Below are 144,179 nucleotides of genomic sequence, written 5' to 3'. Positions count from 1 at the left end.
CCCGGACAGACTCGGAACAGGCGAGTTCCGACGCCCTTCCCCAGCGGCGCGCAGCAATGCCCGACACACTGCGGCGTCAGTCCCGTCCCCTCCACTTCTCCCGTCGGGACCGAACCTTTCCCCCGCGCCAGGCTACAGCGCTCTGCTGAGGCGCGGCGAGGGGGGAAACATCTCTGCAGTGCGATCCCGCACTGTCCAGGTGGAAGCCGCCGCTTTCTGCCTCGGAGAGGGACCGTCCCTTCGAGGGTCTCCTCGGCCGGGCGAGGCGGGGGCGCCCCGCGGGCCGCAAGGGGTTAAAGGGACGGCGCGCCCCGGCGCGCGCCCCGCGGAGCCGCATCGGCCCGCGGCGGGAGCCAATGGGCGGGCGGGGCGCGCGGGGGCTGCCCAATGGGAAGGCGCGGGGCCGGCGCTGTCGGGCGGCCGTGAGGGATGGCAGCGCCGCCGGCAGAAAAAGCGGAGGGCGGGCGGGGGCGGGACAGAGCGGGGCGGAGGCAGCGCCCGTGCCGCCAGGGACCCGCGGCGGCGCCCGGCGCAGCGCGGTGGCCCCGGTGGCCCCGGCCCTATGGGCGGGCGGGCCGGCAGTGGCGCAGAGAGGCTGCTCCCGCTGGCGCCCGCCCTCCCGGCGGCAGAACAGGGCCCGGCACCGGCGCGGCGGCGGCCGGCGATGCGGTCGCCCAGCTGAAGACGCGGCACGGTCCGCTGCTCGTCCGCGGGGCTTGCCCGTCGCCGGGCCATGTCCGTCCGCGGCGGCAACGCCCTGACGCCTTTTTCCATCCAAGCCATCCTCAACAAGAAGGAGGAGGGCGCCCGCCACGCGGCGGGGCGGCCGCCGCTCCCGGGGGCGGCCGGCGGCTGGCGGCTGTGCGGCGCCGCCGAGGACCCGCCGCTGCCCGCGCCCGCCGCCCGCGCCCCGGCCCCGCGGACGCCGGCGGGCTGGGACTCGGACTCCGCGCTCAGCGAGGACCCCGAGGGCGAGCGGCGCTCCGAGGAGGAGGGCGCCGGTGGCAGCGCCCGCCCCGCAGAAGCCACGGGCGGGGGGCGGCCGGCGGAGGAGGAGGCGCAGCCCCCGGAGGCGGCGGAGCGGGACACCACCGGCCTCAGCGACAGCGAGATGTCGGCCGCCGTCTCAGGTAGGGGCGGCCCCGATGGCGGCTCCTCCGCGCCCGCGCGAGGAGGGCGGGAGGGCCCCGGAGGGCTGGGAACCGGAGATGACCGCGGCTCTCGCCGGCTCCCCGGAGTTGTGCGACAGGCTCGGTTGTGCCGGGGGGGAGAGAAAACCCGAAACGCGTCCCGCGGGGCGAGGGAGGGCGGATCGGGGAGGGCCTTTGGCCCGGCGGAGCCCGCAGCTCGCCAGGGCGCCCGGCGCTTAAAGGAGAGCGAGAAGCCCCGGCCGCTGCCGCCGGCGGCTGTCCCGGCGACGGGGCGGGCAGCGGCTCAGCGGGCTCTCCGCTCCCCCGTCGCTGCGGACCGGCCGCAGAGAGCGCTCCTGGCCGCCTGTGCGCGGGTGCCGCTGTCCCGCTGCCTGCCTGCCCTGACCGCCGTGCTCTCGCCCTGCCCGCAGATCGCAGCCCTCCGGAGGAAGAGGACGGAGCGGGCAAGTGCGGGAATCTGCTGCCGAGGGAGGAGGAGGCGGCGGCGGCGGCTCCGAAGCCGCGGAAGAAGCGCTCCCGCGCAGCCTTTTCCCACGCGCAGGTCTTCGAGCTGGAGCGGCGCTTCAACCACCAGCGCTACTTGTCGGGGCCCGAGCGGGCCGACCTGGCCGCCTCGCTGAAGCTCACCGAGACGCAGGTGAAGATCTGGTTTCAGAACCGGCGCTACAAGACCAAGCGGCGGCAGATGGCCGCCGACCTCCTGGCCGCCGCCCCCGCCGCCAAGAAGGTGGCCGTCAAGGTGCTGGTGCGCGACGACCAGAGACAGTACCACCCTGGCGAGGTGCTGCGGCCGCCCTCGCTGCTCTCCCTGCAGCCATCCTACTACTACCCCTACTACTGCCTTCCCGGGTGGGCTCTGTCCACCTGCGCCGCAGCTGCCGGCACGCAGTGAGAGGCACACACACACAACCCCCGGCCCCGACACCCCCAGCATACACACTGGCAGCCAGGAAACCCATCTTCCCTCTGCCACCCCCCCATCCATCAATCCGTCCGCTCAGCTTCTCAAGTCCAGAGCCCCAGCTGCAGCTCTCAGTGCCTCGGACAGTATTTATTATTATTTTATTGTTATTTTTATTATTAATATTTTTGGATGGTTCCTCACCCTCTCCTCTTTCAACGTAGGACTTCTTGGCCACCCCCACCCTGACCCTCACCCTGTCCCCATCCCGCCAGCCGAGGACTCTCGCGATTCGGCACAACTTGTTCATGGTATCCATGTTGTCAGTGTATTTGGTGTAGACTTTTTGTTTGTTTGTTTTATTTTGCTTCGGAGGGGTAGAGACTCGATCTTGTGTGGAGAAAAAGAGAGAGAAAACAAAGGAGAGGAAAAAAAAATACAACCCGCAAAACCAATTGCAACTCAAAAGAGGAGATCAAGGACTCCCTCAGTGGATTGTAAGGAAGATAATTTTTGTCGTCTGAGTCCTTGGTCTTCCAACTTGTTGCAAACTGAGTGTGCCTTGTATGGTGCTGAATGTATGGAAACCTCTTTCAGGTCCCCCTGCTCTTGTTGCCCATGTTATTCCTGTACTCCATGATCCCTGGCAAAGGATAAATATGTCACAAAAGGGTGAGACTTATATCGAAACTCTGACTTCTTGTTTTCCTTTTTTTCCTGAGATCTTTCCGTGTTCGGGGAGGGAGGAGTTATGGATTTTTCGCACTTTCCAGATGTATTAAAGTTGTTATTTTTATATTCAATGTGAATATTTCTAGTCAGGATTTTTAAGAAATCGATGTAACAGGAAACTTTAATACCGTCAGTGCCTTTTACAATTCTTCTGCAGAGCTCTCCTCCAGGGGTGGGGGTTTCTGATCTGCTCAGTAATGTAATTACAGTCTCTTTCTTCCAAGGTAACTCGTTGCTTTTTTTTTTCCTTCTTTTTTTTTCCCGCTCCATTTCCCTTTTAATGGCACTGTGCACTCAACTAGATTATTTACTTCAAATGAATTGTGAATGTTTTAAGCTACCCGCTGTACTTGTTTTGTTGTTTGTTTGGGTTTTTTTTTAATTTATAAACTTTAGTTTAACACTTACCCCTGCTGCTTCTGTCGTTTCTGAGAGCAGACACGGATTTCCCCAGTGATATTTTCCCCCGCAGCAGACCTCAGGCCGTAGCTCAGATCACGTCCCTCCTTTCCCACTCGCACGGTGGGGATCGTAGGGCCTGGCAGAGATCTGGGCCGCCTTGCCCGGCTGCACCGGTCAGCGCTGATGCCCGTTCCCTCTGCGGGAGGCAGAGGGGACCCAGGAGCTCTGGCCGGGTGCCCTAATCACTTCTTTGGTAGCCCCTGTTCCAGATGGAGCGATCCCCCATCTGCCGGAGAGCCGGGATCGGTGGCTGTGTTTACGGGCGCTGGTAGCGGTGAGGACGCGGGGCAGTCGGCAGAGCCACTCGAGCTGCTTTTCCCGGTCGGTGGCAGCCTCTCCGTGCGGGCTGCGGCCCCTCTACCGCGGTGAAACCCTGGCGGATCCCGGGGCGAGTGCGCGGCTGGGTGCATTGTTTTCTCTCTGCCGGAGCCTGGCAGAGACACCGGGGCGCGGGCTCAGGATTGGGCTGCAAGAGGGGCCTTCGGCGGAACTGCCCAGGCCGTCCGTATCCCGACACTGCCGCGATAGCCGCTTGGGGCAGCCTCCCGCCTTGGACTGAATCTCCTCCAAGCCTCTCTGAGAGCCCGGGCCCTCGGCGCGGTGCTGGCGGCTCTTCCCCGCCATCGGCTGCTGTCCTTGGGTGTCTCCCCGGGGCAGCGCTGGCCGAAGGGGAGGGCAGGCTCACCTGGGGCGGGCAGCTTCCCCCGGGGGCCGGGGCCGGGCAGCGGCGCTCGGAGGGACCGGACCCGGTGATGGCTGCAGCTGTTTGTCAGCGCCGCAGGAGCCCTGCCCGGACCAGGCTCACAGGCGGCCGCATTGCCTGGGCGCTGCTGATTCCTCATCACCGCCGGCTTCTTTCCTTTCCTGCCGGTTCGCACGGGCATTCGCTGCGGCTCCCGGGCACCGAGTGGCTTGCCCTATCGCTTCCCGGCCGCTGTGCCTGCAAGCCGCCCCAAGATGCCGCCGGGCTGTTTCCCTGTCAGCCTCTCGCTCCGGCTCCCCTTGCTGTCATTTCGCTTTGCCCGGCTCGGGCACACCGCAGGTTAGATGTCCCCGCGCTGCCACCTCCAGCAGCACTCGGCAGCACGGGCTGGGGACGAGGTCTCTGTTCCCAAAGCCGACAGCCGCCGTGACACCGGAGGAAATGCTTTGGGTTTGGTTTTGCTCTGCCGGGCGTGTCGGCGGTCCTCCTGCCGAAAGGAGTGCTCCAGATGCAGCAGTCCCTTGGCAGATACGGGAGGACTGACATTTATTTGGCCGGATCCGAAGCTCTTGTCTCTTTCTTCTTCTTCTTCTTATTATTATTATTTATAACTATTTCCCTCCGACATTCCCAACACTTTCCTTCCTGGAAAACACGAAACTTTTGGACAGCAGAATCTGGACCCCCGTGCACTTAAGGAGGTAAAGAGGTGCCACTGCTGCCCCGCGGTTTGCTTTTTCCTGGCCCCTGGGGACGTTTCTCTGCCAGCAGCCCCGTACAAGGCACCGAGCCGCTGACTCCCATCTCAGGTTCGATGGTACAGCCAAGCTTGATCCCTCCTCTATTTGTCCCACTGCAGACAGTGTGGGATGCTAAACAGAAAAGCAGAGGTGTGGGGACTGCAGAGCCCCCTCCTCACAGCCTTTACTGGGAGGTAGGTTTTACACAGCAGAGGGATGTTACCTGACGTGTCTGGGATGATGCATCTTTAGATTTTAGTGCTGCAGATAAAGGGAAGTTGATTTGTTTTGACTTGTTTTGGATTATTTTGTGTGAAATATGGCACGGTGATGCAAACTGAAAGGTACAGCTCACACCAGCGGAGGTTTTGTCCCCGGCGGAGGTGGCTTCTGGCAAAGTCGGCTGTGGTTCTATCGGACCCCCTGTTCGAGGGAGCAGACTATCTCTAAGCCTAATTTTTTTTCGCCCCCCTTTGGTCACTGTGTTGTATTATTTTGATTTGTGCTTGCTAACAAATGTTGTGCTCTAGGGAATCTCCTGATATAAAAGGGAAGTGACTGTTATTAGAGATTCCTTGGGTTGTAACACTGGGTAACAGACTCAAAATGAAGCGTCAAGTAATTTCCTATGAACCAGGTAAAACTAACATGCATTTTACTCGAGATAGAAGTTGCTGGAAAAGATGATCCAAATAAAGTTGCCCGGAATTTTAGTATTGGTGTTTAATATCGAACATTTATGCATCGACAGTGTCCTTTTTTGACGTTGACAAAATCTGATACTTGAGAAACGTCAATATGTGATACTGGGAAAATTTAATCGATAATTTAATGGAATTTTTCTGGAATTTGAGGTATTTCTATTCCTGTTTTTTCTTAATAATTTTGATTTTTGAAATATAAAGCAAACTCTCTGTATCCTTTATATTTTCTTAATGGCAAAATCTCCAGTAACACGCATGTAACTGTACTGAGGCCAAAGGAATTACTCCGTATTTTCGGCTCTTAAGTTATCAGCAGAACCTGGGCTCTAATACGCTCTCTTCACACACCCTCAGACACGCATTTAGCTCATCAGCACATACACGGCTGCTACGTAAAAATAATCTCCCTAACGATGTGTCTCAATTTCGGTCTCTCTCACAAACCTCGAACCGTACAGGGGCCGTGGGAATCATTTTCCGTCTGACCGTGGGCAAGCTGTAGTCTTAAAAAAAAATTCTTGCAAAGACAAGGGGGAGAAGGGGGAAATACCGCAGCTCCAAGAAATTCGATTGTTGAAATGTAATGTAAATTGTGTATATCTTTGCATATGTCTCCATTGGCGCTTGTGTTTGTGTATTAAACAGTCGCACAGGCGCAGAGTCCAGCTCTGCAGACGGGAGGCTGCCTATATTTAGCTACCTCCCGCTCGCTCGCAGGGTAATAAAACAGGAAACCACGTTGATTTGCCCCCCTCTCTGCACACACACACACACAAACACACTCAGGTAGAAATCAGCGACACTTTCCCGGCAGGAGGAGAAGCAGCAGAAGACCCCGGGGCACAGCAGCCCCCCCGGCCGTGCAGCACCTGCCCAGCCTCCCAGGGGCTCCCGGGAGCAGGGGCCAAAGGTGGCCCGAGGTTAAGGGCCTCTCCCCGGCAGGCCTTGGCAGGCTTTTTCCGCTCCGCTGCTGCTGTCAGTGGGACGGCGACGAGCCCCGAGGGCCGCGGGGAATCCCGGCCGCCTTTCCAGCGGCTCTCCCGGGGCTGCAGCACCAAACCACGGGAGCAGCCGCTCCTCTGGAACAGCTCCGAAGACAAGGACAGGGGTGCTGGAAAGCCACACCCCGCGGGCTCTGGAGATCCAGGGCGCTGCGGCGTCTCCATCGAGCAGCCTGGCTATTCCCAAGGTGATGGGAGACATAAAGGGCAGGTCCTTTTGTCCCGGCCACATAATCAAGAATATTACCTCTCCCAACCTTTCTGAAAGCCGCAACAAAGTGGACTGATCCTTCGCGTTGTCCGCTGCTGCGGGAAACAGCGTGATTAACCGGGGAGCAAATGGCGCGTTTCCCAAGCGGGTGTCACGGCGGTCAGTGTCACGACACCGCACCGCTCCGGGACAGGCAGCACAGCCTCCTCCGGGGCCGAGCAGAGGCTCGGATGGGCCGGCAGGCTCTGCCCGGGGCTCCCGGCCCCGCTGGAGCTGCCGCCTGCGGGACCCGCTCCGCTCCGCGCCCGGGCAGCCGCGCTGCCCCGCACCGGCCCTGGCCCGCTCCTTGCCGAGGGACCGCGGAACAGGGCGGACTCCTACCCGCAGGTGGGGCTTGCCATTTTCCTAGAACACGTTTAATATTTGTGGTGTGGGATTTTTGTTTTGTTTTGGGTTTTGTTCGTTGTTTTTTTAAAGGGAGGGACGGAGCGGAGAGAGAGGGCGAGTTCACGGCCGGCCCGGCCCGGGAGGGGCTGTGGCGGTGACTAGGGCAGGCCAGGGACAGAGCTGCCCTCCTCCACCCGCAGCCGCAGACACGTCCCTGGCTCCCTCCTTGGCAGGTCCTACGGCCCACAGAGGAAAGCCCTGGCAGAGCCTGAGGGGTTGGCTCCTCGGTCCGAGGCCCTTGGGGTGACCGAAGAGATATCCCCGGCTCTTTCTCCGGTGTTTCCCCAGACTGCTGCCCCATTGCGGAGCCGACAGAGGTGTTTGGCATCCCAAGTGATGCTGGCGATAGTCAGCGTGATCCTCGAAAAAAATTAGAGTAGAGCTGCAGGTTAAGCCGTTTTGTGGTTCTCAGGTGCGCCTGTGGCTTCTTGCCTAAAATCTGACTCGGTAGTAAAGAGGCCACGGCTTGGGCTCCCGAAGGACAGGGATGGCAGCCAGCAAACATATCCTCTGCTGAAACAGAAACTAGCCAGGGAAATCTCTCCCGCAGCAGTGGCTCGGCGCTGGGAGAGGCAGAAAGGGGATCGGAAGGCAACCGGCAAGGACTACCTGATGTCTACAGAGGGGTGCAAATGGCCACCAGAACTGGTGAACGATGTTCTTCCCACCAGAGCAGGGACACTAATAATAATAATAATAATAATAATAATAATAATAATAATAATAATAGTAGTAGTAGTAATAAATGGATTTAAATGCTCATAGGTTTTAAAATATTTTTTTATTTATTAAAACAAAAAGGAAGGAAGGAAAAAAGAAAAGAATCATGGGAGCTAGGAAGGCCACACGCAATCTTTTCGTGCACGGCCGATTGACAAGTAAAACAGTGCTTTCACACCGAACAAGAATGGTAGAAAACCATAAAACGGGTGAAAAGGAAAAGACGGGTGTGATTTTCAGCTCTCCGGGTCTGGAGGGTATCGGCTTGCGAGGGGCTCCGGCGGCCGGGGGTGGCCGCAGGCCGGGGCCGGCGCTGGGGGAGCGCTCACGGCACAGGAGCCGCTGCTCGGGGCAGGGCGCGGGTTACGGCGTTGCTCCCTAAATTGCTGTGTGGGGAAAGCAAATCCTGCGGGCAGTGATGGCTCTGAACAACACCTCTGCCCGCTGCTTCAGAGCCCGACCCTGCCTGTGGGCTCCGGCGGTCTGAGGAGCTCGCTCAGCAGCGGTGATCCGCCCCCCGCTAGAGCCGTCCGACAGCGAAACCCCCGCTGCTTCTCTCCCGGGCCGGGGTAAATCACTCTGCCCACGGATCTGCGCCGCGCTTCAACTGGCCAGAGAAACGCTTTGTGTCGCAAAGGACTCGAGTGATAATTAGGGGTGAAATGCGCGTGGAGAGGACTAATATTATTTTTGGCTTGTGCGGGAATAATACGGATTTGCAAACTGTACGAATAAAGCCGGGAAGTCTGGAAGGGGAGGGAGGGAAGGTGGTCCTGCCGGCAGAGCCAGAACTCGGTGGCGGGGTTTGTGCCGGGCTCCTCTGTTCAGGGGCCGAAAGCGAGGTCGTGTTTGGGAGTTGCCTTCAGGCGCTCGACTGCGGTACCGGGCGGCGGCAGGGGGGCGGCGGCGGGGGGAGCCCTGAAGGCACCGCCGAAAAGCCACGGGGACGTTTCCCTTCGTGTCGTGCGCGGATTTACGGAGGCGGCGGCATTGCCACTCTGTTCTGCACCGTGGCACGGTACTTAAAATGACCACATCAGACAAATAGTCTTTACTTGACTTATTAATATAATTATTATTATTAATAATAGTAATAGACGATTCGAGATTCTCCTTATTCAGTAAAGAATGAAAAATGGTGGCAAAGGGGGAACTTCTATGGACGTAATACATTTTCCCAGAAGAAGAAAAGAACACGTGCTCATTTGCTGGTTATAAACCCCACTCTGCAGGGGTGCAGACTGTGATCTTGTCAAGCAACTGTGAAGCTTCCTTTAATTTGTCTGAAATTTTACTAAGTTCCCGGGTCAAAAAAGAAAATGTCTGGAAGAAGCAGACGGGTTTCCTCGGTCTTCGAGAAAATCTTTTGCTTTTTGCTGCGCGGATTCGCGGCCACTGGGAAGTTGTGTTTAGGCGTCCATGTCAGGTCATGGCTCGTGGGAACACAATAACATTGTTTTACCCAAAATACTTCCAAAAGATATTGAAATAACCATTTCGTTTTTGCGAACAAATTATTTCACTAAAAAGGAACAGAAAAGAAGGTGCAAGGAAAAAAAAATCTATCGCAAGCCCTCTTTACGGGGTGAAATTTAAAAGGAAAACCCCGACATTTTTATCTTGGAAAATTGCAAGATTTGCAATATGGAAACTACTTGTAAACAGACCTCGCTTAGGGAAGATTGTTGTTTCCAGTGGGGTGCAAAGCCCTCGGCCAGGCAGGCACGGCAGGGCTGAGCGGGGTGCGGCTGGAGGAGGCGGAGGGGCCGGGGTGCTGCACCCGCGGGACCGGGGCAGCGGGTCCCGGGACATCCCCTCACACCAAGGACAGGAGCAGCTACGCGGGATGCAGCGTGTGCCTGGCAGAAGACATATTCCAGAAGCTCTCCCCATCTTTTCTCTCCTGCACTCCCGGGAGGTGCCTGCTGGCTGCTCGGGACAGCCTCCCATCGCTGCCGCATCCCGCCCGGCTCTCTGCTCCTTGCCTCCCACTCCCAGCAAAGCCTCCTCTGACTGATCGAGCGCCTGTCGCCTGTGCCCTGGCCATGAGCAGGGCCATGCAAGCTCTCGTCCCCGGCCGTGCAGGCAGCGGGGCGGGAGCTCCGGGCGGCCCGGCCCCGGCAGCGCGGCGGTCCCAGCGCCTCTCCCGGGCCCGGCCAGCGCCCCGCGGGGCTGCTCCCGGCCTCCCCGCGGCCCGGCAGGGAGGGTCTTCTCAATGCCAGGCCTGTGTATTTGTAGTTTGATTTCGCACGTCAAGGATAATTTCTTCATACAACTTAATGGACGCGGCTTGACATTCATAATGATCGCTAATCATTCAAATTATTTTTGCTAGCGCCCAGACATGTTCCAGTTGTTGTGATAGATCGCGTTTCACCCATAATGACGGACAATTACCATTTCTAATTCGCCGGCTTTTGACACCTAAATCCACCCACCATATGTGGCTGAAACGCGCCGGGCTCGGCGGCGAGGTCCTGATGACATTTGCAGCGAGCCCCTCTCCTCTGAGCGGGGCACCTGGGATGCCACCCACCCCCCGGCACCCCCGGCCCTTCCCCAGGCCGCCGCAGCCCTGCTGCTCGCCATGGCCAGCCCCGGAGGGCAGCCCGCGGCCGTGGGTGTGCGTGAGGCGGCCGGCGGGGCCCGCAGCCAGTCCGACGCGGAGCAGTCGGGCCCTCTTCTCTTCTCTTCTCTTCTCTTCTCTTCTCTTCTCCTTCTCTTCTCTTCTCTTCTCTTCTCTTCTCTTCTCTTCTCTTCTCTTCTCTTCTCTTCTCTTCTCTTCTCTTCTCTTCTCTTCTCTTCTCTTCTCTTCTCTTCTCTTCTCTTCTCTTCTCTTCTCTTCTCTTCTCTTCTCTTCTCTTCTCTTCTCTTCTCTTCTCTTCTCTTCTCTTCTCTTCTCTTCTCTTCTCTTCTCTTCTCGTGTCTCTTCTCTCATGTCTCTTCTCTCCCCTCTCCCCTCTCCCCTCTCCTCTCCCCACCCCGGCGCCCTTCGGGGCAGCGGGCTGTGCTCTCCCCGAGGCGCTGACGCATCTCAGAGGAATCCCAGATGGAAAGCGGCTCGATCCACGAGCCAGAGCTGTCCCTGCGGGCTTCCCTTTCCGCCGCTCTCGTCACCATCTCGGCCAGGGAAACCCGCGCGTATTTGTGCTTCGATCCTCCACGGCCCACGGCCTTGAACTGTCCTTTGTGGGAGAGACAGCAAAGCGCGACGGGGAGCTTTGGTTGCAAACAGGGCGCGCAGTGCCTTTGCATTGCTTCCATCGCGTTTCTTGGGGTATTTACGTCCGCAGTTCCCCTAGAGCTAGGTGCACACGGTGTGAGGTGTCCCTGTGGGACCCGGTGCAGCCAGTGGAAGCAGAATCGGCAGCTCCGCGCCTCCGTCCCAGCCCCAGCGCCAGTGGCTCGGCACGGCCCGGCCGTCGGGGCACCCACACGCTCTGCGGACAGATTCACCCCAGTACTGGGTCTCGTTTGGCAAAAAGAAAGCGTGACGATTCACTCTGGGTGATGTTTTCGGGGTCGTTTTGTTTTATTTGTTGTTTGTTTAGTTGTGTTTGGGTTCGGTTTTGTAATCGTTCTTAAACGAATGAAGCCACCGTCGTTTGGCTTTAATCCCCGCACGATGGAAGCACCATGCGCATCGACCTCAACGTCGATGGCACAGCATTCCTGCCCAAGTGCTGCAAGGCAGAAACTCCACGTTTGTACAGAGCGGCAGGCATTGCCTGCTTTTAAAACCCTGGGTATTTCTGCTGCATTAACGTCTGTTGAGCCACATGAAACATTCCCTTCGTCAGGAATTACTGACCGTGGATACCCCGGTCACAGCTGCAGGGACGGGCAGAGAGGGAGCAAAGTCAGGTGCTGATGCTGTGCTCCTGTGCCCCGCTTTGTAGCGCTCCCCGACGCAGCCCGATGAGAGTCAGAGTGACGCAGAAACCCAGACAGGGCCACGCAGCCACGCGTGTTTCCAGGGGGGCTGGTGATTAGCGGGGTGAAGATCACACATCGGAGCATGCCGGGGCTTTACCCGGCCCTGCGCAGTACCCCTGGTGAGATGAGTCCCCAGCTGCTCCCCCCGAGTGCCCCTACAAAAGCCACTCATGAACTCGTTTCTCCGCCGGGGCGGGAGGACCGACGGGCGAGGCGGGGATGCGGACGGGGGGCACCGCAGGGCCGCGGCCACCGGAGCCCGGCTCGGTGCGGCCACAGGGAACTGTCATTGCCGGGAAAGTGCTGAATCCGGCCGGGCACTGGCCCTGCTGCACCTTCTGCGGCAGCAAAACCTCCCCGCAAAGGGCGAACAACACACCGACCCCCGCTTTGGACAGCTGAGGTGCAGGAAATGGAGTCTCACAGCCTGTTAAAGAGAGCAAGTGCAAGGATTTAGCCGTCCATTTAAAATAACACTTTAAAATAAAGACTAGAGGGGTTGCCTGTCTGAGATTTCTTGGATCCCGATGAGGTATTTTGATAAGGATTTCTAGTTAAACTAGTTTATTTCTAGTTAAATTTCCAAGCATGTCTGAAGTGCTATTGCACTTTCCCCAAGAATTAAACAAAATAGTTTCTCAGCTCTTGAATTTGAGGTAAAGATGATGGAAAAAAAAAATCACCAGCCCAGTACACACTAAAAACTCCGAGCAACTGCGCATCAGCAGGAACCACCCGACTGCCGGGAGCGGCGCTTCTCGCCTGGGCAAGGCAGGCTGGGCTGAAACGCCCCTCCAAACACACCTCCCGGAGTTCCGAGACTGGGGCCCGAACTGCAGCATGCCAAGGAATAGACCCACGTTTCTCACGGGGAGCGGGACTCGGGCTCAGGTGCTCGGTAGTACTAAGGAAGTCATGAAGGACACCCCAGTATGAATCCCTCAAATTCAGCAGAACAGTAACTGTTAATGACCTTTCCTCGCTTTGGACATACAGGTTTGATTAAAGGCTCTTTACAATTATTTCCCCCTAAATTTTCTGGCAGGCGTCCGGACTCAGATAGCTCCATTTCGGGCAGGTTCGGTCTGGGGCTTTTGCCACGGTTTAGATCACATTCACACCCTCTCCACCCTGACCTTCACATGCACACCCTCATCGATTACAGGGAGCTTCCTAAAACCAGGAAAAACACCATGGCATTCAAGAACTAGTAAATAAACTTTCCTATATGTTTTTGACAAAGATTATCCTCTTACTCTATGTATCAACTGGTGATATATAAATTTGGGGGGGGGGGGGGGGAAGAGAGGGGAAAAAAGAACTCATATGTTCATTCTCTGCTAGGATAAGAAAAGCAATGTTCCAGAGACAGAAGGTCCCTTTTCCTTGATAACTTTGTAAGATACATGTTACTTTATGCCTTAACACACCACCTTAGACCTGCAGATCTCAGTGAATTGTGGAGCAAAACCTATTCTGTAGAGCATACTGTATTTTCATTCCTTCTGCAGAGTATTTTCTAGGTATTGCTGGAACAGAAAGGTCTCTCGGCTTCCTAGCAACTGTTCCACAGTGGTATTAAAGAAAGGACGAAGATCTCAGCGCTTCTTGCTTGTCTCCTGTCTCAGGAGATCCCTCTGGACCGTCCCACAGTCCCCTGCTGGTACGTGGCGTCTGACACTGCCATCTTGTGTTCTACAGCTCCAGCTGTTATTTACGAAACCAATTGCAACGAAAACGTGTAGTTACGAACATAAAAGGTATAGCTGAGATAGTTAAACACATGCTCTCAAAGGGAGGTGCCAAGCGCCCGTTTTATTTAAAAGGCTAAATTTCAACATTTTAGCTCCTAGCTAAAGAGCAAAGTTTAAACATATTTGAGCCCGTGAGACCTTCATGAAATGAGCAGGTTTCTCTGTCTCTGTCATGGTACACCTCTCAGGTACTCTCAGCTCTCTCCAGCGTCGCTTTTCTTCTAGTTATGTTTATCATTCTCTAGGAAGAAAGTAGTAGAATTTATTTATCCTGCGCAGACACAAACCTGAAGGTCATGTCAATATTTTACTGCATATTTTCTGCCTTCACTACCAGTGCTGTAACCCAAGATAAATCTATGCAGACTCACCATGCAGCTTTGGCTTCAGTAGCTAAAACAGCATGAAAGAGAAAAGCTAAGGAAAATCATTCAAATGAGGCAAGACAAAGACATTTTACCCCATCTTAATCATTTGAACTGATAGGCACAGACATCAGGCCGGTGAGGACAGATGGAGGAGAAGTGAAGTTGATATACAGGTTTTATACCCAGCAATAAACGTCAAAACATTTTGGGCAGCTGAAAAGAGAAGAGTGTAATGGCAACAAAATGGGCATCTCTGGAAACACAGAAGTGCTGTCAAATTGTACCTTTATTTTTTACTTGTTTTTTTTTTCTTACAGAGAAGGCCTAATGGCATGCCAAAGTTTATTTTACGTTTCCTGACTTCTTTTGTTAATGTTATGATCTTGATTACTTAAACATTGTTTTCTTTCTTCATTAACATAAGTATAGATTGCAAATCACTGTAACTCTTTAAAGTATTAAAATCATGTAAGAATGGTGTGATTAGAGTAAGTGATGAAAACTTTCTGGTCAGGACTTCAAAACATGTCAAATTCCTAATGAACAACTTGAGTAGGGTGCTGCAAATAATGTTAATTAAAAATGTCCATGCACAGTCCCTTTGAGGGCATGTGAATAAATACATAGCAGTTTCTACTGGGAACTCAGTTCATACTGAAAATGAGGAAGTCTTTATAATCCATAACTATTACAGAGTCTTGATGAATGCTCTTTCTCATATTTCCCACTGGAAACCATTAGATAATCTGTTTTTATTATATAGAGCCAAACATTTGGCTTAATATTTTAGTTTTAGAACAGACCACAGAAGCATGGGGATATTAGCCATCCCATAATTTTTAGGGGTGCCTTAAAGTCATGTACATTTATTCCTGTCTTGAGAGTTTCTTTAAATTACAATCTTTGATCCTTGTTCTTCTAAAAATGTTACCCAAGATACATATAAAACAGAAGTTTCCTACTCTGTGTTTTTTCATTAACCATCTACCTTCCCACCCACTAATGCTGTGAATTTAAGAGTCTACATAATTGAGTCTGTAAATTAACAAAAAAATCCAGACAGCCAGAGCAACCAAGTTGCAGATGGTACATTGGCCTTAATGTTCTTATATTAGCACATTAGGCAAGCAGAAAGGGAGCTTTTCATTCATTATGCTTATGTGTTTTGGTTTGGTGGTAGTTTTTTTTAATGGCAGCAAGATGCCTTTCTTTCCCTGACCTTCCTTCAAAGCCAATATCTTTTTGGGGCCAAAGATGAATTAAGTCAGATAGGAAAAATGTGTGATGAATGGATTATTCTGGGTATCTGAGAAAGACGATGAGTAGGAAGCAATGGACTGCAAGAGTAATTCAAACTGGTTTTCAGTGTTCTAAACTATGAGTTATTCAGCATTTCAAATTGACAGCTTGTAAATGTAAATTTTATTAAATGCAGAGCAATAAAATTTTGTAAGTTTCTGTCATTTTGAATTTTAGTGGTTGAAATTGAAGCCTCTATCCTTTTAAATCACAACTTGTAGGAGCACAGCTCTATAGCATCCATTACTCCTAAATGTGTGCTTTTCAAAACCTCATTATTGCCTTTGCTCACAAAATATCCTTGTCAGGATCCAGGTCTGCATGTCTCGTGTCAATGATAGGCTGGCAGGCTCATGCCCTCTATTATGTTTACAGTGTATATTGTATAAAGTTTTCTGCTCTTCATTCTCACTAGGCAGAAAATAAAACAGGATTAGCAGTGAAATCACCCTTCAGACCAGCCAGATTTTCTCCTTTGATCTCAAAAAAAATTTCTTTGCATGTGCAGTGCAAGAGTCTGGCTCAAGGATCCTTGTTTTGCTCTTGAGACAGACATTGCCTGAATGAGGAAAATGAAAACATAATAACGCCTACCAGTTAAAGCTGAAATCTAGCAGGCAGTGTCTTGGAAAAGTTCTTGTATGACAGAGTGAGATCAGTGGAGAACTTTTGTAATATTTTACTGGATAACAAAGCTTGAGTAGAAGGCAGTTTTGCATAGGCAAAGGATTGCAGGAACTCAGCCAGACAGCTCAGAAATTTATGAGACCAATTTTTTTTTGGACGATTATAACTGCCATCGAAGAACCGAAGTGAAGTGACAGAATTGCACAGCATCCAACATGTTTGTGTTTGCCAGCAGGGATCTAAAATCCAGCCACTTCACTTGATGTGCTCCAGCAGTCACAGACACATACTGTCTGTGTCTGTGTCTGTGAGTGTACATTCGTTCATTTAAAAGGAACACTAGCAACTCAAATATCATATTTCCTTAAAAAACTAGGCATTCTACTTACAAGTGAGAATTGAAAATCACTCCAAACATTTTAAATTGTGTCAAATGATGAGAAGGATTAAAGACACACCACATCTCATTTTAAGTCAGAATCTCAATTCTCATAGTAGCCTAGATATTTTTATAGTATTCTGTTAAGTCTATGCAATAAGCTGAGTAAGCTCTCAATTAATTGAATATATTGTCAAATTGAATATGAATTTGAGTGTGTTATTAACTGGTGAGAATTTTACCAAAGTAAAGTAAGATAAAAAACAACTGATGCATTATAAGATGCTAAAAGCGTAGGTGGTGGAATTCTCAGGAAATAGAAAATAATACCTAATTTAATTAGTAATAATTGCATGTTCTCAAAACCTTAATTGCACCATTTCTTCTTGGTCTGCTTGAGTAGAGTACTAGATATGCAAATTCTGTCACAGTTTTCTTCCAGCTTTTGCTGGGATGCTTCTCTTAAGTCTCTCTTCCTTAGTATTTTCTATATTTACCACGTTGCTAATGCACCTCTATGGTTTGGCTTGACTTAGATCTGAGATAATCATGCCATAAAGCACTTCATCTCCATCAGAAACACCTACAGTTTTGGCAGCAGTAATAAAATTGCCCTCAAGATGTAGAATTTCCTGGGAAGAAATTAGTTTGGAAGCATATAAGCTAGCGTTGAGGAAAAACACTTTGAGTGAGTCACAATTTTGATACCACATCAGAAGAAAATTGATACAAAGTAGGGGTTTGAAAACCAGTTATCCAAGAGATGTAATTCTGCTGGTCATAGTCCCTTATGGAAAATTGGGGGATAGTTCTGATTTTAGTTTGTCATGTGCAATAAGAAAGACGAATGGAAAAACTCAGAAATATTAGTTCTTTGTCATTCCAGCTGAGACACATTGACACTGAGCTGTGAACTTTACTGCGCTAAATGATATAAATAATGTCTGAGAAAATGTGTGTATTAGAGCTAGGACAGACCAACTTCCAGACAGGATGTCAGCTCTCCAGTTTGCTGGATGTCACAGCTCACAGAAGCTGCAGCAGCTGGAGGGACTTGTGCCCAGCCTGATTGCTCATGTCATGGCTTCATGGATGAAGATGAGCTCATCCACAGGTGAGGCTGTGGTGTGGGTGAGGTGTGGGTGCACATTCATTGCTGCAGTGGTGGTAGCAAACCATGGAGAAATTGTGGATGTGACATCCTGAACTGCTGCAGCTGCTGGCTCCTGAACACAGATGGAGCCCTCTGTCACGGTGGGTAGTGACACACACACCTATTTGGCACAGAATATATTTCAAAGCTGATTAAGATATTGCATTAAGCTATTCAGATGGGGACCGTTTTCTGCCAAAGTTAGTGCTTTGCCTTCATTTTCAGACATGGCAATGAGATGGCACAGCTGATGGCTGCCTGGTAGGTCTGTGGAGGAAATGCTCATCCACCAGAGTACTGTATCTTATATAGACTATTACAACAGGACATAGCTGAGTTGGAGGATACTAAATGACACTCCATGGATATTTCAAATTAATTTTGGGCTGAAATCATTGTTTGCTCAAGAAAATCAGTCTTGGGTGTCTGCAGTCAGTGCAAACTTACCTCTCCCATGAAAGTTTCACAGGAAAGTGCGCATCCAATAACTCCAGACTGAGCAATACACCTGACTGCATCGCTTGAATATTCACAGCAGCTAAAATCTGTAGTCAGACATGAGGATCTCAGTTCACTAGGTGATGTACACAGGTATAGCCAACAGATCATATTTGTTCCCTAAAAACTGCAAATTGCAATCTAGGGAAAAAGAAAAAAAAGTTTCCACATTCATGGGGGACAATCAAAGAACAATGAGACAATTTTACACAAAATGACAGACAACTGTACTGGATCATCAGTACCTTCCAGCTGCGAAGTACTTATAGATGACGTTGCACAGTGAAGGAGCAGAGGAGTAGAGGCTCTACAGCAGCCAGTATAATAAAGTCTAGGAGTCTGGGGAACTAACTAGCTGTAAGCACTCTAAAAGCATGGCTGGCATGTGCTGCAGTGAACACAGAGCTGCACTGTCATGACTATGACATCTGCAGTTTAATGTTGGAGATAAATGTATATTTGGAAAGGTCAAAGTAGGAAACCTGGAGCTCTTTTCTCACCTTTGAGGCTAGGTTGTATAGAGGGTTTCCAATGTCAAGATTCATTCAACTCATGTATGTGCAGTTCCTTGGATGAATATCAATAGTGAATAATTATTGCTGTGAAAGCTGATCATAAAAGTGCTTCAAGGGATATATCCACTATCATATTTATGTCAAATGTATTAAATATAATTTGCAATTAATAATTTATTCAGAAAATTGAGTTTGTCTTCTGAATTGTTCACACAGTCTTCACAGACTGATAGATTATATAAAAGCTTTAATTGATGTATTTCCAAGGGATTTCTTTTGACATATAGTTCAGAGTGAAAAAGAATGTTAATAAGGACCTGTAGGCAAGTGAAAAATAGGATACATTGCAACACAGGTTTACTTCACATGTCATGTTAATGAGACAGTTGATTTGCTGAAAGATTTTTAGACATGTGCAATTTAGACATGATAATGTATTGGGTTTGCGTGTCCAGGTTTTGGTAGCGGGGCTGGGGGTGGGTTCTGTGAGAAGCTGCCAGAAGCTTCCATCATGTCCAACATGAGCCAATACCAGGTGGCTCCAAGATGGACCTGCCACCAGCCAAGGTCACGCCAACAGCAACAGTGGCAGCACCTCTAGGAGTTAAGGAGAGGGGGAAAAAATCTGCACAAGTGTATCTGAACAGAGAAATGAGAATATGTGAGAAGAACAAACGTGCAGACACCAAGCTCAGTGGAGAAGGAGGTGAAGGAGATGCTTCAGGCACTGGAGCAGAGATTATTTATCCCTCTGCAGCCTGTAGTGCAGACCTTGGAGAGGCAGGTGCTCTGTTGAGCTCCATGGTGGAGCAGAGATCCACCACCAGCCCCTAAAAGACCCCATGCTGGAACAGGCAGATCCCTGAAGGAGGCTGTGACCCTTGGGTAACCCATGGTGAAGCTGGGAAAGAGTGTGAGGATCCTCCCCTGCAGAGGAAGGAAAGGGAAAGACTATGTGTGATGAACTGACCACATTCCCCCTTCCTTATCCTCCTGCACCCCTCAGGGGAAGGAGCTGGAGAATCAGGGAGTGAAGATGAGCCTGGGAAAAAGGCAGGGGTGACAGAAAGGTGTTTTAAGTTTTGAGTTCATTTCTCTGTGTGGGAGTAGCTACACATTAAGGCAGAAAATTGGAAATTGGTAGATAAGGAGAAGATGGGAGAATTAGATAAAGAGAAAATTATGATGGATGTTACTGAAAGAAGTATCAGGTTGCAGGGGATGGGCCACCTGAGCAATAAGTTTCAGGTGCAACATTGTGTAATGCATTTCTTAAAGAGGTGCCCACAAAAAGCAGGATCTGGCTGATTAACTGGCTAAGAGGATTTTGGGAAACTATGGCAGAGGCTCAAGATACTGGGCCAAGAGAACTGGATAACTGTGGCCCAAAACCCTCGATGTGGGGTAAGATTCAGCCATATAGACTGTAAAGTCATACACTTGGAAACTAGTAACTAAATATTCAGGAGTATTCAGGAGGAGATGAGATTTAATAGCTAATAGTTCAGGAGAAGAATGAGATGGCTACTAGATCTACTGGAAATGTGATTTCTGTGTGAAAAAAGCAAATGCAATTATTGTGCATGGTAAAAATAGCTGGGGGAAAGGGGAGGAAAGTGGACATTTGAGATTATTGTACTTGTCTTCCCAAATAGGCAGGCTGAGGCTCTGCCCTCCAGGAAGCATCTAAACATCTGCCTGCTGATGGGAAGTAGAGAATTAATTTCCTTTAAAAAAATTCGCTTGTGCGTATGGCTTTGTTTCACTTATTAAACTGTGATTATCTCAACCTTCATCTCTTGCTTTTGTCCTGATTCTTACCTTGCTCCTGCTGTGGGAGAGGGACCAAGTGACTGGGGGGAAGTTTCTCTGTCAGGTGGGATGTTGTGGTTTACCCCAGCTGGCAACCAAGCCCCATGCAGATGCTTGCACACTCCACCATCAGCAGGATGGGGAAAGAACTGCAAGGGTAAACCCATAACATGGAATGAAACCACCATGCCTTAGACAAACTTCCATGATGAGTGGTGAGAGCACATGGCTTTCCTGCTTTCATGATGGAACTTGATGGTATCCTTCAGGAATTCAACAACAGAACACCAGTGATTCAGGTGGGTCCTTCCAAAGCTGCAGTACAGGCTAGAAAATAATTCTAGATTTTCCATGGTGTTATAAAACGAAAAAAAAAAATCTTTTTCTTGGACTGGTAACAGGTCAAGACTGTGAGAAAGACAGCTTTATCCATTTTTGCAACAAGCATTGTGGTTTGGGGTCAAGAAACAGGAGTTCCCAGTGATCCTCTGTGTTCATGTGGGAAATTCCAAATTTGCATGACTGTGTCAGTAGAAGTTAGAATTACTTAATTTATAAATTAGCTCTCTTTTTGTAGGTATTTTTGACCCGTTTTCTTTCTGTAACTGTTGTTAGCCTCGCTGTTGCTGGACTTTATACTCTGAGTTACATAGTGTAGTTTAGTGAGAAAAAGTGTTTACCACACTGAAAATGTGGTGTGGCTTTATTAGTAAATTCAGCTAGTGGAAAGACAAGAGAACTTGTTTGTCCATTCACACAACTGGAGAGCAGGTTTCCAATGTGGGTTTTTCATGTTAGCTATGGCTAGAATTACTGCTCATGTCTTAAATACTAGCCAAGTGTCAGTGAGTTATTTCCCTTTACAGGGAAAAAGGTAGTGCCTCACACATATTAAAAAGCTACTGCTGACATTTCTCTCCCCTCCCCAGCAGAGTCAATGCAGGAGGAGATAGTTCCAGTGGGACCACATGCCATGGTCACTATTGCCAGAGGGAGGATGCGGTCAGCTTTCTCCTAAACATTTAGCTTGGCCTCCACAGTCCTGTGCTTGGTGAACCTCACTGACCCTGTTTTACTGGGCAGTTTGTGGGGAACAGCTGCCTAGTGGTTCTTCTCTGTTTTGTTAGGCATTGTAGTTCATAAAAGTTGCGGCCTTCAGCTTAACCATATTCCTGAGTGGAAACTCTTGTTCACTGCAGTGTCTGGGCCAGAGACCTTTACATCACTGCAGCCAACAGTGTTAAAAACAGTCACTCCTTACGTGACCTTAGGTTAGCAGGAAGCAAGATGGAAGAATGCCCTTCCAAAAGCAAGGATTTCCAACTTGAGTAGGAACTGTTTTTCACATGTACAAAAACAAGTCATTATTTACCATTTCCACTCAGTTGTCTGTCTAGTCAGGCACATTAATCACTGAGTTTCACTCAAGGCACAGTCATCAAGCAGTGCAGAAGAAAACAGTGTCTGGTAAAGACATTAGAGATGGTATTGGTGATGTAGAAACAAGTTGGGTTTTATTTGCAGATCTGTAGTGCAATTAAAACCAACAGCAGCTCTCTACTCTGCTCCAGAGATGAGTGGCAAACCCAACATTATAATGGAAGTAAATATATTTTCTTTTTAAATGCCCACTTTTGCTTTTCTTTTCAAGGACACTTTCCTCATTCAAACAAATGGAAAGTCGATGTCCACATTGAAGAAGAGGAGTGTGTGCAGATCCCAGCTACAGAGACTTGAAATAGAAAAACTGATATGAATGAAACTCAAAAGAGAATGAGTGTTGTTGTGTAAGCATGGGCATAAAAAGCAGAACAAATATTAAAAGAATGTCTTGTATTGGTAACAGAGGACACAGTTCATGTCAATCACTCTGAGAAGTGTGTTGTTTCCATCAAGTGCTATAAGGACAGCACAGATGACTTGGAAGCTAATGACCATGCATTCTTGAAGAGGATGGCAAAAAGGTTGAAGGCTCTCACACATGCTATTCTTTTTTCTCTCAGTGTAGATTCCACCTCATTCAGCTTGATTCACACCTTTTCTCAGAGCTTGAGAGAAGCACACATCTATTTCCTATGCAGGCAATGATTTTTAGTGATTTTGTAGATACTTGCATAAGGGAGTACAACCTTATACTACATTCAAAAAAAACCCTCCCACATTCAGAGGTGTAGTTTGCATTTGTACAGTTTGCATTTGCAAACATGGTGGACTGTGTGTGCCACAATTACTTAGTCAGGGTAGCTTAAGAGCAAGGAGGCAAAGGAATCAAAACTGGAACTGTACTATTTCTTCAAACAGAAACTGATTATCAAAAATAGTTTTCTAATTAAACTGTAACAAAATGACAGGATTAAAAAAGAGAGTATTTCTGACTTCCAGCTCAAAACATGAGCAGAAATGAAAATCAATGGCTTGCACTAAAAAATTTAACCATGTTTGTAGGGGAAAATGTGAAGAAGGGAACAAGCGCAACACAAAAATTCACAGGGGCCAGGAAGGAAAATTCCTTTAAACCCAAATGAGGTGAGCTGGGTACCTGGCTCTGTCTCTTGAGATGGATGAAGATGTTACATAAAAATGTGGACAGCGAAGAGTGAATACTAAAAACTCCCACTCTTGTCTCTGCCCCTTAGAAATTCCCACAGATTTCCCTATCCAGCCCTCCTTTCCTACCTACATATAAGCTCTAACTCCTCCACTGCTTCCTGTCTCCTCTCCTGAACATCTCTGGCCTGTGCTGTCACACTCTACTACCTGTGTCTCCCAAAAACTCATTCAGAAGTTGCAGTGATTCTACTTATGGAAAGTTACAAAATACAGACCAAATGTCAAACAATATATATTTACTTAACAATATATATTTATTGTCTGCATCACTTGGTGACCCAGGCTCTTTTCAGTGAAAACTCCATTCAAAGTAACTGCTCAAAGATTTTTTCTTAATGTTTTAAATATGCATAAGAGTTTCAAATTATTTCTATATTGCCATCAATGATTTTTTTTTTCACTGCAGTGATCTGTTTGTTAATTCCAGTGCTTTTCAACACACTTCATATATTTCCTTTAACTGTGAAGTATCAAACACTTTGAAACTAGCTTCCTTTCATCTATAAAATGCATATTTAGTAAAGATGGCAATGACAAAAATAGTTCAATTTGAAAGCCTCCCAGAGGGGATGTATTGTAGCAAAAGTTTGTACCACTCTGTAAAATGACCACACCATGCTGTTAATGAGCTTGCTGAACATTGCAAGCAAGATGTGTCAAGATTTCCAGTCAGATTGTTTGCCCTGTTATGCTGCTTAAGTTAAATAAGGGTAAACAACACTCTTTGGTAGTATTATTGTTAAAGCATTAACTCCACCAGGCACCTTTTTTCTTGTACACTTATCTTTTATACAGTAAAAAGTGATTTTGGTACATTCCTGTCATTCATAGACTTAAGCAAGGAGGTTTTTGGGAGCTGAGTTGCCCAATTGCATTCCTATGCCATCTCCTGGGGTAGTTTCCATTCATTTTTCTTAGTAGCCAGTAGCAAGCATGCATGTTTATCCATACCAAGTATTATTGTACTTCCAAAATAATGTTTTAATATATAACTGCTTATTTAAACAGATCAGATACACAGGCTCAAGACAAATTTAAGCCCATGAATGCAACATCGAAGATAAAAAGGAAGAAGTAAATTAAATTTTGGGATGTTTATTACAACACACACATTTCTTTGTGGTATTTCAAATGAAAATACACATAGTCTGGACACCTAGAGCACCTTGCTCTCTTATCATCCTGCTTTTGCACATGTAGCTTCTCATCTTGTGAGTTAAATAGAACCTGTTTCCCCTCAAAATCAAGAAAGCTTTAAATTATTATTTCATATTTTTTTCTTAATGTGACTGAGGTGGCATTTGAGAAATATGAGCAGTTCCACCAACAGTGGTTTGTCAAGCATGTGTCTGCCCTGGTGTGAGATGTGGAGCTTTTAAATGTCTAATGCCAACTGTACAGCTATTCAATATGTCAGAAATCATAAAGGGCAAGTTTCACGTTTGTCCATATTGCTCTTCCTTCCAAGAAATGCTGACTCCGGTGCTGATCTTGCTGAAGTCCTAAGTTAAGAGAACTTGCAGTACAATTAGGCTAAATGATTATCTGAAGTGGAAAATAATGAAGAACATGTTAAATTTGATTCAAAGTATGGAGTGACAAAGGTGTGTGTCTTGTTTTCCATTAGAATCTAATGTACTTTATGGTGTATCTGCCCCCCTCTTTTAATTTTTTTTTTCCCAGAATGTCATTAGAAAAGTATTTAGCCTCAATTATGCAAACACATGAATACATGATCAATACGGAACCTTCTTCATCCAACTGAGGATTGAGTAAAACAGTGTACCTGTAATATTGGAAATTTCAGACATACATATCATAAAGAAAACCTGAAAGAGACTGAAACAGGTATGATTGCTATTCAGACATTATACAAACTTGTTCTAAAAATTCTTAGCTTGTAATTGAATCCATTAAAATACATCTATACCTCAAAGAGTTCCAGATGGTTCTGTTCAAATTGTTATACAAACAATGTCCAAAGAATTGTTGTCACTCATACTGGAAAAATATGTCAAATGGAGGCTTGAAGAGATTTGGTACTATTGGATATCATTATTAATGACTTTTGAATAGCGTATGGTTCTTAGACTTCCAGATATAAGCAAGTCAGGATGGTTGGCATGCATTTTAGAGGATAACATTATAAATAAAACTTTATAGACAAATGTTGCAAGTTGCCTGAAACAGGATTAAATTCAATGGGGAAAAGCAGAAAGGCACTACAGTCAAACAGAAATAAAGCTTCAACATGTATGAAATGCCAATAACAGGAGAGCATCCAGAGGCTCTTTTAGTAAATCAGGACTCATATGAGTCAGCAATGTCACACCGTCAAGAAAACAAACATCATACTGGGATATGTAAACAGAAGTCTTGTATGCAAGACACATGAAGTAATGCTTCCACTCTGCTCAGTATTCCCAGGGCCTCAACAGAAGTACTGTATCCAGTTTTTGGCACAGTACTGCAACAAAGTGGAGAGGGGCCAAAGGAAAGCAACAAGAATAATCAGAAGTCTAGAAAAGACAACCGAGGGAAAGACTGACTGAAGAGGAGTTGTTTAGTCTGTGGGGAAGATGACAGGCTGAAGGGACACTGGCAGTTCTCAAACTCAGGGAAGGCTGATGCAAAAGAGGAGGTTAGAGCCTGTTCTCCCTGGCTATACAATGTATTTTATATGTAATAAAGTAATGGCCTAAAATTCAGCTAGGGCTACCTTGACAAGTTTTCTTACTGATTCCTTATATGGATAGAAAAGTTCTGAGACTGTGAGAAAATGGTGGAGTCTCTAGAATCGGGATTGTTCAGTCTGCAGAAAAGAAGGCTCCAGACCTTACTGCACAGGCCTTTATGTACCCCCCCTAAAAGGGATATGAGAGTGAGAGAGAGACTTCATACAAGTGCATGCAGGGATAGAACAGGAGGGACGGCTCTAAACTGAAAGAGTGCAGGGTTAGATCAGATATCAAGAGGAAATTCTTCGCTGTGAGGGGCAGTGAGGCCGCGGCACAGGTTGCCCAGAGAAGCTGCGGCTGCCCCATCCCGGCAGTGTTCCAGGCCAGGCTGGACGGGGCTCTGAGCAACCCAGCCTAGAGAAAGGTGTTGGAATGAGATAATCTTTAAGGTCCCTTCCAATGCAAACCAGTCAGTGACTATGATTTGACTGCCATAGCTATTTATTTAGTTGCCATATGTAATTGCCATAGCAAACCCCCGCCGCCCGCCCGATCAGCCCCACACGGGGCGGCCCCGCCCCTCAGCGGGGGCGGCCGGGCCGTAGTCCCGCCCCGCCCCCCGTTGCTTGGTTACCGCGCAGGGCGTCACTGCGGGGCCCGAGCCACGGCGGCGAGCGGCCGACAGCCGGGCTGAACCATCCTCCGATCCTGTGGGGGAAGAAGTGGGTGTGTCCCGAAGCAGTAGATGGACTTGTTGCTGTAGCTCCCGCCCTCAATTTACCGCTTTCCCCCCTTTTCTCGGCCCTGTCGTTGGTTTCGCCCCGCGCGGACCATAGCGACGGAGGGCGCGCCGGAGGAAGATGGCGGTGGTGGCTCCGCCGTTGGTGCCGGCTTTGTGAGCGCGACGCTCGCTCTTTTCCCTGTCCCGTCCTCGCTCCTGCACCCGGCTCCTCCCGGCTGCTCTCAGCCTCTTCTTTCCCGCCGGGGCCGTAGAGATCATGTCGGACTCGGAGGAGGAGGAGAGTCCGGACCGCCAGCTCAAGCTGGTGGTGCTGGGGGACGGCACCACCGGCAAGGTCAGTGCCGGCCCCGCCGGCAGCTCCTCTCCCTCGCCGCGGTGCCCCGAGCCCCTTCGCCGCCTTCCCCCTCACGCTGCCCCGGCTTTGCTGCTGAGGAGGGAGCAGCTCGCGGCGCTTCCAGTCTGTCGCGCAGCCGCTGTCGCGATACCCGCTGGCTGCTCCCCCTCGGCTCCAGGCCCTCCAGGCACGGGGGACGCGGGCTCTTCCCGCCGGTGTCCGCGCCGTGCCCCGCAGCCGAACCCTCTGGCGGGCCTTCCGACCCGAGGAGTATCGTCACCTAAAAGACTTACACGACTGTAATCCAATTTTCTTGAGCCGCGAGCAAAGGAGCGGCCAGTAACGTAGTTCGTGCTGTGCTGACGGAGTTGCCGTGGTCCCCGTGCGCTGCCCATGTCGCGACGGAGGCAGGAATGGCTCGGCCGCAGCCGCTGGAGCAGCCCAGAGCCGCTCTCGGCGGCTGCAGTGCCCCGGGCGGGCAGGGCTGGGGTCCGGACCGGGCACGGGGGTTCGCGGCTCCCCTCCAAAGGGACGAGCAGGGAAGGTCGCTTAGCTGGGGCTGCAGCGCCCTTCCTTTCGGATACAGAGCTGCCAGCCTCCCGAGCTGGATGAAACACTTTGCATCTAGCGGAGTTACTGTTCAGAGTTTGAAAAGGCACTGCTGGGTCTATTTTAGTTTGGAACTTCTATGTTTTTGTTTTTAATGAAACCCTGTTTATAAACGCTTATTTATCAACAATAATCAAACAATAATCAAAACAATCAAACAATAATCCAACAAATTTCTCTTTGTAAAAGAGAAATTTTGACAAGGAGAGACCAAAGAAGGCAAAAGAAAGGCTGCTTTCTTGACCATTTAAAATAGTTACTGATCCTAACTATTCCCTTGAACATTGCATATTGGCATATATAGCCTGAATAATTTTGTGAGACGCACCTGAAAATAGTAAATTTATTGTATGATTGAAGTATACAGTTCTTTCCTCTGTCATTAACTTTTGAAATTGCAAGGAGAAGAAATTCTGCGTGCTTCACAGTTCATATGAAAAAAGGAAATGTTCGTAGAGCTGGTTTAAGTGTAGTGCCTTGCATTAATAGGAATAAGCTCTAAGTGAAAGTACATGTGGTTTTGCTCACTTACTTACTCAGAGCTCTGTAAAGAAACAAAACATTTTTTTTTGTCTCCAGTGATTCTAAACCCAGTCTGAAGTGGTATTGTGTTCATGTGAGTCAGTAGATGGGCAGTTCCAACCAGCTGTGTGATGAGAGCATAATAAATGTACAGCATTGACAGCTGAAGTGCTGCTTCATGGGTAGCATTTCCCAGGAGTTTCCCATTCACACTGAAGAATCCTTTCACTGCTGCTGTTGAGCAGCTTGTGGCAAGACCTCTTGCCAAGCATGGATTTTCAAGCATTCTTGAGTTTTGATGTATATTCCTGTTGGTTCCTACCTCTCTCTCAGGAGCTGCCACTCACTGCATCTCCTGCTGACTCCAGGAATCTCACGCTTCCAGGGCAGGTTCTTGGGCACGAGCAGCAGCAGTACTCTGGTGGGCTGCCTTTCCTCCCGTCCCCCCTAGATGATGCTGTAATAGAGGCTCCTTCCCACCATCCCACTGGCTGGCAGCACTCACAGATTTATTGTAGGGTCTTGTAAAAATAAAGAAGCAATTGGGTCATGGAATGGAAGGATAAAATGTACCTACTACTATTTTTTGCCTCAGAAGACTAAATTGTTGAGGCTCCTCTCTTTTGTTGTCTACTCGTTCCGCTTACTTGTTGAAACCTGTGTATGTCTATGTGTTTTCAGCTCTAAATTGCCTGGCTCTCACATCTGGTTCACAGCTGGTCTTCACACACATGCATACTTACCTCTCTTTTACTGTGCAAGGTGTTGGTTTTTCTCTTCCTGTCACCCTGGGACCATGAGACAGGAGGTGTGTAGAAAATGATGGGATATATCTGAAATGCTGTATCTTGTACTTAGTGTGAGGTGTTCACATTTGTCTTCTTTTACCTCCTCTTTTCCAAAGAAACAACAAAAAAAATTGTTGTTATGGGTCAGGTGGAAACTTGCTGTTTTCCTCACCCATTGCTTAGAAGCAATGTGACTCGAGTTCTGTGAAGGGATTGGTAGCAGCTTAAAAACAAATCAATGTCAGTTCAAGCTAAAGGTAATGTTTGTACTTACACTAGCTAGGAATTGCTCTATCCATGAGGCAAGGGAGGCATGATGTGCTTCTGTTAATTTGTTTTGAGGTGGTTGAATTGATAACTGGATACTTAAATTTTTAAGGGTAGCAATAAGCACTGCTGGAGCAAACATAAGTAAAGAAGAGTAAAAGTGGAAGAAGGCATAAGAGAAGTGAGACAGTAGAATGTGTAAAACTCTTAGAGTAAAATAGAGATGCAAGATAATGGTAAACTGTGGAAAATTAAAATTGAGGGAAGAAAGGCTGGTTAGTCAGAAGATAATAGAGGATGATTTTAATGAACTAGACAAACTATGAAAACAATCTAAAGACCAATCAGAAGTGGGGGCAACGGGGAGATGAAAAAATCCAGCAATTATTAATAGCAGTTGGCTCTTTGATTTTGAATATAGGAAGGACATATATACACACAGCTGCCTTATGTGTCTAGGTTTTAAATCAGCTCGCTCTTCCTGGGCCAAAATGATTTTCCATTAAAATAAACCAACATTACTACTAGTATGGATTGAAAAAAAAAAAAAAAAAGATGTTATGATCCAGATATTTCTACTCTTTTTGTGATAGATTGGCTTAATACTGAAATATACAAGGATGCTGATTTAAGATAGAATATTATGATTTGCCAATGTTGAAAAAGGTTTTGGGCCTCTGGAAGTAAATCTCAGAGCTATTAATGGGAAGGGAGGTCCTGAAAAATAGGTATGATGAGGTTCTGTTTGTTTGCTGTCTGTTGTAGCTGGAACTGGAGTATGGTATCAGAAACATCCTACCTTTCCTTCTGGTAACATTGGATGATGAAAATGAAATAATGAATGCTCAAGCTATGGGAGTTGTAGGAGCTAAAACATAGGTTGGCATAAAAAGTAGTGTCCTGCTTACTTAAGGATTTTTTAGAATAGAAGATTTTTAAGCATTTTGAATTGTCTTGTTACACTTGGGCTCAAAAACTTCATAGATGGTGACAAAAATATTTTTATCACTGTTGAGTCTCGCAAATGGAGAACTGAATGAAGTGTGCTGTGCAGATTGGCCCAGCTGCATCAAAGAGACCTACATCAAATGTCAAGAAGTTATGATAATTTTCTCTTTTTCAGTGGAGAAAGTTGCATCAGTAGTTGGCAGTGGGATGGAAGGACATTAGCTTGGACAGTTATGTGTTTTTATGGTAGTTAAAGCATTTCATCATTTAGCCTAGTGTTTGTTTTAGTTTTGCTTGTCCTAAAATTCTTGTCAGTAAGATAGGACATGACTGAGGGATTAGTGTAGCTGTGCTTGGATAATGGCATTGATGTTCTAGAAGGGAGTGAGAGAAAGGATAGATACATGTGGTTTTTGGAAAATAGATTTTCAATTTGTGGCTAAAGTTTGTGTGTGAATGGAAATTCATGGCTTCAGAGCTATGTGCTTGCATCTAATTGAATTTTTGGTTTAGTTTTCTTTCTTACAACTGTGACACTACACTTTGGCACCGCTTTCTCAAAACTTAATTCTATAGGACTTTACTCAAAGAGGTCTCATTGGTGGGGTTTTCCCTACAAGTTTCTGGTTGCCCTGATGAGTAGTCATTGTCAGAGCTGGCTATCATTGCTTGTTCCATATGACTTTCAATTTAATTACTTTTTAGTTTATTTCATAGATATTTGCTTTTTTCCCTCTTTACTCATTATGTAGGTCTTCAGGAACAGCATGTCAAATTCAGTTTATAGTGAATTGTTGACATTGAAAAATAGAAGCAAGGAACTGTTATGCCTTTTATGTATGGTTAAATTCAATCTTTGCTTCTTTGAAAAAAGCCTTCCCAAATATCCTATTGTATTTTGAACTTAGAATACTGTACTTTTTTTTCTTTTACTGCTATCTTGGTTGCTGTATATTAGAGTTCAAAGACATTTTCTTGTTTTTAACAAGGCTTCTTTAACCCCAACCTTCTTCAATAAAGTATTGATATTTGGAATAGGATGTTTACATTAGGTGTGTGAACCTTCCAAACGGATGGAATTTTTGCTGGAAATTCTGCTATGCAAGCTGGTGACCTGTTTGTCTTAATAGAGCTGCAAAGGAACAAAGGCCTTCATAGTATTGTATTGTTTTCTGAACCTGACATTAAGGGGTGGAATTGTATGGAATGCAACCTTTCTAAAAAATGGTCACTGATTACTTATTTATTTTTACAACTACAGTTCTACTGAACCATTATTTAACTTTCATTAATTGTTATATAGATTGTATTCAACATGTCCTCAGGTAAAACAGTAGGGCAAAATCTTTTCTGGCAAGCATGGCAGGGAACACTTCTGGGATTTGAAGGGAGTATTTGCATTGTAGAGGCACTTGAATATGCATTGACATAACTTCTTTGTTTATTGTTGTAAAGAAGTTTGAACTGTTGCTCTTAGCATTTTGTGGATAAATGCTTGTTTTGTGAAAAAATAGAGGACCCTAGACTGGTAATTCAACACCTTGAGCTCTAACATTTATTAGGAAAAAATTTAAGAAGGAGTTAGTCAATGATTTTGTGCTATAAATTCCTTTGCATTCAAGAGCACAGTGGAGAAAAACTGTTTCAGAGGACTTTGCCATGGTGTTGATTACTTGCTACTCTTATAGGTCAGCTGTTATTGAATATGTGTCATTTCTTGTTACTAACAGCCCTAGAAGTCCTCAGGGATTATTGAATGTCAAAGAATGATAAGCTAATATTTACTGAGCCTTTAAAATAAGAAGGGAGTGGTTGCTTATTTAATGAGGATCTTAATTAGTGTGTTGGAGAATATAGAATACTGTGATATAGTCAGATGCTACTTGAATCTGTACTCTAGGCACTAGTTACTTTTCCAAAAAGGAAAATTTCAAGAAGACTGAATAGTGTATTCATGCAGTTGTCTTATTCTCATCTACATCTTTAAGGTCATAATAAATTAAAGATGTCATTGTAATCTTGACATGCTAACTGTTGAGATTAAGTGAATCAGTTCTACAGACTCTTTCAGTACTGTAGTCTGAATCTGTATTGAATTTTATTTTGTGTGTGTTGTTAGGATTACTGTCACATAGCTGAAGGCAGAAGAATCTTCTCACGATTTGCTCTCTGTGGTCTTCCCCCTTTCCACAGGGATATAAATATATAAGTGTACTCATGCTATTTCTAGTTTACTTGCTTTTTTCCCCATTTGTTTTTTTATTTTTAATCCTCTTGGGGCTTGAGTTCAGTGAAGTAAATGAAAATGTTGCATTAGGCTAACACTGACTTGTGGAATTGTTTCCTAAACATGTCTTCTGATATGAAAATATCATTCATTGTATATATGCCAGTGATAGGAATATAAATATGATACAGAAACATGAAAACAGTAAATCTTATTTTATTTATTTGATAGGAAATCTAATAGTTGAATAAATATTTGCCAATTCATAATAGAGTGTTACTGCTAGAGCTCTGGTGATAATGTTTTAATGCTAAAAAGGGTGGTTTTTTTCTGTGTACATTTGGCATTAGCCTAATTTAGATCTTTGTTATAACCTTCTATTCAAGGACCTTGCCTATTCTCATATTTCAGAACTATTTGCATTATTTTGCTATTGCATTTTTGATTAAATGTGCTCCTAACAGCAATTCTGATAACAATTGGTATGACTTATCTCTTCATGGCTTGATAAATGGAAAACTGGCAAGAAAAACCCTTCTGGCCTGCTTTGAGTTTTCTTAGACAGTGTAAAGGTTTTGTGAGCTTCTTAGTATTTTTCCTTCTCTATATAGATAAAGAAATATTTAGATTTTTTTCTGTAGTTAATTTGTATATTTGTTTACAAATGTCATGCCAACAAGAGATTTTTAAGTGTACACTAATTTGATGTTGCTTGTATTTTATAATTTTTAATATTTAGTATTTTTTTCACAATACAGACTTCTGAATTATTTATGATTGTACCACTATTTTCTCCTTTACTTTTTTTGTGGGCCTTCTTTGCATATTTCTTTCCTTTTCTACCCCCACCTCTTTTTTTTTTTTTTTTTTTTGTCTTCAATGGAGACACTAAATTGCTACCAATAGAATGTAAGTGCCTTGCTTCAGTAGTTTGCCCAGGTTAGTTGTGTATCCTTTCAGCCATATACACTAAAAGCTTATTATTAGGTTAACAGAGTATTGGTTTGCTTTCATAAATCCACAGAATTCCAATTGAAGAAATAAATTTTCAAATTTCTGCTGAAAGGAATAAATCTATAAATGTGCATTCTTAATATGTGTTTACCTTCTTTTTCTGTGTGCAAGAAAGGACTCTTCCCATTTAAGAGTTCGTGTAATCCCTGATCCCAAAACTGATGTACAGTGGCAGAATCTGGCCACACTCAGGAGCCCTCTGTGGGATCCTGCACTGTGCAGGTCTCTATTCTCTCCCAGAAAATTGGTCTGGGATCATGGTGTTCCTTACCAGAGAGGACCCTTGTTTTTGAAATGAATGCTTTTTAAAAATACTGAGATCTTCAGGTACAGATGGTGTTGCCTAGATTTATGTCTGTTTGAGCATACTAATGATACCTCCTTCAAATCTGCATAGTATTTCGTTAATAGAACTATTAGAGTTTTTTTGAAATCAATGCAAATATGCACCTTGCTTCTTTTTGCATAAATTAGTAGCCTTTGCCACCTCCTGTTATTATGTTGAAACTGACTGGAGTGCTTGTCAATCCAAATCCATGAACACTGTTAGCATTCATTGATTTAAAAAGTGCTTAACTGTATTTCATACTTTTGGGTTAACATAAAGTTTGTTGCTGTTAAAAATGACGACTTAATTTGATACTGTTCTGTTTTAGACATCCTTAGCTACCCGTTTTGCTCAAGAAACGTTTGGAAAACAGTACAAACAAACCTTAGGACTGGACTTCTTCTTGAAAAGGATATTATTGCCAGGTAAGAGAATAAAAACTAACTCTGAAAGGCTGGGTGGCAGCAGGACTTGCAGAAACAGATTCTTCAGAGTAATGTGTACTAAATAAGCGAAGTGCAGTGATTTTTATGGCAAAGTAAATTAGGTTGTTTGGAGAATATTTTGTTCATACTTTCCTGCCAGGTGTCATAGAGTTATGCATTTGCAACTTACATCTCTAAGTAAAGCACTGAATTCAAATAAAAGGAGTGTTATCTATATTGATGAATTTTATAATCCCTGCTTAAGTGCACTCATTTTCCACGTGGGTAGTGTAACATACAACAATGAAATGGAACTTTAGAGATATTAATTGAAAAAGTATATGTGTTTTGAAAGAAATATATATATTTTTAAATTAAATACACAGCTTATATTTGAGTTGTGTGGGAGATGCATAATGCAGCTATGGATTCACATAGGCTCTAATATGTGAATGCTGTTTTATGCAAGGCAGCATGAAATTGCTGGCATTTAATAGACCACTAAAATTTAGGGTCCCTCGGCACTCATAAAAATACAGTTTGAGCATTCAAGATGTTTCACTTCATGAAGGCAAAGAAACTATTTAGATGCCAGTTGCGGCACACTGCATGGAAAATGCAAAGAAATAATTAAAAAAGAATAATTGCTGGTTAAGTTTGTCTCTGGACAATTGGGGTTTAAAATATGTCTTTTCACTGATTTGTGTGTGCTCATATTCTAAGTATGCAAGTATTTAATTAAAAACATTTGCTTCTGGATTCAGAAATCAGAAGTTAGAAAAAGTTAGTGTAATTATTAAGAGCTGTAGAGAGATTTGATAAAGTTGATGCAAGTTCTGTAGTTCTGTCTTCTCCTTGTGGAGGATGAGGAGGGAAGGAAACCCAGAAAGTAAGAATTTTATCTCTAAACTGAAGTTATAAGAAAATGTATACAGTTCTTGAACTTATTTTTAAAAAAAATTATATTGCAAATAATTTTTTGATTGTGTTTATATATTTTCTTAAGTGAAACAGAATAATCTTTTCAGACTACCCCTGTGTTCACTATTTTGGTTTGGCCATTTTGCTGAACTTTTTTAGTATCTGGTGAATGATAAAGTACCAAATCCCAGTGCTTATTTCTCCATAAAATCAACAGAATAATTTTTTTATTGTCCTGCTCATGCCTCTAAAAATACCAGTGTGTATAATGCTTAACAGCAGTACTTGCAAGTGGAATGTGTACACAAATCATGCAGTGTGCATGCTGAGAACTTGTATTTTGCAGGTTTTTATTCCAGCTGTTAAGCATACAGAAACTATTAGTACGTTACTGGGATTCTAAATATCCTTGTTGAGTAGAAAATTTGGAAAATTATCAACTGTTGCTTCATTCATTTTTGTTCATAGTTTATATTGTGTGTGAATTTCATTCATTCATAGTTTATTTTGTAATAAAATCAGAATGCTAGTAAAAATAGCTCCAAAAATCTGTACATCTGTTTTCCTCAAAACAGTAGCATTTGCATTCATATTCAGGAAGAAACATTTTTCTGTAGGTTGTCACTCTGGTTTTGCCTATACCTATATATGTATTTAGGTGTATATGGCTCTCTGTTTCATAGGTAAACTGGATTAGTTGTAGGCAGTAAGAGAGAGGGAGGTTTCATTTCTAAATGCTGGAATGGGAAGCATTACTTTAGTAAGTGGATTTTTCTAATTTCTAGATTAGTTCTGGGTTTGCAGAGTTTACTCTATGCTTGTTTACTTGACAGGTTAATTGAGACCACTGCACAGAAATTATGTGTATCAGTAGGAAAAAGGACTCGATTTCTCTTGTTCAGTAAGAGAACTGATGAACAACTATGGTTCAGTAGTTGTTGTTTTTTTTTTCCATCTTCAATGTAAGCAAAGATTCCAGAAATTAAAATTACAGATTTCTAGAATTACACAGAAGTTTGCATTGGGCTTCATTGAAATATATTATAACTTACAAAATAAAGTACTGTTTTTCTGGATTTTTTTTTGCTTTCTTTTAAATTTTTTTTAAGATAAAAGAGGCATTTGTCTCCAATTGTTTTAGTAACTAATGCAGTTTTGCAGTAAATATAGTAAATATTTTGCATGGTAAAACAGTACAGTTAAATACAAATCAGAAGTACTTTGATAAATTTTGAATGTTTTCTGTGTTGCTCAACATGTGTCTAGTGTTCAACATGAGAAATTCACTTCCTGCAGTTTGTTCAAAATACTTTTTTTTAAAGTGCTAATCAGTTTCATTATATTTATTGATGCAGAATCTTGTATAGTCTGGATGCAGCAATGGTGTAAGTTTTAGTGCTTAAATAGTGTATCTGTTACTCAGAGGGTCTGCTGATAGAGACTCCTAAGAGCCATAGTTGTATACTTTTGGGGAGGTTGTGGGTGCAGCTCAGTAAACAGGATTCTCCTGTTAAAAGGATTTTTTTAAAGTTGTTGGTGTAAAAAGTGTTCAGACTTGTGTCTTGACTGTGCAGCACTGCAGGTAAGGTTAACCAGTGCACCAAGGTTCCTCCTGCAGGGTCTCTGCTGCTGCAGCCCAGTGGCTTCACTCCATGCCAGGAGCAGTCTGCACACCTGCGCTGTGCTACCTCACGTGTTTCAGCTTTGCATTGCGTGCATTTTCTACAGAGTAAAGAAGTGCTGGGGATTTTTTGTCCCTTAATAGTGTGTTACATGTTATTTTGACAGTATTCTCCTGTTATTTTTATTGGAGAGTTAAGACTGTTTCTAAGAACTGTCTTATTATGCATGGTTTCTTTTTGTTTTGTTGTAAGTCTCTAGTTTTTATGTTCCTGTTAAATTGAAAAAATAAAAGATTTCAAACTTTTTGCAGAGAACTTTGTGTGCTACTATCTCAGTTGTTAATTAAATACTTGCTAGGTAAATTGCCTGCAGTTTTTCCTTTTGTCAGAATAATCCTAACATCCTTCTTTCTTCCCCAGAATCAATCTGAGCACAAAGCAAATATTACAGAACCTATTTGGAAAAAAGGGAAAATGCAGCATTTTGCACAGGAGATGATCAGTATGAATTTCATAGTTAGTGGGGTCCTAATTAAGAAGTTCACCTTAAACATTTTCCTTGGTTTTTTTTTTTTTTTCTGTTGTTAATGAAACAGAGTAAATAATTTGTAATAGGAGATTTTTTTAATTGGACAGTCACAGACTATTTAATGTAACTTACTACACTACAATTTTTAAGGTTCCATGCAGTTATCCAGATACTGGGGCCAGAATGCTGTGCATAATTTTCCTTAGGAGGAAAATCAAGTTGAAACTTTTTAGAGTACTTGAACACAAGATTAGGCATCTGAAAATTACTGATTTTGAAAGTGATAATATGCATAAAAGTTTTTTTTTTCCAAAATACATGTCATGAATAACACAGTGACTTTCCAGCAGAGTACATAGGGGTAGAATATTGCAGCATGGTGAGCCTTTGAGCCTGCATAGTTTGCTTACCCACTGAGGATGGGTAGTCTTTTCAGACTGAGGATGCACTGGTTTATGGAAGGCTTTCCTGCATTGTTTGCGATCATTTATATTCTAGGCTTTAAAAATAATTAATTAATTAATACATAGTATATGAATTATCAAAACAAACAAGCTTTTTGTTGATTATAAAAGGTTGCCTTGATTGAATTGGGGTGTTTATGATGTGTTTTCTAAGCTCCATGTAGATTTTTTCTTGGTATTAGATAAAACTCAGAGTAGCCTAATATCATCTCTGTATTTTTGAGACCAAGGTAGTAGTTTTGGGAATCTGCTCTTTTAACCAGATTAAAGCAAGGTTGCATTATAAAAATATAATATGGTATATGTAATTTCACTGGTAGCATATATTCAGCTATATAGATATAATTTGCTGTTATTTTCACCTAGTACAGTGATACATTTCCATGGAGCACATTCCCTTGTGTAACCAATGGCAGCGTGTCAGTTAGAAATTTACAGCTGAATGGATCCTGTGGGGTAAAATCAGATGGTCAACTACATAAAATAGTTGAATTAAGAATATATCTTAGCAAGCCAAAGTAATGTGTTTATTTTCACTTGATTTGTAATTGTTGTGATGTGAAATTTGTTGCATTTTTTAAAATCTAGGAGTAAAATTAATAGGCAGTTGTGATTATTTGTGAGTATGTAGAATTTGTATTAACATATAAGTGTCATGTGAGTTGTGTGTGGGTTAGAAAAAAATTTGTAAGTCCTTACTCTGTTAGAGTTTGGTGCTGCAGGTAATCAGAACAGTTCTGAAAACAGTTTTTACCATGCAAAATGTGAGAAAGTATACTTTAATATGTTTGTATGTATATGGTACCTTACCTTTCTGTGTATATTTTTGATCTGTGAGTTGCTGAGTTGTCTTGGAGAATATGTATGATTTGTAGGATGTTAAATATTCTACATGATTTTTTGCTAGTTTTGTTTTTAAAAACCTATTAACAATTTCAACGTAGCTTAAAATGGTTCAGAGTAGAAAGGAGGGTCTATTCTTGGTGTAGATTCTTTGAAGATGAGACTGTGTAAATCATGTACAATTTAGCTTCATGCCTTAAGGTGAAGAGTGCAGGAATTAATCATAGTTTGCATCCTCAGCTTAGATGGGTGTCAGCATTTCCATTTTTTTACTCTGTCAACTATACAATTCTGTAACTGTATACTGCTATCAGCATCACTACCAAAATGAAGTTATCATGAAGATTTTCCTCACTTCTTGATCTGTAAGGAAGATTTGGAGAGGGGATGAGGAAGGAACACACAGTATGAAATAATGTGGATAAGTTGGCATTAATTGTGTTACCTTTCAGTTCCAAGTACCCCACTACAGAACGTTCTTTGTGCATTTTTACATGTTTTGTCAGTGGAATATATTATATAATTTCTATTCAGGAGTGTTATACTTTATGCAATTCCAATTATTTTCTGTCACTATTAGATATGTTAACAGCTAGCTATAGTTTATTGCATCTTAATGACTTAGCTGGACACAAATGACTTTTTTCCCAGATGATACAATTATTTTTGTTTCAAAATTTAGTTCCTGTTTCTTGTATACTTGTTAAAAGCTATTGTTGTTGAATATATTTGTGTCTAAATTGTCCAGGTTACACAATATCTGTATAATTTTTTTTTTCCAGGAAATCTAAATGTTACTCTTCAAGTATGGGATGTAGGGGGACAAACAATAGGAGGCAAAATGCTGGATAAATATATTTATGGAGCTCAGGTACAGTATAAATGCTGATAATTATATCTTATAGCAATGATATAAAATTAATTGAAACTTTGTTTGTAAAATTATGCATACATACATTATATTTAGCTTTTAGTTGACTGATTCATGAATCTCAAAAATGTTGAATGTCTGTTCAATCTAAACTTAATTGATATTAATATGCTACTTTAATTTTGGTGTGTAGCTAATTTTTTAGAGCTGACATAAAAAGCAAAGCAAGTGTGTGCATTTATAGAACTGAATAACTCCCAAGAACAGATGGTTGTTTCCAGGCTTTGTGTCTTGAGTTAAGAAAAGCAATCACAATAAATAGTAAAGGCTATTTGGTTATCCACATGGTAGATAGAGTGGCTGCTTTCAGAACAGCTGCCTCCTGGGGGGAAAAAGTAGAAGGAGGAAATTAAGAGCAATCCTACACCATTAAACTCATACATGCAACTGGGGTTATAAGGGGGCAAACAAAAAGAGACAACCAGGTAGCTAAATATTTTTGCAGAACTCCTATCCAATGAAAATTAACTTTATCTTCAGGTTAACTAAGCAACTTTAAGTGGATGGTAGGATTAAGAGTTGAGTATTATAACTGCATCTTGAGTCATGAGATGATTTAGGAGGATGTATTATAAATGCCAAACTTCTTAGCGTGAGTGATCCTAATATGTGCTTTGTTCCTTAATTTGGAGTTTGTAATGAGACCAATAGGCATATAATGTGCTATTTGATAATGTTATACAACACAGGAATGGCTAATGAAAGAGATTGGGATTTATTAGTGAATTGGATAAAGAGAAACTTGTCAATGTAATGTTTTGTCACTTTCAAAACAATGTCAATATTTTTAGCTGTTGCATCTGTTTATAGCATGTTATTTTTTTTAATAAAACCCCATTTGCTAACCTGTTACGGATCTAGCAAGCAGTAGGAGAATGTGGCTTCCTTGACAGAGGGAATTTGATTAATCACAAATTGTTGCCATATGTCCAAAGTAAATTTAATGAAGGAAATAAAAGGCTATTAGCTTTGTCTGTATTGAATTTGGTGATAAATGTAGGAGTTTCTTACCAAAAATAGCAGGTCAAAGAGTTAATACCTGTGCCCAAAAGTGCATAAGCAGTTTATATCAATAAGACTAAAGTTTGATTTTTTTTTTTGTTATTCAGAACACATTAACAAAAAAACCCTGTGTCCAATCTCTTTGTCTTTAATCTTCCTCCAGTCCTCATTTTAACCCAATTTTTTTTAATGGACTGGTGATTTTTCTCTCCTAATGTTGGCATGTATTGCCAATGTCTGTAAGAGGCTTCTTATCATCAAAGTTGAGTTCTAACACACTTTTCTATTAGCTTTATAACAATGCCTGTTAAAGATGCATAAAATTGTCTCTATTTTCATCTATTCATGAAATGACATGAATAGTTTGAAAAAGCGCTGCTTTCAGCTTATTTCTAGGCATAAGCTTATTTAATGTTGAACATTGGTACCTTTTTATAAGACAAATAGGAAAAGCAAAGAAGAACAAGTAGGAGTATTTTTAAGGGTAAATCCTTTTAAATATGAATAAAAAATTCCTGTGAATGGGCAACAAAACAGCAAGAAAGTAACTGCGAAGAGGTAGCATGGAGTTTGTAAAGGTAAAATGTGCACAGCCAACTTGATTGTTGTCTGTGGTTAGGTGGTTAGCTGTGTGGAGAGGAGAGCAGTGGATGTAATTTGTCTTTGCTTCAGCAGGGCCTTTGACATAATCTCCCACAATATTATTAAAATATTACAATAAATTTACTGAAAATCTGAATGGACAGCTGGATTTAAAGGTCTATAGCTCAGTGTCTTACTGATTTATTTCTTAAGGGTTGGTACTGGACTTGTTTCTTTTACTGATTCTTTTATCAATGGAGCAAAACATTGTAAGTTTATGAATAGCACCAATTTGGGGAGGAATGGTCACTGTGCTGAAGTGTAGGGCTGCTACTGAGAGAAACCATGACCAGCTGAAGGAGTGGACCAAGAGAAACCTTGGGAGGTTCAGCTGATGACAGATGCCAAGTCCTGCACCTGGTACAGAACAATCTTATGCAGCTGGGAATCAACTGGAGAGTGTGCAGTGAAGGGCCACAAAGGTGATTAATGGTCTGGAGCATCTGTCCTATGAGGAAAGGCTGAGAGAGCTGTGACTGTTCAGCCTGGAGAATAGAAGGCTAATCAATATATATCCACCATGCAGGAAGGATGCAAAGAAGAAAGAAGCAGGCTCTTTTGTGTAGAGAACCAGAGCAATAGGCACAAACTGACACAGGGGATTCCTTGTGAACATCAGGAAACACATTTTCTGCTGTGGGGATGACTGAGAACTGGCACAAGTTGACCAGAGAGGTTGAGAGTCTCCATCCTCAGAGATAGCCAAAAGCAGTCTGGACATGGTCCTGAGCAGCTGGCTTTGGGTGCCACTGCTTGAACAGCATCATTGCACCAAATGATTTCCAGAGGTCCCTTCCTACCTCAGTCATTCTGGGAAATGGCTTTGGAGGAAAAAGCTCTTGGATGGATGTCTTATTGAGGTAAAAAACCAGTTGAATGGGACTTTGCAATGCATCCTTGCAACAGTAAAAGCTAATTGAGTACTGATCTGTGTTAGTAAGAATGAAGTAGTCAAATCAAGGAAAGTGATTATCATGCTCTCTGACATTTTTGAGGCTACATTTGAAGTACTGTATTCAGTTTGGGGTTCCCCAGTGCAAGAGAGCCTTTAAAATATTTTAGTAACTTGAGTGAAGGTCGCTAAAAAAAAAGTGTGTGTGCCTATGATGGGCACTTGGTCAGCGTGTATGGTGCAGCTGGGATTTTAAACATCTTGTTTGTAAAGTACACAAGCTATACGGATATTGGTAAAGCAGGTGATTTGGATCTGTTGCAGAAATTGTGTTTGTCTGTGTATTCTTCAAATCTAAATAATTCAGATTTAAAGTACATGTGTGGAATTGTTTGTAGCATATCTATGGCAGATGCTGATAGCCTTGTGTAGGTTTCCATCTATTTGATCATTGTGAGATTCAGAAATCATAAGCTGCTAAATTCTTATTTTTGTGCTCAGAATTAAATATGTATGGTAGGACTACTTCTGAAATCCTATGGCCAGCTGGAGATGGAAGTTTAGAGAATCTCCAGCAACTGAAAAGATTATGGTCTACAGTTCACCTGATCTTGGTTGAAATTTGATCAGAACATCAACAAGAGTAAATGGAGTATCCATCTAAACTTCACTGCGAAAACTTGCCATTAGAATTTTCCTTCTCTCTAATGAGAGATGAATCAATTCTCTAGGATAGATCATTTGGTTAGGTTGCTGTTAAGATGCCATATTTTGATTGAGATCCCCTATTTTTTGTGCCATATTTTAAAAAAAGAATGGCAGATTTGAGCATGAGAACTTTCATTGGTTGCAGTTGGAGGAATTGCAATTCATTTCTGTCTTTAAGCTGTTGCTTTCTCCCTGCACATTTTAAATTTTTTCCTGTGATATTGCTCATTTAGAACAATGTGGTTACTGCATCCTGTCTTGGTAGCTGAATTTCAGTGATGGGGCAGAAGAACTCTGCAAGCTGTGGAAAAGAAGAGCCCTTTGATCTTTATAAATAAAGGGTGTTAATAATCAACACTGACTGAAAGCTATTTAAAACTACCACATTTATCTCAGAATTGAGAGATGCTGAGAGTAACTGTGTAGTCAGTTGCCACAGCTGTACTGATAGAGAGTAAATAATTCAATTATGACAATTTAATCACTTAATCACATGTATTTGAGTGACCATGTCCTCAGGATCAGCAAAGACAGGAGTGGTTAAGTATGTGTGGACTGTAAGCTGCTTTCATTTGCAAAAAACTCTGTTTTCATCTGCATGTTTCTGCAACAATTATGTGCTCTTTACTAAATTAATATTCTGTGACTAGAAAAAATACTCTAGAATTTTGGCCTGGCTTATTTTATAATATTAATGAAAATTTGAAAGTTCCTTGATGCAAAAGTCAGTCATAGGACGAGGGTAGCTGAGGATAAATGAAGAAGAAAACATATATTTTTAATTATTGTTTTCTCTAACTTCCTTTTATTGTGCCAGATCTTGACATTAACTTGGCATGTCTTAAATTTTGGTTATCACTACAAATATATTGCCTGGTTAAAACACGTCCATACTAACACTTCAGTTTTGAAATAAGGCTGCTGCTGTTTGCATGGTAAATCTTTCAGAAGCACTCCCATACTTACCTGTAATTGCTGCCCCTACCCACATATCTAGTTTAAATTATCATTAAGATCTGGCATATGCTACATCATAAATTGGCTTGTTAATAGGAGTACTGCAGACTCTACTTTCTCCAGGGAGCAGCAAATAATTTCTGCAATATTTTCAGTTTCCAGTGACCTATTTTTGAAAATGCTCTGTAATTCCTAAACAAAAAGCACTCACATGTGCACTAACATAGACAAAATGTCTCTTACTAGAGTGTAATTATGCAAGCAGGGACTATTCACCATGTTGCTGGAGACTAGAGAATCAATGTGCTGTTCTTGGCATGTTGTCTACCATGTGTTTCAAACCTCTTTCATGGCAGGGAAATACAGTACTTTTGTGTAAAAATGGCAGTGTTAATTTTCCTCCTGAATTCCTCACACATAATAGGGAAACAACAGTTTTTATGCTACTTGGTTTGTACCTCACACGAACACCAGTTATTGTGGGGGAAGGGTAGATATAAGTTTAATTGTGTTAGGAATTTACGTTTTAAAAAAGGAACTTACTATGTTGTGGTAAAATGTTTAGATATGGATAATATTGGAACTAGACTAGTGAAGAGATTTTTGCTTTTAATTTTAGAACATTAGTCTCAAAACAAGATATGATGTTAACAGCTCACTGATTTACACAAAATGTCTGCTGAGGGTGGGATAATACAGAAAGCCATAAAATCATTTTAGTCTAGATTTTAGCTAATTACACACAGAAAACTACATATTGACAAGCATTCTATTTAATCTCATAAAGCACACGTAATGATAGTTAAAACAAAGACTAGTTTATAGGAGACAAAGAACAGAGTTCTATTTATGCTAACTTTCTAAAGATGTACATTAAATAACTTTGTTGTCATTTTAAAGCTAATTTTACAGAGGCTTATTGTTATTTGTCACGTCTACTGCTTGGGAAACTTTTCTGCTTGCTTGGGAAACTTTTTTGCTGTAACAGAATTTCAGCTTGAGGCTTACATACTTTTTTAAACTATTTTAACTATTTCTCAAAAATTTTCTAACTTTATGGATTCTAACATTTCTCTCTCTCTGTTTGACTCAGAAGTTTTCATTCTCTTGTTGCTTGCTACTTGCGTTTCATAGCTCTATTGCAAAATTTCTGCTTATTATCTGTTAGAGACTTATTTACACTAGACTGAAGCATTGCTATATTATGGCACAGCAACTTAATGCTGTGAAGACTTAATTTTTGAAAGAGATATGATTCACGTTTTGCAACAGTCACAAGTCATTGTTCGAAAAACTCTGGTCGATTCTAAGGCTTTAATTCAAAACTTTTGTTCATGTCAATACTTTTATCTACTGCATTTGTGAGATTTCGTACACTCTTTGTGTTTCTACTTCTTAACTCTTTTGTTTGTATAACAAATACTTCTTGAACTGTTTTGTTCATCATTCACTGAACACAACAGAGTATACAAGGTACTACTATTAATATTAGTATTAGAACACTTAATACGTAAAGACTTATTTTGCAAAGTTGCTTTAGCTAAGGTGCAAAACTCTAATTTTGAAACAAATCATTTAGTTAGGAACTTCTATCTTCTTTAATTTGGGCTGTCAGATCTTTTAATTTTTGAATGATTTTGTGAATGGGTTCAGAATGATCAGACAAATTTATATAACACAATCTTTCAAATTCTTCACAACTATGCTTTTGTGTTAGTAAAAGAAAATTAATGGCTGCTCTGTTTTGAGGAGTAGCATGTCTAATACTATCAACATTGGTTAACATATCACTGATTGCAGAGGATGTGGCATTAGCTTGTTTGGTTAGCTAACATCTAACTCAATCTAATTGTTTCAATGCTACTGCTGAAGCTAATTGGGGTAAAAATATACTTGCTGAAACTCTTGTGGCGGCATTTTAAGGCATAAAATCACTCTGACAGTTCTTATCATAATGAGGAATAGCTCTCGCTCTCTTTTGTTTCTTTTTCATCGCTGCTTTGGCAGTGGGGGTAATTATGGTGAGTATACTAATGCCACAAGGGTTACTTTCAAGGTGAGCTGGAATGCTTTGCTAAGTTCTGTCTTTGCAAATGAACTAATACTCTTTCGGCAATTGCTGTGGATATTGATTTATCTTTGGAAACACATCTCAACTGTTTGAAACATTACACTAAAACCTCAAATTTTTATATGCAAAATAATGAGGAGTAACACTGAACTTTGGGGGATCACTTTTTCGCTAGGCACGAGTCATGAAAGTAAAACAAAAATTTATGGTCAAAGAACTAAGGATTTCTAATTCTTGAGGTTCAGATGCTGTCTTGAGAAGTTTTTTGGACTAAATGTTCTAATTGAAGGAAGGACTGTTTCTATTGTCAATTCTACTTGGTTTACTATTGGATTGTTTTTTGACTAAAGGCAACTCTTTCACTGGCACACCAACTAAACAGGTTGAAAAAGGCTTTTCTGGTTCTGAATTAAACAGACATATAGTATCTGATCTGGTAGCTTTGGCTAAGGTCACCTAAACATTCGTTTTCGGTTGATCTACAGGCAAATCTGCACGACAAAAAACAATTAAAATCAAGCAAAACAAGTATACTATTTGATTTTGCTCCATCTCTTTCAGGAACTAAGTTTTGGCAGAATTCTTTTTACACAAAAACAATAACTTAATTTTTTACTAAAAATTAGCTTTGTTAAATAAACATTCAGCATTTAACTAGCATACTCATAAATAATATTGGCACAAAATCAGAGTTCCTGGGTTCTACTGATGCACAAAGAACGTCAGGCACAAGAGGCGTCAGGCGAGACTCGGGATCTTTCGATTCGGTTCACGTTTGCGTACTTGCTTCTTCAGTTCTGGGCTCGACAACAGGTTCTGAAGTGCGATGTGGTTTGACGTTTTTGGCAGGAACTCAATTCCAGCACCTGTGGAGACAGAAGCATACCCTTTGCCCCACGTTATTAATTGGAACAGACTTTTTATCTGTCAAGAGTCAGGGTTTCTAATTAGTACAGGAGGATGTTCTTTCAGTTTTGCTTGTGTGTTATTTGAAAAGTGCTTAAAGATTGGTGGATCTGGTTCTGTACTTGAACTGTTTAGAAAATTAAAAACGTACAGAGCCTTACTCACTCTCATCTGTGGGGTGATCTCCGTTTTACTCCATATACTGTAAGTTTGTTGAAAATACGATGTATTTTTTTAAAAGAAGTTATGGGATTTCTCTGTAAAATAAAAGAAAAAGATGAAATAAATTTTAGCCATGGAGTTGTGACTAGTCTTTCATTAATTATCTCTATCATACTAAGTTGTTTATAGAGTGCTGTTGTGGTGAAAATCTAAGCAGAAAGTATTCTTTATGACCTGGATGCCATGCTGCCTTTGTTTTGCATCTCTATGATGTTATACCTGCCATCTTTGCTTTTTGAAAATGCAGCAAATATTGGCAAGACTAAAAAAAATGTTTAAGAAAAGAACGTGCTTTAGAAGCAGTGTTTTAGATCACAGAGAAAGGGACCAAAAGGAAGTGAAGTCAGCCCTAGTTGCAAACTTTGTTAAATGATTTCTTTGATGGTAAATCCACTCTGAATACCCTTTTATCCAGAGGGGTAGGTAGGCTACAGTTGTCTAGAAGACATGAAGCAGAGTGGAATTTTGATGAAGAATTGGTTAGAAAGAGTTGACTAACCTTAAATGCTCACACTTTCTTATTTATTCTCCATCAAACTCTGATTAGTGTTGAAGATTGTTTAGATGATCTGCTCTTCTACAAGTTGGTGAAAGAAGTTGACAGCTGGTGAAAGAAGCATTGCCATGTGCTCTTTCCTCATTTACAACTTCCAGCATTATGGCTGGTATTTTTTTTACCATACCTATCCTTTAGATTGAGTTTCTTTTCCACTGAGCATTTAATAACTTAAGTATATCCTTCCTGGAGCAAAATTTAGATTGTGAGACAGTTTAATTTGACAATTAATTGCCAAGTGCCCAGGCATTTGGGTAGCTATAAAAATAGTCAGGAGAAATTAACTGAGATTAACTTAGAGGTGTAAGATATTAAGTAATAAATTGTACCAAAATTGGAAGAGGGAAGTGGATGTTTAATCTTATATTTGATTAGTAAAGAAGGAAAGATAGCAAGATAGCAAGAATTGGATGTCATAATTCTTAATTTCCTTGAAGGAACTGATGAAAGCTGTTCCTCAGAAATTAATAGCAACTATATAAGGAACAAAAAAATCAAGTTTGCCAAAGAGTTAGTAACATTGGAGGAAACAAGATAGGGTGGTATTGCTGTCATAAGAAAGTAGGAGTTGGAGGGATCTCAGTAGGATCTGTTGCCCTCCTTCAAAGCTATCCATGTGTAATGACTTTTATCAACCTTCAAAAATTTTTCCAGTGTTGGTGTACACGACTGTTATAAGTGGTGTATTTCAGAGCTTTGCTATTCTTAGTCTCCATAGGGTTTTTTGTTTTGTTTTTTGCTTGTTTTTAGTACTCTTGCTATAATCTTGCTGTGAGTTAAACTTATCACTACATGTTGTATTGATCACAGATTTGTAAGAAAGTGCAGGGTGGAAGGATGTCAGGAGGTTGGAGTACAACACTCTCTAAGTAGGGTCAACTGAGAGATGGAGCTAGGCTGCTCAAGGATCTATTGAGTCCTGCTTGTAAACTTCTAAGGATGGAGACTGAGCAACCTCTGGTCAACCTGCTTTATCTTCCTCATGGTGAAAAAGCTTTTCATTAGTTATGGTTTGAATTTCTCTTATTTCAGCTTATGCCCACTAGGTTTTATCTTGCTGTGCACTGCTGTGAAGAGCCTGGCTCCATCTCCTTCTTTGCTTCCTCATGGGTATGGGAAGGCTGCTTTTAGGTCTTCCCAGGGCCATTTCCTCTCCATACTGAAGAATTTGGGTTTATTCATCTCTTCCTCATAAAACAAGTGCTCCAGCCTCTGATCATCTTGCTAGCCCTCTGCTGAAGTTACTCCACTTTTATCTTGAGGGACCTAAAGATGTGTTTTGACTGGATGTGTTATTTTAGCTATGACCCAACAAGTGCTGAGTAGAAAAGTTTACTGGACTGGTGGCTGTACTTCTGCTAATGCAGCCCAGGATTACGTTGGCCATCCTTACTGCCAGGGGATGTTGCTGGCTTGGATTTGGCCTGCTGTCTGACAAGACCTGCAGGTCATTTTCAGTTGCTCTCCAGCCAGTCATGTATTGCTCCCCTCAGCCTGTATTGCTCATTCCTTCCCAGCTGCAGGACTTGGCACTTGTCCTTGTTGAATGTTGAAAGGCTCCTGTTCACCCATTCCTTGAGCATGTCTACATACCCCTTTGAGATAACCCTGCCCTTGGGCACATTGGCTGGTCTTCCCAATTTAGTGGCTTCTGCAAACTATGTATAACAGCATATACAAAGAGAGCTCCTGTTATCTTCTCTTGAAATTTGTTACCAGTATCATCATGGCTAAGTCATGCATTTGTTGAAGGTTTTTTTCCCACTTTTTCCATGTCAGTCATGGTTTCCAAACCTGTGATTCTGTTCTTCATTTCTTCTATTGTACCCTTTATGGGCATTCAAGTGTCCAAAGATGGATTTTTTTCCTGGAATGTGTTATGCCAATGTGATATGTGCAAAATAAGTTTGACATTTTCAGCTGTGAGCTGTAACTCCTTGATCCTATTATATGGAGCTTGCTGCAGAGCCAGATGCTTCCTATTGTGCACTTGGCTATTGCTTCCTTTGAACTTGTCATGGTATTTATTGAAATGCATCTTTTTATTTTTACACTGTTTGTCATCATAAAATCTGAGCTCTCCTCAAATAGTCTTGCAGTCTATACTAATTTGTTATCAAATGTGAAGTTATTAAGTGTACACTCTGTTTTGTGATCTAAGGCACTCCTTATGATCTGAGACACTCCTTTTAACTATCAGTTAAAACTGGGCCCAGACAAATGCCTGAAAAAACTTGAAAAAGCTTTTCTATTGAGAGTAGGTCTTTCACCCAGCAATTTTATATGGATCATACTGTTTTTTCAGAATATTTGTGAAAACTTCGTGTGAGAAACAGTGTGCAGATGTAGGGTTTTTTTGCCAGGTGTGAACTTCATGAGAACAAGTGTGCCTGAAACCAGTTCTGACTTTACTCCTCATTTATAAGATATTGATTTTATTAGGGTGTAGTGGAAAGCAGGGGCAGAAGACTCAATAAGATCTGAGAGCTGATCTTAGAATTGTGGAGGGGACAGGGATGACATTTGGACTGTTAATAGGCTGTGCTTTATAGTACTGAATATCTGTGCTGAGGAATCATCAGAAGTGTCTGCTTTAAGTATTTGTCACCTGTAGCTTGGCCCAAAACCTTGGAAATATATGGGACTCCTTTTTGAGTTCTCACCATGTCTTTAGGTTCTCTTTTGAAAGTTTAAAGCTCACCCATAACTTCTTATCTTCTGCAACACTGAAGGAATGGAATCTGGCCTTTATCCCCAAAAGGCAGAGGAAACATGACAGACAATGTGCAGAAATGTATAATTGAACTGCCTTTTGTTTTTCTTTCAAAAAAGGGAACATTGAAACTACAACTAATATTTGTTAAAACAAAAGACCTTCTCCAGTGTAATTTTTATTTTCCTGTTAGTGTGAAATGCTATTTTGGGTTTATCATAAAGTCTATACAGTTTGTAATATTTCTGATATAAATAATTGTGCTCTTGACTGTATTGCCAGTTATTTCCTGAAATGTGCATTTGGAACACATGAAATGCAGGAGAAATACTGTATGTGTATAGTGTAGAAATTTATAATTCCTTTAACTGACCCTTGAAAGATATGATGCCATTATTTGTTACTGCTCTATTCTATGACAATAATAATTTAGACTGCTGCAAATCTTACCATGTTAAATTATTTTCCAGTCTGTAACATTTTAAACATGTCTTTTTATTTAGGGCATTCTCTTGGTTTATGACATTACCAATGGCCAGAGTTTTGAAAATTTGGAAGACTGGTATAATGTGGTGAAAAAAGTGAATGAAGGATCAGAAACACAGCCACTTGTGGCCTTGGTTGGAAATAAAAGTAAGTTACTCATATTTACTTATAATGAAATACTCTGGATGTGGTTTGCTATTAAAGAAATGACATAAGGTATATGTATATTTAGCAAAATGCAACTGAATACTATCTTGTGTGTTTTTGCTGTGTACAGATGACATATTTGGGTATACTTCAGGATTATGGCTGTGGGCAGATAGATTATGTTATGGGATTTGTTGCATCATGCTTTGCCTAGCCTGCAGCCTCTCTCCCTGTGTCCTCTTTACTTGGAGAGCAGCACACAGGAGGAGGGAGATCACTCCCCCATGTTTGAATTTGATAGACCCCAGGAAATAACCATGGCAATGGAGAACTGGGGAGCATTTCTGGGTGTATTAAAAGGTATATTTCATGGTTCTGTATGTTAAGAGACTGCTGCATTAACTACTGGTATATGTTTAAAAAACTACACTATGCATTAGGCATAATACCTAGGAATTGCTTATCAGACTTTTTTCAAGGTTATCTGTAGTTGTGTACATCAGGTGATTTGTGTTGTTTTGGGATTTTTAACCTCCTTTTTTGATCACATAAGTATAATATAACGGTTTTCTTCTGACCACCAAAATACATCACTTTATATAGTCATCACTTAGGTAGTGTCCTAATTATATAGATTCCAAATTTCCCCATTTCCAATTAAAAAATCTTACACAAACATTATTATTAACATACCTGATGTCTTGATCCTGGCTTTCTTACCCATTTTTTTGTTGAAGATGGTAAAAGCAACATATAAAAATTTTAGAATCAAAGTGATAGAAGTGGGTACATAATTTTTAAACACTACAAATATGTTATTTGAGCAACAGAAAATATTTTATATTTTTTTCTCTTTGCAAATAATTTGTTTATGTTACAGTGACCATGTCATCAACAAACCTGAGAGAAGAACCTTATCCAGCATATTAGAATTGTTTAAAATAATTTGAAAACAATGTAGAGACAACACTTTCATTTAGAACCATTAATTGTAGCATTGCTACAGTGATGCTGTAACATTTTATGACATTAATTATGAAAGACTAATTTCCTGTGAAGAAAACAGAGAAGGTCTTAGAGTTACAATATATAAATAGCACTTCTGAAAGCATAACACTGACAGTGTTGTACTCTAGCTGACCAGAGTCAATAATACAAATTCTGTTGAAATTCAAATGAAAAGTATTTTTCACTGGTTTCTATTTTGCCCTATTTGGACTTCCTTGCTGGAGTTCTGCAAATATTACTAAGTATTTGCAGTAAGATACACTGTAACATAGCATAAAAAAATGTTCCTTTACTGAACTGGCACAATAGGTGTAGAAAATGATACATTGTCCTTGATTTGGAGGTTATTTCTTTTTTTTTTTTCAAATATACGTGCCCACAATTCTTTAATATCTGATGTTTCCTTGGGAGCATCTGGAAGTAGAATCTGGTTTCCTAGGTGAGTTTTCAGACAAATGCTGACACTGACTGGTGAAAGGGCTTTCATTTTATGGAAATAGCAGTTGAAGGAATTACTTGCTGCCTTGTTTTCCGTCAGAAGCTGTGTATAAAGAAAAGCAGCAAAATATTGATTTTATGTGATGCTAAGAATGTTTGTTGCTGTTGCACATGTTGAGCATGCAGGGGATACTGTTTACAGAGGGGTGTTTTTGCTTTATTTTTATTTCAGCATGATAAAAATTAGACTTTGAAAGTATATTGCTTTTCTGAATTCTGTTGTAGGATAAGAATATCTAGGAGGGCTTCCACCCCAATACTAAAAAAATTAATAGTAGGCTGCTGTCGTTACATAAATGGAAAACAAAGTGTTTATATAGAAGCATGGTTTTGACTCTCACATATTATGAAGAGATAATAGTTCTGGTACTAGCAAATATTAAGGAGGAATCACTCTGATCAACTTTTTTGCTTATTAAGTGATAAAACACTCATGCAATGCAAGAGCAAGAATAGGTTAAGAGCCAGGAGAAGCCATTTGATGAATTGATGGACTTACTTGACATCATGCATCATTCAGAAGAAATACTCTAGTGAGTGGTTTCTGTCTCAGGATTGTACTTGGTTTTTTTGGGCTGTACATGTCTTTTAGGAAAATATCCAGGTAAGCTCACTGAAAGATTAGAAATGTCAATATCCACAGGCAAGTTATTCTAACACTTAACTTTCTGATAAAAGCTTTTAAAATTTGCCAAGTATGCAGTTATTTTCATTCATAGCATTTGGAAAGCTTTGGGCCAGTCTTTAGACTGATAAGAATTTGGAAGCTCAGCCTCTGTTTTGAAACTTTGGCTTAAACTTAGTTACTTAACTTGGGCTGTCCTTTGTCTGTTTTCTCTTAGTAACTCTGTCTGAAATACATGTGTATTTTTTCCATTTGGGGGAGACATACCTGGATTTTCTCCAAGGAAAAAGCTATAGCTTGGAAGAAAACAAAAATATTTCTCTACACAATATGATACAGAAAACTCTACACTTGAATTCTATACAACTTCTCTGAGTAATTTTGTCATTGAAAGCAAATTATTTGATACCTAGCAGTATCTGGTGCATAATTGTTTACTACTGTTAAGTCATGCAGTTTTATAGGCAATTTATTAGTGGTTTCTAGTATAAATTTGTAGTCATTTTGTTAAATGTTAAGTTTGTGGGGATTTCTCTAGTATTCCATAAAACTTGAAGAAACTGTTCAGTGCTGATTTAAATGAAACCATGCTTGTTTTCACTGTTCTGGTTTATTGTGCATTGCAATAGATTAGCAGCATGAACACAGTAAGCTGCTGTGTCTGTTTAAAGCATGATAATTAGCTTCAGAGTGGTGTCAAGCTATTAAAATGTCCTGTTGTGATTGTAAGAGGTTAAGATTTAATCATGAAACATTTGAAAGGTAATTTCTACTTAAAAAGCTCCTATCAGTTGCTGGTGTCTCATCCATCAGAGATTTATTTGAAAATAGTAGAGCAGTATGAATTGATACCTAAATTCTGGAATTCTGGACCTTCCCACCTCTCTTTTTTATTTTCCCTTTTTTCCACTTCTCATTTTGTTTGTTTGTTTTGGTTCTTGTTTGTTTTTGATTTTTTTTTTTTTTTTATTAGATGAAGCCATGTTGTTGCCCAATTATTTATTCAAAAAAATTGGGAGAGCAAGAGCTTCAGAAATGCTGATCTCCGTTGTAAATCTAGGACTTTATTGAAGCTGTCTGGGTTCCCTCTGGGTGCTTAGTTTCAGTTTCATTCTTTTTTCCCTCCTGTACCTTTTTTCTTTTTTTCTATAGCCTGTCTGACACATTTGATCAGACAGTAGAAAGCTGATTTGAATCAAGGTCTTGCCCAGACCTGCTTTCTGCACCAATGATCAATTATCAATTGTCTTTCCATAGATTTTTGTCTGTGCATTTGATGAACAACAGAAGGAATTAAAAAATTTAATGTAGAGATATTTTTTCTTATTAATTCTAAGTCATAAGATCTTAATCATCCTGAACTTTACAGCTGACATTTCCTAGTAGCTTACCTTGTGTTATTTTATTCTTATTGAATACAAAGTATATTTGAAGTGTGCTTATATCTGTGTTGCTAGTACCACTTGCTTTGCACTGCTGATTGGGGAGTAACCCTTACTGTTAATTTTAACTTTATGTTTTGGAGTTTCTATGCAATAACTCAAACCTTTTGTATATATTTTGCTGTCAAATACTTTGATTTGTATGGTATAAATGAGACTATAGTTATTAAGTGAATGAATTGTGTTTTGTGCACTTAGGATTGTTGCTTAAATTAGGTATTGATAAAGTTCAGTGATCACAATGGATCTTCTAGTCATTAAGTGTGAATTAGAGAGGGTTTACCATGTTTCATATGATTGATGTATTTGCTTCCTTTCTACCTTGATGGCTTTATGTATTTTCTTCTGCACTAATCTATAAGCAGTCTCCTCAAGTGTCATACCAGCATTTTCAGTGGATATATTGTAAACAAAAATTAACCCAGGTTGCATGGGAGCTATACTCATTGTGATTTATAACTCCCAAGATGGTCTTAGGGCGCTGGTTATCTGTAGCTTATGTAGGGGGTAGGAATTATCAGGTACTGGTGTATAGTGGCTAGATGAATGATTTCTGTTCTTAGAGATATTAACCAGATCCACTCCTCAATAAAGACTAATAACTCAGATTTTTAAACAATCTTCATGACAGATGAGGGCACAGAGGAGAATGCATCAACACTAATTAAGAATGTTGACCGTTTGTTCGTCTTGGCCATGATTAATTGATCTTGGAGTGCTATCTCTGAACAGGAAGTGGGATGCTGTTACATTGTGAAGTTTAAAGGTTACATTTCAGTGTACCCTTTAACTTGCCCTTACATGCAACATAAAATGTTTTTACCTATCTTATCTGAGCAGAGAAAGAAACATTTTCCAGCCCAGATACAAATTAACATTTGGTTTTTTGTGTACTAATGTGAATCTGGCTAGTCATGGGACTTGCCCAGTGTGCTTTTTGACTCTGTTGCTGCATTATATACTTAGTCTGCTCCGTTGTACTCAGAAAATTTCTTCATTAATACTCACTTTGATAATCTGTTTTATTTAAATTCAGAGCTGTGCATTCATTCTCTTGTCCCTCCCAACCGTCCCCAGTTTTCTGCTCTTGCTTCCTGCGAGCTTGCCCTTTTAAGGTCCTTCACCTGTAATTAAGACAAGTGTTGAGCAGCTAATGCAAAGACCCCTGTTCTTTAAAGTATTATGCCTGATTAAACTAAAGTTCCTGTATGCCCAGCAGCAGGTCTGGTCACCTGAGCCTTACACATGCTCTTGGGATTGGAGGGTAAACTACTTACATGTAGAGACTCCCTTAAAAAGAAAGCCTTGTCCTGTGCTACAATAATTTTACCAACTCATTTGAATAAATGTAGAATGATACCCTGTTTTAAAATATATATAAAATGTTTGTCTCAACCAAACCTGTTTGTCTCAACCAAATGTTTGTCTCAGCTTGTAAGATTAATAGAAAATTGGAGTCCTATGGATTTGTTTCAAAGGTCAGGTAGCTTTTTAACAAGAAACTTAAATTAACGGAAGAGAAAACCGCAGGTAAAAATGATCTTTTATTTGCCATAATATTATATTTCCAAAACCCAGTATCTCAATATGCTCTGTGTTACTTTAGCAGTGGGAGCAACCTAGGAGGACACACATTTTTGAGTGAAAAAATTACCTTGCTTGTCTGAGAAAGCATTTGTCTTGCAAGATTTTGATCCTAAATCATGCTTAGCTTAACATTAATAGGCCTGAGTTCCATCCATGCTGAAGGGATCTATTAATGTATGTCTGTTAAATTGCCATGTGGACAAGTCTACTAAACTGTGATTAGTAGGCAGAGCTTGAGCCTCAAGTGCTGTTCTTTGGAAAGGATCTGAGCTTACAGAATTTTACACAGAAGAAAAGAAGGAAGGTTTATTGCTCTTGTGTAGTATTTACCTTGCCATTTTGTATTGTCTGTGAAAGGAAAACACCTGGCAGGAAAGATTACAAGGATCTGTGTGTATGTATTGCATTTTGGCTCCTGTCTTTGTGTGACTTGCTGTGATCTGTTGCAAAGGGCTGCAAATCAGCCCATGTTGTACTTCAAGCCTTCTTTCACTAAATGATCTCTTGGATGAGAAGGCAGTGGACACAGAAGCTGATTAGTAACCTGGTTAAAGGCAAAGTTTTAGACTTCTGGACTTTCTTAGAGTGCTGCAGCCATTATTGAAGCATGTATACGGTATAGTTTTTGATGGTGAATCCTTTTTTTTCGTGCTGCTCAAAAGATAATTAACAATCCTTGTCAAATAATTGAGCCTGTATTCAGCCCAGATAGCATTAGTTAGTAGTGAGCTTCTTTTTCATTTGTGTTCTGCTGCAGTCTGGGGTTCATGACAGAGTTGAAGCTGAACAATATACACAACTTGCACACAGAAGGTATGTTACTGTTGTACTGCTTGTCTGAGTTTGAGATATGCACAGCTAGACAGAGTCCTGACATAAATAGGTGTAGTTCTATGAAAATCAATGAATTTACATTCAGTTGAACCAGGGCAGTTCAGGTATGTGCAAACTATTTGCAGAAAAAATGTTTTCTCATTTGGGTCATACAGTGCTTGTACAAGAAAGTGAGTGAGAAAGTGAATAGTCATGAACTATTCCAACTAATAAACAGTTAAGTTATGCTACACTTTTTTTTTTTATTTTAGTGACAATGAATAAACTGGTTTCTTCTTCCTACATGTAAAATCTTGAGGCTGGACTTGAGATTTTTGTTTTGTGCCCTTGAGTTTTGTGTGCTATGACTAACCAAGAACCACAACCAAGTTGAAGGACCTGGTAGACAGTTGTTAGTGTACTTGGAACTCAAACACCAGTGCTACAGAAATACCAGTAAATAATGTATTCTCATTCCCTAACAGTTATGCTTAAATTGAGAAAAATCTGTAGAAATGTCATTGAAAATTGCAAATAGAAGTAAACTGTTTAAATACAAAGGTTAGAACAGTATATGTATCATGTTTTTATAATAATACACAAATGAAATGCTGAGAGATCTCTTACTGTTTCCATGGATTTTGTCTGTGGTTTATTTAGCAATGTAGACATACGCCCAATAAAAAAAGATGCTGCATAAACTATAGTTCAGGCTGAATGTGCTTCTGTTTTTGGTTTAGGTAGAAATGTTTTTTCTGGCTGCGTCCTTCATACTTAGGTCTTCTTACAACAAATGGAAAGCCCTTAATTGTACCTAAGGGAATAGTTAATCTACGGTGGACATATGGTGGACAAAAGCTGAGTCTAGTAAATGAAAAAAATTATAAACAGAAAATGTGTGAATGTCTGCACAGTCTGAGAGTCATGGGAGATATTGTGCTGTTGGATTGGAGCTTATTTTAGGTTAATTTGCTATTCTTTTCTATTAATATATTAATAGAAGTCAGTGGAGCATAATATCCATAGTTTTAAAACCCAGTCAAATTCACGTCTGTTTTATTAGATTGAAAAAAAAAATACCTGGTTTTAAAACAGGGCAGAATTTCTTTTCTTTGCCGGTTGTCCTGCTCCTACCTTTGCCACATGACATAAATGCAATTTCGATTTCATTAGTGGAGGGAAACTCTCTGAAATTTTTAAAAGTTATAACATTTGATTGGGGGTAGTTAATCAGTGTTAACCCTGAGCAGCTCTTGGGCTTTATGGATTCAAGCATTATATGTGGTTGCACTGCTCCAGCAAAAGGTTAAGTATTAATGGAAAATGTTCACAGCTCTTTTACTTAAAGAAAACATGTTACTTGTAAGTTTTCTTTTGATTTTACTTTTACAGTTACATTGAATGTCTTCATTCATTTAGCCATCCATAAAGCAAATATTGTTGCACATGCAGTGGATAATAAGTCTTTTTAGGACTACTTGTGTGGTATGTCACAGATCATTAACTGCAAGTAACCACCTGACTTGAGGGAAGTCTGGAAGCATCATTACAGTGAAGTAAGCTTTTATTTCTGTATCACTGCAGCACATTCATTGATTTGTAGGAATGTCTCCATTAGCTACTGTGGAAATATATTCTCATATATTATTATTGAAGGAAGTTGATGAGAGAAGATAAGCAAATTTTGAATGTGAATAGGGCATTACTATTAAGATTTTGGATAAAATGGAGAAAAAGACAAATGTTATTGTAGCATTATTTTCTATTTAAAAGATAAGTCTAGATAAGTCAGTAAACTAATATTTTTTTAAAGCTTTTGAGTTTCAGAGTCAGACTGATAAATGTAGTAACAGTTGTACAGTGTTTTAACTGAAATGCAGGTAGTAGTTGAATAAATGTAATACTCTGTATGGGCAGAGAGTGTGGAAGAGAAATTTATTCCTAACCAGCAGGGAAAAATTCAGCTTGTTCTACTGATTTCAATGAACCAGAAAAAGAAAATCAAGACTTTTATTGGAAGTAAGCAGTTATTATTCCAGTTCAATTTAGAGAATGAAGGATAGTTTATGCTAATATGGGAAATAATCATAATGGATAACCTTCACTTTCTTTGTGGTATGACTGATGTGCATAGAGATTGAAGAACAAAGAAAAATGACAGGGAATGCATTGTATGTACATTTTTTAATTGTGTAATTGTCAGGACATCATCATGTTTATTGGGGTTTTGCTAGCGAAGTGGAAATTAATGGTGCCATTTTGAGTTTAGCCCACAGTAACAGCTCCATTCCTGAGACACTGTGGGTTTATGATACCCATTTCAGTACAGGAACGTGTGCTCTGCTAAATGCGTGGCTTTTTTTGGGTAGAGCTTTAAGCATATTAAGCACTTATGGTTATGAGTTCAAATATTGTTCCAGTATCTGAGAAGACATGTCTTGATGAGGTACCAATTGTGCTGTAGTTTCTTTCTGCATTCTACTTTGGTGTTTTTTATAGATCATGGTTTTTTGAGGGGAAAATTTGTATTTGGAAAAAAAAAGAAGTCATTCCTTATGTGTGTGTAATATGAGACTGTGAAGATGTTACCACAGAAGTAACTACCAGGCCACTATCAAACAGATCACCGAGATAAGTCTGTTGGTTAAATGCAGAGAGTGTTGTTGTTATTTACACTCTGTGCTTCCAGCCATTGTGGTTTGGAGGATAACTTCAAAATATCCTTGTTTTAGAAGGAAAGGTTTAAGACTCCACATTAAATTCAGTTTAAAATCAATTAAGATTTACTGAAATTTGTTGGTTAAGGAGGGTGGAGTAAAGTGATGATAAATGGTAAGTTAGTAATCTAATTTATTTATTTAAAATAAAGTTGTACAAGAGGAGGCCTTTATGTACATTACACATAGTTTCTATTTCAAAAATACTGAGTTCCCTATGAAATTTTCATGATATATTTTTGGTTTTTTAACTCTAGTTTTTTTCAGAAGTAGTCTTAAGATAAAAATTTTTGTTGTTTACATGGGTGTAAATTTATAGCAGAATTAGTGAGCTACTCCAAGTTTACTCTGGTGTTCTCGTGCTAGCCCCTAGTTTATAATATTCTTCTGGATTACCTTTTTTAATATGTATACTATGAGGGTTTTCTTTGGTTGCAAATATTGTCCAATATTTTTACCTAATTATGTGTGATGACAGGAATATATTGTACTGGTATAATACTAGTATGTAGAATTCTACACATGGTAGAATTCATTAAAGTTTTGAAATATGTGTACAGAAAGAGGAATAACATTAAATCTTTCTGACTTTGACTGGAGAACTCAATCATACCTAGGTCATACCATTTAAAAACTGCCATCAGGATTATTGCTTTTTGTTTCATATCTAAACAAAAAGCATTAAAAAAAAGGTACGGCCTAAATAGTTGAATGGAACACAAGAACAGTAAAATGCCTTGGGAAAGGCTTGCTTTGGAAAAATCCAGGGATATAATCATGATGTATATTTAGGACAGCTTTAAATTGTTGGATTTTGTAACCAAGCATTTTTTTGTGGTAGATAATTTAACATGAAGGCTGGAAAAACCAAGATTTATACAGATAGCACACCTTTGATGCTGTGGACAGGAAGAGAGACCCTCAGTTCCTAAAACCTTACTTCATACATTTCCAGGAGCTTGATGTGTTTTGTTTTGCAAATGCCACTGTGATGTCTCATGGGATGTGTATCTTTATGCTTCTCTTCATTCTTCATTCTCCTACAGGCTTTGCTGCTGATGCTATGGGTAGAAAGGCTGATTTAGTTGTTTTATTTTTCCCATTATATTTTCCATGATGTAGGTATGCCTTCCCCTTAGGTATGATAGGACTTAGTGAGAGTAGTGCACCAGGAATACTGTCCAACTGGCAAATCTAAACTGGGAGGAAATAACAGTGTAAGACAAGCAAAAAAATCCCTCTCACAAGGCACCATACTGATCCTTCTGATTCAAACAGTTTGGTTCTCTTGATTGGAATTTTTTTAGGGAGTTAGTTTTGTATGGAAAAAGGAATCTTTTTGAGCAGAAAAAGTAGTTTTCAATGTAATATATGAGCCCTAGTAGTTATGACTGATAGTTCTGAACTAGTTCAGCTGTAGAAAATTTCCAGAGTTTTTGAGTTTAATTCATTGTTTAATTCTAAATATACTGTTGTGGTAGTTTATTTTAATAACATTACCCCGTGTACTTGCAGATGCTGGAGAAAAGAAGCTTAGTCTGGTTGTACTGTAATTTTGCAAGGTTGAAAATGGTTCAGTGTGAAGAGTACTGACAGTTGTTTCCCAGTAATATTCAGTACTGCTTTAAAGTAAATTTTTAGAAAGCACTCCATAAAGCAGCTCTAAAACATTTTATTTCTTAAGTTGTCTCAAGCTGTACAGAAGAAGTAAAGGAAACAATATAAAGAAAGATTAAGGAGCAGTCATTGTAGAGATCTCTATTGCTAGCTAATATGCTGCCTAATTAATAATTGAGCAATTTTATTGGGCTGACTTCTTAAAGTACATGTGCTAAGATGATCTGCTTTTATGCTGTAAGTTTTGCTGTTTTATTTTGGGAATGGTGTATACAAAAGTTTATTAGAGAATGGTTACTGGTCTAGTTGCGTGTTTCAGTGGTTGATCACTAGGGCAATAATGCTGGTTTCTGAGCACAGCCAGCACTTTTTCCAGCTGCTTTATAGTGATATCTTGAAGCTTAAAATGTAATCTATATGGTAAGCCACAAAAGCCACTATATATTAAAGCAGACTCTGACAGTAAATCAAAATTGAACAGCTGGCAACACTACTAAAGTCATAAACTTGTTTATTAAAAAAACTAAACAGAAGAATTATATTAAAAAGAGAGGAATATGTTCTACAGACCAGTGGATATAGCTTAAAACCTGGAAAGTGCTGCAGATTAAGGGCCCAATTTATGAACATCTGTTCTGGCAGTTTCTGTGAGATTCTCATGTTCTTTACAATAAAAGTGTGAAACATGTTTTTCCCCCCATACTAATCATGCTTTTCTGCAGTTCATAAAACTTGCATTGAGCCTTATGCAACTGGGCCTGTCTGCTTTACACACTTGCAGAGTAATTACTGTTCATGAAAGAGTACTATAGCAACATCACAATCCCACCATATACACTTACCCTCACTTGTTCCAAGCAGTCTCATTGCCTTCAAAAGCACTGAAACAAGACTGCAGTTTCCTTCATATTTTTCAGCTTAGAGCATGGCAATGAACTAATAATGGAAGCAGGATGCTAGAGAGCAAACTGGATAGAAAAATATCTTGTACATTTTTTCTCTAAAATTGAAGCATACTTACCGTCTTTCAACTGTTAACTCCCCTTATCTCCTATTTTTGAAATAAATAATCATAGAAAGATTATTTTAATTGTGATATTTACATGGAATAGTACCCTACTTTTTTGGTCATATTGACAGATATGTAAGGGTAAGCTTTAAGATCTGATCTGCTTTGAGAAGGAACTGAAAAATCAAAAGTTTAAAACTGTCTAGTTCCATTGTCAGTGGTACTGTTTGACTTTTGACATCACTGTGACTAAGATTAGTTTCAGAGATTTTAGCCACAAGCCTTCTTTCATAATCAGGCTTGGTCTGCACAGCACAGGACGTATTTTGTTCTCTATCTTTTACTTCATGTCCAGTAATTCAGATTGAACTAGAGCAGATCATTTTGGAAGGCCATCACTTTTTTTCTAAAGCAGTACAGATTGCTAACATCCTGACAAAGTCTGTGATTAGGAAACCAATACGTAGAAGGAATACTGAGCAAATGTGCAATAAAATCACTTTCCCTGTTCTCAACGGATTATATTGCTTTATTGATGGAAATGATTACTTTTTATTTGAATGCTTTCTTTTAATTTGAATTTGATCACTGTAACTGTGTTATGCCTTATTTATTAGGTTGCAAAACCACATGCTTTTGTAGTTATTTAATCTGAGGGCTACGCTTGCAGTTGAGAATTCTCAGGACAGGAAAATTTCTGTGTACCTTTTGGGTACTTTCTCATACATTTAGGCTCATACTAACTGACAGTAGGGAAAAGAAAGGATATCTGATAATCCTTTGGACAAAGAAATGTCTTGTAGCAGCAAGGCATTTTCTGTTTCTATGTCATCCATTTTGGAACATTTTATAGTGTGGGTCAATCTCTGTCATGTTGATAGTGTGTATCCATTTTTAAAGTTGCTTGGCCAATTTTTTCTCCAGCTCGCTTGTGGAATATTAAGAAACTATATTTCAGCAAAATATATATTGTCATTGATAGCTCTTTCTGTCTTTCCATTGAGTGATACTCTTATGATTAGTTCATTTGTAATGCTGAGGACAGTACTATTAGGAAATAAAACATAAAGTGACTCAGAGTATTTTAACAGTTCTGGATCTTAAGTTTTCATTTTGCTCTAATACAAAACTTGAATTGGTGCACTCTGGATCATTTTATCTGCAAGTGGTGTTCAGTATATTAATGTCAGTTCTTAAAGCATGTTTTTTTTTTTTTATAGAAGGGTCAGAGACATGAATGCTGTATTTGCTATATCCTTGTGTTTACCTGTGGTAAATTTTTATTTTTGGCTTTTGATTTGTTAAAATGTACAAATGCAATTTATATGCACCTGCATGACTTGATTTGTGCCCTGGACTTAGCAAGGAACTAACCCAAGAGAAATCAAGGCTTTGTATCATCAAAGACAATATCCCAGAGGCTGTTGTCCCAGAGGAAACCCAACGAAGGGATCTAGGTTGCAATATTTTTTATTGGACCTGACTGGAATGTTCTGGATTTCTGGTTTTGATTAGCTCAGATTTTCATATTTATAGTGAGCCTCTTGTATGTGGGTGAACAAGGGAATCCAGCAAATGACTGCATCACTGTAATTTTCCATCTGCCTCTCTCTGTTAGGCTCTGCTGTCCAGGCTGGATTACTTGTCTCTCTTCTTCCACTTTTTCATGTTCTTCATACTCTACACCTTGTCCCTTGTGCTCGGTGCAAAGACAATGCCCCCAATGTTGTTGGTTTTCTTTTCATCCATAGATGACCAGGATGCGTTACTTCATCAGCCCAATATAGCAGGCTTTTTTCTTTTTCTTTTTCTTTTTCTTTTTCTTTTTCTTTTTCTTTTTCTTTTTCTTTTTCTTTTTCTTTTTCTTTTTCTTTTTCTTTTTCTTTTTCTTTTTCTTTTTCTTTTTCTTTTTCTTTTTCTTTTTCATTTTTCTTTTCCTTTTTCTTCTCCTCTTTTCTATTCTCTGGCTTACTTTGCATAATTTTTTACTCTATTACAGAAGTTCTAACAGCTTCTTTGAATAAACTTGATGGATGAACTACTAAATTCTTTTGGTTTAAGTAGTAGCTCTACTAGTGTACTGAAGAAGATTTCTTTTGGAGCTGTTACAGTCTACTGGGTGCATAATCTACATGAATTAATGTGATATTTCCTTCATAATCCTATGCATTTTCTCCCTTAGAGCCGCTTTTATGTTTTCTTCAAGAACTTTAGTAGAATGTACTTTAAATATGTGTTGATATCCAGAATTGTTATATTGTCATAGTGTGCTTTTGTACTTAACATGTACAAGTAGAAATAAGCTGTGCTATTTTTATTCTTTCTGTGGGTTGTTAGAATTTTGTATTTAGTGCTGCTTGTTAAGTAATTAGGCCAAGAAGGCAGAATTTTTTGAGTATGCTGGTGTTAAAAATGTAGACTGCTGTCTGGTAGGGTTTTCAAATGGGCTTAAACCATTGCCTAGCTGCCCAGTTGCTTTGGTACTTAAAAAAGTGCCCCTAGGAATGCCTGTTTTCATCTTTCAATCTCTCAGTACCATTGCAAGTGTGACTCTAATGTTTAATTCTTCTGAAGAGGATGTCTAAATGTAGGGGAACTTCAATTATTTTGATAACCAAAGCAGTAAATATCTGGCAATATTAATGAGCTAGTTCTGACCTGAGTGTCTGCGTTTTTTGAGTTTCTAAAAGAATTTGTGACAACATTGGAACCTGTGAAGCCACTTCATTCTGGAATTAATTTTAGGATTGGTCCAAGGGAAAAGCATAGTAGACATCACAATTCTATTATATTTGCAAAACAAAATTTAGTTTAATTTTTCAAAATGTTTTTTAAGAAACATAGAGTTAACTTCTCTTTAGCAAATAAAATCACTTGAGTGTGGTGTGCACTCACCAGTGTAGGGAAACTTATTTTGTGTGTTTACTCTACCTCACTTCTTGTTCTGGAATTATTTTCCCTAGCATCAGCACAGCTGCATCATCCATTTCCACAGTCCTTTTAACCTCCGGTTTTAATTAAAAAAAAATTAAATCAAATGCTGTTTAAAGCTTCCCATTTAGTTTTGGAAAAATAAAAGTTCACATCTAGCTTAGACGTGTGTGAACAGCTGTTAAAAGCCACAAGCAAAACGATACTTATAAAAGTGCTGGGGGGAATTTTAAGAGCAAGCTGCCAGTTTGAGTGTACTTTTCAATGGCTCTTCACTTTCAGCCAAATGGTTTTAACAATAATTTTCTTTGAAAAAAACCTTTTTTTATAGAACCAGCAGCCCAAGCAGTTAGGCCAGTGGTAATAGGAGGCAAGTTGCCATTTCTCTTTAACTTTTTATGAAATTTTTCTTTGAATCTGAGGAAATTGCTCATTAGAGAGGTTGGAGGGGCTGATGTCCGCCCATGCCCACCCACATGTAAGTACATCTGTCCCCATTTGATTCTAATGAGGGATCTTGTTCATTGAAATTCCCAAGTTTCAAGTCTAAGCATAATACTTCCCCTGTGCCATATTTTGCAGGCATTATAGTCCTGCTCATGATTTAAGTATTTTGAGGTAATCATAGGATTTTTCTTTTTTAGTCTAGGTTACTAAATCTGATGAAAATCAGTTGGGCGGAAACAGGCAGAGAGTTCATCTGATGTTGAATATTTAAAAGAAAGAGGCAAGACTTAGACTTTTCCTTGTTTAATCTACCTTCTGAAAGAGAAAAAGCAAAAAGTCATTCCTTCAAGAGCATTTTCTCTTTACTGATATTGGGGGTCATGGGGCTAGAGTGTAAAATGCTCCATAACCTTATATCCATGTGTACATATCTCTGGGATTTGTTTGAGCAATTTGTTTTTGTCCTGTCTGGCTGGTCTATTCCATAAGTGATGCATGGTCACTTATGATGTGATGCGTGGTCACACTGCAAAGCCTTCCCAGAGGTTTGGTGGCACTTGGAGCAGATGTGACTTGTCCCACCAGGTTACCCCATGGCAGGGCCATACTGAGTTCACTTAGCCTGAGCTTACTGTGTCAGTGCTCGTTCAGAGCATGCATCTTGATATGGAATTGTCTTCAGACAGCTGGGGAGCATCTAAGGTGTAGTCATTGAATGTTTTGTGTGGGAGCAGAGATGCTACTGAAGTTTCTTCAAAGCTGAAATTTTATTTTTTTTTATTTTTAATTTAGGTTGTTGGAGTGTCTGTTGGCTTGTAATCTTAGCAGATTACAGCCTGTCATAACTGGTGCTGTCACTGGTCTTGGTACTTGTTGCTTTGCTGTGTTGTGGTTTCCACACTTGTGGAAATACCTTCAGTATCATTTTTGCTCCCAACAGTGTGGCCTGTGGTGTGCAGCCAAATACTTCATGTTCAAAGGCTTGGTGTGGCATTCATTTAATGCATCTGCTTTTGGAATATGCCACTGTTTGCTTTGCATAGACAGCTGGTGAAGATGAGTTGGGTTGCAAGAATGTCAATTCTTTCTAAGTAACTTGGTCATTGTTTTCTCCTTATATGTCTGAGTGTGTTTTGATTTCACATTATTAGAAAGTAAGAACCCAAAAAGCTTTTTTATCACTTCCAGTTTGTTAGATATCTCATTTTTATGTTTAGCTTGAATTCTCCACAAATTTCCTACCATCATTTCTGAAATGAAAAGAAGAAACAAGTAGGACAAGCAAAATCCCAGGTGAGTAATTTCTTTCCAACACAATGTGTATCCCTGGTGTCAAACTGCAAAGCTCTGATAAGACTGGGATTAGAATTTTGGGTATGAATCTCAGAATTATCCTCAAGAATTGAGAAAAATTTTGATGATCCCAGTTTACAAAGGAGAGCAGTGGTGACCAGAGGAATGAAAAAGCTTTTATATGAGGAAGAGCAAAATAGATTGAGTTTCCTAGAAGTCAGGAAAAGACAAACAGGTGTATAAAACCATGAAAAGAGGGTAGAGAACAATTACATGGCGTCTTTTCAATACAAACCCAAGGAAATCTCATGCCTTTTGTTTAAGCAACAAGCTTAAAATAAACATATTAAATTACTTTTTTCACATTGTGAACAACTAAATTGTTGAAGTTCTATTCATTGTAGAAGCCAGAAGTGCACATGGCTTCAGAAAGAAACCATAGAGGCTTGTGAAGGCCTGGGCCACCAGTGGCTATAAAACATTTCAGCTGTATTCCTGGCAAACTGGAGATGGAGTGTCAGGCTGAGGAACTCAGGGTGCCTCAAAGTGGGGTGTGTATCAAGGAGTGATCACTGTAGTTGTACTGTTTCTTATTTTCCTGCCTCAGTACCTGCTGCTGAATGCTCTTAAAGGAAAGTTGCTGGAGTGGACTGTGTTAGACCTTCAAGTATTGGACTTTAAAAAACCCCAAATTCACTCTCTCAAGCTGTTACAACTCCTGCTCCCCTACTCCAAGCTCCAAAAAAATCTTCTGGGACAGTGAACAAAACACTTCCATACATCCTTGCAGTTTTGACCTTGGTGCCTCAGGTTGTGTTTGTGTGCATTACTTTGTAGCTGGTTGGTTAGAACACTGCAGGTGAGAGAATGTGATCTGGATTCTGGTGGTTGCTCTACAGTCTTAATTATTTTTCAATACAATTGTCTTTGGATAAAGTAATTAAGAAGGCTGGGGAACAGAGAGAGGTACTGAGTACTCAGTAGTCCCCGGTTAATTAATTTTAGGCCTTCAAGGTCATTATTTTAAAGTATCTGCTCTTAACCAGTTAAACTGTGTGAATCTCACAGACTCTTCTGAAAACCCTGTGTCTTGCCTAGACTATATTAAAGAAAATTGTGATACTGAAAGGTTCTAAGAATCTAACATGTTCTTTAATATGTTTTTATTAATATGTTTTAAATGGAATTTTGATGTTGACATAAATTTGTCAAAGAGTGGTCAAAGTGATGGCCTAAACAAATGTTTAACCATTAGCTAAAAAAGTTTATTTACTATCCTAATTTAGAACACTTCACCCATGGAAATGTGCTTGTGGAAACTCTTAATGTATATTAGAAGAGGAGGAGTATTCTAAGTCACAAAGAAATTAGGTCGTCAGCGGGGCTGTGCTAAAATTTTAGTAGATAATATCTTGGGGTTATTTGCAAGGGACTTGTTAGCTTCTTGATGCAAATTCTCCTTTCCTTTTCCAAACCTAGCAGAGGAAGTTCTGCTGATCCTTGAGGACTCCAAACTATAAAAAAATAATTGGGTTTGTTTCACTGTTTGAGGTCATGACTGACCAAATAGTTTGGGAAAATATACTTTCAGCAACTAAATTCTGCTTTAAGTCAGATGTAGCTGATTTCTCTAAGTTAAAAATGGAATGAAGCAGAAACTCTTAAAATCACCTTTGGTTTTAGGAAGTCTAAGAAAAGAAATGTTAAAAAGTTCACAAAAAGAAGTTCCAGCTGAACCCCAACTTACTTAATATTTTCAAATCAAAATGAATCCTGACAAAAACTTACGAGAGCATGCATTGTGTTCAAATTTAGCTGTTCTCAGTGATGTATTTCCCACAACACAGCCTAGTCTGAGGTGGTTTTGTCATTGTCTTCACCCACTTTCACTTTTGTCCTCTGCAGTCATGGTAGCACTGCATGAAGTCAGTTTTGTTCACTAATCCAGCCTCAAATGAGCAGAACAAAGACGAGTTTTCTTTGAACATGTGGATTCTTTTTTTCTGCAGTGGTGCTATCACTTCAGAAGCTTTGAAAGTCCTCAGCCAGTAGCCCAGGAAAAGCCAGGATCATCCCTTTGATTTGCAATTATGGTAGCTTAAACTACTGAAGAAACTATCACTTTTCTAACTGATTTGAGGCCTGCCTCTTCTGCTGAATCATCTACTTTCTTGATGATAGTCTTTTTGGTGTGAGGTTGGTTTGGTTAATTTTATTTTTTTTTCTGTTTGTGTGTGAGAGAGAAGTAATAAGAGGGAATTTGATTGCTTTGCAAAGGCAGATGACTGGGTTTGCTTTGATAAGAGTATGGGCCTTCATTTGTAACAAATTGTGTATAAAGTACTTTTCTTATTCCCTTGGTTCCTTTATGCATTATATAGCTTCTAAAGTCTTGGGCAAGGTTGTTAATGATTTTTGTTCAGTCCCTTGTAGATTGCCTGATGACTTGGTTCTCTCTCCTCATCTGAGACTGGTTAATACAGTAAAGTTGCAATATTAATATAATCCATATTAGTGTGTCCACTATTTGATGTTTTAAATTTGTTTGGGAAAAGGCTTTTGTAGCATTTCCTCAATACCTGAGTCAATAATGGCTTTCTGTTAAGCTAATGAAGTTCTGGACCACATGTTCACATTATGATAGAAATTTATGTCAGGGAGAAATGAGATATATACTCACTCTGCTCAGAGGTAAGAATAGTTCTTCAAGACAGTGATGAACCAACTGATGTATTGATTAAAATTCAGGTAGGCTTTTTTGCCTGCATGACTAGATTGCGATGATGAAGTATGTGAGTTGGCAAATGCATAGGATTTCTAGTGTCTGCTCTGAAATCATCATATTGTTAAGTATAAGTAGCTTGAGTTCAGTTCTTGTAGTCTTTGAAATGCTGTGGCTCATTTTAAGAATTAGCTGATAAATTTACTATCATTGATCTGAATGTGCTTGGGTTTAATTTCTCCTTCTGTAGTTAATTGAAGAATGTTATATTTATTTACTAAGCAGCCTCACTTTTTTGCTTATAAAAAGTCATTTAATATAAATTTCAGTTGGACTATTAATTTTTTAACTGCCAGTTAAAATCAGTTTGGCTTAGTAACAATTAGTTACAAAAGCTTCCAAATGGAAGAAAAACTGGGCTGCTGTTAAATAGGATTTGATACACATGGAACAGTTAAGCAGTAATAAATTGCCTAGTAACTGAGTAATTTCTCTCAGATATGTGCCAATCTTGTCTCTACATTGAAAAATTTTGGAAGAAGAACTGATGTTTGAAATTGCTTAATGCTGGAGGTTTATTGTAATAACAGTAATACTGACTTGGCCTGATCTTTGAACATTTAAGGCTTGCTTTTATATCCCAGTGAATGATTTCATGTTCATTTATAATTTTTGTTGTGGGAGAGTTCCCAGAGGGGTATGTAGGAGAAGGACTAAGTGTCTCCAACTCCTTATTACATCTGCTGGAACCACAAAGGAATCAGGCATGGAAGGGCCCTGGAGTTAACCTGGGTTGGCTCTGGAGCAAATAATTCAGAGTATTGGATAAAAGCATCACACTGGAGAGGATAGCCAAACACAGCTGCTGGCCTGGTGTCAGCAGAGGCATACCTGTGGAAACAGTCTGTGTGGATGGATGCAGCAGTAGCCATCCAGAGTGCTGGCATGGGCCCTCTGGGGAATTGCGTTTTTTTTTAGGTGAATGCTTTTTATAGAAGTAAGTTTGGTATTAATAGTTCATTTCTATGGCTTCATGAAATAGATTACTCTGAGATATGTTCCTATGCATTATTTTAAAACTCTGTTTTAGGAACTGCTAGATAAGGATAAGACTGTTTTTTGATGTTTTAATATGTCCAGATTTACTATTTTTTGGAAGAAAGTATTTGTCCAACTCTACTTAGTATGGAAGGGGCTGTATAATGTTTGAATAATAGGCAAAACTGGAAATTGGTTCCAAGATTTTTTAGGGGTTTGGTGGGGGGAGGGCAGATGGAATTAGTTTTGATTTCTGTCTAGAGCTACAGATTGCATCTCATATCTAATAAATAGATATCTGCCTTTAATAATATGAAAAAATTAGTTTTTCATATGCAGTAATGAGACTGACTTTGTTAACTTGCCAGCCCTTTCCAGTGCTGAGAAGGAATTCAGCCCTTGCAAGCTCAAGGAGGCTGCAGTTCCACAATTGGTTGGCCTTGTGCTGAAGCATGTTTGCAGCTTGAAGTTACCACTGCTGCTCCATGGGAAATCAGATCTGAGACCTGATCTGGGTTAAATGGAGCAGCCAAAAAGAAATGGCTATTTTTAACATGGATCAGCTCACTGAGCTTGGTAAGCTCACAGGAGCTGCATGGCCTCCTAAGTAGGTGAGGAGGGAATAGTTACACTCTGGCATGAAGGTGGGGATGAAGAGCCAGGAGTGGGACAGGTGAGACTTTCCAAACTTTGGTGCTGGCATCAGTAGGTCTTGGAACTGTGACTGCAGAAGGAAACAGATGTGAGTGACGGCAGGATGTAAGAAATGTTGTATAAGTTTTCATACAGATTGCAAGATCCTGAATTTCTGAAATTATAGTGAGCTTTATATTTTATGCCTGTCAATCCTGTAAATTTTCATGAATTTTAGAATGGTATTATTTGGTAGTCCTCTTAGTACTTAAATGATGGTGACTATACTTTGTCCTGGTATTGATAAATTCTGTGATAATGTAGTAGATAGGTGAAAACTAGAGAAGATTTTGAAAGAGATGAAGAAAAGCTGATCCACACATGGCTTGTGTATATATTAGACTAGCACCATCTTCTGAATATTTAGTACACTGCAACTTCATGTCTTCAATAATGCACTTAAAGAACACTTAATATTCATTCAACTTAGAATTTCAGAAATTGCATTACTATAATATCTTTTTTACACTCTGTTGACCTTTTGGAATTGTTAAATTCAGCCAAAACAATGGACATCTCTGTTTGAATTGGTAGGAAAAATAGACTTTTTTTTTTACCCTTTTTTTTTTACACTTTTCTGTCCTAAAACATAACTTTAATAATATAAGGAGGAAATTTATTTTTGAAAAAATCTGTTGAACCTAGCAGTTTGTCACTATTTAGCTCAGCTAAATCAATCTAAGCTTTTTTTTTGACTTGCAGTAATCCTGATAAAAATAGTTTCATGTTGAATCAGAGAAGAGTTTCTTTTTTTTTCTGTCAGCAAGTCTTGTTTTAAAGTGCTGGGGCAGTCATTGAAATTCATTACAGGGAACTTTGGAAACTACTGTCAAACTCAATAATGTCTAATCTAAAGAGAAATGTGGTTTTTGAAGTTAGGCACATAGAAATGAACTTGTAGTGCATATGAACATTTAAAACATATAGTGCAGCCATTGCAGCATTGAAAATACTCTCAAAATATTATGAATCAAATGTTTCTATGTTTCTTATATGTTGCTCTATAAAGGGTTGTCTTAGACTGGTGAGGGAAAATCTTCATTCTAAGTGGTATAACTTTTTTCTTGTTGGTATTGCTAACACGTTAGAATTAGAACATGATGCCTCACTTGAAACTTGATTTTTTTTTCAATGTATATGCCTAATTACTGTGTTTATGAAGGATGCTGGATCAAAATGTGAAATATCATATATATTACTTACATAAAATTCTAAGAATGTGAGAAGAAATGCAGCAACTAGAGTTTCAGAGATACAAAAGAATTATTACATATTTTCATGTTCTACTGTATTTGAGTTATGGTTCTTCATTAACAGAATTTCTGTTTCTCAGAGATGGTTGAACTAATGCTATTGCAGTATAATTTATAATTTCATTAATATGTCCTTGTCTAATGTTGGTGTTTTAATGTTCCTGTGGGGACTGGTATTGGGCATTGGGATTATGGTTTGTGTGAACACAGCTTATTTTTATTTGCCTTGCTTTCTCAGCATCATTCAATAAACATTTTCAACTGTGTTCCTGTCCTGTGCTGGTCACTGTGCCTGCCCTGTGATTTTTATAATTGAACTAATATAGGAAGATAAATTCAGCTGGGTTGTGTTCTCCTGTCCTAGACTTATTCTCATTTCTCCTTTTCTTTAGGAAATAGGCACTCATAAAGATGTTTGAGTCTAGATTAACACATTTAACTTTACTTTGTTACCTAAACTTCTGATTGGCACTAAGATTAGGAAGTCTGAACATAAGTGTGAAAGAAGATGAAAGATGATTTAGTGCACAAAGCAGTAAATTGATGGCTCAGTGAAATTTCCTGTGATCTTACACTAGGGCCATATAAGAATCTGACAGACTGGATAAAAAGCAACAGTGAACAAATTGTCTTCTCTCCAGGAGTAGCTTCTTATCTTAGGACATGTTTCTGTGAGGAAAGTAAAAACTAATTAACCATAGGTGTGAAATTAGGGAACATCAAAATCTTGTGACACGATACTTTTGGGAGAGTAGCATTAGTTTGCTGGAGCCAGGCTGTTCGTTCTCCATGCCAGAATGCACAAAAGTGTTTCATGTTCTTTTTCATTCACAGCCCCACTTTGTTTGTTGGGCTTATTCAAAGGATGTGTTTGTTTAGGTCTGTACACTGCAGTGAACAGAGATGCATGATAAAATCACCTGCACAGAGGTGTGTGCACCACATCCAAACTCCCTGTGCCTCGGTTAATGTGTTCTGAGGTCACTGTCTGCTGCCTCAATAGATCTTCAGTGTACTTGGCCACTTGAGCTGCAGGATGGGGAGAAGGCAGTCAACAGTGCCTTTCCTCCACCCCTCTTGCTTTCTGTGACCTTACCCTTTCAAAAATAAAAAAAGCAGAGTACTTCCAGTTGTTTTAATCCAAAAATAATATTCAAGGTGACTCAAATTTGTATTAGTTTAATAATATAATCTTTTCTGAATACTTGTTTCCAAAAATGTCAGCATTAGGGATAGGGGTAAGTGGTACAGGTACCTAACAGAAGAGATCAGATTCCAGCTGTCAGTGTAGTCTTAGTCCATTCAGCCAAATGAGAAATGGTTGCAAGAAATTCTGCCAAGAATTTATTAAAAATGAAAATGGGAAATGTCTAGCTGAGAAAAAAAAATCTTATTTTCTCTCTAACTGTCTCTTTAGCTGTGTAAGCCAGTCATCTGTCATCCCAGTTTTGAAAAGAAACTTGGGTGTATTGTTTTTCCTTCATAAGAAATTTTATTTTTGTATGAAAATATGCCTGCTCTTTGTATTTGCAAAGGTTAACATCATCTTAAAAATGACCTGCCATCTACCAGACATTAAACATGCTTGTTATTAGGCAAGAATCCTGTCACACTCTTTAGTTAGCTGCACTTGGTGCTGAGAGGGAGGCATTTGCTTCTGGCTGGTCTTCTTGTTTTCTGTTGAAACCTATTTTAAATCTTGCAAGTGTTAACCTCATTAACCTAAGATGCTCAAGAACCACTGTTTTAGTGCTTTAGCAGAAGTGCTGTAATTGTTTGTTGTTTAACAGCATTTGAAAGTCTCATTTAATATGGGGTATTTTTTGTAAAGAGAAGTTAATGTAATAACTGCAGCTACTTTCATAAATGCCAATCAGAGAACTTGTCATGCTAAACACATTATTTTTTTATTATTTCCCGTGTTAGAAGAAACTGTCAGCCTCATCAATTTTATTTTAATGTATGAAATATTCTTATTCCAAGAAGCTCAGATTTTGTGTCTTTGTATGACATTTTTTGGACAAGAAAGATAATTTCACATAAGCTTTGTACAAATAAGTGGACGCCTATGTGAGAGTTGTGCATAAGACCAGGCAAACCTCATTCACAGGCATGAGGTCTTTCTGTTTTTAAGCAGAGACCTAGGAATTGTTCACCTTTCCTTTCCCATATTAGGCATACATTTTCATGTCTTGCATCTGTAGGAATTTGTCTTTTGGAAGGCACTCAAATAATAGATTTGTCATTTAGAAAGCATTGCAATTTTTCTTATTGCAATTGAGAAGCATATTTGCTGATAGTTCTAATTTTTTTAGAGGAGGATGTGTTACAGTGTTTTGTGTAAATTACAAGAGATTTTAAGCTATCATTTTTTTGCTTTCTGAAACCAGTGATTTCCTGTTGTAGCTGGAAATGTTAAGTGTAGTTTTTAAAGTAGTAAAGTGTAGCACCACCTATTATTCTGCCTTAGCAAGTCTTCTAATACAACATTTGATTTGTTACTATGTCCTCATAGGAAAGCATCAGCAGTAGAGTGTTCATGACAGCGAGAAAGTAAACACATGCTTGCAATCAAATTAATGTATTTCATCTGTCTTCAATTAATAACAATCTGTCATGCTATCTATCTGAGAAGTGGCATAAACAGTTTATTTTGTGTTTGGAATAACTTCCTGGAGGTAGTTAATGTGACATGTAGTTTGTCTGACATGAGTATAACCAGATCAACACTCTAGATGTTTTCTTGATAACCTAAAAAAATTACTGAGAAAATCTGTACTGGAACTATATTTATATTTCCTTTTGAGCTTCCTTAAATCAGAGTAGGGGCATAGTTTTCAGGACTTCCATGAAAGAGTTTTCTTTTCTTGGCAGTTACACAATTTTAGTGTGAGAAAAAGATTGAAAGTATTAACATAAAATTAACTATGAAAAGCAGCAGTTTTCACTCTAACATTTGGGACTAAATATTTGAGAATGTGTGCTGTAGTTATTTAGAAGTACCAAATCAAAACAGATTTTCAAAAAGCTAGTTGATACACAAAGTCTGCTAGTGCTTCAGACCAGTTCGTGGGCAAGTTAAGTTATTGTTATTTCTGTATAAATCTGATTATATTGGATAATAATAATTAGATATTAGATTCTTTCTATTTACACAGAAAGAACCTTTGTGTCTAAATAGAAAATGAAAGTGCAGTTGCTTGAAATTCTAGGTAACCTATTGAAATACTCTTTAAAATTCTAAGATATAATGAAATAGCTCTATCTTTTAATGAGAAAAATATAAGTAGGTTGCTGGTAAAACTGTACCATAAAAAACTAGGGAGGGTGGGCTTTTTTTTTTGGTTGCCCTTTTTTTATTTTACTTTTTTCTTTGGCTTGGTGGTAGAATTAGGATTAAAACCAGATAATATTGCTTATGGCAAAAGAGGCTTGAAAGGGGGTTCCTTCTGGCCAGAGCAGTGGGCCATGCTAAGCTATTCTCTGTTGACATGCTGTGATGAACTGGAAAGTAAATCCTTCTACCTAGAATGTTGTTGTCAGAGTTCAGCTTGATTTCTGGTTTATTTTTAACAATAGTGGATATTTGGCACTTCCTGGAGAAATCCCTCTTTGAATTCCCTTTTTCATACACGTTTGCTTACGCACGGAGGAAGCGGAACCGTCACGTTCTGGAATTGAACTGACTGTGCTTGTTGAGCAGCGTGCGCTGCATGAGGACAGCGCTGCATAACAGCGGTGTTGTCCTCAGTCTGCTAGGTTTTCAGGTGCCCAAGCCAGCTTTGTTCTTAAGAAATCAGTCAGAAATTATAGCAAAAAGTAGGTTGAAAAAGACATTGTCATATACAGACCCCTTTTTTAATGACCCTGGAGTATTTTCAGAAGAGAAAATGTGTACATAATTTTAAGCACATGTAAATCAAATTAATAAATTATTAAAGCATTTTACTTGTCATGTCTGTGTGGGCTAATCGTGATAGCTCATTATTTAAACATTATGTAATTGTATACCTTGTGTGCACAGCTGCAAATACTTTGCAGAAAGATTTATATTTCATTTTTCACAGCATACTATAAAAGAACATATTTTTGTGTGGTACTGTAGATTAATAAAGATGTTTACTCATAACTTTAAAACTACTCTTAGTTATATTGAAATATGAAATAGCTATAATATGTAAAATAAGTAAAAACCAGAGAGTTGTAACTTCATTTATGTCTTACTACCAGTTTTAATGGAAAATACTGTTATCAATTAAAAAAAAGTTCATCTTAAAGAGGACTGCCCCTTTGCAACTGAATCCTTTGCAGTTTTTACAATTCAAGGTCTGAAAGCAGGAGGTTGTCAGATTTGGGTGGAGAGGCATCCCTCTAAACTGTTTCTTGTTTCTTTCCAATACATATGGTTTAGAAAGTGGATGGGTTAATTATCACTGGTACAATCATTGAGAACAGCTTATGGTTTGCAAGTATAATCTCACAATCCAGGGGAAGTCCCAACAAAATATTAAACACTCAGACTTGCTTCACTTGCATTATACTCAGTTGTCCATGCTGTCATCAGCAAGTACTGTCACTAGTTTCTCAGCTGCTTGGAAGTACCTGTACAAGTTACAGACAGTTTTTGTGTTTCTTCCAAAATTAAAAGGAACATTCATGCAAAATGGATGTTTTCCTACTAAAAAAACTCCTATAATTTTACGTGAAGCTCTTCTCCCATGATGTTATGAAAGAAGAGACTTGCAGTCCTGGGGGAAAGAGAGAGAAATAAAATGAGTAGCAGCCTTTACATTCTGCACAAATGATGCTCTGTTGTCTTTTTTACAGCATGTGCAGTTATTTACTTACATAGTTTTGAAAGATTTTAAACAAGAACATTCATCATTCTTCTGACTGATGATACATATTTTAAAGTACTTCCTGGCTTTGTCATTGCACCAGTTGTTTTAGGTAAATAGTTACATGTATTTTATTATTACCTTGATTTTAAGACAATACAGTTCTGGGATTAGATATCACACTCTAGTCCTCACAGCAAACTGCTGAGATAATTATATTGGTCCTATCTCCTGGATTTTAGAGAACCAGCTGAGTTCAAGTAGTTTTTAAGCTGCTACATCAGATATGGTGTAGTGGAATGGAAATGATAGTCTGTGCATGGTGGTGCTGTGTGGTTCATTGCAGGACATTTTTTAGCTTTTGGAATGACACAAGCATCTAAATAGTGGAAGAGAAACAACTTCGGCATTAGTTTATTTACCATTAGTGGTTTCAGAGCCAAAAGCAGCAGAACTATTCAATCAAGATGGAATTGCTGTTGAATGGCTGGGTGTGGGTAGATTATAAAGCACTCATTTGTGTTTTATCTAGTACTTTTAAAGGTTTTTCCATTCCCTTGCCACAGCCCAATAAGCTAAAATTTTAGTGACTTAATTTCTCAAGTAAATTCATATAGACTTTTGACTTTGAAGAAGAATTTATGCTGTCTCGAGTGTTTCCTCAGAATTTTTAAATCATAAGATAGGTATCTTGCCTTGCAGTATTTTAAAGTATGGTTTCCTTTTCCATTTTGATTTAGCATTGTCCATGAGATTTTCACTGCAGATAATTGATGTATAATAGTAATTTGAGGGGTAGTTATTGAAAATCCTTCTATAGATCACCTGAAGATATAACCTAATCAAGTTCTCTCTGTTTATTATTTAATCTTACTTTTTTGTCCTTCTTTGAAATGTCACTTGTAGTGTTGTTCTTACAGGTGTTTTCTTTTTTTCTTCTTTTTTTTTTTTTCTTCTTTGTTGGTTTTGGCTGGGATAGAGTTGGTTTTCTTCCAAGAAGTCTTCAGGAATGCCTTAGAGGGAGTATCCTTGGGATTTCTGTGGGAGTTCAATACTTTCCCCCTATATTCTGTTTTCTCTTTTCACCTCACTAGATCTCTGTTTAATCTCACCTATAAATCAAAATGGGACTCCCTGGAATTTATGAGAAGTAAGCATTTTAGTAAGTCTTACCTTACTTTTGCAACAGCAGATGTTGATCTGTGCTTGCTCAGAGATTTTCATTGGATCTGTTTGCCTTGCTGAGAGCTGCATTTGAATTCTCAAAGTTTCTATTCTGTTTTTGTTGTTCTGGTATCTTTATGAGACATGTACATACAGATGTGCATCAACCTGTTATGGAACAGCACTTTTTCTTGCTAGTGTAATTGAAATGACTCTTCATACTAAAAAAAGCTTAAAGATGAGTGTTTAGTCTTATTTTAGAGAATCAACAAGATGGGCTCTTTAAAGGATAAGCAAGGCAATGACAATAAATTTTGGAGAATATCTGTCAACCATGTATTGTTTGTATTGTCACTTGAGGCTTTTAGTGTGTATTTCAGGCATAAAAATGAGCAAAACTGCAACAGCCTATATTGTGGATGCCTTTTCTTTGAAAGGGACTTTTGAGGCTGATGAGCCCCCTTTTCCTGTCCTCATCAGGCTAGTCTGGGGAACAATACTATCTCACTCTCTTTCCCCCATTGCTCATGACGTCCCTCTGCTTCTCTTGATACAAGTTTTCATGTAAGCATTCCATTTAGTGCAAATATATTAAGTGGTTCCATTCTAGCCAGGGAATTAGCAATGTACTCCTTTGATATTTTAACTATTGCTTTCATAATGTATATTTTTAACTGCCCTTTCTGCCTGTTGATCCCATTTTTAAGACATTTAGAATTTTTGAAATCGTAGATCAAAGAAATAGCCTCACTGCCTTCTCCAACATTTACACATCTTGGGTGTTCCTTAGCTTTTCATGATCAGAAAATATCCTTTAATGCACATAAGAGAGTTTGTATTCAAGCACTCAATCAAAAATACTGGTTTGTAACATTTGTGTGCTGTCGTGTGTCACTGTTTGCAAATAGTTAAATCTCTTTCTACTTTTCAAACTTGTGTCTTGTGTCCTTTTGTCTCCTTTATTCATTCCATTGTGAATCTCTAGCCATCAGTTTGTATTCTACTTGATGAAAATGAAGCTATTAATTTTGCCCTGCTATTACCCTCTTTCTCATTCCTGAAGATGAAGAGGATGACTGTACCATCTGGCACGTAAATTTCACTTTGGGCCTTTCTCTAAATGTTTGTGTTTGATGTGTGGCCAAATCTTGCAGATTCCTTCTTTGAGACCTTTGTTAGATATTGCCTAGCATAGCCATTACCAGAGTTAAAATGTTCTCATTTTGTATCTAAATTTCAATAATTCCTTTTTCTTGGCTATTGCTGTGTTATCTAGTCATTTAGAATATTCTGCAAGATCATTTTCCAGGTTTATAAAATCAAACGGTATTTATGTATCTTATTCGCTTTCTTTCTATCCAAAACTTATTTGTCTTTGCTGTTAAACTTTTCATGGCTTAAGTGCATTCTCATATCATTCTTCATCCCAAGATACCTATTCCTGCTGTTAATTGGCTCATCATATGAGCCCACACTGGCCAGCTGTTAGTTTTCTGTCTGTAAAGTCCCTGCATTCCTTATAAACATCTTTTTTAGAAAATCCTTTTTCTCCTCCAAATCTCTCCCTAAAGTCTTTTTGCTGTTATCTAAATAAAAGCTGGACAAGACTTATCTCCTGGTGTGCTAAGAATTCTGCCTGTTGAGCTGACCAATGTCAGATGTTAAAGTAAAAAGACTGGAGGGTAACTGCTCACTGTCTTCAGCTGATCTTCAGTAACTCTATGATTATGCCCTTGGCCCGTGGGCAATGCAAAGCAATTGGACTTATGGTCATTGTCCTTCATTGACTTCAAACTGCAGATTTGGGTAGTTGAATATTTATTAACTCTTGAAACACTTCTTGTGCTAAAAATGTGCCCTTTTTCACCAAGAGCTAACGTAACATGAATCACCTGGCATTTTCTGTGGGCTCTGAATGCACACATGGACTGTCACCTGGCAGCTCCCTGGCATGGCAGTGCCTGTGCAGTTGAGAGCAGACAGCCTGAAGCTCAGGAGGCAGAAAGTGAAGTACTTGTGACTGGGGAGAAGGACTGAGAAACACACAAAGTTCAAAAACATAATGACACCTTGATTTTTCACTTTCAGTCTGTTTGTTTCTATGATCTCGTGTGCTTTAATTTCTCTTCTGTAGTAAAGGATATACTCTACTGACCATATATTATTATTGATGTTTCTTTATAGGAACTAAGAGGCATTTGATGATGATTTCCAATATGCCTGTGGCATTTTTTTCCTGGAAATCCATCAACCTTTTAGCCTGTTGTTTTCTTTGTACACTCTCTATTCTTTCCTTCCTGGGAAAGAGAGTTTGAGAGAGATTCTAACTAGTGAACTTGTTTTTATGAATTTATGTAAGCATGTCATGGTCTTGTAAAGGAATATAGTATAAATGCTGTCTATTTATTTAGTTAGTTCTATTGGAATTGTGTGTAGGTTTTTGGAGTTCAGGTATAATCAGAGAAGTATAATGAGTGAAATCTGGAAGTGGGGTTTAAGTTCCTTTAAAAGTTCATGAAATGAAAATAAAGAAAATACATTTTTATTTTTCCCAAAAGAGTAATCGCACTGTTGTTTTTTCTAAGCTGCACTTAAAAGTAATATATCAAGCATAAAAATAATAGCTAATAATGAAATGTTTTAGTCAGTATGCTGTATTTTGTTCTTAAAGGCATTTCAAAAGAGTCTATCTTTTATCTTGGTAGTTATTTTTCAGAGAATAAAATTAAATGCATGAGTTTTTAACAAAATTGTTATTGACTTCAGGATTTATTTTAGTAAATGTATTTGTTCTTCTCTTTTAAAATGAAACTTTATTATAGAGTGGATATTTAGTATTATAGAAAAACCATACTAGAAACATTAGTGTTTATAGCTTAGTATTTTAATCCTTCACAAATTAATGTCTGTGGTAACTGGATGATTTTAGGCCTGTTCTTACAAACAAGGCCTTACTGATGTGCAAGGAACAGTAATACGTGTCAAAAACTCCACATTAACCAAGGTAAGCAGTATAAATGGGGTGTAGGAATCCCCTGTTAGGCTAAAAATCTCCAAGAGAAAATCTCCAGAGCCTACAAATTAAAGACCTCCAATATCATTTAAAAATAAAGCCTTTTATGTAGTAGGAGAGCATTTTTTCAGCTGATAATCAAATAACACTATTATACAGGCTTACTAGATTTGCAAATTTACAAGTTTTTACAAGTCAGTTGGGTCCCTTCCTCAGGAAATCAGTTGAAGTTTTTTTTTCCTGTATTAACTCAAAGAGCTTGCTTGTCCTTAAATCCTTCTGAATATATTTGCCTTATAATTTGACTACATTGAGTCAACACCCTTATAGGAACTGTAATGCAATAAAAAAAAGAGAAACTGTTCAATATAGTTTCCAATTACCTTAGGATCAGATTGGAGAAACTGGAATGTACACAATAAAACCTGCACAAGGCTTGAGTTCTGTGAGATTTTGGAAGGAACCAGTACTTTTCAGCATAAAATACCATTTGAAAGCTTTACTCTGCTTCCAATGGTTGTAAAGTGATAAAAATGAAAATATGTATGTGTCTTGAAATGTGCATTTTACTCTTTAAAATTTTCTGAACCACACCTTTGTGGAATTGAAAGTCTCATATGTAAGTAACTAAGCATCACTGCTTTTACTCAGTCAATTTTTTTATTATAGTGAATGCTTTTCCTTTGCCATGTTCTGCAATAAAATTCTTTATAACTTATTTACATTTTTACTTTGGAAAAATATGTCGATTCAGATGTGCCTGGTGAATTTATTTTGTATAAGTCTTCAAGTTACACTGGAATCCCCAATATGCATCTTGCTTCAAACAGAATATGGAATATTAGTTCTGTCTTGTTTTAGTATGTAGCTAGCAGCAGAGTTTTACAAAGTATTTGATTGTATGCAGAAATAAATTTGTACTTTGACATATGAATTTGTTGCATTTGGCCATAAAATTTTAGTTGTGGTTTTATTTCAGTTTTGCAAACAAAATTAGTCTGATAGAATTAATTGCTTTTATTTTAGCAAATTATTACAGAGAGAAAGAGACTTGCATTTGCATCTACCTGTAAAGGAAAGTATTATATCTGGTGTTTCCAATGAAAAATTTCTAATGTCAGTAACTGAACAGGATCCAGTGTAACAATTTTTCATTTCTTCAACTTATTTTTAGTTGACTTGGAGCATATTCGCACAGTGAAAGTTGACAAGCACCAGCGATTCTGTCAGGAAAACAACTTCAGTAGCCATTTTGTGTCAGCCAAGACAGGAGATTCTGTAAGTAAGGAAAAACCCCAAACTTGTAGATGTCTGTGTTTTTTTTTCAAGATGCAGCAGTTATATTTTTCTTCACAACTGTTGAGAACTCAGAGTGCTGCAGGCCCTTTTTTGACTCCCTTTGTTGCATGAAAAGTAGATTATTGTATGAATGTGTACTATTCTTATTAAATTACAGTGGTTTCTCATCTGATTTTCAGTTTGAGGTACAGATTTTAATGGAAATGTTCTGGCTTATACATCAGTGTGAAAAAACTGAGACCAGTTTAAATCTCTGTTTGCTGTCAGCCTGTAGTTAAGTATATTTCTTTATTCCAGGTGGAGTCCCATCTATAGACCATCAATATAGAATTTTCCAACAATTGGTAAATAATGTGACAAGACCCTGTTGCAATAAAAGATTTTAATATGAGTCCTGAGCCATGAGAGACATTCCCTTTGCAGCTCCATTGAAATGTGAACATTCTGACATTTGTACCAGATGCTTTGCAGAGTACATTTTTGAACAATTATTTGACTCTGAGCTAACTGGGTTATTTGTTTTAGTTGGAAGCATATGAAAGAAAAGGTTCTTTTTCAGTTGACACTATCAGTCAAGTTAAATAATTTTGTATTGTTTTGCTTGATTTCTGTCTCATGCCTAATGAGTTTGTCATTGCCATAAAACAGTCTTGTATCTGTCTCCTTAATATTATTGTTGACAAGAAAGTTTACTTTAATGTGATTGAATAGCAAGACCATGGTCAAGTACATGGAAGTATAGTCCACAAATGGAATGACTTGTTCAGTTCTTTGATGAATCTTGTGCAGTGAACTGCCTAATTTTGTAAGATAATTGTTTTTCTGTAAAGCCTAACAATGCTGCTGTTATAAATGCAGTGAGTCCTGATTCTCTTTATAGTTTGTGTTAAATCCTTGGCATATTTTTTTTGTTTTAAGTGTGAAAATACAGGCTTTTTATGCCAGAAACAGAAAAAAAATTTGTAATACTACATTTAGTAAAATGTGCGTCTGATAAAATATATTCTTTTCACAAGGAGACCACCAAAATCAATTAATTTTATAATTGATACATTTTTCATTTCTAATTATGACAGAATCTTTATTTCAGCTTTTTAAGTCATTAATTACATCAACATTCCACTATATATACCGATTTTACTTTTCATAATTTACTGTTTAAAATAAAAGTAAATCTGAACATGACTAGAAAACATTAACAAGAAATCTCTGCCTAAATATCTACTAACAAAAGAAGTAGTTTCAATAGTTCATTTTTAGTTTCAATATAAATTTGAATTATCCCTTTCACTGCTGCTGCACGCTGATCATTTAGAAGATGGAGTGTTTATCCTAGACAGTGATTTTAGAAGAGGCATCCATTGCTACTGTGAATATAGACTAGAGGTGTCTTAGTTATATGATTTGTTTTGTTTCTGTCAGATCTTTTCAACAGACTTATTTGCAAAAGCTGATTTTGTGTGTATAGAAAAATCTGAAAGTCATCTCAGGGGCAAAAAAATTTAATGTAATTTTATTATTACAGTTTTATTATTACTAAGTGTGTTACTGTCCACCAAATCACTTAGCTGAAGCACTGGACTTGTGCTTGATGTTTTTTGCAGAGTGTCCTCAGGGCAGGTGATGTAGCTGAGAGCTCCTGAGCTGGTGTGGGTTAAACTAGGTCTCTGAGCCTCAGAATCTCTGTTCAGTGTGCCCTTTCTTGTTGTGTACATGTTGGTAGAACAGACAAGTACTACACCAAGGAGTTGAGAGAAAGAGCAATTGTTTTGGAAGTGACCACACTTCATTGGTTGTGCCACTAATTTATTTCTGGTTTCCATCTGGGGTGTTGGAAGAGATTGTGTAAATAGTATTTTTCTTAATTTTCACTGAAAATGACGGTGAGCATGTACATAGATTTTTTTTTTTTTGTGGGTGGCAGCTGCATGATGCAAACCAATGTTTGTTAGGTGTTTAGATGGTGAGCTCAGACATTGTTAACAGCCCTGCAGATAAAATATAACTTGTAGCTTGGCAATACAGTGTTTAGCAGGACTGCACACTTAAGCTGCTCCTCTTGAACATGTCATATTCTTTCATCACATTTAAAATGCAGTTTTACCTAAACAGTGAGATAGGTAGACTGTCATGAGATGAATTAAAGCACTTGTTTAAAACAGCATTGCCACCCAGTATTATGTGTTAAACCATGTCCAAAGTCTAGCTCTGCCAGGCTGCTGCTGCAGGCTGTACAACGTCCTGCTTGTTCCTAATACTTCTATTCAGTGAATGTTTTGTGGGAGTCTTCAGAACTCTCTCATACTGCTGTTTTTTGGACATATGTGGTAGAGATTTTTGTGATGTAGATGTGCAGTTCTGTTATTCTCAGTTTCAGAAACCTACATCTCTTATTTCACAATACACTGGTAATACATTTTTGTGCTCAACATTAGTGAATACCCTTATTCATATTTTATAGCACCAAGAGTAGGATTTGAAAGGTGGGTTGTGTAAAAGCTTGTTTAAACTTAGGTCTCTGGAGGCAAAGTAGAAGTGTTGCTTAACAATCCAGCATACTGTTCATTCCTTGTACCATTGTTGAGTTATTTTCTCAAATTTTTAAACAATATTGAAAGTACCAGATGAGGTTTTTTTCAGATCTGTTTTGCACAGGTCATAATTTTGTATATCATTGTTTACTGTTCAGGAATGGTTTGATATATTTGAAAGAACCTCAAGGATGTCTGTTTTTGATCATTGAAATGCAATTTATTTTCTTTCCATAGGTCTTCCTGTGTTTTCAAAGAATTGCTGCTGACATACTCGGCATCAAATTAAACAAAGCAGAATTGGAACAATCACAGGTGATTTTCCACAAATACATGGATTTTTTGGTATTTTATTTAGTATTAAAAGTGATCTTGTGGATTTATAACTAGTCTTTAAATAAATCTTCATCTGTTGTTCTGAAGGTAAATATTTGATTTCATAACAGCTTTTTTGAAATACGATAATTCCTTACTTGTCCATCATGATCAACTCCCTGAAATAAGAAAGAACATGTTCAAAAATGAAGAAAAAAATTTATTTCTAAGGATATTTGTTTAAAAATAGCGCTTAAGATTAGTTTGGAAATTAAATATTTGTGCATATACAGGTAGCATGGAAGATATTAATGAAATTATATGCTAATGATATTATGGTATTATACGGTTTAAACTGAAAAATTTTTCTACAGCCTAGTTTCAGAAACCTCAAAAAGAAAGATTAAACTACTGAGGCAACCCTGTGTAATGACATTTGAGATTACAATTATTTAAATTTACTTAATGAACCCAAGTGTTGCTATTCTAAAATGGTGTAATATCCTAGATCTGCTTTTCAATACCAGTGTTAAACAAGTACCACAAAATAAGCCTATAAGTTTATTTAAAATAAATGGCAAAGTATTTCTTATGCACAGCTTGGTCTCCTTCTTTTTGAACTATACAATAAATATGTAATTTCTGAAAGTGCTTTGCCACAGCAGTGTTTGCAATCTGTGTTGAAGTGGTTAACTAGAAAACTGTATTGCAAACAGTAAAATTGTAAAATAAACTTACAGGGCATACTTAACAAACAAATTAGTTTTAAAAAGCTGTAATTTATAGGCAGAGAAATACTAAGTGTGTCTTTTAAATGTTCTTTTACTGCTAAGGTACTATCCATCTATTATTTTGAGCTCTGTGATTATTTGTCTCTAAATAATTGAGCACATAGAGTTCTTCAGTTTTTCTTTGGTTGTTTAGCTAGCACTGGACTATCAGTCCAAGACCTTTCTGTGCTATGAGTGGTGTTCTGTAACTCAGGTGTAAGATTGTAGAAAGGTGTGTAATTAAATTTAAAGGAGATAATAGGTTATACGGAAAACTTTATCTTTCCAAATAAAGGGTCTGGTTATAGATTGTTTTTAAAGCAGGAACTCCATATGGCCCCAGTTCAAGAGTACATAATTATATCAAACTGGTATCAGATTTAAGTAGGCTTCCTTCTACTTTAGTATTGTAATTAGCTTTTAATTTTGTTGAGTAGATCAATGGAATATATGGGTCAGTTGATATTACACAAGTTGCATTAGCAATAGCCTATAAATAGTTAATTTGCATAATTTAAATGTTGTGGCATATATTACTGTTGATGTGAATCTAGGCTCTGATTATCAAAAAAAAAAGAAAAAAAAAAAAAAAACTCTGAAAAACCACCACTGACAAAATAAGCAACAAAAGAAGAAACAAAGCCAGTAAATGAATTTGGACAGAAAATGAACTTCACTGTTGCCTTTCAGGTACAGCAGAAGTCACTATGTGGTGCAACATGTGTTTGTGGCTAAGGAGTGTGAGATGCTTAATTTGCAAAGTTCTGTTAATGGGGCATAATTTTAATCTACTCCAAACAAGCAATAGCTCTTTGTTATCAGTAAAACCTTTGCTCCTTTTGAGAGGGTTATTTTGAAGGGATTCTAAGAGTTTCCCCAATGAGAAAGTTGGAAAGTCTGTTAGCTGTATCTTAAGGCTCATTGTTGTATGGAACCAAACACCCCCAATACTTCATAAGAACAGAAAAGTGAAAGTCTCTTCATAATCTGGAGAGTGAAAACTTGAACCTTCATATCCTCAGGAAGATAAATTCACTTGAGAGAAATTCATTTGTCTGCAGTAGAAAAGTCTAATTGAGGTGATGTGCAGATGCTGTTTGCCAGCAGCATGGAGCTGTTCTCTTGGCTGGAAGGAGGTGGAGTTAGAGGACAATGCCATAATCAGGTTTCTGTTTTACCATAGACTCTGGTATGACAAATGCAGGTCCCTTCAGTGTGGTGGTGGTGTGAGTTTTTCCCTCTTCCATCTCTAAAATGAGCATGTGTGTTCCTTAATTTGTGGGTCAATTATATGATGTGTGTTCCTTAAAGTTTTTAGGCATTGAATACTCTAGGTACTGGCTATAAAATTAGATCAGTGGATAACCAGATGCTAGATAAATGCTATAAAGAATCTAATAAATACAAGACAATAGTAAGTGTCACTTATCTGTAAAGTATACAAGTGTTGACTTGGATTCAATCTTTAAATAAGGATTTTGGTTTTTACAAATGTGCATTATTTACACACTGGATTATATATTTGTGTTTTCCATATTTTGTGTAATGTGAGATTTCCTTATTTTAAAAACTGAGATATTTCTTGCTTGAATCTGTTTGTCAGACAACATCAGATATGTTCATTCAATCTAGGCATTAAATACTGAATTTGTGTAAAATGCCAACAGTCAAATGCTATATGTGTATTTTTATTGTCTAGTATTGAGAACATGCTTTAAAGTTATTTCTAGTGCTTGATTTTGTGCCTGAAGATCTTATTTCTTGTGTTTAGAGTTCAGTTATGATTATTATAGTCTAGAAGATTTTAGATATGACTCATAGGTGGATACAACTAAGTAATAGGAATTCCCAAACATATTATTTTAACTTGTATGAATTTGTGGGGTTTGGCTCATGACTTTTGAGCTTTGATGAGTAGCAGAACTGCAGATGCTCTTGTGAAAAGTATGTGAGGTTCTTGGTTGCCTTCAGATTAGCAGCACAACTTCTGTTAATTGACTGCAAGAACAAGCCTTGGAGATTGAATTATATTTACTCTGCATTGTTTCAGAAAACAGCTGCAGCAGTTTAAGATATTAATGCAGCCCAAGCTATTTGCTGCTGTCCTTTTGTTGGAATGTATTGCTCCCACATCAGAATCAGAACATGGAAGGTGATCATGTGCTTTGGCCACATCAGGGTGAAGTTGAGCAGCTTAGCTTAAACTGCTGCTGAAAGTTGTTTTAAAGAGAAGCTGCCAGACTCTGCTGAAGTGGATGAGGTGCAAGTACACGTTACATTCCAGCAGCTCTCCTTTGGCAGCAATGATCTCCAGCAGAGGAGTAGGACAGACATTTGGGGGTGGTAAGTTTTTAAACTATCTCAGCTAGAGCTACTAAACCTTGTCTGTTCACGTGCTGAGATGGCTGTTAATCAAACCTTTATTTGGACAAAACTGGTGAAACAAAGAACTAGATTACTTTTCATGTGTGACTGGAAAGTAGAGCATGTTTTTTCAAATAGAACAGTTTCAAAATGAGAAAATTGCAGAGTCTGACTTTTCAGTCCTCAAAATACTCTCCCTTTTAAATTGCAAGGGTCTGATGAAATGTGAGGAAATAGCTCCTTTATTAATCAAATGTTTTTCTTTCTGTATTTTTTACTTCCAACCATAGTGTAAAAACTGCATGGGGTACAGCTTTGTTCCTTGGCATTGGCAAGAGCTAGCATTTTTGGAAGTGATGTGTAGTTTTCTCTCTAACTAAATACTGGTTCAGCAGACCAGTGTGTGTGTGCCAGCTTTGTACAATAAAGTGTTTGGCAGATAAGTCAGAACTGGAATACGGAGCACCTGGACCAAGAAAGGTTATTTCTCATTATTGACAGTGATTTGAACCATGGCAATGATACACTTGATGTAGGATCTGATGCAAAGAGGCCCAAGTTTTTAATTACCAAAAAGTTAATGAAAGAAATGTTGGAATGATATTTTTAAACTGTTATTTGGATGAAATTCCATTAGAAAATCCAAGTCATTTATGATCATCAGTTTTTTGCTACAGTGTAGGTAAGCATAGGTCACTAACCTGCCTGTGTTTACAGGATGGGATTTAGACCAATGTTTGAGGAACAATTAATTGCCTGCTGATTGCAGGACTTTTTCTCTTGGGTTTTTTTTTTGCCCCTCAGCTCTAGTCAAATGATTGGTATGAAGAAACTAGGTCCTGTGAGGTCAGATAATGCTGTTTAATGCTAAAACTCCTACTACTGCCCTACATGGGATTTGGCAACCTTTCTCTTGATAACATCAGGCCAGGAGTCCAGTAAATCATGAGTGTTGTCCACTAGATAAGATAATATGAATGTGATGAATTAAGCTCAAGAAGAGTACTTCAGCAGCTCATAAATCCAGGTCCTTTGAAGCCTATTCAATTATTGTTGCTTGTTTGACATACAGGTTTTATTTACAGAGGTAATCTTTAATGTATACTGTTTATGTATTCCTAATCCAGTTTATATATTGTTTCCCTTAAAATAATATAATTTAATTATTTATGAATTCATTTTAACTTTGAGAATATATTGTAGGAAAGTTGAAGTATTTAAGAAAAAGTATTAAACTGGTTTAGGGTATCTTTCATAGCAGACTTACCTCCTCTGCTGCTTCTTTGCTGAAATTGTTCCATGAATTTTACTTCCCTTTGCATGAACCCTGTATTGACCCTGGATTAATAATGAGAACCCTGTATCTATTACCTGTATTAATAATAAGAAAACAGTTTTTTTGGTTTGTCTCTAAGGGGAAAAATGGGAGCCTTTTATTTTTAAATGAAGCAAAGATAAATCAAAACTTATAGCATTTTGATATGTGGTTGTTAATTTGGTCATTGCTTTTGGATTAGATATTTATTTCCATCTTATGTGATGAAAAAGATTCATGTGTACAGCTAATGCACTTGTTATGTGCTAAAAATGTAGTATTTAAGTATATTTGATTTAAAGTAGGAATAGGCCACTGTCATCTTTTCTTCCACTAAATTCCCTGCCTTTTTATCCTGTCCCTTCTCTAGCTTTAATACATTTTTGTTGATTGCATGTATGAGCCTTTCACTTTGGTGCTTTGAGAGGGCATGTTCTGGAAAAAGCTCAACAGGCAGCCCTGGTGCTGAGTGCTGCTTTCAGCCAGACTGTTGCTCTTGTATCTGCCTAAGGCCTGAAAATGCACTTTCCTTTTGCTTCTGCATAATCTTATGTTATCCATTCATTCTTTTCAACTACTGATTAATCTCTCCATTGTTTTCCTTCTCTTTTCTTTTTACATTCTTCTCCTTGCCCTCTATCCATCATGTTGATACATGGTTAACAGAATGTTGTCAGGGCAGAACTAGTGAAATATCCTGAAGAAGATAACCAACATCACACTTCCAACTGCCAGAGCAAAGTCTGCTCAATGCAGTAGTTCAGGTATTGATGGAAAACTTGGTTTGTTTCTTTTTTATGAGCTGCATTGCTTTTACATGAAGTAACAACTGTTAAAGTAAGTTCTTTTGGAAGATTGTGTATTGTACGTGTAAGTACTTGTAATACTCAACATATTATTTTGGAACTTTTTAATTACAATTAATTATGTAGTGTTTCTAATAGTCAGTTTGTAGAAACTTTGAAACGCTTCATGTTAGTGTATTCAGTGCTGTACATTCAAAATATTACATAGCTGTCTCAGATGGAAATGTATGCAAAATAGTATATTTCTGTCTCCTCGTGTAGGAGAGAGCATCAGTCTTATCATGTGCTTTGTAAATAGAATGTGTAATATCTGTTAGATTGTACTAGAGAATAAATATAGTATGCAGAGCTTCTTTTTAGGTTCATATAATCTTTAGCTAGTGTGCCTATCAAAGCTTTTTAAAAATATTGCTGTATTTAAAATTTACTTTGAATTCTGTCCATATTTTCTGATGAAATGCTTGGAGTAAAGACAAAAAGACTTAGGTACAATTTCCAGTTACAATTTAGGCAGTTATTATTAAAGAATGAATGGCACAACTTTTGCAAATAAATTCTGTTTTATTACTCTGACACAGAAAACTTTTCATGGAAGTAAAACTTTATTCACTGCTTTAGGAAGAAAATTCTAGTCCTTTTGTAGTGTTGTGATAACCTACCAAGGCACTTGCTTCTGCTTAGCATGAATAAACCCAGAATTATAACAAGCATTAGCACCTGATAAGGTTTCCTGTAAGGTAGTGGAAAAAAAATACTGATTTGTTTGTTATTTTCCCCTTTGTATTTCATCAAAATCTGTTGAATGCTTTGCCAGCATGAAGTTTCTGTTTTCTGATTGTTACTGTGTTTTCTTTTGTGACAGAGAGTGGTGAAGGCAGATATTGTCAACTACAGTCAGGAGCCTGTGACAAGAGCCGCCAATCCTTCCAGGAGCTCAATGTGTGCAGTTCAGTGACCACCCTGTTCTTCTCTGGCTCGATACCTTTGCAGTGCTCCTGCCTTGATGCAGGCTCTGGGATTCCAGGACCTTGTTTTAACAGGGACCAGCACAACAATGCCATTAGAGGTTTCAGAAACATCTTCACCATTGTCCATTAGGAAGCAGCAGGCAGTTTTTTGACTGGCTCAAATTCAAACATGAGACAACACACTTGAAAAATTTCAGTCTATATTCTTTAAAATTATATTTAAATGAAACTGTATAACTGTGTTTATGTTTCCTCCTCTCTATTTGTCTGATACCAGAATAAAAATAGATGAGGAAGCTCTGCACTCAAAATGCTTTTAAAGACATCACCGTGGAATGGTATTTTGCCAAAGCATTTTTAATTTTTTTCTCCAGTTATTTGAACTAACACTCAACAAAATGTTACTTGGAAAAGCTGTTGTTGGAATAACTTTAAACACATAATATATATTTTATCTAGGGATAATTTTGAAAGTGTTCAATTAATATATATACACTTAGCACAAAATGTATAAGTTGTATCCAGTGAGAAACAGTGCTTGAAATAAAGCTGTTATTATAAAAGTAGTTATTTCTATGAAATTGTCTCCATGGATGCTCTGAAAAATGCTAGTGTTTTTGTGTATTTTTATCACCACATCAGCATTTCTTCTTGCACTAATAAATAGGCTTATATGTCTTTATGAACATGGATGAATCTCAGTCAACAGTTTGGTCTGTAAATGATGAGTGGTATATTCATCATGCATTAGAAACTGTTGATAGATCAATTAGCATCAGTCACTTTAAATGACTAACAGAATGACTTTTGGCCTGGTATTCTTTTCTTTCGAATATAGAATAAATGACAAAGAAAAAACTGTGTGCTCTGTGATCTTCACACTTGTTCCCTGTTGCTTTTCTAGCAGCGCACACAGTTCTCTGCTGGCACATCTAAACAGAAAGCTAAGAAGAGAGAGAAGTTAAGCCATCTCAATGCCCAAACTGGAAATCTTTTCCTGTTTAAACTCTAGAATGTGCTTTCTAATAACTACAAGGAAACATTTGGAGATTCAGAGAGTAATGAGGCTATGAAGGAGGCTTGTATATTGCAAGTGAAAATTATGAGGTTCTTCAAATGTTAAGCTGTTTAAGCAAGTACTTATTAGTTGGAACGATTAAACTATTAGCAGTTTAACAAAATATCTAAAATGTTTTAACTATGTCAAAAAATTGCAGATGGCAAAAAATCCTATTTATTAGCTTAACACATAATTATATAACTCTGTGATATGACTTAGTGTGCATTGTTTAGCATTCAGATCTGGGGAATTCTAAGAAGCTGAGATATTGAGAAATTATGCTGCACTAAGGTAGGTGTGATTTGCAGTAAATGATTCATTCTAGTCTGAATTCTTGCTCCTTCCCATAGGGTTTGTGTCCCACTGCATTGCTTTACTGTATAGTTAACTGCAGCTATGGAGGAGAACTCTCTTCCACTACCACCAGATGAGAACTTATCTTCAAAGAGTTTTTCTTTATAGTTACTCACTTCACAAGTTTATGGCCTCCAAGGCAGGTGGAACGTTTTTTAAATCTTTACATTTCTTGGTGTGTTTGTGGCCTCAGCTCTGCTCGAATGTTCAGATATTGACAAGAACTGCCCCCTCTGAGAAGCTGAGCACAATGTAGCTCAGGCAGGTGGCTGTGGTCTTTCTCTAGTCCAGGTGTATCATCTTCGTGGTCCTGCTTCCCAAGTCATATGTAGTATGATCATAAACACCCAACTTCTTTAGTTGTTTAAGTTTTTTTCTTTAAAAAATTTCTCTAATTTTACTTTTCAAAAGAAAATGCTTTTTTATAACTTCATATGCAGAGTCCATTATCGTCTTGAACAATAAAAATTTTTGCTTTTATATTTTGGGTATTCTGCTGTACGAAAAATGTTTTATGTGTCCCAGTACAAGCTGTTTTACAGATGGATTTTATGTCTTGGTCTCATCACAGTTTTTTACTCTCAATGTCTATTTTTCTAGCTGTCTTTGACTTGTACATCCTTTTGTATTTTATTCCTCTTGATCTTTTCACCAACTGCTATGTTAAAGGCCTACCTTCTCTGAAGATATTTTTGTTTATGTTTCCAGACTGCCCTCATTCTTTCTCCCTAACATACATGTATATTATTTACACTAACCAGGAATCTCCTCTCTTCTGTGCCCTCAGCCCCTCCTTTTGCTGCCCCTCTTAACCTCCTCAGCTTTTTGTATTGTATACTGACTTCCACTCTCTCTGCTTTTCCCTCTCCTTCCTGCCCCACAGAGATCCATTACCTGTCCACCTTTTAATCCTTACAAATGAGCTTTGCTCTTTTTGCTCAGCCCTGGGGACCCCACCTTGAGCCTTCAATTTCCAGCTGCAGTCTAAATCCTGGGCTGTGGTAGCTGCTTTTGAAGTGCTGCAGCAGCTATGGTTGAAGATGCAGCACTGCTGTTGCTGGTGCTATGGCACAAGTTCCTCCAGGCAGAGCAGCAAGGTTAGAGATGATTCTGAAGCATTAAGCAGTATGGAGAGAGGGAATAGACAGTGTTCTGCAGGGAAGGCAAGGGCTCTGGTGACTGGAGGGATAGACAGAAATCTGCTTAGAGAAGGACTGTGTAAGGACTCCTCTGGGTCCAGGTGCCTTCTGTAAGTAATGTCCCACTGCTGATTCATGTGATTCATGTATAGTAGAGTTGAATTGTACCATATTAATGCACTTAAAAAGTTTTTTTCAAGGTGATAACTGGTGGAAGGCAATTCAGCAAACAGTTACGAGGTAAAAAAATGCAGCGCTCTCCAAAAGTGAGGCGACGTGCTTAATGTCCACTGACATGGGGAGTGGGCTGGGACAAGTGAAACATGTTTTTTCCTGAAGCTGAGGCCAGATGAAGGGAAGAAACATGTTCAGGCCCTGATCTTACACAGATGCACACTGGTGAAGTGATCTGCCTGCTCAGAGCTGTTGTAACTAATCATTTCAGTAACAGCTCTGCAGTTAAAGGTTGTTGCTAAGTTCAGCTCCTTGCTAAGGTCAGCCTCTGTGATGTGGTGGATACCAGGAGGTTCATTGTGTCTGGCTGCATGGTTGAATATCAGTGCTTTTAAAACATGGATCTGAAGCATTATTAGACTCATGCAACTTGTCTTTTGTGGTTCTAAAGTTTGGTGAGTCAAACTGAATCTGTTTCACAAACAACAGTGTGAAGTTCTTTTCCCTTGCAACATGGGATGCTGTGAGTGCCAGAACCTGTGATGAGTTCACAATCTCTCTGAATACATTGTTCTTTTGACAGTTCATAAAAGTCATAAAAACATGTGAAGCTGCTTTTTAACCAGACATTTTTTTAAGTTTAGACACGTACAAGGTCACCAAATTATGTGAAATGTGCTTGTTTGAGTAATTTGATAATTGTCAGTTCTATCTGCATCATTAGGCATCTGAAAACCCCATTTCTTTAAATCACTGCTTGATTTTCACTGGAAGAAAATGAATTTTGCATCAGGCAGCACCTTTTAAATGCAGAGCTAATTTGCTTGTCAGCAGGTGCACCTGATAGCCTGATATCCAAAATTTTATAATAATTTTGTAAAGAAAAATATAGTAATATTTGAAGTTTGTTATTCTGCTTTTTTTTGAGAATGACAATTTAGATAAATTGCAGTTGTATTTTTCCTTTTAAAATTTATTTTATATCAGGAATATGGTTGCTTTTTCACAAAGATTTATAATCTTTGCTTCATGATGTTCTTGACATTTTTACAAAGTTGTATTAGAGGGTACAATTTAGTAGGTAAACATTGGTATATCTAACTTGGACTGTAGTGTGCTGCTAATGTTTTGACAGAAGATTGAAGTGCTGTTCTGTAACATAACTAACAAGTTTATAATAATGGGAAATTTTCTGCAGGGGAATTTTTCCTATTTAGGATACTTATATGCATTTCTGATGTAGCTTAACAGTTTGTTTGAGGGGCCTGATAGATGTATTTAAAGCAGCATTGACTTTTATAGAAGTTATATTTACAAAGCTGGCATGATTAACTACTTTTCTTTCTGGAATTTGCACATTATTTCCCAAGCAAAGTTGTTATTCTACAAGGCTGTATTCTTTTCTTTCTCAGTTCAAATACTATTGCTTAAGATATAATCTGATTTCTTTAGGCTGTCTTTATTTAAAACCAACTCATAACCACTTAAAATGTCAAAATAGCTGAATGTTGCTGAAAAGAAAAAGCTAAAAGTTATCCATGTTTGCATAGGGGTAATGGCATACGTATAAGATTAAAACTCCAGTCCAGATAATTATCTGTAGGAAGCAAATTTATACTCTGATTTCAGATGCTATGAATAGAATGTGATTAGAATTTAATGTGCTGCAGTTTTATTTGCAAAATACACAGGTCCTGTATAAAACCTCTTTTTATAAAGTACTCTCTAGAAGCCTTGGGGATCCCTGTTTAACTTGCAAATGCCGAAGTTTGATCTTCCCCAAATAGAAGATAGTGAAGCTCCTGAGTTCCATGAACTGATTTCTATTTTCAGCTTCCCATAGAGAGCTGACTGTTCAGCCAATTTAAACTATTTTTTTTTCCTACTCCACTTCATCTTCATTCATTTTGGCACCATTTTGAACTGGAAAACTTCCAGTTAGCTAATTGGCCATTTGCCTTGTTTTATGTGGGGGTGATGTCAAGTGCTGAAATAACCGATTGACTGAAAGCAATCTTGTTTCAAAGGCTGGTCAGAACCAAACCTCAGAAGGTACAAATTTCAGGTTTGTTTTGTGTTTAACTGCTACACAGCAGTCCTTATCCTAGTGGACGAACCTCAGCGAAGAATATAGATTTGAGGTCAAGAGCTGGTGTTTGCTCAGATACCACATTTAGAGCCCTGAATTCTGGAGGAAGTAGGAATCCAGAGCTTTTTTTAATATCACTTTCAAGACTTCCTCTACTTTTACTCTATAATATCATACTAGCAATCAATGCTTTTAAGAAAATATTAATTCAAGTCTCCATTTAAAAAAAAAAGTGGTAAGCATACTTTGGTTCAGGAAAGTTTTTCTTTTAAGGATGAGTGGAAAAAACTGCTTATTGTATGAAATATCAGTGGCATAGTTGAAGATATTTAATGCACATTAATATTCATATTTGGTTGTTATGATCTGTTAAATATCCCATATTCTGCTTTCTCCTTTTCTTATTTAAAGTATTCTTTAAATGATAATGATTATAAATAGAAAACAAAATACCAAAGCAGTTTTAATTAATGTGTGACTCAGAAAAAGTCCTTCAAACTGCTTCAGGCAAGCATTTTTTCTTTGCTAGCTAAACTTCATTTCTGTCCTTTCCTGGGCTGATCTATACCAGGTAGCTTGGAGGATCATGACCTACTAATCCTTTTTGATTTCTAGTGAGCTTTTAAAAACAAAGTAGACCAAGAAACATCAAAGGAGGATTTAAAAAATACACACTGTGCCCTGAAAAGTAAATGTTGCTTTGGAAGGCATTCTCTCCTTTAAAAAAGAGATTAATGCTGTGGTTCAATACTATTCGCCAAAAACACTTAAGCATATGCTCAAAATTAAGCATGTATTTAAGTTCCCTTGAAGTCTATGCTGTTTAAGTACACACTTGAAGCTAAATACATTCTGTCATACTTTGCTGACACAGAAATTCTGGCTCCATTGAAATAAATGCCTTTGAGGATAAAATTCTTTCAGGAATTTCAGTGTTTCTTAGATTTTTTTACCCATTGTGAAGGGTATAAAGCCACTACAGCCACTAAAACTAAAGCCACTCCCAAGTTAAAAAGAAAAAAAAAAGAAAAAGTTTCTCATATGATCAGTTGTTTTTCTGATATTTTCTCTAGCATGAATGATATGGAAATTGAAAAAATAGAAGTTGAAATGTGGTTCAGTTTTGTGAGCAGAATATTTACTTGACATTGGGCAAGTGCTGTTTTTGGAACAAATGCTTCTCAGATCCAAAATGAATCAGAAACAAAAGAATCCGGAGGCATTTGACAAGTCTCATTGCAAACTGAATTCCAACTGATTGTGCAGGAAAACATATCAAGTTCCCATTTGTAGTGTCTGAATTGCAGATCTGACATGGAGGATAAACAAGAGCTGGTACTCCTTACTCAGATTTGGGGAGGTATTTGATCACCATCTTGGAAAAAATGAAGTGTGATTTCTGGAAATATTCCAGTATTTGTCAAAGAATGGTGAGGCAATGTTTAACTGCATAATGGAAACTGGAGAGAAATGTTGACATCCCACTCATCAATCCAATTGCTTTTTTATCTCTCCACTGTCTTGGAAAGAGAGCAAAGTGTAAACCAACGTTTGGCACAAATGGGCTGTCTGTGCCATTTAGGAGCAATTTGCATGTAATTGGTAACAATTATACAGACAACCCATTTATAACAGGGAGTGAGCTCACAACCTAGCATAAACTACAAGAAAACTAATCATATCCCCCAGGAATCACACACAAGAAAGGAAATGGAACTTTTTCAGTTAAACCTCTTCAATAGTTTTATCATGCAGAAATTCAGGGATGCAAATAGCCTGTATTCAACAGGTTATACAAAAGTGCAACTTGTGTTTGTGCCAGTAAGCTTGGATATAATCAGGACTCTTAAAGAGGGTCCTCTCTATCTTTTTTATTTTCACTCAGGTTCTGCTAATGTTGCTGACTAAACAACCAACCTCTGAAAATTCAGAGTCTAACTGTTTCCATATGGTCAGCTGCTGAACTGATGAGGTGGCTTCCCAATCTCCTTTGTCAAGGGCACCTGGTGCCAGCCAGGTCGCCAGCAGCAGAGACTCAGGTGACAGGTAGTGGTGACACTGAAGTGCAGCTGAGCAGGCTTGGAGAAGCTTCAGCCAGATACTGCAGCTGGGGAAGTGTAAGTTAATTGACTGAGACACAATTAGTTTGATTTGCACATGTCAGCAGCAGTTGAATGTCTTCCACTGTCTTTTGGATAAGACACCAACTGACTTTTAAAAATTATTATTTGTTTTCGGGTAGATGTAAACTTACTGTAGTTGTTCTAGTTGTGACAACAGGTTGGATGTTTCTGTGTCCTCCTATTTTGGGCAGTCTTTTCCTCTTTGGTTAAGAACCATACTGATTCAGGTTGGACACAGTTTCTGATGCAGGTTTTGAGAAAGTCTGAATCCTGATGCTTGTGCAGGCAATTCATTAGCTGACTCTCTGAGGAGCATTCAGTATGGTGCTGCAGTATCCATTCAAAGGGGCTGCTACAAGCAGCTCATAATAATTCTGGTCTTTGTGATTGTTTCTCTGCCCCTAACCTCCTGGTGTGGTACTAGTGCTAGGCAATAAAAATTGGTGATTGGTGAATTGGGTTTTTTTGCCTGTTTATAGGATCTTATTAGTCTAATTGTCACATATTCACCAAGAAATTCAGATGATAATATCTTTGAATTTATTTGGAACAGGACACTGCAGACCAGCATTTTCAATGGAAATAGGCAGAATCTTTGGCTCTGAATTAGAGGAGCTGCAAATGCTCCCTGTGTGCATTTGTACAAACCACTTAAACTGTCTATGTCTTGGAGCTCTTTGCAGGCTGACCACAGCACTCCATCCAGCAAGCTGCCGTGGGCGTTTGTGGGAATGTCCTGTGCCTGTGTACTGTGGTGGAGCGGGAGCTTTGACTGGTTCCTTGTTTAGACATGGGAGGCATCAAGCAATATTTTCTAGGATTCTTGTCAATGCTGCCATTGTGCAAGTGTACAGTCTGATGGTATCCCTCATGTAGCCAAATATTTGGGATGGACCTGGACAAGGTGTATTTCAGGTAACAAATAGGCCCAAGTTTATGAGAGTTATCCCAGCAAGGTTAGTTGACTGTTTACATCATGCAACTCATAAACATTGAAAGATGTTGTCTATTTCTGCTCTGAAGACACACAACTGGCAGCTGAAGGCTAATGCAAGTTATCACTGAGGCATTCCGGCAAAGCCTGGGGATAGATGAATGCTTTGCCTAAGTGTGCCTTAATCACTTTAGTCAATCTTGGGATTCCTTTAAATTAATGAAAAAAAATAGTCTTTTTTCTAGTCTGTTCCTTTCCCTAATTATTTTTGTAAAAGCCACAAAGTTACCAAAACCACTTTTTTTCTTTTACTGTCCCGCTCATTGGAGCAGTGGTTTCTGTTGAGCCCTTCACACCTGCAGCCACCCTCAGCAGCAATCATTCTGAGCTGTTTCTTCTATCCCTGTGTATTTTAGCAGGACATTGTGCTCACACACACACACGTACATCTGTGTGCCTATAAATATATGGGAGCCTCCAAACACTTTGGCACATAATGAGTGTCTTGGTAGTTGGTGCTAGCAAAGTTTTAGGTGTTGGGTTCTCTCTCCACCTATCTCTATTTACTGTTTTAAGTCAAGTGTTTCAGTACTGCTAGAAGCATATATCAGACTACATGGCTAAAATTTGGAAATAGCTGCAGTATTTAGTGGTAGATAGTAGATATATCCGTCTCTAAGCTATGTTGACTACATCAATACAGTAAATAAAGCAGGTCCAAGGAGCACTGGAATGTTGTTGTTTGCTGTGGAGCAAAAATGGCCAGACCATTCCTGACCAGAACTCACCTTCTTCTTTTATTTACATGGTGCAGAAAGAACTGCAGTGGGAACTAGGGCAATGGGAAGATGGTTGGAGAATGGGAATGCAAACCAACTCTCACTGTCATTTCACCAAAGCACTTGGATGTTCACAGCAGTATCAGATTGCAGTATTTCAAATTTGCACTCCGCTTCACTGTCATTAAGGCAGCACAATTATTTATGTTATAATATAAACTGGGAAAATGATCCAGCTTAAAAAATATGGAAGAGGAGCATTAGAAGATGGGATCCATGTTGCCTGGCATGCATTCTTTAAACATGGCTGAGGTGACAGTGAGCTGGAGCACAGAGGCACTACTGGTCAGTGTTTAGGTGAAAACAACTCATGGAATCACAGACCTGGGAAAATGTACACCTTTTTAGCACCTGCAGTCCTCAGGCCATGCAAAAGTTGTAAAGACAAGTGACAAACACATCCTTTCCCGGGCTCTAGATATTCAAGCCATCATTTGTTTTCCCTTTCATGTTGCTGTTAATGGCATAAACACAACAGATATTGATTTTCAAGTTTTTTTAATCAGCTGCCTCATCAAAGAATATCTGGCACCAAAAGACAGGTCTCACTGTGTTCCATATAGGAGATATTTCAGATGCCTAAGATGAGATGAGTACTTGAGAATCAGATTGCAGGGCTAGGGTTACCTCAGGTTTTGAAAATTGATATCTTTAACTTCTTTTTATATAAAATAATTTGTGTTTTCTTTTAAAGTATAAACTTCAATGAAGAAAGATGATTACCTTAAGCACAAAATGACCTACTCCTTTTCTGTACCTCTTTAGTGGTTTCTTGAAACAGCAGAGAAGAAAGAGAGAAGACATGCACAGAGTCCCCTTTCAGCCAATCTGAAATCCATTGCAAAGAAACACTTTACATTCATCCCTGTGTTTTCTGGCACTTTTTTCACAAAAGGAACAGTTGCAGTTTCCAGTGTACCTTTCTATTCTCTTGTCCATCTGAAGGTGAATAAGTGACCTGAGGAAGGGAGTGTAACTTTATGGCATATATGACTCCATAGTGGTTAGAAGCTTTCTTGTGTAGTTTTGTTCCTGGATCAAGAACAGCCATGAGGGAGAATCATGTGTTTGGTATATGGCTGTCACTAACTAATGTCATTATGCCCACCTGCACCAATGCTGAAGTTGCCCTCTTGTATGGAAACTACAATCCTTAGGAATAGCCTGCTAGTTTGTATTTGCTGTGTGAGTATGTCATGTAGGTAAATGTTTATGCCACATAAGTGAAGATGCCATGTAAATGATCTACATTTGGTCAAATCAATCAAATATAGACATTCCTCTTTATGATTTGCAGGGCATTGTTTCTTTGCTAGGGGAAACAGAAAAATATCTATTCATTATCTTTATCAAAAAGTGCTAAAACGCCAATGTTGTTCTGGAATTAGCAAAAGTTGATTGCTGTTCAAATGCAAAAACAAATGACGGCATTGTCACAAAGAGTTCACATTGTAAATAGGAGTCAGGAGCCAAACACGGATGCAGAGAGATAAGGGTGAAGAGAGGTTCAGATGTACCCTTAGAGGGGGAAATAAAAAGCTCTGTGGTGGGATTTGAACAAAGGCAGCGAGCTCATCTGTGATCTGTGATGCTTCTTGATGCTGGGTTTGGTCATTAAAATTACTTGTTCAGATGGTAAAGGCTGAGTAGACCTTCTGTTTCCATTTTTCAAGGTGGAGGCCAAAAAAGGCTTCCTGGATTCCCAGGGGAAGCAAAGGAAGTCTGTCCATAAATTTCTGCTCTTCAAAATGCTACATTCATGTGCAGTGTGGATAGCAATGCCCACAATATTTTTTCAACATGAAGAAGTTACATGGTGGCATTGCAACACTGTCTTGAGTAGGAGGGAAGAGCTAGGGACATGACTGTCATGTTTGGTGGCACTGCCTGAGCCATCACTGCTAGGATCAGAGGATGCCTTGACTGTATAGGAACTTCTGTGTTATTGTATAAAAAATCCTTTCTTCAGTGCTAAATGGTGACACCTAGGCAGATCCCCATCAGAAAGGAATTCTGGTTCAATGCTGTTCATCAGGCACTTAAAAAGAGGGCCATGGACAGAGCTCTTGGATCAGGGCCAGGAGGTCTGGACTTCCCCCTGGTTCTGTGACAGACATGCAGCAGCAGCTCAGGAAATCCATACGTGTTGTGTTCTGAGATTACAAGTTTCCCATTCCTTCAGATCAATACATCACTACCCAAGGAGACGGCTGGCACCACCCTAAGGAGGGTTTATGTCCCTTGCCTGCAGAGTGGCTCTTTTAGAAAGTGTTAAAACGATGAGCAATTATAAAGTATTAATTATAAAGTAATTATGGACAAAAAGCAGAGGCTCCTTGATCCAAGGTTGTTCCTATACTAAGGTGATGTGGCCTTCAAACCATTTATTAAATTTTAATAAATAAGAGTTTATCCATGGAGATACACATTACTTAATCTCCTCTTAGTAGAGTCAGGAGATGGATTTCATAATAGTTGGACTTCTGCCTTTGATTTCTAATTGGTTACCATTTACACTCACAGAGTCATTGACCTTTCAATTTGTAATTTATGAGAGAGACTTATATCTGATGATACTTCAAAATATTTAAGATATTACATTTTATCCAGAACAGCTGAATAAATGTTCCAGAAATTTACTGGGATTTGATAATACTGAAACAAACCCAACTTCATTTTTTTTCAGTATGCTGCTAATTTTTTTATTTTTTTACTTGACATATTGTACTTGCTCTTAAAGCTGCAAGTAGAAAAGATTTATCTGCCTTGTTCTATGATGTTTGGAGGTGGGGAGGCTTCCTGTAGAGTCCGAATGCTCCTGATTGCTGTGAGTTCTCTGGAAGCTGATATTGCAGGTGGAATTCTTGTATAAATTATTTGATAAAAGAAAAGGTTAGTTTTGTTCATGCCTGTAACAGAGATGTGCTACCAGAGGTGAAACTGCAGAGTGAAAGGCCAGTGTGTCTATGCTGCCGTGGCATTTTTCAGTCTACATAAATGAAAGTGTTTTGTTGTTGGCCGTGGGAGTGCACTGGAGGAGCTCAGCTGCAGCGCTGTCCTCAGCAGGGGAGCTCCAGGGGACAGCGGTGACCCAGGGAGTGCACACAAACCTCCAGCACTTGGATCCAAGGCTGCCAGTCTTGGCCCCAAGCATCTGCACTCAGACTGTGAACTCTAAGATGCAGAGACAGTGCCACACTCTGAGGGCTGCAGAGGCATCTGTCCAGAGGCCAATAGAGGACAGCCCATTAGGTTTTAGGACAGTAAAATTTTGAATTAGTGTAGTGTTTCCCATGTGGCTCTATGGTCTCCTCTTAGGAGCTGGCACTCAGTGATACAATCATAGAATCATTAAGGTTGGAAAAGACCTCCAAGATCATGAAGTTCAACCTTGGAATATGCAGAAGAGATATGTTTCGTCCCGGATATGCACCCATGTCTGGCTTGCCTGAATTATCCAGATCACATCCTGTAATGCAGCTTTGTTTGTCAGTTCCAGAAGAGCCTGCAGGCAGGGATGCAGAGGAACACAGCCTTAGTAATGAGAATCTGGATTTGTGTTTGTGAGTGACCAGCTCATCAACAGAGGCTGTTCCTCAACATGCATGAGTGTGCTGATTTAACCACCAAAATGATGTTAATGGGAGAAAGTTTCCAAGAATATTTTTTTAGTTACTGTAGAGACAAGAAGTTGTAACATTGTGTTTAAACATTACTCTTGCCCCCCAACAAATCCAGTAATGAAGTGTCATTTCATATTATTTTTTTAAAAAACCTCAAATCTGAAATGATAGCAAGAGTCAATTCAGAATATGTAATATATTTTGTTTTTTGAACTAGAAAATACATATAAATAACTTCTCACTACAACTGTTAATGTTGCCTGCTTTCTATAAAATTACTTTTCTCTCCTTGGCATGTTTTGCTGAGAACTGGTCCTTAAAGTGGTGCAGAATGAAGTATCTTGAAAGTGGGTTTTGTGAGTGCTTCCCTCTACTAGGGGGTGTTAAAAACACCCTCCTCTACTAGGGGGTGTTTTTAACCCTATGTGCTGTTTTTTTTTTTTTCAGTTCAAATTTATTTTTCTTAAAAACTGATGTCTCCTTGTATAAAAATTATTGGCATAGCTGCTGCAACTTCTTCTGTAATGATTCACCATATGAAATTATCCCTTCCAATTCTCTGCACAGGATTTTTAAAAATTTTGCTAAATTTTGGCTGTTGTGGGTCAGCTCTTGAATGGGTCTTCAGGAGCTGGAGAGGAGCTCATGAGAAGAAATTCAAGGAAGTCTGGGTCTAACCCCACCTTTTCTAAATTTTGTTTCTGCTGGAGTCATGACTTGGATGGAAACCTTATTCTCTAGGTGTGGCTGAGACTAAGATTGTGTGAGGAATTGGGTGACTGGGGCATGAAACTGTGGAAGGGGACAGGCTGCCAAAGGGATTGGGAGCAAGCAGAGTGGTGGAGGATGGAAACAGGGGTGTTGTGAAAATGCACACGTGGTTGAAGCAGTCAGTTACTATGGGGATGTGCAACACCACATCCACCACTGAGGAAATGAATCCTGCCCTTCCAGCAAGGCTTTCAGGCAGCAGGTAACAGAATGTGCCACACCTTTCTGGGTGAGGGAGGGAGAAAATATCTCATCCAGTATCTGGGTGAGATTTTCTTTAGGGGAAAGAGTAAGTGGTTGTGTAATGAGAGATAGGGTCAAAATGTATAGGCATGAACAGGCAACTTTGCCTTTTTTGTTAACTTTCCTGTTTCTGGTTTTTGAGCCTTAAGGTTTTTCCATATGGCTTCCTTGATTATTATATTAATTATATATTATATTATATTATATTATATTATATTATATTATATTATATTATATTATATTATATTATATTATATTATATTATATTATATTTATTATAGATATAATATAGTATAATATAGTATAATATAGTATAATATAATATATATGTTTGATATAATATACATGCATATATAAATAAGCTATGGTGAAGCCAAGGCTGCCAAGAGAAGTTTAGTAGACTTTAAAGCAAATTATCCTATATTTTTGTTGGTTTTCAGTTAGATTGAACTAGCAACATTGTAAAAAAGGACCTTTTCATCTTCTTAAAATATATCCCTCAGGATTATTCCAAGTTACCACAAACAGGTTGTGTTGGGAATGAGTTCATGTTCTTAAAGTTCCATCAGTAATCCATGCAAATTAATTTTAGTCTGTGGGTTTTTTTTCTTATGCTGGTTACTGCAAGTTTTTCGTGCCATAGGATCATTTGTTGGTTTTGCACATTATTCTTTTTGTTTCCTTATGGAAAGCATAGGACTGAAAAATGTGCTATCTTGCTCTGTGTTTCCAAGTTGAATTTGTAATAGCTATTTCTACACTGTGAAATAAGAGTTGTTTTTTTTTCTTTCTCTAAATGCAGTTTAACCACATGTATTCATGGTCTGCATGAGATGGCTTTTGATTCATGCACAGTCCCACTACCTGGCTCCATGTGAGCAGCAAGTTCTGTCCACAAGCTCCAGCAGGATCCAGGGCCCAAGTAAAGAAGCAGGTTGCAAATAACAGTGCAGAAGAAGCAGAAGACATAATCGACAAGGGAATAGTATTTGCAAATAAATTTTTATGTATTTGCCTAGCACTATTAAATAAAAAATCTGGGAAAATAAACTGCTGTGATTATCTGACAAGTGAGCAAAATTGCCAATAGTCACTACCAGTAAAGCTTGGAATTAGTTAGTCATAGCAGGCTAAAGGGTAAAGAAATTAAAGTACCTCTATGAAATGCCAAAAATAACTGCAGATAAAACAGAAAGTTTTTTTTTTTCACTTCTTCTGGCCCTCTTGCCCCTCCCCATCTGGTATTAATTTTGATTTGATTTGAAATAATCTTTAAGACATCAAGGGCGTTAGGGCTTTGTAGCTTTAGAGGACTAGGTCTGCTTTTCACATTGAAGTAAAAAGAGTACACCTTTGAAGTCCACTCATGGTTCAGAAAGGAATACCCCCACCCTCTCTTTGAGAGTGAGTGAAGCTCAAATGGTTTTAAATTTTGGCTTGATAGGTCAAGTTCAAAAATATTTTGGAGCAGTTTTGTTTCCTCTTGAGCTTTGTGTCAGCCTTGAGTGGGATGCTGCTGACTCAGAGACAGATGGAAAGATGTATTTAACAAGTGGAAGATTTAAATGAAATTCTTTTTCCCACCCAATTCTACATTACACTGTCTGAATTGCTCTGCATGTTGCCAGCTCCTTAATTGCTGTCAAAGCTCCTATTACTTCTCACAGAGCAGAATGCTGAAGGTCATAACCAAGAGATTACATTTTTATGCCAGATAAAATTTCTTCCTGTGGCTTCTCACTTTTGCTTAAAGGAGTAAGAAGTATTGCCACTCCAAGGTACCAATCTTAAAGCATACTGTGACAGCAGCATGCTCTGCTGAGGAACAAGGCTTCATTTTGAAGGTTGCCTGAATAATGAATGGATTTGGCATTCGTCTTAGCCATGGTGCTCACTCTCATAGCAGGAGAGAGCTGCATGTTTAATTCTTCCCTTGGTTTAAAGCTGCTTGAGCTGGTGTGTAGGAAGGTGCCAGCACCCAGCTGATCAGCAACAGCTGTGTACAAGGCAGCAGCAGTTCTGAACATCTCTGTAGGGCCTGCTAGCACTATAGGGCCTGCATCTCTGTAGGGCCTGGCCTGCATCTCTGTAGGGCCTGCAGGCACTATAGGACCTACATTTCTAGGGCCTGCAGGCGCTCAGCTGCAAGAAAACCCCCTTCCCTGGTGAGATCTGCTGTTTATCTGGTGTGTCACTCCTCTGGGGGGTGGCAGGAGCTCCTGTGGCTGCTGAGGCTTTGGGTGCCACTGTCAGCGTGGCCAGGTGGGTGTGTGGGGGCACGGGGAGCGAGGGGGGTGACACATGACCTGCAGCAGACCACGGCTCCTCAGCTGCTGGGTGTTTTGGTTAGTGGGGGAGAAGCTGTGAGTTTACTTTTCCTTCTGAGGGCAGCCTGGGAGGTCCAGGCTGATCTGAACTGAGAGGCTTTCAGCCCATACACCCAGAGCAGCTCTCAGAGCCCTGATTGCAGGTGAGCCCGGCCCTGGTGGTGCCAATGCCCCGGGCACCGGAGCAGCAGAAACTCCTGGCCAGGGACAGGCAGTGCTGTGGTGACATCTGTCACAGGCAGGGGCAGCAGTGACACAGACCTCCCTCCTATACAGCACAAATCATCTTTTGGAGCTTTTCCTACAATACTGACACCTTTCCTGGTCAAATTTTATTTTCATATCACAATTTTTTGCATTTTTTAAAATGCAGTGAAAAGTTTGAAACTAGAGCAGTGCCTGTGCTTTGACAGAATGCTGTGAGATTAGATGGTGACTGTGGGTCTGCCTCTCCGGGAGTTTTACTGTTTGTTCATCGGTGTTACTGTGAATTATTTTGCTGTATTGCAAAGCTATAAATTTCTTTACATTAATAAAAGAAAATTACTTAACAAGAATAACACATATTAAACCTATCCTTTCTTTGCCATGGTTAAGAATGCTGTATCATTAATATTCTCTATGTAGTAGATAGGAAGGGAACTATTGTAAGATTAACAATTCTGTTGTCTAACTTTGTGAAACAACATTAATATTTCTTTGCCTGGAAGAAAACATGTCACTGTTGATTTATAGCCTTTGGTCAAATACTTGCATAAAGTTTGATCCATCTGTTAGATTATACAAATTTTTGTAAAGATTAATTGAAGCATGTATCTTGTTGAGGTTTCTCCTTGTCTGTGTGTCTGTCAAATAGATAATTACACTGATTAAATTTGTCAGAGAAAAGGAATTCCAACCAGATGTGTGAATAAATGTTTTGTGCTATTTTAGCAATTAAATTCTTCAGTTGAGGCTACAACTGCAGGAAGCATTGAATTTATTAGACTTAATAAAAAAGTGGTATTTCCATGAGACCACCTGTGAGATTTTACAGCAATGAAAATATTTAAGATATTTGTTATGTTTCCTTACGATAGTTTCATTTTTTTTTCTTGATGTTTCTTTCAGCACATGTAGAAATACAGTGCTTTGAAGGAAGAATTGTTCACCTGTCTCTGGTAATCACATGTTCAGATGGGTAATGTCAGGCCTGTCGTACCAAATATGTTATACAGTGGTAAGTTTATGGATTGAATTGCTGTATTTATTTAGGAAGCAATAAAGTCCTTACCTAATAGCAGAATATGAAACTATAAGAATCTCATACCCTATGCAAAGCAGATGGGCCTCACAGATTCTTTGCATAAAGTCTTTCCATAAAGGCTGATTTCAATTTTTCAGAAAATGTTTAATGCACCCTGAACTTCCTATCATGACCTAATTTCCATATCAGACAAATATTAGAGCATATTAGTTCTAAGTGAGGCCAGAGTAAGTCCTCTTAAGAGACACAAAACTAAAAAGCTTAAGTGTATAATTTTACCATTTACAGAGTTGTCCTGGGGAAATTCAATATGGATGTGCACATGGACGCTGAGAAGAAGGAATTTAAGGTGTGGACTCTGGGAGCCAAATCTTTTGTGAACTAGCACCATGTGAATTTTACTTTTTCTTCAGTAAGGGAAAACATCCCAGATGTGCTCTAGTCTCTTAAGTAGAATGATTGCTGCCAGTTCAGATAGTTTTTGTTCAAGCTTTGCTTCTTTATGTAATCAGAATTCTTTAAAATTTCTTACTATAGGCAAGAATATCTTGCCAAAAGGAGTTTTATTTTATGTATTAATGTAACTAAAAAGGGCAAAAGATGATTTTGTCAAATAGTAAGAAGATGAGAATATAAAGCACACAGGTAAACATACTTGTGGAATTGGCCCCAACTGAATTTCAGAGAAAGAACTGAAACAAGTGTAAACACAACATGTTTTTAGGTGCCTTCCACTAGATACATTAGTAGGATAAATATCAAGAAAAATAGGTTTGAAAATAGACTATTCACTTGGTTATTATCATTTGCAAATAGTTTGCTTATGTTTATGTCTGTGCAAGCTAGCAGAATTTTAGATCACTAATCCAAATACTGTAACTCCTGAATCCTTACAAAATGCACGATCCTGATGTTTGAATGCTCAGAAAACTGAGGAAAATATTTATTACTTTTACTGTAATTCAGCACTGGGAATGAATATTGTGTTTAGTCTTACAACTGGTTTTCATCAAAATGACTTAAAATCCTGTAGCTATATCCTTTTAAGGGAAGTGCCCTTCTGAGGACTTGTTTTACCAGAGTTTATTCCAGCAAGAGGGTAACTCCACTTTTAATAATTCAATTGTTTGCTGTAATCTATTAACCTTTATTGAAGCTCTATATCAGGGATATGTATCACCCAATATTTATCTTGTGTTTGAGTATGAAGGATAATAGTAATTCCTAGCTATTATTTTATTATTATATAGAATTCAGGGTTTGGCAGTACATTTGCTTTTGATTCATGGCATGGTGATATTTAGTCTTCCTGAATAAGTTCTCTCTGAACTGCTCAATGATATTTCTGGATAGAAGAACAGAAGAATTGTGGTCTATTGAGTTTTGCACTTAGCTTGAGAAACATTCCACTTCTGATAGAAGAGTAACTACAACTAGATTGTTTCAAAGTATATAAGTGCATTTAAGACAAATGAGTTATTTTTAGTTCTGTCTATCATAAGGAATTTTACATGACAGCTGGCTGATGAGGCATAAATTGGCATTCTTCAGTGTAACTGAGACGACCCACCCTTGCAGTCTTTGCAGTCCCGCTGTTAATCTGACAGCTCAACAAAAGTGACTGCTGTCTTTGGCTTTAAAATGAGTCCAGGTGATCTAAGCCCAACAGCTGTGTGTTTTTGGCCAGGAACATCTGGCACTCATCATGGTATGTATTGTTGTGTGTTTTGTTTTACATGTGCCAATACTGCCTTTAAGCTACTAGAAGGCCAAAGTTTATTTTGGCTGAGTAGTCAACTATTTAGAATACACAATAAAATCAGATTGCTCATTTCTCACCAAACTCCTACAGCTGTTTTGACAAGGTATAGAGCAAAGAGGAAAACCTAGACATGACTGTAACTAGAAGATGAATACTTTGGTGCATCTGCAGCAGGCTCACAGCTTGGGTGGTTGCAGGTCATATATATAAAGGAAAAGAGATTGTTTCAAACTGGTATCCATCATTAGTAGTAACTTAGGACAAATATTAATATTAGTGAAATCAAAGCTCCTTGAATTTTGAATGGGCTAGTTACATGTAATAAACTACTTAACACATGATGAATAGCTTTGAAATGGTAGCCTCTTCAGCAAATAAATCTCCATTAAATAAATGTCTGGATCTTTTTAATTATCAGAATCAGCTATTTAATATTCAATATATGAAGATGAAGGCACTGATGGCAATAAGGGTAAACTGCTTAAAATGTAGAAAGTTTTCCTGAGCAATGTACATGTGACAGAAATATTATTCTGAGGTATTCTTTCATTAAAATGACTTTTAAATAATTTTAATAGGGTAAGAAACATATATTTTTACAACAAATGAGAACCTCCATCAAGATCTTAAATTTATGCAACTTCAATCAACCAGTTAAACCTTAAGTACATGATTCCTGAAAGAAAAAAGCTAAATTACAATAGGTCTGTTAGTGGGTCACAAAGGGGAAACTATTTCAGTCTGTTCTGGAAATCAATATTTAATGTCTGGGTATGAATTTAGTCAGTGGTCTGCAATGGAAACTTCAGGTGGTATTTTCCCTTGTTCACTTTCACGTATCCATCACAACTTACAGAGCTGCTCAGTTCCATGTGAGATACAAAACAGAACCAGTCCCTTGCTCATTCAGTTTAGTGCTTAAAGGTGGAAAGAGAATATGCACTGGGAAACATGCTGAAAGGATTAATTTCAAGTTACATATTTGGGAAGAAGAAGATGGAATTAATTCAGAAGTGAAGGTGGCATTATATTTATCATAAACTTCAGCTTTGTTTCCATGTCAAGCTATCCATTGGAGCCATTTCAGTCATAGGCCCTAGAGGACCTGCCATCTTTGGGTATCACCTAAGACAAAAAAGGTAATTTAGCACAGTACAGAAACTGCTCTCTTTTAAGTGTAGCAAGGAGAAATTAGCTTGCAACAGAAATACTTGAAGTGGATTCTGCCATGTCTAGCTGGAAGCTCAGCTAAACTTATGGTAGTGTGGGAAAAACCACAGTCAGAAATGGGGCAGTTAGGAGAAACTGCTGTCTGGGCAAAGGGATGAGGTGATTGCCAAATGGTGCCTTGAAGTTAAAGGGAAGCTCTGGTTTTGGTGGAAATATTTAACATAAAGGTGTTAGGAGAAAACAGTAGTGGGTGTTTGTGTTAAATGGATTGCCAGGGAGAGGCATGGGAAAGTTATGTGTGTTTTAAGTGACTCTGTGTTGTACTTATACTTTCAGAGCTGCTATCCTGCCTTTTGGGTAAATAATGTTTAGAAAATGTTTATAACATATACAGTCAACTTGATGTTTAGGTCTTTCAGAGCCTAGTAAAAAAAAGGGAAGTAGCAGTACTGTTAACATAGTTCAACCCTTGTGTATTTAAATTGTAAACTCATGGAGGAAGAATTGTACAGGGATATGTTTGCACATTGCTTGACACAGTGGGTTCCTGGCTTCTGTATCTTATTATACTACAAAGAGCAAACAAGAAGCATAACTGCATTACAGTCACTATATTTTAGAATTATAGTTCAGGCAGTAGTGATCAAACCAGTGGTAAAATGGGATTTCAGCCTGGTTTTGCACATGTATAATTTGAAATTAAATCCTCCCAACAAGCCAAGAGAACTATAGCTGTAGGGGGAGCAGATGATCAGAGTTCAGAGGCCGGATAGTTAGTGGAAGGAAAAGTGGGCTCTGGGGTTTCCTTTGTTTTACCCATATATATATCTGCAACCCATACAGATGCAAAATTGCATTAGTTTGGGCAACTACTGACTCCCTCTTCTCTCCTCTCTTCTGACACATTGCTTCTTTCTGCTTGTACAAACTGCAGCTGCACAGCAAGCAGCACACAATACTAGTCTTGTCATCCCTGTACTCTTCAGCACCTGCATGTAACCTTCATCACTGGAAATAAAGGCTTTATTAAGTGCTTTTGGGTGTAATTCTTAACCCATCCCCGAGCTATTACACTCAGGTATGTGTCGACACACAGGACAGTGTCATTCCTTATCCAGTAAAAGTGTGGTGTGTTAATGATACAATGAGGAGATAAAATCTTGGTGAGGAAGGGGAATGAAGCCACAAATTTTTTTCACAATCTTCCTGTTCTTCCAACAGGAATGGGTACATGCATTCTTGATGCTGGAAGGAGTTGAATGTGACAACAACAACAACAATAATAGCAATAATATCATCCCTTCAGATCTTCCTGGGCAGACTTGTTAAAATAAAACTTCTTTCCCTGAGGAATCAAGAGATCATGTCTGCCTGCTCTGTTCAAGTCGGAATCCCACTAACTGCCCACAGGGGGAGGGCAAAAACAGCAGAGATGAAACCCAGTGTGCATGTGAAAGGGGAGAATTTTGCTTAAGGCATCTGAAGTATCATGGGAGGCTTAAGATTAAAGTTCTTTTTGTGTTTGGAGTGCAGCTGTGGAGTATCTGACCTCAGGCTCAATGGCTACCAGGGACTTTTAGCTTCACCATTTGTTGGTATAAAGTTTCAAGAACCTTGATTCTGCACTGCTAAAATGAGATGCAATGGATGCTCCCTCTAGCTCTTTGGCTGAATTAGCTAGAGGGCATAAACTCAAGAATTTTTCTTATTGTTTTATTGGGTAGGAGAGACTGACACTGGCTTTACATGCAGATGAATTTTAAGTATCAGTTCTTAAAAGTCTGTTTTCCCAAGAAGCCTACAAAAAGAGTATTAGCACCTGGCCCCTGAGATTGCTGCCCCTCAAGATGACTTGTTCAGTTTTCTTTATGCTTTTCTTGCACCTCTGCAGTTTCTGTACCTTCTTGTCTGGTACTGGAATCGCAATGTTTCTGTCATGGAGATCATTCTTCTGCTCAGGGTCAGGCTACAACTAATACACTGATGTCCACATCCAGTGAAGTCAAATACAAAGAATAATGTGTTTAACAACACTTGAGGAACTGCAGTCAACACCTCTTACTCTGCAGATGCCAATGACTGCCCTTGCTTACAGGCACAGGCTAAATCCTCACGCTGGAATTCCTCTTGTATCCGTATTTATGCTTGTATCACTCTCACCGCAATGCTTTATGTTACTGGGACTAAAATTTTCAGAGGAGAGCAAAAATTGTTCCCCATCTCAGTGGGATAAACAGCCTGAGGAGACATATTTTTCCAGATAAGGACAACCTTCAAAAGAGGTTCTCATAGTATTTCATTTTTGGCTTTGCTTTGATTTTTTAATTGCAACCATGCAGAGGTGATATTAACTGATAAACTCATTGCCTAAAAAATGTCCCAAGTAAAATAGGAACTCTGTGTGAGTTCCTGGACCCCTCTGTGTTGTGGGGTACAAAATCCTTCTGCAATGACTCAGTATCCCAAATACTGCACAGAATTCTTGTAAAGACATTCTGTGTTGTTTGAAAACATAAGTCAGTCTCCACATCTCTCTAAACAGGTTTATATCTTTTCCTAAGCAACTGAATGAAGAATTCATTTTGTCATATTTGAAACCTGTTCAGATGTCATCACTTTCAAGGTTCAGCTCAATCTTGAGCATTACTAGGTTCATGTTTCATTTCAACAGTATGGTAAAAGGGCAGGGAAAAAATCAGTGGGAAAAAAGCAAAAAAAAAGAGTAATGGAGTTCTTCTCTCTAAAAAATAAAAAAAAATATGGAGGTTGAGGGTGATAAAGAAATAGGACTAAGAAGGGCAGAAATTTGTATGAAAATGTCTGTTCTCTCTGTATTATATGAGAAATCACCATGCTGGGCCCAAACCAGTTTCCTTATCCATGGAGGACAAGTTTCCATTTAATGGCAGAGTGAAAATAAATTGCCCCTAGCATAATAAGAGAGGGAAGAAAGAAAAAAAATTAAGACTTTTATCCCTTCCAGTGTTCAGCATGAAGATTTTTCACAAACTTTTCAGCTTGGAAAATTTTTTCCATCTCTTATCATAAATGTACTTCTTTACTGTTCCAATTGAACAGCTGCTGCATGTCCAAGTCTGGCTGATAAGGTGAGCTAGTACTAGACCTCAACTATTTAGAATCTATTATTTTGCCCATTTCTCACCTCTCCTTTGTGCATAATGTGATATATGGTGCTAATCGTTAAATTTCATAGGTTAAAAAAATTGTGAAGTATGTTTGTCTTGTTTTCTTGCAAAATGTTGCTTTTTCTTGCAATATGTTGCTGTAGTCCTAACTTGCAAAAGATATGGTAAGAATTGTTGCTTGAGCTTTCTACAGTGTAGCTAAATCCAAAGGACTGGCTGGGAAGAGCAGAAAGATAGAAAATTTGTTCTCTTTCAACTGAACATTTCTCTGTGGTAACCCTTTTCTGTTCAGCTGCACAGCCAGAGAAATGTGGAGTGTGGAAGCTCTTGCAAAGAAGATTGGAGAATCCAGAGATTGGTGCTTAAATGAACGCACTCAGTTCCTCTCTCGAAGAGTATTAACAATTAATAATTTCTCCATTTTGTAGCTCCAACTAACTAATCAGAATCATCACTTTGTGTCTGCATCTACTGCTTCTCTACCAGGACAGACTGACAGTAACTATGCTTTTTGACTCCCAGAGTCAAAATCTTGTAAAGTTGATTAATCTTTTCATCCTGAATCCACAGGTTTTACTTTCATGATGCATTTTAACTGACTTGTAATATACCAGCACCCTCTCTCTGCATAGATCCTGATACTATAATCCTCTAACTGTATTTAGGGGCAATGGTATTCTGATTAGCTTCCAGTTGTGATTAATCCTTTTTTTCCCTCAGATGACAGTTGTTTATATCATTGGTGGTGCTCTCGATTCTGGCCAGCCTTTTCTTATCAGTCAAGTCCTTTTTCAACACCTGGACCTGGCAATGGATTTCATGCCTCAGTGCATAAGAGCTATTTTAGAGCCACCAACCACACTGATGCTTACAAAGTAAATGTTACATTCTCCAAGCAGCATCCTGCTTCCCAGTCCCTGTGTTCTTCTTCCTTCCTATCCTCTCCCTGTCCTTATCTTCTCAAATTATTTTAAAGTAAACCTGTGATTCAGACTAGCCTGGGATATTTAGCAGTCAGTCCTGCCTTTACAGTTCCCAATCATACACTGACTTCCAGTAGAAAAAAAAAAAACCTAAAAGGAAAGAAAAATAGTTTTTATTGTACTGAGTCTGACTTAAACATCTGCCTTCTCTTGGCACTGTTAAAGCCTGGGAATTTGGGAATTTAACAATGCTGTACGTGGAGTTGGCCAGTAGGTGTCAAAATAACCTGTCATTTGTACCACTGCAGTGTGACACCGATCATGGTTTCTCTCGTGCAGTGTTCATGAAGAGCGGGCTCAGCGAGGGTCTTGTGTCCTTACCCAAGAATGGAGCTGATGTTGTGGCAATTTATCAAGAGTGGCAATGCTGTAAGTGCCTGTATTACAGATGCTGTGTCAAATCTAGTGAAACCAGCAGATACTGGACATTTACTCAGGCTGGTAATGCTGCAGAAAGCCATGCACTCCTCTGACCTTCCTTCTCCCCCAGTAAAACTTAGCAAACTGGGTGTATACTTTCTAGTAGTTTGCATATCGTGCTGCCATAAATTGAGATGAAAGCTTCATTTTGCTGGCTTCTCGGCTTTGTTTTCTGTCCTTTTGTCCCACCACATTTGACCTTAAACCTGATTTTTCTGAATGTCTTGACCTGAGAGCAGACCTGATGAGTTTTGCCCTCAGGGGTGTGCGGTGGCTTCTGCTGACATTAGCACTCAGGGCAGCTCTGTGAAGTGAAATAGTTCAGCCCCTGCATTTGGCATGTCCCTGAAAAGTTAGGGAAGCCCTGCACATACTCAGGGCATTTGGATTATAAACAATTATCATGTTCTTCAACCACTTTACTTTCAAAGACAGAAAAATAATTGATGTTTTTGTAGAGTTTTCCAAATCATCAGCTTGTGTAACATTCTCATATGTGTTTATTCTTTTCAGCCTGAAATTTTCCTGCTTGTTAATTAATATAGGAGCATTCTGTGGTCTCAGTTTATCAGGGTCAATGTAGGCACAGGTTTGCTGCCCTAAAACTCCACATGCTTCTACAATTTAGTTTAGTATTTTGAAGGAAAACACCTGAGTATGTAATTGGAGATTTTATAAACCAATTTTTTTTGTTTTAGTTTACTGATGAAACAAAGCAAAAACATAAGCAATGAACAGATTTAACCCATCTTGTTTGGGAATGGAATTTTTTCTGATTTTCTAGTTTCCTCAAAATGCTGTATGTGCTCCCTCTGTGATGCTGCAAAGGAGCCTGCATTTCTGATGCAGGATTGCCTGGTGCTTGGTGCCACTCAGGTGGGAAATAAGATGAGCAATTAAATTAGGTTAGCAGCCACTTAGATTAGCAATTGGTTGAAATCTGTTGGTTCCTCTGCCTGTCAGAGTGTGCCACACTGGCAGAAATGTGACACTGAAACACCTCCCCCAGTGTGACACTGAAACACCTCAGTGGCCAATTTATCTAGAATAGGGCTGGTTGTTTTGGATTTGACCTAGGCCAACCCTTCAGCTTCTGTGTGCATGGCTCATCACACCATGGCTTCCTCCTTAGTGTGTCTGTTTATGGGTGATTGTGGTGGAAAATCTGTGTTCAGCAAGTATGAGATCAAAACCAATAGAAAATATGAAAGATTGGGGGGAAGATCAACTGTAAATGAGTCCAGAAAGTGCCTTGGATAGGAAGTGAGCTGAAGCACAAAGGCCAGCCAAACGGAGCCTCTTCAACTGAGCAGAATAATCAGGGAGGATTTGGTTTGAAACAGAAGGCTCTTATTGAGGGCACCTCAGAAGCCATCACACATCTGGGAGATCTGTTTGTACCTTGACCTTTTGGGAAAATATAATTTATTTTAATAAGATTTTAAAATGTAATACAATGTAAATTGACTCCTGCCCTTTCAGCTTTCACTTATTTCAGATGAGTTTCTGATCCCTAATGCCACACTATGGTAGCAATAAAAAAAGTTTTTATAATACCTTATAGTAGCTGCCAGTAATAACACTGGTCTATAATGAAGCCAACAAATACTGAAATTTGAGCAATTTGTAAAGTCAGTAGAAAATGTGTAACCACATACTCTGGCAAATAGGCTTTTGTTACATAATAATCTTACAAAAAGCAGATGCAATTTCAAAGCAATAGAAAATATGTGTTGCATACTGGAATAGGCTTGTTTCAAAATTCATCTCTTGCAAAGCCCATGGCTGCATGTTTACTGTCCCTGCCTTCTTCTTCTCAGCAAGATTGTTTTCTGGCTTGCTCCTTGCCCCCCATGGAAGGTGAACACCACCCACCACGATCATGCTCCATTAAGATCTTGTGCTAAACCAAAAAGTTCTATGGAGCTTTCATTTATCAACTTTCCCCCAAAGTGCTTTTTGCATTTCATCAGGGATTTGCAAAACTATTCACAGCTCCAGAAACCCAGCACTGGAGCACCATGATCGATGGGAGAAGAATTCAATAACCACCCAATGTTTTTGATCAATCCTGGGTAGTCGATTGGGACAGGAAGTGAATGAGCAGGAGATGATGAGCCAAGGTAGTTGATTAGGAATGGTTGATTAGAAATGGGTTGGGACTTTTAAGTGCTCTTTGCAGTTAGAGCCTCGCTTTTAGGCCTTATTAAAAAAAAGTTATTTTAAAGAAACATGTAATTTAACATGTTGATATGTATTGGTTTAGGCCCATCCCAAGTATGTATTTTACCTTGCAAAGATACTTGGGATGTAAAAATATTTCATTTTTTTTGATTTTACAAAAATGATTTTTTCCATGAATGGACAGTTTTAAATGCACATGTAAAATTGTGGACAAGATAGTACTGCTTCAAGACAGAATGGTGCCCTGAAACCACAGATCTCTGTTATCTGGATTTATTTTAGTGCTCTCTGTCTGAATACAATTGCAGTTTTGCTTTGTTTATCTTAGCTATCCTATAAATTAAAATATAAATGCCTTCATTGACAACATTGCCCCTTCTCTCCTTCAGAGCCACAGCTGGTGTAGCATGGTGAGATCTTTCAGTCCTGGAATAAGAGAGTTTGCTTTTGCACACAGCTTTGGAGTGTGTCAGTCTGAGCTCTTTTATTTTACATTGTAGATGTCTGGAAAACTGCTGTGTCTCCTCAGCTGGGTATTCTCATTGCTTAGCACATTCCCTGCAGCCCCCGGCAAAGCCGTTACTGTGGGAACAGGGGAATGTCCAAAGCACACGATGTTCTGGCAGATCCCAGCTGGCAGGCAGCCCTCTGGGGTCACAGCTACTCAGATGTGGCGTGGGTTGCTTTAAATCAGACCATTGGCAAGCTCCAAGGACCAAGAAATTTTTTGCTGCATCCACTTACCCCCAGCAGATACCGGGGCAGCCGAGGTTAGAGGCCAACACAGCCCTTCGTAGCAATGTCCAGGTGGAACATCAATCAGGGATTTCCATGAAGAACTAAATGGTACATTCAGTTTATTGACAGAAGAGGCTGTATAAAAACATACACGAGAGATAAAATGATAATGCTCATTCATTTATTCTATAGTTTTTATCACACAAAACAAGGGGTTGGCACCAATATTTTTTACAGACATATTTAACTAGAGTTAAATGGGACTGTTCTTGTGGCTGGCCATGAGTAATGATGAAGTCACTAAAATTAGGAGCTGAATTGTTTCTGAATCTCATAACCAGGATGGAGGTGCTGTTGTGCTAAGTTATTTATAAACATTTAGTTGAATATTCCATTTCTGAGCATTTAATGGTAAAAAAAGACAAGACATGACATGGGGACATAATCCAATAAAAAGTAGGATAACTAAGTGAATGTAATAACTTACATCAAGAGATGATCCTCACATTAATATGCTTTTACAGTCATAGCTGAAATTTTAATCCCACTGAACAATCCATAACTGTTTTTTAAAAAAATTATTGTATGCTGTATTTAAACAATTTTTTTTGCTGGAATGAAGACTGCAGAATTCCATTAAATTTTTCTTCATTACAGTTTGTTAATTCTTATGCAGAATATATTTTCTTATGTTATGAACAGTTATTTGCATTTATTATTTAATTAAAGCTGCCATGATTTTTAAAGTCTCTTAACTTTCTTTGACTTGTTTAGTTTTGTTGTGTTTTAATCACAACCTAGTCAAGTGGTGAAGAATAAATAGTAGATAACAGTGATGAATGAAGCTGAGTATCACAGAAAACAGGTGTCTGATCAAGCTTCTGCTGAAATCCAGGAATAGATTCCTATTGACCTTTGTAAAAACAAAAAGAGAAATGATCTTTCAAATCCAGTTGTAAGTTTCATGAAAAATTAGCCTGGGCAGTTAAACACACTGAAACCCCCAGCCACAAGGCACATTAGTAGTATAATTTTTACACCTGAAAGGGAATATAAATTGAAGTTTTATTTTTCTGAGAATAGAAGAGTTGTCCTCTTATGTTATTGATTATGGATAAGGTAGGAAGTTCTGAGTGGTCTTCTGAAGGACAAAATAAATTTTGACAGAATATGTGTAGATGAGGTATAACTGTATAACATATCATAACATGCCATATGACAGATAATTATATATTGCTTTGATGCTTACTGCTTAAAAATACCATAGCAGTTCTCAGACAACAATTTTATATGAGAGAGAAATAAAAGGAAAAAGAGGCGCTCTGCTTTCTCTGCAGTCTAGGAACATTGCTGTTTACAGAATGACAGAATTCAATACTAATTATTTTGAATGTAGTGAATTTGACTCTTTAATACACAGCTGATAAAATTATTCTGCTCAAAAAAATTCTGTGGGTTGCAATTTTAAGGTGATATGGAAGGTATGGAAGCTGAAAGAGAAGGCATAAACAGAAGATGGAGTGTTGGGATTCTTTGTTGAAAGTTGGAAAGAAAAGCATGATGTGTTGAATGCCAAATCAAAACACAAATAACAAAGGAAGGCTGGATGTAAGGAGAAGCATGAGAAAGAGATAAAAATTGAGGGACTCTAAAGGTGGAATAAGAACATCTGGATTCAGGTAGGAGGTGTACTTCACTGTATCTGAAAGGATGAAATTTCAATGGAGAAGTCACACTGGACTGGGTAAAGAATGAGGTCAGTGGGGAAGAATTCAGAATGCCTGTTCATGGCAACTGTTGAAAAGGCAGGATAAAAGGATGGAAGCCAGAATGGGTTTTGTGCATTTCTTCTTCAAACAGTGAAGGAGAGTAAGGCACATTTCTGTCAGAAGTGTGAGGAAACTAATGAGAGTGAGAGGTTAAGGAAAGGCAGGGAGAGTAACAGGGCAGCAGGAAGAATGTACTGGATCACTGTCTGATGGTGGGAGTTAGGTAGTAACAAGTTCCAGAGTTACTGGGGTAGAATAAAGGAGGAATAAATTTAATACCAATAGCCTTTCTTTCAAATGTGCTCTCATTTCTTAGTGGCTTTTCTTTATAACACTGCTGATAGCCTCGTGCCTCCTTGATATCACAGACAAACCAAAGCACAGGCAATAGACTCCTCTCCTGTTATGCACACAATGTAGAGAGTGTGTTCCAGTGCTGTGTCCAACAGGGATGTTGAAGTAAGGTTCTGCTTTTTATTTTCAAGGGCTTGGGCTTTCAAGACTTTGGACTGAGTGCCAAAAACAATTCATCAGGAACGCTTTACAACTCAGCAATACAAAATCTGTTAGGATACAGACACCCACAAGACAGAGTTTGGGGAGGAAATATGTAAAGCACTGGTTGACCTCAGCATGATTAATGGTTTTTAGCACATTGAACTCTGTTGCTTACAATGTGAATTTTACCCTGGCTCACCCATAGTTGTTTATTTTTTTTTTTTGGAAGGAGGTGGAACCTCTGTTTGTGAAACTTTCATTCATATAGAAGTTAATGACAGTCCACATACAACAGCAAAATATTTATATTGGGACACTACTGTCCCAGCTGATTCTACTTCTCAGCAGTTTGTTCCCTTTAAAAGCAGCCTTTAATAATTGCAGACCTTGCAGGGTTTATGCCAATCATCTCTGTCATGAAAGGATTATATGAAGCTCATTTACTGGAGTAGAGCACTGAATAAGATATCTTCCACCACCATGAAGTCACCCCAGACCCAGCTCCTTGGATTAATAATAACCTGAGTTTGAAGGGACCCCTTAGGATCAATGAGTCCAAACCCAGTCTTCACACAGAGCAACCTTGAACTGAAACTATTTGTCTAAGAACATCACCCAACCACTTCTTGGACACTAATAGCAGCAAGTGCTCCAAGGTGGACACTCGCTGTCTCCCCTAATCCAAGCATTCTGGTCCTCAGTGTTGCTGAGCTGTGACATATTTCCAGTTACAGACAGGGCTCTACCTTTTGCTGCAGCAGGTCCTGCATTTGGAGACACTTGGTCACCTGCACACAGTGAGTGGGATTTGTGACAATGAGCTGTAGCTGAAATGAACAGGGTAGGCCTGTTTCTGCTGACCATGGCTGGGATGAGGCTGTGCAGCAGGTGACAGAACAAGAGCTTCCAGCCTGTGAGCCCAGCACTCTGAGGCTGTCCTGGACCATGGGTCAGCTACATGTTCCAGTGTCTCAGGGCCAGGCATGCCAGACCTGGATAAACTACACAGCACATGGTAAGCACTGCTTACATCTTCTGAGCTGATTTGTTGGCTTTGTGACAGGATTCACAAACCCTCAAAGTCAAAGGACTCCTTGACTTGTCCCAGTTTCAAGAAGGCCAAAGAGATCATAATTCTTTTGGGGCTTAGCTGCACAGGAACTATGCTCTTTTTTTTTTTTCTGAGCAGTATTGAGAAGGGAGAATAAAACAGGGGACTGCTATTAGCTATGAGTCACATATGGAGTAAATAAGTAAAAAAGCTGAAGGGCTGGTTCTCTCCCAAAGGCTAAAGAATTAGAGGTCCAACCTTCAAGTCACTACAGTGTCATAGCACTGAAAACCAGCAGCAGACAAAACTCCACTGTGTTAGAAATGCTCTGGGAGTAGAAGAAAAGGAGGAAGGTGGCACCTGTTTCATAAATATGTACCTTCAACCTGGAGCTACAGCTTTTGTCTGGTTGACCCATTATATAAGCAGAAAGTCCAGACCTGTTTCTGTAAGCTTGTACTGTGCATTCATCTCTCAATATGACAGTTTCCATATTTCACCCTGGCTCTGACTTGTGTTACTTATTAATCCTGAGCTAAGTTTAAAAGAATGAACGTATTCCACAGGGCTTGAACTTAGTTCAGGTGTTAGATTTCAACAATTTACATTTCTTTATATTTACTTTATGATATTTTTCATAATTGTTGAAGTGCAAGTTCAAAAGATGTATGTTTAAGCTCCTTAATAACAAGGATGTTTTTAGAAACATCACCTAACATTTCGGAAGGTTTACTGCCTTTTTCTTATGAAGCTCATGCAGTTGAAATCTACAAAGTGCTATTCACAGGAGTTATGTTTTTGTATTTATCACTTGCTGCTTTGAAGTGGTAAACAATTCTGACACAGTATTGAAAAATATTAAGATTAATGTAGAAAAATTAATGGATGGTTTTCCATGCAGTTCCAATGCTGCCATCATCATTGTAGCATTTCATAGTTTTCTACACAAACCATCCTAACCGTGTGATAAACATTTTAAATATTAAGCATAATCTTGACTGAAATGGTACTATATAGAAATATTTATATGCACCTTGCTGGTCAAGGCCAATGATTAATTCAGTGCCTCTTCAGACCTACAGCAAATTGCCTTCCCCAGCAGTAAGACAAAGAATGCAAAATACCCCGGATTCTGAGTTTTATCATATCATCTGCCTTTCTTTCTGAAGGTTTCTCTTAATTGCATGTTTATGAGGAAACATGAGGTTAATGTCCAAAGAAAATGTGGTGCATGCCCATGGACCAGAAGGGAATTGGTGAGGAATGGAAACTTCAGGAAGCAAAGGAGGTAATGGAGGGGCTGAAATGAAAAGTCACGTTTCAGAGGAGATTTCCTGGTGATGCTGCTGTGCAATGGGATGGTTTTGGGGAGAGTAAAGGGGAGGGTGGGACAGTAGAGCAGGGCTGAAGTCTTGAGACTCATTTCAGGAGATAGGAGGTGGTTGAGTCATGACTCATTTGAGCTCAGATACCAATTAAATATCTAAGATTTTTCCTTCTCAGTTCTGGAAATAACAGTTACATCTTCTAAGATATATTCTGCGTATCTATTTATTGGAAAACAACAGCATATAATGGAAAACAAATGAGCCTATCTAAAGAATAAAGTTACTTTGAGTAGTGCAATGTTAAAGAAATACACTTTTATTTTTTTTTTCTATAACCATTTTCAAGATAAAATATTGGGTCTTTTTTTTTTTTTTTTTTTTGTTTTTTGCTGTTTCCCCCCATGTTTCCAATAGAAAGTAAGTTTGTTTTCAAACTTTAGTTGAGTTCTGACATGAAAAATGTTTAATATTTAACAAGTTAAACAACAAACTGTATGAACCATTCAATTGCTGCTTTCTGAAGAAAAGCAAATAAGAAAGTTAAACCTTGTATTTGAGTTACCAGATGTAGGGGAATATAATGTAGGTAGTATAGAAAGTAATCTTATTCCGTAAGGAGTTACAGCTGAACCAACTACTGAAGATTAGGTGCAGGCCTGATGTTGACAGGCCACAGCTGTAGCCAATCATAAGAGTGTTATAAAAGAGTGGAATGGTTGGCTGAGGGGAACTGGAGTCAGTGGCTGCTGTGAGGATAAGGCAGAGTCAGTGCCTGGAGGAGCTGCCTACAAGAAATATCGAAGAGGTATGAAACTCTAGCAATGTGGAACCTTTGCAATGTAATGACAATAGAACTCTTGCGCTATTTTGACAACAACCTGGGGTGAGTGGGATAAAGATGTGATAGGTGTTACAGGGAAGTGGACATTTTGAATTCTGGAGTTTTTTTCACAGAATCACAGAAGTTCAAGACTGGAAGAGACCTATAAGATCATCAAGTCCAGTCGATGTTCTAACTGTTCAACTAGATCATGGCAGCAAGTGCCACATCCAGTCTTTTTTTGAATTCTTCAAGGGATGATGACTCCACCACCTCACTGGGTAAATGATTCCAGTATCTGACCACTCTTACTGTGAAATATTTGCTTCTTAATTCTAACTCACATCTCGCTTGACGCAACTTGAGACTGTGTCCTCTTGTTCTATCTGTTATCGCCTGGAGAAAGAGGCCGACCCCCAGCTCACCACAGCCACCCTTCAGGAAGTTGTAGAGAGCGATGAGGTCGCCCCTGAGTCTCCTTTTCTCCAGGCTGAACAACCCCAGCTCCCTCAGTCGCTCTTCATATGGCTTGTGTTCCAAGCCCCTTATTAGTCTTGTTGCCCTCCTCTGGACACGCTCAAGTAACTCGATGTCCCTCCTAAAGAGAGGGGCCCAGAACTGGATACAATACTCCAAGTGAGGCCTCACCAGTGCCGAGTACAGGGGAAGAATGACCTCTCTGCTCCTGCTGGCCACTCCATTTCTGATACTGGCCAGGATGGCATTGGCCCTCTTGGCTACCTGGGCACACTGCTGGCTCATATTTAATCGACTGTCAACCAGCACCCCCAGGTCCCTTTCCACCTGGGCACTATCCAGCCATTCCGTCCCCAGCTTATATCAGTACAGGGGGTTATTGTGGCCGAAGTGCAGTACTCGGCACTTGGACTTATTGAAGTTCATCCCGTTTGATTCTGCCCATGCATCTAACCTTTCCAAATCTCTCTGCAGAGCCCTACACCCCTCTAGCAGATCTACACTCTTTCCCAATTTAGTGTCATCAGCGAATTTACTAATAAAAGACTCTAAGCCCTCATCCATATCGTCAATAAAAATGTTGAACAAAACTGGCCCCAACACAGACCCCTGAGGGACACCACTGGTGACTGGTCGCCAGCTGGATGTGACACCATTCACCACCACTCTCTGGGCCCGGCCCTCCAGCCAGTTCTGAACCCAGCAAAGGGTATTCCTATTCAGACCATGGCCAGCGAGTTTGTCCAGGAGTATGCTATGGGAAACAGTGTCGAAGGCCTTGCTGAAATCCAGAAAAACAACATCTACAGCCTTCCCTGCATCCAATAGCCGGGTTACCTAATCATAAAAGGTGATCAGGTTAGTCAGACATGATCTACCCCTCCTAAATCCGTGCTGGCTGGGTCTGATACCCTGGCCGTCCTGCAAATTTTGCATGATGGCACATAATATAAACTGTTCCATTATTTTGCCAGGTATAGAGGTCAGGCTGACTGGTCTATAATTGCCAGGATCTTCCTTTGCACCCTTTTTGTGAATGGGTATCACATTGGCCAGCTTCCAGTCATCCGGAACCTCACCAGTGATCCATGACTGTTGGTAAATGATAGAGAGTGGCTTTGCAATCTCATTTGCCAGCTCTCTCATTACCCTAGGCTGGATCCCGTCTGGTCCCATAGATTTATGAATATCCAAGGATTTCAATAGTTCTATAACAGCCTCCTCTTGGATAATGTGGGGACCATTCTGTTCCCTAAAACCAACGACCAGCCTAAACGGACGGGAGTCTTGAGGGCAAGTCATCTTCCCATTAAAAACCGAGGCAAAATAGGCATTGAACGCTTCTGCCTTCTCCTCGTCTGCAAATACTAACTTCCCACCTTTGTCCAGTAAGGAACAAAGGCTGGTCCTACCTTTCTTCCTACTATTAATATATTTATAAAAACATTTTTTATTATCCTTAACAACAGTCGCTATCCTGAGTTCAAACTGAGCTTTGGCCTCCCTAATTTTTTTCCTGCATACTCTAGCAGCCCTCTTGAATACTTCCTTGGAGACCTGACCCTTTTTCCAACTCTGATATGTCCTCTTTTTATTCCTAAGCTCATCCAAGATCTCCTTTCCCAGCCAGGCTGGACATTTGCCCCGTTGACTGATCTTTCGGGATACAGGAATGGTTTGTTCCTGCGCCCTCAAGATCTCTGCCTTGAAGTAAGCCCACCCTTCCTGAACTCCTTTATTTTTAAGGGCGGCTTCCCAAGGGACACTCTGAATTAATCTCTTAAACAGGCCAAAGTCCGCCCTCCGGAAATCCAATGTACGAGTTATACTGGTGCTCTTCCTAATATCGCCAAGTATTGAAAACTCTATTAATTCATGGTCACTCTGCCCCAAACAACCTCCAACCGTCACATCTCCCACCAGCCCATCCCTATTTGTAAATAACAGATCTAATGTAGTCCCTTCCCTAGTGGGTTCATCTACCAGCTGTAATAAAAAGTTATCTTCCATTGATTCTAAGAATTTTCTGGATTGCCTCTTTACTGCTGTATTAAGTTCCCAGCAGATATCTGGTAGATTAAAATCACCAACAAGAACAAGGGTTGATGATCTAGAAATATTGCACAACTGCTTATAGAATAAATCGTCTACTTCTTCTTCTTGATCGGGTGGACGATAACAGACTCCCAATATGATGTCGGCGTTGTTGGCCTTCCCCTTGATTCTTATCCATAAACATTCAACACCTTCTTCCTTTGTTTCAATTTCAATGGCATCGAAGGTTTGCTTAACATAAAGAGCTATGCCACCTCCTCTTCTTCCTTTTCTATCTCTCCTGAAGAGTCTGTATCCAGCCAATGTAGTACTCCAGTTATATGAGTCATCCCACCACGTTTCTGTGATGGCAACTACATCATAGCTTTGCAGTTGTACCATGGCCTCCAGCTCTTCTTGTTTATTGCCCAAACTGCGTGCATTGGTATACATGCACCTCATCTGGGCAACTGAGTTCACCCCTATCTTACGCTTGCAATTCTTGGGCCTGTTTCCAGTTAGCTCAGCTGGTTCCCCTTCCCCCTTCAAGCTTAGTTTAAAGCTCGCTCAATGAGGTCTGCCAGTTCATGAACTAAAATCCTTTTGCCCTTAACGGAGAGGTGTACCCTATCTGATTCCAGCAAAGAAGATGCTGTAAAAGTTTCGCCATGATCATAAAATCCAAACTTATGTCGATGACACCAACCCTTCAGCCACTTGTTAATGATACAGATTCTTCTATTTCTTTCATCATTATCCTCCACCACCAGAGGGACTGAGCACATCACTACCTGTGCTCCTGCCTTGTCAATTACCTGACCCAGTACCTTAAAGTCCTTCCTGATTGCCTTAATGCTCCTCTTCTCGATCTTATCACTGCCAGCCTGAAGTATCAGCAGTGGATAATAATCAGAGGGCTGAATCAGTGTAGGAAGTCTCTCAGTAATATTTTGTACCCGGGCCCCAGGGAGGCAACAAACTTCCCTGTGGGATGGGTCTGGTCGACATATAGGGCCTTCAGTTCCTTTCAGGAGGGAATCACCTACGACGATTACCCTTCTTTTCTTCTTGGTACTAGAGGTAATAATTCGTGTTGCAGGTGAAACATAATTAGGAGGTTCACTAGGCAGACAATTCTCTCCTAAACCATCTAGTTGTATCTCTGGATCCAATATCTCATACCTGTTTTGTAGTGGTACTTGGCTGGATGATGGAGGGGGGCAGGTCTTTTAATTTTTACCACCCCACACAGGGACCCATTTCCACTCCTCTTCGTCCACCAAATGCCCTTCTGTCATCTGAGAATGGGAGGCATATAAGTCCTCAGTCTCTTGATTAGTAACCTCCCTTAAAGATGATAGTGCTGAACTCCACCAATCTATCTCCCTTTCACTTTCCCTAATACTCCTTAATCTTTCAACTTCTTCCCTAAGCTCAGCCACCATTAGAAGGAGGTCATTCACTTGTTCGCAACGTAAGCAGTTCTTCTCCACAGCACTCCCTGATGCCACCAATAAACTCAAACATTCTGGGCAGGGGTGGGTCTGTACACTCACGTCCTTTTTGGAGGGCCCAACTTGATCACTTATACCAGCCACAGCTTTTGATCTTGTAGAAACCATTGTTAACAAACACCTCAGAAACAACCAGACGGCAGGGGATTCAAAATCCGGAGGTTCAGGAATCCGGGGATTCAGGAAATCCGAGAGTTTAGGAATCCAAGGATTCCAAAATCTGAGGTTACAGGACTCCAGGGATTTAAGAATGCAGAGATTTGGAAATTCAAGGATTTAGAAATCTGGGGTTTCAGAGTTCCAGGAGTTCTCCAGCAGCAAGTCAGCACCGCAGAGCTGCTAAGGTAGTAACAGAGACTCTTCGAGGGATGCAGAATGCAGGGAAGGGAGCAAAGCACAGCTCAACAGTACAGCTCCATGACACAATTCCGCGGCACAGCTCCAAAGCTCACCTCCACAGCACAGCTCCGCGGCACAGCTGCACAGCCTAGCTCCGTGGCACGGCTCCACAGCACGGCTCCGCAGCACGGCTCCGCAGCACAGCTCCGCAGCACAGCTCCACGGCCCAGCTTCAAGGCCCGGCTCCGCGGCACAGTTCCGCAGCACAACTCCGCGGCCCAGCTCCGAGGCCCGGCTCCGCGGCACAGCTCCGCAGCACAACTCCGCGGCCCAGCTCGGAGGCCCGGCTCCGCGGCACAGCTCCACGGCCCAGCTACGAGGCCCGGCTCCGCGACACAGCTCCACGGCACAGCTCCGCAGCCCAGCTCTGCGGCCTAGCTATGAGACCCTGTTCCGCTCAGTGCAGGGACACGGTCTTGTCCGCCATTAAAAAAAAAAAAAAAATTTTTTTTAATTACAGCTATCAGAGCATACAAGACCAAATTTGGTTTCTGGTGCCTACTTTTTAATGGAGCGGGGACACATTGACATATAAAGGTGACATATCTTTGGAGTTACCAGAATGCTGTTGTGACTTGGTACAAATCCTGCCTACTTCTGGTTCAAATGTGACTCTGAAGCAGGAGTAAGAGCAATGCTGTGTGTCTGTTCCTCTGCACTTTCCATGTTTCATGGGCTGAAGTCGCTCAAATTCAGGGTCTGGGAACTGCTCAACTCCTGCAACAGGGGTAGGTTGCTGTTTGATGCCACACTCATATATGTTAAGTAAAAGGTGTTTCTCCTAAAAAGTCTGGTTGTGCTCCATGAAAACTCAGGGAAGTAGATTTCAGCCATGGCTTTCAGCTGTAATTTTGCCAAAATACTGGGCTTGCTTTCCTTGTAATTCTTCCATCTTAAGGTTGACTACTTTGACTGTTAATTCAAAATGAAACTTCGGGCCAGTATGTCTGCTTCTGAAAAATGGAAAAAAAAAAGAAAATAGCTGAAACCTCAAATAAAGGATTCACTTCCATTACAGAATTTTATAAGGTGATATGTGGCATATAAAACCTTGTATTGGGAGCTTGGGATCACATGCTTGTGTTTCTGCTTTCTCTCATCTGGAGTGAGCGTGGACTATCTGTGTTATGGTTTGGACTGGAGATGGTTTTTCCCTTTCACTTAAATTGGTGACTACAGGATGTGGCAGTTCTAATCATACTGAAAATTGCTGTAATTGTTATCAGGCAATAAACATTCAATATATTTTTGTAAGAAGTGGAGCTTAGTGGAAGTTTTCCAGTATTTGAGAAAATAGCTGGAAGCAAAATGGTAGGGATACAAATTGAATTTAGACTTTAAATACTGAGAAAGTTGGCCTGGCTTATTCTCTTAAGAAACAGGATTACTGTAACACGCAGAGCAATGCAAGACATGTTCTCAGCTAAGGATGAATATGAATGTCTTTTTCATATAAAAACACATTGTAAGTGCTGCAGGAATGCATACCTGTCATAAGCATAACTGTTGTACAGAAAACAGAACAGGATTGTGCATTAAATGTTCTTACAAAGGACATAATTTTCCTCTTTGGTTCTCTCAGCTGCCATATATAGGCAACTTTTACCAAATGAGCCTGCAATAAAAACTCTGTATTTTGCATTCACCTTAAAACAATCAAAAGATAATGTCCGTATAATTTAGGTGAGAGCTGTTATTTATTACTCTGAAATTATAGTACTTTTTAAAGTACTCCATATGTGTCAATGGGAGGGAAGATTCTTAAGTTGTTAACATTTGATCTCCTGTTATAATTAATCAGATCCAGAATGTAGCTTAAATAATGTGTTTATATAGTGTTGTCTAAGAGTTTTACTTACAGTACTCCTTTGAAACTGTCTGTATTGAATGGGACTAAATATAGGTGCAGTCTTTTTCCTTTTGATAAAACACATTTCCACCGGATAATCCTCTCACTTTATTTTAAGAATTGATGATTTTAGAAAAGGTAAAACTAATTCTGAAATCCCGTAAGTATTTTATCGGCCTTTTAATGTCCATAACTCATTTGCTGGAAGCATTGCAGGATGGGAATAAAGTTCTTGGATTATAAAGTTCCCTTTTAAAATAAACAGGAGGAAACATAGGGGAGAGACAGAAGAGTGTAACTTGTTTAACATTTAACAAGCCTCTTGATCCATTTTCTGGACTAACTGCTGTGCTTTTGAAGATAAAAACAATTACATAAGGTATGGGGGTGGTTTTCATGCTCTGGGGGTTGAGAGAATTTTGGATCTTTACAGAAGCAGGAATGTGACTATTTGACTGAGTGTCGAGGCTGATTTTTTTTCTTTTAAACATTTTTCTGAGTGTGTCTGTGAGAAATCCAGGTCTTGCAGAAATCAGTGAGAATTGCTCATTCCCTTTAACAGGGCCAGGATTTTGTATGCGAATGTTCAGGATTTCGGTCACTGGCCAGCTCCAGTGGTGCTACATTTCAGCTTTTCTTTTTTACTACTGCAAGCTGCCTCATTCCTGGCCCTAGACTGCAGAATGACTCCCAGGAAACTTTTTCTCTCTGGACAAGTACAATGTTGATGATGGTAGCATGGACTCTGGTTAGCTGAAGCACAGCAATATTGTGGTTAAGGACTGGGAGCCCACTAATAAAGTCTGTACATTTGCTAGGCTGTGGATGATGTTAGACTGAGTTGGGTCAAAGCTCACTCTTGTAAATTTTGGCCAACAAGTGGGAAACTCCTGCATGGGATCCTAATGTTAGACAAAGAGCCTTGGTCAGAATTGGGATATCTGATAATGCTGTAATGTAACTATTGGAGAGAATAGATCATGCAGGAGAGGAGATCTGGAATCTCTGGATCTCTAACAGAGTGAGGATTTGCTTTATGCTGCCCTGCAGACAGACACCCAAATTCAGTCAGCTTGACCCTCTGACATATGCCTGTCTCCAAAATGGGTTGAAGGAAAAAATTTACCAAGATCAGCTCAGAGATAAGGAACTTAACACATTTTTCAAAGTCTCAGTGGTAGTTAGACCTGACTTTATTGCAGACCAGTGAATCTTGAGGTTCTTGATGCCTAATTTATGTCTGAAAAAATGGAGCTGGACACCAAAGTCATCTATCTACTGATAAGCAAATGTAGATGTTCCTGTGTATTGTATTTGTGGGGACCCTTGTGGCAGGGAGGAATGATGAATCTGACTCCATGTTGTCAGAAGGCTAATTTATTATTTCATGATACTATATTATGTTAAAAAATGCTATACCAAACTAACTAAAGAATACAGAAAGGATACTTGCAGAATGCTAAAAAGATAATAATGAAAACTTGACTCTCTCCAGAATCTTGGCACAGCTTGGTTGTGATTCGCCAATGACTGAAAACAACTCACAGCAGAAACTAATGAAACAATCACCTGTGGATAAACAATCTCCAAACATATTCCACATGAGCAAAACACAGGAGAAGCAAATGAGAATTATTGTTTTCCTTTTTCTCTGAGGCTTCTCATCTTCTCATCTTCCCAGGAGAAAAATCCTGGGTGAAGGGAGTTTTCAGAGAATGTGAATGCCACACCTGTGCATTGTCTGCGACTGACTTCTGGGCTCTACTCTTTGGAAGAGACATTCTCAAATTCAAGGTAGGGGCCAGAAGCCACCCCATACATTGAATAAAGGTGCCAAACAATGGGTTTGAAGAAAGTGACTGAGAGATGAGTTTGTCCATTTGCCTACCAGGCTGTAATTTGGCTCATGCCTGAGAGCTGGATGTGGGATTCCTAGTTTGTCAGCCTCTAATGAGGTTTCAGGTGGGAGGCTGGTGCTAGAGGTACTTATGAGGCCAAGGTGACCTGAAAGCAGGTGGGTCACACGGAGTCCTGCCCTTGCACAATGCTCCCAACATTCGTCCCAGCAGGTCCTCTCTTCAGCTGGCATTGCCACTGCTTTCCACTGGGCTGCAGTCTTTTCAGGGCTGACCTGGAGTTTGTGTGTTCCTCTGTATTGCCTTAAGAAAACTGGGGTTGAATGAAAAGAAAATTCCATAAATCCTTCTCCTAGGATGTATCTTCAGTGGAAGAGAGAACTGTCCTCTAAGACAATTCAAATACCATAATTCATCACAATGTTTATATTCAGATTTTAGGTTACTCTCCTAATACAGTTATAAATGCATTGTACAGTCATCTGGTGGTTGCATATTAGGCAGTGTTTCCCAGAAGTTTCCACTACTCACAGTATCTTTCATAATTTTGGGGGTTAGGCCAATTTGTGATTTTGGTTACAATCCCATTTTGTTAGTTACTGCAAGCATAAAGAAATAGATGGTAGTATGCAATCTCCAAAAATGGGAGAGTTGAAAAGGTAATTTTAAGCTATACTGAGTGCAGAGGAATGTAGAATAAGTTAGAAGTTTTAATTTTTCTTTGTTTTTTTTGGAAGACAAGAACTCTAGGATGAGCATCATCTAACCTATGAGTTTCAAAGCAAATATGTAGAGTTCTGAACATTCCATGTGCTTGAAATTGTGTATTTAAAATGTAAGCCTCTAAGAAGATGTGTATTTTGCCTCTCTTAGTTTCCTCTCAAAATCAGTAAAATGTTTTAGATTAACCATATTCAAACAATTTGTGTCTGCAGAAACTACCACGGATGTTCTGTGTGTTCCAGTTTGCCATGCTGCCGTTCAAATCTCAGATCTGGTGCAGTAAACAGAGGTGGTGTTTTTGGTTTCCTCAGTCCCTGAGCAGCTTCCCTGCTGTGTGTTAGCCACACCACTAACTCTGTTGTAGGTCAAAAGGAAAGTTGGCAACTTTACAGCTCGGACACCTCTCTGCAAACAGCGTAGCCTATTCCCATCTCTTTCCTGGATGATACTGGAATTTCCTACTCCTCGTGGCTCATGTGGCTATTTTTCTCCTCCCCAGAGTCTCTGTCTCTGCCTTGGACTTCTTGGTTCCTCTGTTCCCTTACCTGTGTGAAGCAGCTGGGGACAGGTCTGTGAGGGAAGGCAAAATGCTTCTTGCAAGTGGACAGTTTGTTTCAGATAAGGAAGTGAGGGGTGTGAGGTGGCTCAATATATTGCTCCAGGAGGGGTTTGCTGGAGCCAGGAAAATCCAGCTCCTGCAGACTGGCTCCACTTTCCTTTCACCCCCTCCTGTGAGTAATGTGAGTTGTTTATTTCTTCATAGGCGCCCTTGCAGAGAACAACTAGGCGTTCATTTCTCTTCCCACCTCCTCCTTGCCTCAGCCTCTCGTTTTTCCTTGAAGAAGTGGGCAAAGCTGCAAGGGAAAACACCTTCACTGCCTGTCCTTGTGGGATCACAGGGCACTGGGGCAGAACCAGATGAGCTGCCTGAGCATGGGGAGGAGTAGGACACTGTGCTGTGTAGGGTGAATTTTGCTGGGGCTTGCAGCCCACTCCAGGACTCGTCTGCTCCCAGACCCCGAGCAGAGATTTAGATTCTTTTGCTGCTGCCCATGTGCTTGTGTGCAATATCCTACCAGAGATTTCATACATTTTAAAATTAATTAGAACCTTAACCTCCTCTTCCTTTAATAGTTCTCTGTAGTAATTGTATCCTTCTGCTATTAAAGTTCTAAATAATGACTGAAATAGATTTTTATTTGATAATTTACAGTTTGAAGAGGATTTTAAAAAGAAATTAATCTCTTTACATGGGAAGACACTATGTAATCTTCGAAGACATTCCAAGTTTCCTCAATATTTTACAGTCTTTTTGCTATTTATTTTGTATCTCTTTTCTTGAAAATGTTTATTTTGGGTAGGTCAAAACAAAATTCTCCCTATGTCTCTCATCAGCTGTAAGATGAATGCACACAGTTGGAACATGTTCCATTGAAACTCTCATGCAGAATAAACAAAGTCCTGACCAAAGGCTTGACTCATGATATATCTTTAATGACTATTGTAATGAAAAAGTATTTAACATATTCTCCACCAAAAGAAGGGTGTAGCTTTGCTGCAGAGTCAGCAACCCATCAAAATTATGGATAAGGAAAGATTTAAAGGGGAAGGCTGATATGAGACTGGTGGGCATTGGAAAGAAGCTGGGCAGCTGTGTGCTCATTAAAGAGGGTGAAATAAGAGTGCTGGAGGTCAGGTGTGTCACAGGGAATTTCTGGTGTCACTGGTCAGGCTCTCCAGATGGAGTCAGCCTACAGAAATGGGTGTTATCCCAGGGTGTTGCAGGGGTGTAGTGACCATTTGAGCTCCTGTGGGCTGTGTCATACCAAACTGTGATAAAGCAATTTTGCCTCACATGTTCACACAGTCTGTGGGGAATCTCGGGGATTGTTTTGGGAAGAAATGTTTGGTATTTTGATGGATGAAGCTGGAGGTGCCTACAAAGTCACTGCACATCCTTAAACAAAGCTGATCTGTTTCCTCTGCTTTTTCTACTTGTGTGACAGTGAGTGTAACACTTGGCAGTCAACAAATGCTGCATGCTGCTCTTGTCATCATGTGGTGGGGCAGGAAAACTGCTGACATGGAAAAGTGCAGAGAAAATCAAGCAAAAGTGATTCATAGCTTGGAAGGCTCTGTGTCCTGGGGAAAGATTAATCAAAATGGGCCTACAGAGCTCGGGGATAATAATATGCATGCATGTTATAGTTACTGGGTGATAGAAAAATATCTTTGGGTGAGTTGGGCCAGATTCACAGATGTTATTTTAGGAGGTACATTTATTATTTTTGCTATTAAGAAAGGTCTCTCTTGTAAAAGTCTAATCTCTCTGTGAGTGAGGGGCTAGGAAACCTGCACTGTATAGATTACAGACCCATGGTATTCACAACAGTCATAAGGAGGACGGAGTAGAAAGTCCAAGAAAATTACACTTTCAGACCATTGCTTAGTGAAGAAAGGATGCTATGAGAGCTGTGGGACAGGCTTATCAAAAGGAAATAAAACACTTTGGTCCTTGAAGAGTTCAGGTATCTGAGAGTGATTCAGACTATAATCTCATTCCTTGCAGTAATAAAAATTTAAAATACTCATTTTAATTTTAGTACTACATGTTACTTGATAAGTTTTGGAAGGTGTGCAGTTATTTTTCTGTAGGTCTAATTATCTTTAAGATGAAGAAGACAGTGATTAAAATGGTCTTAAAGATTTGATCTTATTTAGAAGATTAAGAGATAAAATGTCCTTTTAACCAATAGGAAAATATACACAGATGATATGAGAGGAAGCACCAGTTTCAACTAAATTTCTAAAGGAGTATATATAATCTAATCATACTCAGTGAATGATTTTCTATTTTTATTCTAAAGAAATTTTTGAACTTGTTGGCCATTTTTACTGAATTCAAGTGCCAATGTTTTTTCAGAATTGTGAAGCTCCTCTTTATTATGAGAAAGCTAGAGCTAGGAAAGACATTTATACATACATGGATGGATGGATGGAAAATATTCAACAGACATACCCTGATCAGGCCACTGGCATGCACAATGTTCAGAAACAAGCACAGTGCCTCTTGCTTGACCTGAAGCTGATGGATACAGGAGGGGTGGAGGAGAGCATTGTGGATAACAGAGAGGGGAATTTATCAGAGGAGTATGGAAAAGGGGCTTGGACTGTAGCATTACAGAGCAGGGAATGATGCAAGCCACAAATCTCTAGGAAACCAGGCTTTATTAGTTCCACTGCTTTTGGAACAACTTGTTTAAACTTCCCTTGTAGGTAATTAACTTTCTAATGGCACTGTGAGATGGGCCACCTGCAGAACCCTTGGGCAGGGGGATTCACAAGCATGTGCAGTTCAAAATAAGGCCTCATGGAAAACTAGGCAAAAGTGCGTTAGAATAATATTTACATTCAGTAGCATTAAGTACATCTGTTTGTTATTAGTGGGAGGCTGAACTGGCTCAAAAATCTTCTGCAAGAGTGACCCAGCAGCAGAAGGCCAGGTACCTCTGACAGCTTTTCTACAGCTACCAGTAGAGATGTTTTCAAAAACATGACAAGATTTCCCTCTCAATGTCAATTTGAATACAAAGAAGATAAAATTTAGATTACTGTAATATACAAATATTCCAGCTCTGTCCTTTTAGGTGTTTTGCTTTGTCTTTATTTTCTGTTACTCCTGTGTTTACACAGTAAGAAAACTGTGAAGTTTTCGTACAAACTAAGGGAGTGCAGCTCTGGCTGAAATCAGTGCAAGCAAAAAGATGGTCAGCTTGTTTGAAAAAGCAAGGGTGATAGGTGACAGTCTTTAACCTAATAATTTAAAACTTTCTATGAGTGTCATTTAATACAAGAAAATTATTGCATCTTACTATGTCAAACATGGACACAGAACATGCATTTTAATTTTTTTTTAGTTCAGCTTAGTCTGCTTACTATAAATTTGATGTCTGAAGATTGTACACATAATTGCTAACAAGGATTAATGATTTCAATGTAGCTGTGATGATTTAGGCTATCTGGAACTAATGTTTAGTGTCAGGTGGAAAAGCTTTTGCGTAGCTAAGAACAGAGTCCTGATACTTCAATCCTGTGTCTTAGACGTATGTGTGTGTGCTTATGCACAAAGCTGTATTAGGGAGATAGGTTACTCTAGCTTAGGGTTTAGGAATTCTACTGACCATATACTCAGGCTTTTGTGTTTAGTTTTGTGTTCTACTAGAGGTTTATTCAATGTAAATCTAACTAGTAACAGCTATTTGTTTATATTTCTGTCTCTTGAGATTTTTTAAGAACCTGAAGGGAAAGGAAAAAAAGACATTCTGTATATGTGTGTTTACATATAACACATAAAACATAAAACTATGGTGACCCCCCCATCTGTGTTAATCTTTCAACCTGAAGTGTCCACAAATTTCAGAGAGCTTTCTAAATCTGGAGGTTGATGTGGCAAACTCTTACTTAACCACAGATGATTGTTGTCTTTCCTCTAAATTATTTAAAAAATCTGTCCATCCAGCCCCTCTGAAAGTTTCCTTTATCTTTCCCTTAGATTCACACTCACTGTCAGAAACTGTCTTCCTTTCTGGTTCAGAGCCTGCTGTCTCTATTCTCTGAGTGTTTGTACAGACTGCTGTTTCCTGGCCAGTTTACACCTTCAGTAATCTTCAATAGATATTGTGTTGCACCTTAGTATTGCAGCTATAAATTCTTGTGCTGTACAGTGTCTGGGATGAGAGCTCCTGAGCCCGTTTTGTTTGCAGGGCACATTAAAGCCTGTATATAAGTGATAGAGGTCAGTTCTGCTGCCCAGCCACGTGCACCCATGTTATAAGGATTTCCTAGGGTGTGGGTGTGATGGTTCTGTGGGGCTGCCAGGCATCATACAGAAGTTTTGAAGGTCTCATGTGTCCCTGGGAAGACATGGCTCTCCTACTGTGGACCAGAGGATACCCAAAGGTATCTCTGGTGGCAGTCACCTCTTACTTCAAAATCATAAAAGCAGACATTTATTAATTATGCAGTTTCCAACAGTTAAAACAATTTTTAAGGAGAGGAAAAAGCAAAAATTTTGATTTGATCAAATCTGGAAGAAATCTATCATGGTTATGATAAAAGAGCATTGATTAAAAAAAAACACCTCCAAAGAGATCTGACACAATAGCAACAAATGTAGAGCTGTGTGTCTGGAGATTAGCAGCAGAAGTAACCACCTTGTGACAAGACTCACAGTGTTGTTTTGTGGTTTAGGAAAAGCAAGTAGGTATGACCAAAATGACTGTCCTTTGGGAAGATGGGGTCAAAGGGCACATGCTTGAGAGCCACAAATATGAGCTATTCAGAAAACAAACAAAGACCTCTAAACTAAAATGTGCAGGTGACTGAAAAGGTCACCTTGTGAGAATCACAAAGAATGAAGCAAAGGGAGGTGATGAGGTGTGTTTGGAACAGTGGCCTCATCTCCTGTGTAAGTGCACCAGATGAGGAGCAATGCGGGTCAGTAGGTCCCACACTGACTTCAGGATCTCCAAACTCCTCCAGTCTGCATGAGGCTTTGGGACACAGCTGCTCCTTTAATGAGTAGTAATGTGGGTGGGTAATGTGTTCAAAATGTGTTGGTTTCTAGAGCTGTGCTATTTAAACAGCACAGAATGGCAAGACTTTGAAACTAGCCTTAACATTTTATGGGCAGTGTAGCTGCCTTTAAAAAAAGGAAGCAAATATTAATTAAAAAATGGGAGACCACCTACTTAAAATATAACTCTGCAAGACAATAATTTCATTAAAACAAACTTATATGCAAGCAGTGAGTCACCCTTTCACTTCTGTAAATGTTTGTGCAGTGTGCATCTGTTGAAAATCATTTGGATTCAGAAAGGCATGGATTTGATTCTCTCCTTTCTTGCACTAACTCCTATTAGTACTAAGTAGGTAGATTACTCATTCAGGGATTTACTCATTCAAGAACTCACTTCCTTCAGTCTCCCTGCCGGCTGAAAGCTTTCTGCTCTGATATTGGGCTTTCTGATACCAGCTCTGGGCAGTGGTACTACTTGTTTCCTATAAACCCTTTTCATGCTCATGTAAAAGCTGATGGGTCTGCTGAAATCAGGCATCCTTTTTCAAATAAAATTTTATATAAATAAGTTGAACTGGATTCCACTCAGATCTTTCAGGCCTGGTCTAATATGCCTTCTTTTCATTCTGGTAATTTTTAATTTGCTTCAGGTTTTGTTGTTTTCCTCTGTTACAGCTATTTTGAAGAGTCTCATTTTGTTATGTGTGGTCACTTATCTGTTGCAATCCACTTAGTGGCTTCCATATGTTGCTAAAATGTGTTTGGAAGAGGGGATTAAGTTACTGTTTCTAGCTGTGAGTTTGGTCACTTGGACACGTTCACTGGGATGTGAGATCCTGGAGTCCACAAGAGCCTTCCAAGTGGAGATTTTCTCTTTTTTTTCCTTTGCAGTGGGGGACCCCACACATGCTTTCCCTGTGAGCCCTGCTCTGAGGAAATTCACATAACATCACAGCTTTACTACAGCAAAGTGAAATCTTTGCAGCCCAGGTTCTGGTGTTCCCTGCCCTGGGGTCTGAATTGAGGTGCCTCCCTCCAGAGGTAAAAGAAGGAAACAAGGGTTGGGAAAATTCCCTCAAAACCCTTAATGTCTGTTACATAAACATTTATTGAATAATCCCTGACAAAATTGGTTCAGAAAGTGAGGCATATCCTTGCTTTTGTCTGAGTAAAAACTGAGGAATTAGGAGCTCAAATAGGATATTTAACTGTGCGTGACCAAAAGGACTTCAGTTTCTAGTGTTTTTTTTAATGAATGCTCATTGGTAGCATTACATTCTACTAATTACAGTGCTACTTTGGGAATGTAAGTCTGGGAAGCATTGACTAAGTAATGTTTTTAGTCAAATCTGTTTCTTTATGAGTGCTGTGACAGGTTTAACTTCTACTCTTTTGTATCAGCTTTTTGCCAGTACCTTCGTATGACGATTTTTTGCTCTTGAGTGTGTTTTGAGAAGATGACTTTTCTTGTGATTCTTAGCAGTTCATAAAAATAAACAACATGTAGTGGGTTTGTTTTTGTACAACTAGGGATATTTACCTTATAGGATTCTATATAATTGGCTTTGGGAATAGTTTTGGGAATGAAGAGCTAAGGCAGAGATGAAGAATCTGTTTAATTTACTTGATTATTTCAAGCCAAGTGAATATGCCTAAGCAGCACAGAAAAAACAACTAATTGGTCCCCTTTCCCAGTGAGGTTTTGCATGGATTCTGTACTGTATCTCAAATACTAGCAGTGACTGCATCTAGTAGAGCAATCTTGACATGCAAATGTAGCATTGAACACAACATGATGTTGTGTAGGTTTGTCCTTTTCAGCCTGTTTCAAATAGTTTGCTCTTCTGGTTTTTCCACAGTTATGATTTTCCAATACCCATGGAAGGTACATTAATTTCTTTGGTATAGTATTGCATGGGATTGAACTCAGTAGTTTCCCAAGTCCTCTGGTAATGGTTCTGAAATAAAAAGAAAAAACAAAAATTCTGAAATAAAAAGAAAAAAACAAACACAAGAAAAGCCACTATTTTTGTCACAATTGTAGTATATGCTGCAGCAATAAATGGATACTAATGAAACAGAAATCAGTGGATTCAGCCTTTGCTCTTGTGAGTGGCAAAGTACCTGAATATTTAAAGTAGTGATTTGTCTGAAGAGCTGGGTAGGATTTGATGAAATAAGCAGTGGCTTCCTTAACCTGCTGGGCACCAAAGTAACTTTCATTATTAACTGAAGCAATCCTGTCATTAATTTGAAGATAACTTTCACAACTTGGACTGAAGCAGAGGGGAAGATAGTGATCTCTTCATGCTCATGACCAGTGACAGGATTACAGGAAACAGCATGAAGGTGAGTTGTGGGAGGTTTAGGTTGGATATCAGGAAAAAGCTTTTCACATGGAGGGTGGTTTAGCACTGGCACAGGTTCCTCACGGAAGTTACACAGCACCAAGCCTGGCAGAATTCAAGGAGTGTTTGGACAATACTCTTGGGTACGTGGTGTGATTCTTGGTGGTGTCCTGTGCAGGGCCAGGAGTTGTACTTGACAGTCCTGATGGGTCCCTATGACTGTGTACATACAGGCAACTACTTGTGTGAATGCGCAGAGAAAACCAGAATGTAATGTCTGCTAGGCAGCCAATAACCCTGAATTGTATCTTTCTGTTTGCCTCAGCCAGGAAGCCACTCAGCTATTTTTAAAATCTCTATCTGTGAACATAAGAGTCTTTCTTGAGGAAAAAATAACAAAGAATAATTTCAAATGCCTTGAAATTTCATACACTTTTTTAGCTCTTGATGCTTCTCCCTTTCTGTCAGAGGGTTTACAAGTTTATCCAGACTAAAGGCAAGAGTCCAAGAGTTCTTTCCAGAAGTCCTGCATTTCAAAAGAGTCCCTACATAGCAAGTAGGCAATCTTAGAATCCTTCATTCAAGTAGTTTTACTGCTGACTTGTTGCTTATCTCTTGGCAAGTTCCTAGGCAGTTTGCTAATATTTAGATACTAGAGGATGGTGATGACAGTCAGATGACAGCAGTTTGTCACTAGAGTTGTCACTACTCTCTGGAGTATTAGACCATGAAAAACATGGTTGTATGAAATGTTCTTTGTCAGCTGCACTTTGAAAACAGAAAAATGAAGATTTACAGATTTGATTTCTGAAATTAAATTGAATGGAATTACATGGAATCCAGTCTGCTTTTCCAAATGTTTATCACTGTAAAAGAGAGCTGATCAGGTTAACTAAATCCCAGGTCTTTAATTTGAGCAAACAAGCTAATTTTTTAGCTCTAGTATATAAGTGAGTATATATAAGTGAGATTTTCAACAATTACTCAAAACTCATGGTGTAAAATGTAGCAGTAGGAATATGTAATTTATGAATAAATCCATGAGATCTGATATGTTCTCAGCATCATAAATCCCTGGCCAGATTTATATGAAAGATATATATTTGTTAAGGAAACCAAGTATTAGTTGTTCTTATGAAATACACATACTTTGTGGTTCTTGGTATGTGTATTAATGATATTGACAAAGAAGAACTTTTTTGTATTTTACTTCTCTGTGTGGCAGATTTTTTAAAAAAAGACTTTTGCTTACCAGGATGAATGAGGATCACCAGGTCTGGTCCTGCAATGGAAAACTGGTTGATATTTCTGTTTAAGAAGCAAAGTAAATAAAATACAATCCCTGGAGTGGATACCTCTGCCATGTTCCCTTGGAAAGCCCCTAATTGGACAGAGGTGCCCTCTGTCCAAGCACAGAGCCCAGCAATCAAATACACGTGGGGTCTGAATTCCAGCAGACTTTATAGCCACCTCTGCACAATAACAATAAATAATGAAATAAATGCAGGGCACTTTTGCTGGTTGGTTCTCAAAGCAGTCTACAGACCACTCAAACAGTAGTGCATTGATTTTTCTCACCCTTGGAATACAGCGATCCTGTGTCAAAACATGGCTGCTGTTTAAAAGCACAGAGCAAGATTACAGAGTGTTTAGGACAGGAATTAATATTTGCGGTAAAAACGACAGGATATTTTTAAGGATGCAAAACATAAGCATTATGGAATGTGGGTTATGTCTTTTTCAATGCATGCCTGTCCTTGCTGTTTTACTTCAGAGCCAAGAAAAAAATTTGCAGAAAATGGTTCTGTTATCAATCCTTAGTCACTTAGCCACTTGCTTTTCCCTGGTTAACTTATTCTTATTTTTTATTTTATTTTTTTAAATTTTTGGTGCTGAACTACTTTCACTGTGCGTACCTGCAGTGTAATCCATACCAGTAGTTGAATTTAGGCAAACAGGAGAAGCAATTGTAGCTCTGTTTGCAAAACCTGTTCATTTTATCAATCTGTTTGATACCAGTAGCCAACAAAGAATGAACACCAAACACCCCAGAGAAGAACCTGATCCTCAGCTGTGCTTGAACTCCAGCTGCCCTGGGGTCTGCGCTCCAGACCTCAGCTGCTCTTGGTACCTCAGGTAGGAATCACCTGAGCACCCCTCTCTGATGTGATCGTGCTTGTGAGCACACTGTTTAACAAAGCTCTCCTGAGGTGCTTGGAACTCCTCTACAGATGTTTCTGCAGTCTGTCAGCCCTTCTCAAGAAACTTGGAGCTACAACTTAAAAGGCTTTACTCATTCTACCTGTGATCCAAATTTGTTTGCTTGCATTTGTTCAGATTAAATGCAGGTGGTTTTTACTTGAAAATCCTGATGTCTTTTGGTTCTTCCACATCTAAAATATTTCTTTCAGTGAGGCCAAAGGTGTGGTGATATTTTCCTTAGTTTTTATTTCTCTTTCTCATGGGTAAATATGGGCATCTCTATTCCTATTGTTCAGTTTATAGGAAGATGGCCTGGTTTGTTTTTTGAAAACTCTCTTGCCATTACTAACTTATAGCTTTTCCTAAGTTCTGAATCCAGCATGAAAAATTTTAATTTGGGTATTTAATGATTTCTAGTATTAAGCTTTGCCTCACACCATCATGCTATCCATTTACTCCTCCCTTACTCATAGGAAACCAATAAAAATGTTAAAAAAATTACTGTGTTTTTATTTAAAAAAAAAAAAAATTGGGGATGAGAGTGCCAAAGACTATGCCATCTTTTTCCCCCTCTCCCATATTTTCCCTGAATCCTGAAAGAATATCCTTGATAATAACAGTTGACTATTCAGAAGTAATTCATTTTAGACTCTTACCTCAGATAAAATGGCAAGATATTATTGATTTACATTCCTAAATATGTAGAGTTTGGGTGGTTTTATTCATGGTAAGCTGTAATGACATGGTTAGAGGATCTACTGTGTGTTTAACAGTGAGGAATGAAGCTCTAAAGGTCTGGAAGTTTGGAAAAGTTCAGATGCCTCAAAATGTCTGGATTCCTCTCAAATTTTTTTCTTAGCTGTATAAATCTACCACCCAGCTGTCATCCTCTGAGGAATTAGCAAAAAAATGTATTTCTAAGACAAATCATTTGGCTGATGAAGAGAAATATGCTAGCAATAATTTTGTGATTCACATTTGAAAGTAGAATATTTCTTCCATTTCAGTCTGAAGTCAGGGCTGCAAGAAGGTTCTTTCCAGCAAACTTACAAAAGCCTTTTTCTTTCTGCAGGCATTTAGCCACACCACTGTGGGCTGTGATCTTGTCAGTTCTC

The 144,179-nt window shown here is 39.4% G+C and overlaps 2 protein-coding genes across 4 annotated transcripts; both read left to right on the top strand.

Moving 5' to 3' along the window:
- The first annotated feature begins 733 nt into the window (after positions 1-733).
- On the top strand, positions 734-2,043 carry NKX3-2 (NK3 homeobox 2). Its single transcript, XM_058804230.1, has 2 exons — positions 734-1,130; positions 1,562-2,043. Exons 1-2 carry the CDS (start codon positions 734-736, stop codon positions 2,041-2,043), a joined length of 879 nt encoding a protein of 292 aa, XP_058660213.1.
- Positions 2,044-26,238: 24,195 nt separating this feature from the next.
- Positions 26,239-92,790, top strand: RAB28 (RAB28, member RAS oncogene family). 3 transcript variants are annotated; one of them, XM_058803876.1, is made up of 8 exons: positions 26,239-26,477; positions 33,509-33,605; positions 38,767-38,855; positions 50,088-50,217; positions 82,100-82,203; positions 84,993-85,070; positions 90,186-90,283; positions 91,188-92,790. In XM_058803876.1, exons 1-7 carry the CDS (start codon positions 26,400-26,402, stop codon positions 90,276-90,278), a joined length of 669 nt encoding a protein of 222 aa, XP_058659859.1. In that variant the 5' UTR covers positions 26,239-26,399; the 3' UTR covers positions 90,279-90,283; positions 91,188-92,790. The 3 variants fall into 3 exon arrangements, with proteins under 3 accessions (XP_058659859.1, XP_058659858.1, XP_058659860.1); XM_058803875.1 differs by lacking the exon at positions 90,186-90,283; XM_058803877.1 differs by lacking the exons at positions 90,186-90,283; positions 91,188-92,790 and adding an exon at positions 87,891-88,030.
- Positions 92,791-144,179: the final 51,389 nt, after the last annotated feature.

This window comes from Ammospiza caudacuta, chromosome 4 (genome assembly GCF_027887145.1).
Source record: "Ammospiza caudacuta isolate bAmmCau1 chromosome 4, bAmmCau1.pri, whole genome shotgun sequence".
NCBI classification, from domain to species: domain Eukaryota; kingdom Metazoa; phylum Chordata; class Aves; order Passeriformes; family Passerellidae; genus Ammospiza; species Ammospiza caudacuta.
The sequence above is the reverse complement of the archived record's forward strand: the minus strand, read 5'-3'. Positions and strand labels throughout refer to the sequence as shown.

Excerpts from the sequence above, each read along its gene's own strand:
- RAB28 (XM_058803875.1), top strand. The coding sequence starts at position 26,400 with ATGTCGGACTCGGAGGAGGAGGAGAGTCCGGACCGCCAGCTCAAGCTG. Across the intron at positions 50,218-82,099 it reads GGCCTTGGTTGGAAATAAAA|TTGACTTGGAGCATATTCGC; the intron begins GTAAGTTACTCA and ends ACTTATTTTTAG. Across the intron at positions 85,071-91,187 it reads CAGAATTGGAACAATCACAG|AGAGTGGTGAAGGCAGATAT; the intron begins GTGATTTTCCAC and ends CTTTTGTGACAG.
- NKX3-2 (XM_058804230.1), top strand. The coding sequence starts at position 734 with ATGTCCGTCCGCGGCGGCAACGCCCTGACGCCTTTTTCCATCCAAGCC. Across the intron at positions 1,131-1,561 it reads GATGTCGGCCGCCGTCTCAG|ATCGCAGCCCTCCGGAGGAA; the intron begins GTAGGGGCGGCC and ends CCCTGCCCGCAG.